General features: G+C 38.4%; 4 protein-coding genes across 7 annotated transcripts; 2 read left to right on the forward strand and 2 right to left on the reverse strand.

Annotated features, from left to right (window-relative positions):
• The first annotated feature begins 10,811 nt into the window (after positions 1-10,811).
• plek (pleckstrin) lies at positions 10,812-17,147 on the forward strand. The gene is made up of 9 exons (XM_003438264.5): positions 10,812-10,962; positions 13,015-13,170; positions 13,718-13,899; positions 14,219-14,310; positions 14,414-14,598; positions 14,708-14,812; positions 15,087-15,170; positions 15,284-15,353; positions 15,450-17,147. Exons 1-9 carry the CDS (start codon positions 10,921-10,923, stop codon positions 15,587-15,589), a joined length of 1,056 nt encoding a protein of 351 aa, XP_003438312.1. The 5' UTR covers positions 10,812-10,920; the 3' UTR covers positions 15,590-17,147.
• A 15,816-nt stretch (positions 17,148-32,963) lies between these two features.
• Positions 32,964-40,901, reverse strand: prokr1b (prokineticin receptor 1b). Of its 2 annotated transcripts, none has more exons than XM_013271344.3 (3): positions 40,264-40,901; positions 38,911-39,570; positions 32,964-34,367 (listed from the first exon to the last, which is right to left on the reverse strand). In XM_013271344.3, exons 2-3 carry the CDS (start codon positions 39,375-39,377, stop codon positions 33,662-33,664), a joined length of 1,173 nt encoding a protein of 390 aa, XP_013126798.1. In that variant the 5' UTR covers positions 39,378-39,570; positions 40,264-40,901; the 3' UTR covers positions 32,964-33,661. The 2 variants fall into 2 exon arrangements, with proteins under 2 accessions (XP_013126798.1, XP_005474261.1); XM_005474204.4 differs by having other exon boundaries at positions 40,260-40,901.
• A 9,846-nt stretch (positions 40,902-50,747) lies between these two features.
• Positions 50,748-60,696, forward strand: bfsp1 (beaded filament structural protein 1). 3 transcript variants are annotated; one of them, XR_269757.3, is made up of 9 exons: positions 50,748-51,261; positions 52,132-52,192; positions 52,638-52,733; positions 54,389-54,481; positions 56,301-56,414; positions 57,657-57,877; positions 58,829-58,920; positions 59,139-60,195; positions 60,292-60,696. XR_269757.3 is itself a non-coding variant. In XM_005474203.3 (8 exons), exons 1-8 carry the CDS (start codon positions 50,897-50,899, stop codon positions 60,140-60,142), a joined length of 2,046 nt encoding a protein of 681 aa, XP_005474260.1. In that variant the 5' UTR covers positions 50,748-50,896; the 3' UTR covers positions 60,143-60,696. The 3 variants fall into 3 exon arrangements, 2 of the variants coding, with proteins under 2 accessions (XP_005474260.1, XP_019221794.1); XM_005474203.3 differs by having other exon boundaries at positions 59,139-60,696; XM_019366249.2 differs by having other exon boundaries at positions 56,307-56,414; positions 59,139-60,696.
• Positions 60,697-61,865: 1,169 nt separating this feature from the next.
• Positions 61,866-92,078, reverse strand: pcsk2 (proprotein convertase subtilisin/kexin type 2). Its single transcript, XM_003438263.5, has 12 exons — positions 91,504-92,078; positions 89,554-89,658; positions 85,301-85,414; positions 84,755-84,863; positions 84,046-84,083; positions 75,788-75,864; positions 74,755-74,843; positions 74,003-74,178; positions 70,282-70,497; positions 68,547-68,647; positions 66,958-67,185; positions 61,866-62,944 (listed from the first exon to the last, which is right to left on the reverse strand). The coding sequence occupies exons 1-12, from the start codon at positions 91,684-91,686 to the stop codon at positions 62,455-62,457; spliced, it is 1,926 nt and encodes a 641-aa protein (XP_003438311.1). The 5' UTR covers positions 91,687-92,078; the 3' UTR covers positions 61,866-62,454.
• Between the last annotated feature and the right edge of the window lie 14,335 nt (positions 92,079-106,413).

Genomic DNA, 106,413 nt, shown 5'->3' on the forward strand with positions numbered 1-106,413 from the left:
CAATTTATGAACTTTGATAGGAAACTTTTTTATCAGAATGTGGCTGAAAAACATAAGGTCAGATGTATTGTTACATCGACTGCATTTTCCATAACTTTCCTGAAGATTTGTGCAGATGCTGCCTTTTTATCTTTGGGGACTCAATATCAGAATTAACATCATAACCTTCATAACCTGCTGGTAGTTGTTTATTTTTTAAAGATGTTCAGTAAACTTACATAAAATCTCTATTGTTAGCAGGTATAGGACCATGAACTGAGTTTCTTTTTTTTTTCAGTTTTGGCTAATTCGTCCATTTCACAACACTTTCATTTAAAAGGCACTCTGAAATTTAAAAAAAGCAGCAATAGCCTTGTGTGATTAGAAAACAACCTTTTTGCTGTTGTCGTCATTTGCTTTGGTTTTGTTTTTGTTTTGAGCCGATCGATTCTTGTTTTATAAAGAACTTGAATCACAGCCTGAGGGAGGATGCAAACCTTGGAGTTCAGCATACATTGCCCATCTTTCACATATCCCCGTAGTAACCAGGTGACTAATGCACCAGACTGACTGTGGCATAGCTCCACATGAGCTGAAAGATAAGGTAAACAGCATCACTATTTCACCCGATTAGAAAGATGTTTTTTTCATGAAATACCCAGCAGTACTCCTTAATGAGTCTTAATGATTAGCTTTTTGGTGATAAACTTAAAATGTTTATTTACCACTTGCTAAAGGCTACTGAGAATGGACCATTGAGTTTTGCATCTTAACCTTCTGGCTGTTTTATGTCAGCATCCATCCCTGATATCCCCACAGTCTACTACAAAGAAACCAAGACTAAGAGCCAAAAAAGAAGATAAATGTGAAAGACAAAACTTACCCAAAATGAGCCGTTAGAAAGGCTGCTCTGCCTTGTGGCTCCTGAATCAAACAGCCAAATCACATGCAGAAGGACAGCAGACAGACAAAGGATTGTCACATACTGCAATCCCTGAATTTAGACAAGGCTTTAATCATCATCATGTCCAATTACAACCAGCCTTTTTTTTATCAGATCGTCCTGGTTCTGTTTTTATTAAAGGTAAAATATAACACAGACAGTTCTCTAACCACATAAGATAAAGGAATCCCGACTGAATTAATTTTATTATGCCTTCGTATTTTCCTAAAAATCAAATCTCTAATGCTTTCCATCTCAATTACATTTCTACTCTTGTAATCATCTTTGCATGCTTCGGTTCCCAATGAGGTCTGATGTCATTAACCTGGAGACTTGGGTGCCAAAGTTCCAGCACACCCCAGAAAACCCAGTGCATGTGTGTGTTTTGTGTGTGTCCTATTATCTCCAGAGAGATTTGATTTATATCCCCCCTCAGTCTGTTGTTCGGTATCTTTTGCTCCCTGCTACCCTCTGTCCCCCAGAGCAGGAGCGACCCAGCCCTTCCAATCAAAACACATTATATCCATGCCAGTGCTCACACAGCCACATACGACCCTTTTTAATTAGAACTAGACAATTCACAGGAGTAGAAGGGTCATAAAGCATTTTGCAGATTTCAGAGTTATTGTCTGTAGAGAACATGGAAATGGCCACTATGGTCTAGCTTTCAAGTAGCATTTTTATGTATCACAATGTGGAAGGAGAAAATAAAATACTAGCATGTTGTCCAAGTTGTCAAAGTGCCTCACTGGGTGCAAAGACAGACTGATCTGTTTTTGTGTCTCAAACAAATGGAACTCGAGGCCTGGGGCAAATTATTACACAGCTGGAACAATAGTTCATCTTAGCTTTAAAGAGAGAAAAAAGACAATTTAACATTTGTACACTAACGATGCTGGCCAAATGGCACAGCCTGCAGCCACGAGTATAAATGTCAGCATTTAGGAGCTAAAGGGGCATAACCAGGCAATATCATCCACAGGTGTCATCAAACCACTAGATGTCAAATAGAATTTATGTAAAAGCTGAAGAAATAAAAGAAAGCTTCGGGGCAGTGAGACAGACAGACATATGGATAGACCCCATCAGTGCTCTGGTCCAGCGATGGGAAGAAATCACCTCAGTGGCTCCAGGCTGTTACTCAAATCAATACCTTTTAAAAGGTTTAGACAAGGCATATGAAAGCACTCAATATCTTCCAGCTGCTGCATTTTGTGTTGCTACAGTGTTGCTGATACACTAGTTATTGGTCCAATGTAGTCATATGTGCAGATTTTGAAAGGCATAACCAGGTGTGTGAACAAACTCTTCAAGATATACCAATGTCTTTAATCCAAAATAATGAGTAGAAATAGCCATAAAAAAACAGCCGTATGGCAACTGATATTTATCTATATAGGGCAAACATACGATTAAAAAGATCACATAGCATAGCTTTCCTTTAGAACTAACTTCTTGAAGGAAGTTGTTGGTGGCAGCATAGAAAGATGAGACAAAAATATGAGCACCAATAAATTTGTTTCTTTCTTTAAGAAGACAAAGTTGGTGGCAGTTATGGTGTAAATGTAGTAAAATTCCCTGTGGCGCTCACAGCTTCATCACTCTTTTCTGATCCTCAATGAAACTGTTTATCCATCAGTTTCCTCTTCATTTAATTGGCAGATGGAGGAACCTCCTATGCCTTCTGAACTTGCCTGTAGGTTTATTAGTCCCACTGCAGTAGGCCATCTTCTCCAGCAGCTCATCCATTTCACTTTGCTGTCAATTTAAACTGTGATCTTAATGTCTTTGCCCTTTATTTTATATTTGATACCATAACAGATGAGGGAATAAAGAGGTAATTATAAAATATATGTTAGAGATCAGAGACACATCTGTTTCCTGAGATTGTGGAAGTTTAGTCTGAACATGTGTCAGCTTAATGGAGTTTGTATGATAAAATGACATTATGATTGTAATTGTATACATTTTTGAATAATGCTGTCATTAAATCGTAGGAATCTTGCAAGGTCACTTCATTTTAGATCAGTGATTCCTAAAGTGTGGGCAGGGGCCCCATGGTGGGGCACAGAAATTTTGAAAGAAAGAGGAGAAAAAAGTTTGAAATTACTTACAATTATGTACAGTTACATAATTATATAAATGTATTTATTTATATATAGCGTGAATTAAACTGGGAATAGGAGGTGGTTACTTTTTGATATTACTCATCACTCTGACTTAAATTTACTGCTTTGTATTAAAGCTTGTGTCCCAGTGGCAGGTGGATCATACATTGACCTTAACCCTTTGCACACGACTGGGTAACATAAGCCATTTATAGCAAACAGCCTGTGACATTTATGTTTTTGAATAAAATAAAAAAAATCCAGGAAATACATGACTTTCTCTTGTATTTTGATTACATTTAAAATTGGGTGGGTCTCGTGGGAGTTTGGGATTTTTTATGAGGGCTGCAGCTCTCCTGACTTTGGGAATGTCCCACTTCTGAACACTGTCCTGTTAAAATATGATAAAATTAGATTAAAATGAAACAGATGAGACTGATACATTTGTAAATTTTTATTTTGATAACTTATATCATCATGCTAATTTGCTTATATGTTGCTCAGAAGGTACGACAGATATTGTGCGTAGCATATCTGAAATTGCATTCTTACCATGCTTAAAAAAAAGCCACTTTCAGCTGCTCCCTTAGTCACAAGAGGTCGCCACAGTGTCTAATGCTGCATAGTTGATTTGCAAGATGCTGACATTTGTTAATAAAAGTCCAACATTACAAAGGGAAAGGAGATGTTTAGAGAAATTTTGGTGGAAAGGACGGTTGCAAAAGTAGAACAAAACAAAAACTAAATGACAACTCCATACGAAAATCTCAAAATAGTCACGTTGTTATTAAATGTTGTTTATTTGCTTAAAATGACCACGTATCAATAAGACGGGCTTCCAATATGCAAACGATCTCTTTAAAAAATGCACAGCGAAAAAAAAAAGCATATTGAAGACCAGTTAGAGAGGCCTTATTAAATTTCTCAGCATGATAGGAGTAGATAGTTTTCTGCTGCAAAAAATTCATCTGATTCATCTGGTATCATAAGATCTGAGTTTCAAATGAGGAATTGGCTCAGTAGAATGTGTGGCGGCAGACAAATGTTCTAACACCCAGAGGGAAGGCCACTGCCATCTATTAGCAACAGTCTCAGCCTAAAAGGTTGATTTCCATTTGTGTGCGAGCCATGAAAACATTTATGAGGCAGCAGACTCTTGTTTATTTGAGAAATGAAGGAAAACCTTTCAGACTGTTTCTCATAAACAAGCTGAAATACCACGTGTGTACAAACGGAGCAAAGCTTATGTTCCGTGGCATAAAGAGGTTTTATACACAGCGCCTGACAAAATTTAATAAAGCCTCAGAAACTGCTTTGTGGACATATCTATTGTCAAACATCAAGGTTAAATTCCAACCAAATGAAAAAGGTATGCTTTTCAAGTGCCTTAATGTTAAATTCCATTATCTGTCATAATGTGCTTATTGTAACATTCAGACCCTTTCCCCTGATTGATAATGGCCTCTTCTCATGGCTTTGGCGGTGTAAAAAGACAAATAAAAGCTCCCCTGAGAGCCTACTTCAGCTTTTTATGGTGCTTCTTTTCTGCTTCTCAAAGGGCTAAAGGCTGTGTGCCTGTGTGTGTGTTCCTGCTGTCCATACGGCACAAAATGATAAACAACATTGCAGAAGGTCATGTTAGGGACTGTGGGAGCACAACGGGAATGGAAGGAGGTAGAGAGAGAGATTGAGTGCCATGGAAAAGCCATCAAGTGTCACCTCACCCCCCCACATCCCTACCAGTCCACCCCCCCACCCCCATTTTCAGCTCAGTGCACTCTTTAGCAGAATTATTGATGGTGCTTGTGAGGTACAGAGGACTGGAATGAAGATGCCTCAATCCCAGGGCTGCAAAACAAGAGCTATGGCAAAGGGCGGGGCAGAGCAAAGAACAACACATGCAGTATTTATTGCTGTGTTCAATATGAGGAGAGACGGGGTGAAAAATGGAGTGACATACATCTCACCCTATACCACTCTGACTGTATTAGCAGTGGTAGATGAAGTAAATGTGGCAATTACATGCCATAAATGCGCTGAATTCCAAGGAGAACGTAGTCAGTGCATCATGAAATTCCTCAGAGCAAAAGCAGAGTCATAATACACATACTGAAAATAAAAGTATAATTTTGCATTATGGGTACTTTGATGTTATTGCAGATAATAGTTGATCCATTTATTTTATTACTAAAAGCTCACTGTTTAATCATTGTAGCTTCTGCATGCGGAGCTTATTTCAAAATGCAAAAAGAATTAATTATGTGCTCACATATTTGTTTGTTTGTCAATTCTGAATTTGCTGAGTTGCCACAGCTGTCAGATACTGTAGGCTGATAGTTGATGCTGAATTGTACGGGGACTAGAAGTGAAAACTATGCAAAAGGACAAGCACCTTAAAGATAACCTATAACTATAAGCAGTTTTGTCAGTTAGCTATACAAAGTGTTATAAGAAGTACAAGCTTTCACTTTAATTTGTGGAAGTGTAACTTTAAAAAAAACGTGTGTGAGAAATACGAGAGTTTCATGTAGAGAAAAAACCAACCCACCCACCTAACCCAAACTGACTCACCGGAAAGCTGTATTGCATTTTCAATTTTCCTGTATTACACAGAAACTTGCAGCACCTTGTCATGCGTGGTCACATCGCATTATGTGTGTGAGCCTTCTTGGCAGTGTAGGTGTTTGACAATGGATGACAACAGGTAGTTTTTTTTTGATGTGGCACTTTTATATCTCATAGAAGAAGAACCAAGGTTACATCTGTTGTGCATCCTCTTTGTGTCCATCTCTTTGTTTGCTTTGCAAAATTAATATTCCACACTGTAACCCCTTTTCAATCACCAACACAGAGGGATGACTCTCATGTTGATGGTTAATGATACACACTGCTCCAGGATTTATTAATAAAACTTATAAATGCCATCCCCCTTGATCTTTATTCATAGCATGGGCAAGAGGAAAGCATGACTCAAGCCCGACAGACAACAGTATGGCTGGTGTCCTTTTTGATAAATGCCACGGTCATCGGGAACGTTCCTGTGATCCGTGTTTATAGGAATGAGATCATTATAGCCTCACAAGAAAAAAAGAAGAAGAAAGAAACTGGATGGTTAAAGGAAGGCAGTTGCATTTTAATCTCTTAAACATCACTGGGGAGATTACTGGACATGTGACAGCTTGTAACAGTTGAGCTAGTAAATTCATGAGTTATTTAGCCATCTTTAGCGTAACTTTCTCAGGATTATTCACGTTTCACACTTTTGAGCTAAATCGAGTGAGCGTTCCTGAATTCATGTGTTGTGTTTAGTTTTAAATGTAGTTATTATGCCCTCTAGAGGTGCATTGAAAACATCACAAAAAACGAAAGAAAGCAAATAAAATTAAATTAAAAGGTTCGAACAAAAGGAGGAGGTGTTTGCTTAGGCAAAGCTATGATGTCACATTATCCCAAAACAACATCACTCATTTTACAATTCACTTTAGATATACTGTTGAGCTCAATCAAGGTTGCAGAACAGAAAATCCACATGACTATATTTATATTTTAGTGCTCAAGAAATAATATTAAAACTCTAACTAAAATAAATTAAAAGGAAAAGAAAAGTGTGAAAGTAAAAACTACTTGCAATCTTGCACAAATCAATACATATTTAGATTCTGTCACCAGCATCTAGGAGGTCACCTCTGCAAGTTTCTTGAGTGATTCTGGTGAAACAGACAGCTGAGTCATAATGTTGAAACCACAGATAAGCAGACTTCCTTTCATGCCAACAAACGACAGCTGGTTGTGAAACGTTGTGGCCGGCAACATTCTCTGATATGGAGTTGATGAACAGGTTTGGACTGTAAATTCTGTTTCATGGTTAATGAAAAGATCATATTTAATGTTTCTCAGAACTGCAATTTGTAATTATAAAATATTTTATCATCTGTCTCGGGAGGTAGAGCGGGTCATCCACTGCTAGGAAGATCAGCGCTCCTCCAGTTTGCATGTTGAGATGTCCGTGGGCATGGACAGTATAGTTCATTGAAGGATCAGAATATGTGTTTTAGTTAGTACTTTAATCCTCATTTAGAGGCATAGAATAAAGTGCTGAATAAATAAATGAATTCAGGTTGTAGTAAAGAAAATTTTTCATGTGTTCCGTTAGGGTAGAAAAGTACCATATGGAGCCATGTGAAAAAGAACACTTCCACAGGACTCCATGCAGTCCTGTGATAAACTTAGCCCACTCGTACTGCTTACTCTAAAGTGGGAAAGTAGCAGGCAGTTGCTTTGCACTTCATTCATGCATCCTCAGCAAGTGTGGCTATGTCCATAAAAGCTCACATTTTGGCAGCTGCCGATTTGCAGCACTCAGGTGTGTGTTAGCACAATGCCACAATCTTCAGAGAAGGAGACATCCCAGCAAATTCATCCCAAAGTCAGACTGTACAATGCTTAGAGTAAATCTAAAAAACCCAGACTCCTCTAGGCTCAGTTAGCATGTTAAATGTTACAAAAAAGTTAAGGAAGTATGATTTGTTTGGAAAGGTTACCAAGAGAAGTTAAGTTTAGGATTTCTGGACCAATTTGCTCTGGACAGGCGAGCCCAAAGAGGGGATGTTCGGTCATAATCCAGTGACACTAGTCATTGTAAAGCTGTGGCTGTGTGATTTACTTCTTTTTATTATTTTTCTTGTGTTGCACTCCAGCCCCCCCCCCCAGGCCGGTGTGAAACCAAACACAGGAAATCAGCACAAACACCTCACACTGGCTGTCAAGATTGGTGATGATGGTGGTGATTTGGCCTGTTTTTTTTTTTTTGGTTGCTCACCTTTGCAGTCACTAAGTCATAAATGTATGCATGCTGACCTCAATGAGCTGAAGCAATGTTGCAAAGAAAAGTAGGCCAAAAGTCCTCCACAGTGCCGTGAGAGACTAATGTCATGCAGAAAACAGTTACTTCAAATAATTACCACTAAGGATGCTTCTACATGCCCCTGAATTATGGGATTGACTGGTTTTTCACAAGACTGCAAAGGGCGACTGTAGGTGCAAGCATATTATATATATGTAATAAATAGGCTGCCGTATTATTTGAAGCTGTTATCGCTTTTTAAAATTTAGTCTGCATACTTTGCTCAAATACATTTAAAAGAAATTGTGCAATTATGAAAAAAAAGAATGTTTTTTTTAGGGCAGAGAACATCTACTTTAGCTCAGCTTTAGGTGCAACACATCTGTTAGGGAGTGTTTTTAGAATAGAGAATCACATTTATGTGAGGTTGCTGAAAACATTCATAACATCATGAACTCATCCTATTTTTGCTTCATAACTTTTGCACTGTCCACTTCCTGCTGTGACAAAACAAATTTCCCATGTGTGGAACTAATAAAGGTTATCTTATCTTATCTTATCTTGATTATAAAAACTGCAGCACAAAACATACAGAAGAAAGACGCAATAAGAATATGCAAATCAGAAGCTTCAGTTAAGCTCGAAAACACGCACAAATATGAACACTTTCAATCATACACTTTTAGATGAAGTCATACACAGAATTTTTGATTATACATACTTAATCTGCTTTGCAGTGTAGTGTATCAGAGAATAAACTTTGACATTTATTTCTGACTTATACTGAGCACAATGTATGTAAAGTGATAATATTCTGAAGTACACCCAAAAAAAACAAACATGTTTTTTTAAAAAAAAACAAACAAACATGTTTTTTTTAGACATATTTTCAGTGCATATGAAAAGGGAAAGTGTAACCTTTGGCTTGAAAGTGGGAAAGTACTGATTTTCATAAACATACAGCAAAAGAGGATTTGGGTGTTTTATGTTAGAAACTAAGTGAAAACCAAGAAGCTAAGCACAGCTTCTGAGGAGCAAGGTCAAATTACATTAAGTTCATGTACCTTAGATGCTTACTAATGAATATTCATATTATGCTTACATATCTCCCATGTTTCCAATTCACGCTTAGTGCTAACAAATCTGTTTCTTCTTTATGTGCAGGTGAAAAGAGGGTTTTTTGTGCCTTATTTTAGTACAAATGTATCTGTCATGGGTCTTTGACCAAGAGTTTGTGTTTTAGACTCAGCACCAACCAAGTGTGTTTGCTCTTAGAACTGTGTCTTCATACTGACCCTCACATACAAGGGTCAGTACTACAGGCAGAAACATGGCTGTGCCATTGGTTCCCTAGTTTCACCCACTGTGGCCAACTTTTACTTGGAAGAAGTGGAAAAGAGGGCTCTGTTATCCTACCCTGGGACACCACAAGTCATAGGTTCAGGTATGTGGATGACAACTGGGTGAAAATCAGAGCCCAGGATGTACCAAAATTCACTGATCACATTAAACCAGAGAACAAATACATCAAGTTCACCAGGGAGGATATGAGAAATGACAAACTAGCCTTCTTAGACTATGAGATTTCCGTCAGTAATGGGGGACATTTAAAAGTTAATGTGTACTGTAAGCCAACGCATACAGATCAGTATTTAAGGTTTGACTCTCATCATCTCTCAAACTGGGTGTCATCAGGACGCTACAACACAGACCAAACACCATTCCCACGGATACAGCGGCCAGGGAAGAACAAGAACACATCAAAAAGGCCCTGAGTAAACGTGATTATCCCAGCTGGACATTTGTCAAAGCCGGGAAGCCACCTAAAGAAAGCTCCAGCCGATCCAGGAGAGAAGGACAAGTGCTGTCTAAGTGAAAACCCTTAGTGATCCCTTATGTGTCAGGAGTATCAGAACAGTTGAGAAGTATTTTCTCTAAACACTCTGTAGCTTTCAACTCCCAAAACACACTGCGCCAAAAATTGGTCCACCCCAAGGATTGGGTTCCCCGACACAAACAGAGTAATTGCCAGGAGGATTGAAATGATTTATATGTCAGGAAAACCAAACAGCCTCTGCCTAAGTGGATGGCACAACACAGGTCTAACTTGTCAGGCCTCCCACTGAACATGTTATGTCCAGATGAACAAAATCAACTTTTTGTGTTCCCATGTGTTTCCACTTCCCTTATCACCCCTCAGTGTGTACATTGTCCTTCTGTTAACGCGGGTCTTCAACTGTCTGCATTTTGGTTGTCTCTCTGCTCCACTCGCTTTGCTGCCGGAGATCATGACAGCACGCTCTGATCAGAATAGACCCAGCAGATTTTGTTTTTGAGTTTTGAGGCGTATTGTAGTGTTTTGCCAATCAGCCTGAATAAATTGCTCACCTTCTGTTAACTCTGCTCACCACGCATCAGCATTTAGGTCCTCCCTCTGCTCCACTTGATCTGCTGCCGCAGATCACGACAGTTTCAACGCAGCGTATAAAAGACAAAGAAGGAACGCAGCGGGGAAAGAACACACACACACACACACACACAAAAGAGACAGAAATACAATAGGGGAAATACAAGTCGACTAACACAGCAAAAATGGCTTTAAATTTTGGTTTGAAGGCGGCTAAATGCAGCAGATTTACAGTAAGCTGAATGCAAATACTTTTACCGGTACAAGCTTCTTTGTTGAAATGGATAGAGACAGAAATTTACCATAATGACACGCAAACAAGGGCATCTATTATTAGAACTCCAATGCTATCTCTTTAAATTTAACACTATAAAATTTAGACACTTCAGCAGAGCAGCACAAACTAATTATATCGCAGAGAAGAGGAAGCTAGCTGACCAGTCTTTATTGGCAGGCACCCAAGAGCACAACTTCCTGCTCATGGTATGCTGCTCTTTGTGGTTTGACAGTGACAGAGAGAGAGAGAGGGAGAGAGAGACAGAGCGAGAGAGAGAGAGAGAGGTGACGTGCATAAGAGGTTTTTTTTGACAGTTACTGAAAAAAGTCACATTTGCAGCAGACAGCAGCATAGAGCAGCGTGATGGAGCCACAAGAGATCAGAGAGGGATTCTTAGTGAAAAAGGTAAGAATAAAACTACCAGAAAGTTCTTGCCATTGTCTTTGTAAACACAGAGCTTCTTAAAAGTATTGATAAAGTAAGCATAAAATACTATTGTTACTTCCTGTAATACTATTGTTTTTGTTTCATTATTTTTTGATAATGAAACAAAAACAAAACTGAGGGAATGAAAAGACTAGATTTTTTTTTAATCCATTTTCAATTCAGTGTAATAACTAATTTTAAGTAAAAAATAATTTTCAAAAAAAAAACAAAAAACCCACAAGAACAATGTAAAAAAATGGGTAGGGCACTTTCTGAGGTTTCAAACTAAGATGAAAGAACAGCCACTTGAAAAAGAAATCAGCACACCCGCAGGAAAAGCTTTACTTCACAAAAAGACAACGAAAATGTCATTCAGGAATAGCGAAAAACTAACATTGTTTTACTCAATTGGGAACAGCGATACATGTTTCTTGAAAGGTACTTCATGGCAGACAACTGCACACTTCTGTTCTGTAGTTGCAACAGTGACTCAAGTTCCTACTTCTGTTTACAACACGAAGTAAAACATGAATGTGTTGTGGCCTTGTTCTACTTATAAACTGTCGCTCAAAGAGAACACCTGAATATATGACCTGAAACCTTGTCATTTGCAATGTGCTGTCATCAAACAGTGCTGTGAAAAACAGTGAAAAGATGTAACGAATAGATCAATTTCAGGAGACAAATTCAAATGGACTACACAAACACTATGAAGAATATTCACACACTTAGACGACAAGCCATTTCCTGCATGCATAATGGAATTTATTCTGAATGTCAACGTTCATACATTTGGTAGGTACATCAGCACACTTTTCTGTTTGGGTCTAGGTGTGACTTTTTTCTTTCCACACACTTGAAATGCTTTTCAAAGGCCATTCAGGAAGTGTTTTAGGTTTTGCGACACTGGTTTTCTTTTCAGCGTGCATGACAACAGCTATGTACAAATGATGACCTTTAGCTTGTTCAATTATGAGGAGTGCATGATAGGGTGAGTGGTATTAGTCATAGCCATGTCTCATGGATGACATATCTAAATTTAGACTATATGGACAAAAATACTGAGCCTACACATCATGCCTCAGCAATGGAAACTCATTGCATTGTATTCTGGCCCACAATGTGGGTGCTGATGTTAAATCTGGAAAGGTTTTTTATGGCCTTTTTATTTTTCAATTTAATATATATATATTTTTTTAATTTTTGATGGCCAGAGCAAAATGCATTGTTATTGCCACAAGTCAAATGTGTGCAATCTTTTCCTGTGATGAAATTCTAGAGCTACTCAAAGACTTAATTTGCATTGAACTCCATCATCTGGACCCTGGACAAAGTGCCACTTGATTGAAAACTATACCACTTTTAGATGATATTCATTAATTTTAATATTTTGTTAAATAATAATTAATTAAGTCTTTTGAAAAGCTTGACAGATATAATGGTTTGTCTTAAACACCAAACAGGTGAAATTAAACATTTATAAGCACAAACCCAAAGTGAAAGCAGTCTACTAACAGATTCCCCAAGCTGCAGATTCATTTCTGCATTTACATGTCACAAACAAGGGGCCAAGAAAGTATACCCTGCTTTCCTTTTTAAGTGTGCTTGTTAATGTTGCACTTTAGATCAGTGGCGTCCGCATGGGGAATATGATTATTTATTTGTTTAAGGGAATTCAAACAAAATTAAAACATAATATATATGATTTCTTCTTGCTACATTATTTAAACGAAAAGGTGACACTTTGTTTTATTTATATAAGTGACCAGTGGCCTTTAAGGCACGGTGTTTTACATTTTAAAAATAAATGTGTACAAAGTATTACATAGCTGTTACCACATGTAATTCAAAGCAGGATGGTGTGTGGAAGAATACGTTTATTTACACCTCCACCCAAGTCATCTTATAAATTATCATTCTGTGAACAATAATAACAATAATATATATTTTATATATATAATTATATATAATAAATATATATGATTTTTTTGCATTTTGCCTTAAAGCAGCTTATTTCTTATTGATCCTCAGGGTACATTGCTAAATTCCTGGAGAGCAGTGTGGGTGGTGTTGTCAGAAGATGGAGTGGACTTCTATAAAAAGAAAACAGACAGTTCACCTAAAGGGATGATCCCATTGAAGGGAGCAACACTCAGCAGCCCTTGTCAGGATTTTGTCAAGAGGACGGTAAGAAAATGTTGCTATACGGAAAAAAAGAGTGCGGGAACCCTACTGACTCAAAAACTGCAGTTAGTGAGTCAGCGGCACATTGGTGACTTTTACACACTTAGTGACCCAACCCTGCAACTTTATGTGGTCTCCCACTTCGTGGTTGAGCTGCTGTGGCTCCTAAATGCTTCCACTTTACAATAATGCCACTCACAGCTGACCGGGGAAAAGAAGAAGAAGAGAAGAAATTTCACTAACTGACTTGTTGCAATCAGGCATCCTGTTTCAGTGAGCTCTTCAAATCTTTGTAGAGGCCTACTGCACGGCTAAGTGCTTGATTTTATACACTGTGGCAGTGGGAATAAAAACAGCTGAATTCAAACATTATAAGGAGTAGCTTTTGTCCATATAATGTAAAAAGAACTAGTTCTAAAGAGTTAGATCTGTCATATGTAGAGACACTGTTCATTATTCACACTCCACAGTAAAAGTACTAAAAGGTAGATTCAAATTGAGACCATCAATGCCATCAAAATGTTAGACTGATTAAATGTGCTTCTTTTAGTTGGTTTTCAAGATTACCACTGAGAAGAAGCAAGATCACTTTTTTCAAGCCTCGCATGTGGAGGAGAGAGAGCTTTGGGTCAAGGACATCAAGAGAGCCATTACCTGCCTCGCAGGGGGAAAAAAGTTTGCCAGAAAGTCTACCAGACGCTCCATTCGCCTGCCTGAAACAGTCAACCTAGCGTATGTTGTGTTAAATTGTCTTAATGTTGAACACTATTAAACAGAAACAGTATTTTACTCATTACTCATTACTTTAAGAACTACAGCAGCAGCTAACAGTAATTGTCTGTCTATTATATAAGCACTTGCTATCAGTTTACAGTACCTTTTTTAAGCTTACAGCATATGTACAAAATGTGAAATCTGCCATCCCAGCATGCCTAACTACAACTGCTAAATTTTTACTGGAACATCATTACTTCAGCGAGGTTGAGTGAACTGTCAAGTGCTTCAATAGAATGAAGAAGCAACACTGACAGCACTCTCATTGTTTCCTCAGCGCGCTGTACACAGAGATGAAAAACCAGGATGACGGCGTGAAGGAGTTAAAACTGGAACAGCAAAATCGAGTCTTCAACCACTGCTTCACCGGTACACCTGTCTCAGTTTTGTTGATGTAACAGGTGTGCAAGAAGTTCTTTTTTAATTTCAAATGTTCTCACCATTCTTCTCCGATTCCCCATTTTTTGCACAGGTGCGACGGTGGTAGACTGGCTGATTTCAAAGGAGAAGGCGAGAAATAGACCTGAGGCACTCATGCTGGCAACAGGGCTCATGAATGAGGGTTTTCTCCAGCCTGCAGGTGACTTATCAAAAGAGGGAGCAGAAAGCGGAGAGCAAGCAGCCTTCTTAGATGACACAAAAGCTCTCTACTATTTTGTAAGTTAAGCTGAGCAAACACTGCCATTTAACAATATGTTAACTGTATTATACATTCGGCAAAAGCATTGTATATTATACATATATATTTGTTTTGTTGTGCTTGCAGGCAGACAGTGGCTTCTTTTGTGAAGGCTACTCCAGTGATGAAGATGTTCTTCTAAAGGAAGAATTCAGAGGAAACATCATAAAACAGGGCTGTTTGGTTAAACAGGTGAATCAGAAAACAAGAAAAACTTTCCCAGTGTCTTTATTCCGACATATACTCTTAGAAAGTTGACCTACAAAGTCTGCAGACGTCTCCCGATAAGAAGCCACTGTTGTCATTTGTCTTGCTGTAAAACATCCTTCAAAACAGAGATAAAGATAGCAGTAACCTCCAGCAGTCGTGTCAGTTTCTCTGAAAGAGGAAACCTGTGTTCGCTGCTGAGTGATACAATCAAATAAAAATCTGATAACTCAACTGAAAACTGTGTTATTTGTCACAGGGACATAGACGGAAGAACTGGAAGGTGCGGAAATTCATACTCAGAGATGACCCTGCCTATATACATTACTACGATCCTGCAAAGGTAAATACTGATTTTGCAGACATGCAATGGTAAAAATAATTTAAAGAACTGAAACAATAAGGGGTAATCATTTCTTTCTGTTATATTCCTCTAATTTCTTTTCTTTTTGTCAGGCTGATGACCCTCTGGGCTCAATCCACCTCCGTGGGGCGGTGGTCACAGCTGTGGACTATGTGCCTGATGGTGTGTGAGACTGCTGCCACACAATAAACATGTTTGCTTTCCTCCTGTTGCTTTTCATCCCCTTTAACTCATCGCCTTGTCTTTTAATGCTTTCAGCCAAAAAAAAAGATATTGATGGCAACCTATTTGAGATCATCACTGCAGACGAGACTCACTACTTCCTCCAAGCTGCTACAGACCAAGAAAGAAGGGAGTGGATCAAAGCAGTACAGATGGTGTCAAAAAGCGGAAAATAACAAATAGCGCGGAGCAGCAGGGAAATATGTAACAGCTGCAGTGGCATATCGAATGCAAAAGTTTGGTAGTTCTGTAACTATATTCTGTCACCCATGCTTTTTGTATAGTTTTTAATTGTTTTAGAGTAACTTAAAATATAAAGTTCTTTACACACAAACTGCAAACATAACTTCTGCTGTAACTAAAGACAATCAAATTTATAATGCAAGCTTAATATAAAGTGTCATAACCAATGTTTACTCCATGTTAGTGGACACGAAGATATGATAGCAAAGTAAAAATGAGCTGAGGAATAAATAGAATGAATTATAATTAGATGACATTGCAAATATCTATTTATTTTAAATATTCTATTCTGTAAAACTATGATACAGCTGAGTCTTACCAAATGACATAAGAGAGTAAAGGCTGAGACAATATGAAAGATAAACTGGGTTTTTTTCTCCTTCTGAGTCTTATTATTTGCTCCACTGTGGTTTTTTGATTTCCTCCTTCTTAACCTGCCCTTCAAAAGTCGGAGACAGTTCTAGCTATCACACGAGCACAGTTGGTTCCTGAGCGTGAACTAACTACGAATCACTTTCAGCCTTCACAGTTTCACACGTTGTGGCTTACAGGCCTGCTGCACACGAGACAATTTATCAGTGACAGAAACGACAAGCGTTCACTACTATGTGTATTCAGAATTTTAGAATTTTAGTGCTGACAGCTAAACTGATGAGTTTATGAAAACTTTTTTAGTTTGTTTTTTTTTAGTTTTGTCTATATTAGCTGGACTAATGTTATATTTACTTATTTATTTCAGACCTATTTGTGAAAACACTGCCATTCTATTTTGAAATCCCTGTCATATAAGTCAAATTAGCAGTGTAAACCACTACAGACCATCTAACATTTTATTTTCAGGTGTGATTAGTGGTATTTGAGGTGGCCCTATATCTGGTACCTTGATACTTGGGTTTATATCGTTTATCTAAACTACAAATGTGTTAATAACCTATCTGATTGTGGTTTCACTTTTTTGTGTTACACAGGACATAGCACTCTCTTTTGACACAGTGCTTTCTGAGGTGTCACTTAGAGACAACCTTATCATAACGGAAAGGAACAATGGCAAAAACTCTGAAGCTGCAGGTCTTTGATATAAATTTGACTTAATAAAAAATGTTATTTTTGCCATTTAAGCTCGTTTTTAAAAATGAACAATTTACTCTTAATTTTAATTCTATAGTGCAGGGCTGCACAACTTTAAGAACTTTTTCTTTTTTTCTACCATGAGTCATTGCCTCTTAATTTTCTTTCTGTCTTCTTGTTTTTTTAGTACAGACCAGTGAGCCATGCCATACTAGAGGGTTAGGTACAACCTTTGGCTTCAGCTGTTCCCCTTTCAAGTCATTGCTATATTTTTGTTTTGACACAGAGCCAATAACTGGTGCTTCTTTAAGTACTTGAGCATGTTTCTCTTCTGTTCTGTTCTGTTAATATTTTTTAAGAGAGGGCGAGAGGATAAATCAGCAAAAGCAACATTTCATAATAAAAAGAGAATGTCTGACTGTAGCTTCCTGCATATGTTTGTTTTACAATTTTAACACCGGAGGGCGCTATATATCAACTTTATATTTTTGTTTTCAGTCAGTTGTGGGAGCTTGTGTTCAGTGTATAATGGTTATATCACTATGCTTTGAAATGACGTTAATCTACATACACTTAGACTTTTAATACTGTCCACATAAGAAATAACCAGGCGCGTTTATAAAGGAAAGATAGAAGACTGAAGCTCAGCTGTTTAATAAAGCACACTTATGCATCTTGTAGTAAATGGAACTATGAAACTATGTATAAAGCAATAGTATACTAACAACCCTTAGACTATATTTTAAATGCAATGATAGTAAAAACTGTATTTAAACAATCAAGTGTAATGTCTGACTGGCATGATTAATCAGTGGAGGTTTTTGAGTCATATCTGTTGACTTGCAGGTGTCTGTGCAAAGCCTGTTTTTATCTTGCTACACTCCAGCAGTAAGCATGCGGAGTATAGTAAAATGACTCAGAACACTTTCCACAGAAAGTCAGTGTTTTAAGAGCAGTAAAGAGCCATGAATTCATTAGGGAAAACACACTAACACAAACATTTTACAATACACTGCCAGTTCAAACCTCTCATCCTCACTAGATTTTCAAAAAAGAACAAAAAAAGGGGGCAAATGGGCAGAAAACAGATGTGTAGAGCCCACCAAACTGAGAGGAAAACACAAACAACTCAATAAAGGCATCATTCTAAATCCCCTACTGTTAGTCTCTTCTAAGAAGCAAACAGTGGTGGTCAAAACAAAGCACTAAAACCCAAGCATCCTTTCAGTTCTAGTGGAAGGTAGTGATCACTGAGAAGAGGCAGCATGCCATTTATGTGAATGTTCTTTCATCATGAAATTCTTATGTACAGATACCAAAGCCCAACAATCAATGTGGTTATAACGAAGCAATTTCACTGTAGAAGCTGGATATACAATACATTAACACTCACTTCGGATGTTTTCAGTCTATTCAATGGGCATTATTAACTTCAATCAGCCCATTGAATGGACTGACAACATCTGAAGCGGGTGCATATAAATAGCTGAAAATACTCAACAGGGTAAAGTAAAATAAAGTTATATAACACGTACATCATATGTAATCATATGGTAAATGTTTCATTTACTAACTCATTTAAGGGATTTTAATGCCTCCCTCTCCACTAAGAAACAAAGTGTGGCAATGTGAAAAGCACAGGGAAAAGAACAAAAATCTATAAAACTTTCATAAAATGTGAAATGGGAGCAATAAATCAACAAAAAGACAAACCCATAAGAAAACACAATTTCCTCAAATCCCATCCTATCTAATATGGATGTACTTGAAAACTCTCTTTGGGCATTATGTCAGCAATGAACCCGAGGGGAGGGGAAAGTTTTAACCTGGCATGCTGTAATGTGAGAGGGAAGACAGGCTTTTTAACAAACAACAAGGTCTACTTCTACTGTATGTGTCAGGATGATTACAGAGCCAAACTTTGTGTTTTAATGCAAGTAATTCCACATCTTTTCAAATCACACTTTTGTTTGTCTGGTGTCAAATGGTGACTGATTTTCACATTTTTTTCTGTGTGACTGAAAAGTTAGACACATTTAATCGTTGGAAGACAAAGCCATGAAGATATATCACGGAGCATACATCTAAGGGTATGAGAGTATTAAAGTTACACTACCTGAATGACCACACAGATTTTGAGTTTTACCCGGCTGAGACAAAACACTGTACAGTAATGCGTTTCAAAGCACTCCTGAACCTCTAGTCTTTCCAGAGACTGTTTTCCAACTGCCATCAAACTAACCTGGAGGAGCTAGACCACTTTCACTGTTGAGTGTCAAATGGGAAATGAAAAGTCTAACTCTGTTTGGCTCACGAATAGCATTTTTAAGTTCATCTCCATCCACATTTATGAGGTGTTAGGCACATCAAACAGCTTATGACTCATCCCTGAGTTTGGCCAAACAGACTTTTTAAGTGCCTCTTTTTGACCAGTGTGAAAGAAAGTTTACTTCATCATTTACTCGTGACTCCCCAAGAGGAGTCTTTTATATGAGTCTGCTCTCAAATAACATGGGTTTTTAGATTGGATCTGTACCCTGCTGTTAAATCGTGGATAAGCCTCTGCCCAGGTGGAGTACTTCAAAGCTCCTCAGACTAAAAGCCCATCTTCCATCAACCGTTCAACAGACTCTGTGTGCAAGATTGGATCTGTTCCTTATTAACAGCATTTAAAATGAGCATGTGCTTTCTTTGTTCTAACTTCAAAGGCTCTGATGTCTGACTCACCACGTTTTGTACTGTAAATGATATGTTTTGTTCTTTTTGGAACGATATCTTCAAGGAACAAGACAACTCAAATTGGAAATTGAGACATACTTGATGAAATAGAAATCTGACATCTGTTGCTGCAGTTCAGCATCAAAAATGTCAAACTGTCCAGCAAGTCATAAAAGCCTCAACAGAAAATTCCTACGAAAGACTTTCGGCAGGGCCAGAGTGGTTGTACTTCAAAGTCAGCACTATCGCCTTACTGACTATACACGTGAGCAATGTATGCATGTTGATTTTAGGAGTATTTAACTTATTAAGCATGTCAGGTAAGCAAGACTAGAGCAACATTGTTCTGTGAGTGCACTCTACTTTCATGAAGAAATAACAACAGAACAGAAATACTGAATAATTGCTCACAGAAGACTCACCCCCGCTTATGCATACTACAGATGACTGAATTTCCCTGAAGGCGGGATCCATTAACTGCTAATGAAAAGAGCATGACAGCTTCATTTAAACTCTCTCACATTCACTGCATGGTTGACACTAAGTATAATACTCACCATGCCATTCATTCATCTCAATTTTTTTCTGTAAATACTGTAAGCAAACAGATGAATGAATGAAATGTTGAAATCAGTTTTTGTTCACTATTCCTTCCTGAGCTGTAATTTCACACAAATAAAAAATAGCCATCAAAGCTCTTGTTAACTCTAAAATGTCTGTATAAAATCCTGAAAATTTAGACGAGCTTCCTAGCTTCATAAATCATTTATTAGTGTATCCTCGACAATATTTGGTGCATTTTACTGTGTCTTTAAAAGTCTAAGTTAGAGTATCATTACTGTGTGCTAGGGAGTGTAAAATGATTTTAACACCCTTTATTTGGATAATTTTCAGTGAAGAGGAACAGTGCATGGGTGTGCAGTGTCTCATGGTGGCATTTCTGCTTTCTGCCTGTGCTCTTGTGTGGAGCTCAGGGTGAGAAAGGAAACCAAGGAATTGAGGTATTTTTGAAATATGTTCATAATTTAGGTGAAGTGAACCCGTAACTACTTGCCACAAAGCCAAAGGTAATAAATAGAGATTTTACTGAATTTGTAAAAGCATTTTATTATCAAAATATTTCAAATGTCATTTCAAATTTTAAATGGCCCATCATATCACCATCAACAGAGACTCCTGTTGTTTATAACATGTCTGTGATAGCAAGATGACCAATGCTAAAGAAGCGAAAACTAACTTTGGATTGTCTGTTGTTTGAAAATGCAACTTTTTATATTTTAGTGATACTTTTATATGAGCTTCATCTTTCCTGTCAACGTGCACTAAAATTAATGAATTTTCAGCTATTCTAGGAATCTTTGCACAGATGTCTCTGACAGATTGGTCTTTCAGTCATCTACAAAGTTTCACTAACAGTGAAAATTCATCAAACAATTTAACAAAGCCTTTCCATACTTTCAAATTTCAACTTAATATTAATCATTTTTATGAGCTTATCTTTAAAAATTACTCATTAACCAACTCCTTGGCATTTTGCTGTAAATACCAGGAATGTCAGTCTGAAAGTTAAGTTTAGGCTATTAAAACTTTTTAGCAGGTACAATTTTGTAAGAAATTCGGGAAAAAATACTGAATAAAAGACTGAAGCAGCTTTTGTTCTAATTCCTCATATTACAAGGGCTTTACCTTTGAATATATACTTTAGGATGAAGTAACTTCACCTTTTTCTTCTTTCTTCTGTGGTTTGTTTTATCCAAGAACAATTGCCTCATTGCACTGGTTATATTGTGTTACATTACAGGATGCTATTTATGTCACATTACAAATATAACATACATGACAGTAGGAAACCACGCACACAAGCAAAGCAGAAGCACAAGTAAAAAGAAGTTGTCAAGTTTCAAAATCAGGCATAGCACAAACATTCATAAAGTAATACTGTAATGCAATGCTTTGTAATGCTATGTAACCATAAAATAAAATATCAAACTATTTAGCTAATAATGCATCGTGAACCAGGTGTAAGTGTTCTGTAAGAGAGCTGATTTTTGAAGGGGTCACAGGTGCCCCTCCTGTGGAAGTTGTGCATGAGTGTTCTCTAACACATATTTGGACTTTATCTTTAAGTTTTGTTTTTCATAGGATATTAGCTTGGAGAACAAGTGGTAAACAGACAGGTTTTCTTTTAATGTTAAATGAAAAAGGAATGCAAAAATCATTCATCACCTATTTCTTTACACTTATTGTTTACTTTTTCAAAAATTAAAAATTAAATTATTTTAAAATCATTTAATTCAGTTTTTATCACAGCATCCCAACATTATTTGAAACGAGGTTAAAGATGAGATGCAGAGAGAAATGAAAGTAATACTAACCACAAGTGGACAGATTTAAGGTGCCCACCATATAACAGTTTATAGGTGAACCATCATCTAGACTCAGGAAAATTTTTTGAAAATCTTTGAAAAATAAAATAGATAAATAAAAATTACATGAAAAATTAACACTACCAGTGGCTGTATAATTTATTTTTTTGTAGTTATTCATGAGTGTCTAAAACCACCTTCCAACTTGAAATAATGAAGTTAAAAATATTCATTTAACTATTTATTTGCTTAATTATTGATCCTGGTGTCCTCTGCAGTTATCTCAGTAGTTGTGTGTTATGTATCTTAATAAAAAGGCAGCATGGTGGTGCTGTGTGTCTGTGTTTATGTGATTTGGCTTTTGATATTGGGTTATTTCATATTCGGGGGTTTAGATTGCGATCCAGGTTGTTGAGTTGTTTGGACTTTTATTTATTCTTTTGAATTATAAAATACTTTTGTTCAGTTTTTGAGAGCCTCTGAGTTTTGTTACTCATGTTTCTAGTTTTTGGTTCTTGTTTGATTTCATGTCCATTCCATTCCTTGTGTCCAGTCTGTCTTTGTCTCATCGAGTCTCCCTGGTCGTCAGTCTTTTCTCCATGTTTTTGTTATTCCTTTCTGTCTCATTCGTCAGTCATGTGTCTTAGTCTGTGTCTCTGTCTTTGTTACTTGCTGTTTCATTTTAATAGTCTCTCATTCTGTGTGAATTGTTTTCAGTTTTACTTCCTCTGTCTCTTTGGTCTGTTAGTCTCCAGGTGTGTTCCCACCTGTTGCGCTTCCTGTTTTTATCCTGTATGTGTATTTAAGTCCTTGGTATTTCTATATTTCTTTTTGTGTTGTCCTATTTTGCTTTGTGTTCACCTGTTTTCTGTGACTTCCATGTTTCCTTTGTAGCTTTCAAGTTTCCTAGTTTCCACCTCTTGTGAGTTTTTGGTATTTTTGAGTTTTCAAGCTACAGAAATAAAACTGCCTTGTTTAATTCATTTTCATGATCTCAGAGTCCTACCTTGCCTGTCACACAGCACATCATTGGACTGTAGTTAGCACTGTTGAGTCATGGCAAGCAGGTCTTGGGTTTGAATTAATAACCTGACTGGGACCTCTTTGTGTGGAGTTTGCATGCTCTCTCCAAGGCTTCTCTCTGGGTACTCTGGCTTCCTCCCACAGTCCAAAGACATGTAGTTAGTGGATTGAATTTAACTGGTGATTCTCTGTTGGCCATAGGTATGAATGAGCATGAATAGTTGTCTCTCTCTCTGTGTAGCCCTACGAGAGACTGGCGGCCTGTCCAGAGTGTACCCTGCCTCTTACCCTATGGCAGCTGGCAGGCTTCACCCTCAGTGCAACCCTGAATTGGCTAAGTGGAAAAAATATAGATAGATGGCTAAAAAAAAAAGTATTTTTAATTTTTCAAGTCTGTCACTGGAGTAGAATTTATTGGGATATGCAGTGTTGTACAGAAATAAATCTATTGGCTCTTTCAGTAAGACACCTCTGTAAAAAAGGAGCGAGGCCTGTAACTATATTTTCCTTTTACCCCCAGGGTGAAGAAGAGGCTATTTCCAAAGCCTGAAAAGCAAAACACTTAATTTTCCATTACTCTGGGGTCGTGTCTGTGATTCCAGAGAGGCTCATTTAATTTGTACTGCATCTGTCCTGGTCACAGTAAATGACTGATGCTGATTCTTAGTACAAAGAAACTAGGTTTGCCATGACACAAAGCTGATGTCATAAATTTAGACTTCTCTGTATACGAAAACTATGTCCACATGTCATAAGTAATTCATCTAATATATAAGCAGATTGTTTCCATGGTTAACAACAAAACTTCACTCTAACTCAGTGATTGCAATTGATTTAAGACTGACAAAGAATTTGGACCTACTAGTAGCCTATTTTAACTGTTGAGATTGTTAGTGATGGGAGGAATTACTCAGTATCTCAGTAATGAGAATTTGTATGTGTTTTGTTTTGTGTACTCATCCTCTTCATAGTCTCTCATGCTCCATAGTGACAAATCCTTGACCTTGACAGGCTGTCATCGTTATTGCAGTCCTGTGGGATGGAAGAGCCACAATAACAACTAATGACACAGCAGGATGGATGAGTTCCTGCCCGAGATTGTGCCTGGTGGGGCTGAAGTCAACAGTGATATATTGATCTGCAAGATGTAATGCTGTCATGTAATGAAATGCTTATTAGAGTCATATTATGTTAACTTTAGGCTCATTACTCCATCGTACAGTTGCTTCAGACCAGTTCACTTTGTGCGCATGTGTATGTTTAATTTTAAATTGATAAAATTCACAGTTTATTCATCAATCCACACCTAGTTAGCTACAGTAACAAAGTCACCTTTTTGAAAAATCATAACTAAAAGTCAAAAGCTCTAACCTCTCATTGAAGGATTCAGATCCTTAATTCAGTATTTTGCAGAAGTTCTACTGGCAATAGCAACAGTTTCAAGTCGTCTTAGGTGGGTTTCTTTGAGCTTTAAAATACTTTTGGTAGAGTGTCCCATTCTTCCAGGCACACCCTGTCAAGCCCGTTGAAATTTGATGGTAAGCTTCTTTGAATAGCCATCTTCAAGAATTAGTCACTCTGAAGAGAACTATCAGGAATGTGTCCTGAAGCCATTGAGTATTATCTTGACTGTAAACTCATTGCTGTGCTGAAAGATAAACTCCTGACATGATCTCAAACTGTGTCCCTCATGAAACAGGTACCTTACATGGATGTTTTTGGCCTCGTTCTTTCATCGCTATTCTCCTTTTTCTTGCAGTTGAGAAGCAACACCCACATGATGATGCTACCACAGCTATGCGTCACTGTACGGATGGCATTAGCCAGGGAATGAGCTATATAACTGCCTGTACAATTTAAATGGAAGATATCAAAGTTCATGTAAAAGTGAAACACACACAGACACAGACACAAACACACAACCAACGAACAGCAAATGTTCTTCAAAATAAAAATTTCTCATTTCACACAGCCCTCTTCAGAGACAATGCTCTGTAGAGACACCTCCAAGCCTGCATTTTAAAAAGGGGTGGACAAATGGACAGATCCTCATTTAAGCTCTTAAACGAACCCTGCTGATGAAATTGTTCTCAAGTGAGCACAAAATCAGAATCATTATTCATGACTAGCCAAAGATTTGCTGTCACCGGATGTCTGCCTGCAAAGCTGTGGGTCATTTGAGGATAAGGAAGCACACAAACATTGCATTAATCTGCTATCCAAGAGACGTGAGGTTAACAGGCCAGGTTTGATATCTAATGGTCATTTGTCGATTGAACATGCAGCTCCTGTCAAGACCTTCTTACCTGTTGATCTAAAGATGAAACCTTTATGTTTCCATATGAAATGAAGAAGTGTAGTGAATTAATAGAAAAAAATCTACATGCACAGGATTTCCTATAAACAAAACTGAGGCAATATACTGCCTGAAAGATCAAAACAAACGGATGCATTTGTCAAGGTTTTGTGAATCGCATTTTTCTCAATGTAATACAAAATTTATTTATATACAGGGTTTAATAGAATGGGTGTGTTTCCCCATTTTAATTGTTTTGAAAAGTTTTTGTTTTGCCAAACATTTGGATTACCAGTGACGCAAGCCAAGATGACTGCACTTGTTGCTAAAAGCTTTTGGAGACAGCTCTCAAGTAGGTTGTCAATTTTTCGATGTTAGAAGACGTCATTAGCATCAAGTTTGTATAAACGTAATGATGTTTTTCCGGTTTCATTTTCCTTGAAAAGGACAGCATTTTTGGTATAAATTGATGGGGACATGAATTGTGATCTTTAAAAAAAAGTAAGTGAAAGTGGAATTTTTCATAAAACAACATGAAGTAGTAGCCAGTACACAGAAAAATGTAATTACCTCCCAGAAAATATTATGCAAACTCATTGCTTGAGAAAAACTACAGTAGTACAGCTTACCTAAGATGACAAAGTTAGTACAGTGTATTCAATGTGAATATGAACTATAGGGAGATTTAGTAAAGACATGAAGAAAGGAGAAGAAAAGAAGTTCTTGTTAATGCCAAATGTATAGCTTTCTGGACAGTAATAATGTTAGGTGTGCTTCTAATGGTGATCGAACTACGCAGGCATTTAAGGAAAGCTTTTACTACACCTGCCTGCACTCTGTGAGGTCTAGAGGTCAACATGTTCAGTGAAATTCAAGCGTTTCACATTTAGGAGGAGGAAAAGTGAATGCTGGAAAGAGCTTTTTAATAAAGTTACCTGTGTCTTTCTTAAAATCCCCTGCCAGATTTTCTTGTGATGGCAGGTAAAACCGAAAGCCAGGTGAGAAGCAGAGAGAACTGACACATTTAAACGAGTATTTTGCAGGATGCCTTTGCTACTTTAGAAATATCAATACCTTTTCAAATGCATTAAGTTCTTTGTAACATATAAGTTTGTCAAATTAATAACAAAATAACAATAGATAGAAAATTAGTTGCCATGAATACGCAAAGAAAGAAAGACAGAAATAAAACACAAAGAAATAAATGAATGCTAAATCAAAACCCTCACAAAGGACAGTGAAATAATGAACGCACAATATTTAAAGGCACTTACATTTCACAGCAGTTTCTGTAACTCCACCTTGAGTCATTCTGGAAATTGCACAATTATCATATTCCCGTACTAAACAAGGGCATGGCTTCTAGCCTGCACTGCTAATACAGGTCATTAACCCCAACAGCAACTACTTTACACAGCAGTTTCACATCACCATCCATTTTGTACTGGTTTCAAAATAAACAACCTAAAACAACCCTGAAATATAAAACAGACAAAGTTGGCTTAGCAAAGTCTTGAGGGAGTAACTGCCATCTTTCACAATCCTACCACCTTGTGACCAAAGTCTGTAATGTGATCTGTAATAATCTGACAGGAGGACACTTGGAATACAGCTAACAACTCTGAATTCAGCCGGTGTGTAAACATGCACAACAGACCCAGTGGCATTTTGATCATTTTTATTTCATTAATGACGGTTGCTGGACACACACAGCTGCAGCCCTCCTGCTGCCAGCTCAACATAACAACAACAACAACGTTAACTCAAAATCCAGACTTTTAAGCCGGTGAGGCGTGATTGCAGATGTCACGCAGGTGCATCCATTGCACCTGCCACAGCACCGCAAACCACGCCCCGCCACACAGTGTTATCCAAAGGAGATCAACAAATAACACATTTACATGCAACCCAACATCCTGATGGAATACTACAACTGTGCTGACAGACAGGTTTCAGTCTTAACAGAAAATGAGAAGCTGACTGAGAGATGTAAAAAGGGAAGAAAGAAAACAAAATGTTGTAACTTTTCAAAAGCAATGCTGATTGAACTGATGGAACTTTGTTATATGCTATGATGCAAGAAAGCTAGTTGAGAGGATGGCAGCTTGCAGGAGTAGAAAGTGCTCAGTTATGGTATCAACAACTGGGCTTTATAAAAAAAACCTACCATCTCTTGTTATATAAGCAAAATTTTGGTTCAGTAAATGTATGAATAAATGTATCCCATTCAAGATTACTACAGTAAAAAAAAAAAGAAAAAGAAAAAATGACTGCTGTAAATTTCCTGACTGAATCGACCATGACTTTTTATCACATTTAAAGTTATTGCTGTAAGTAGGATAAACGTAGGCTGCCTAGGAGTATATTACCAATACTGTCAATAATAATAATTCAATTCAATTCATGATATATAGCACCAGTTCACAACAATTCACTAGAACAAATTGCCTCTAGGTGCTTTATATTGTAAAGTAAAGAGCCAACAATATTAGAAAGAAACCCCAACAATCACACAACCCCCTATGAGCAAGGACCTGGTGACAGTGGGAAGGAGAAACTCCCTTTTAACAGGAAGAAACCAGGAATCTATCTACCACAATAAGCTGAGGGTAAGGAGACAGAGCAGAGAGCAGAGGGTGGCGGGATAAAAGACAAACTATGGGAGAAAGAGCCAGATTTGGATGATAACTAATGATTCAATATAGTGGTGATGTATAAACACACAGAGAGTTTAATAAGAAATACTGAATGCATTATGGGAAGCCCCCCAGCAGCCTAAGCCTATTGCAGCATAACTGAGGGATGGTTCAGGGTCACGTGATCAAAGGGTTACGCCTAGAGAAGATGTCTGTCTTCTGAATCCAAACTGGGAGCTCGGTTCACAATCGAGAAGAAGGCTCTGACTCCCATTCTACTTTAAAAGAACTCTAAAAGTCACAAGTGAGTCAGAGAGTGAAGTGATCTGTTAGGCTAATAAGGTAAATGCATTTATTCATTTCATAAATTTAATTTTAAAAGGCTGAATGTTATCTTATTAAAACACTGGGGCTCTATCAGAGGACAAAACCATTTCATGGTCTGAAAAATTCTGAGGACCCTGCTGTTATAACAGATGGAAAGAAGAAAAAGAAAAAACAATAAAAAGACAACTCTGCAGTTCATTCCAGATGAATCCCAGGGATAAAAACCAAGCAACACCTGAATGCTACATGATGTGATCTGAACAACAGCTGTGTTCATGCCTGTAAATGTGAAAATACTTGTATAATGAAAAATAAAGGTGGAGATTTATTTAATTGAATTTCTGTTATCAGAACCATGGTTTTCCATCCAACCCCAATGATGCTTGCTGACCCCAACTAACACGTCATCAATAGCTTCAAATATTTACATGAAAAAAAGAGAGAGAGAAAAGCATCTCAATATTCTGGCACAGAGGAGCTGAGGCTCCAATATCCACAACCTTTCATCAAAAAAGGTCAGCACTAGCACGCCTCCACATTTTAAACAAACCAGTTTTTATTTGTGTTAATTTGTGACATAAGTGGTTAGTTTTCAATTAAAAGGATTTTGGAAAACCAGTGCGTGTTTCTTCTTTTTTTTTATTCCAAACATTCACATATTCTCTTTTCTGTACATATTTGTATTAGTTTTATATCAATAGTGCCTCATAGTGGGACAATCTCATGTAGAAAATTGCCACATCAGGTGACAGTTTTAGATATCAGAATAATGTAACTACTGTATTATTACTTTTTTGGAATAGAAAACACACATAAAGCTTTGGAAAGATGGAAAAGCAATGCCATGGGCAAATGGTGTGTAAACACTGTACCATTGGAAGCCAAACAATGAGAAGCTGAGCTGTCAGTCGGAGGATGAAATAATTTCTTTGAAAATGTTTATTTGTAAAGCCTAATAGCAGGTTCTCCAGGAAAGTGAGGTACTGAGGGGGGGGGAAATAACACATTTTCACTAAGTGAGACTTTGCCCACAGGGAAGCGAGCACAGAGACTGATGGAGACAATAAGCAAGGACCCTGATAATGGCAAAGTAAACATTTCCAAGCATCAACCAAGAGCCAGTAAGAAATTCAGCGCAAGTGAGCAATCTGCACATGATGTAAATAGGAAACTAATGGCCAAATGATGAAAATGAGCATGACTAAGCTCATTGTAGGCTAACTGTGACACATGCTGTGGAATGTGGTTAATGAAAAAGGTCAGCATATGCAATTCAAATTAAATGTGTTCCAGAGATAGAACCTCTTCTTACCTCCGCTCCTGCTTTACAGGCTAATGATTTCGATACTGTTAAAATGTCTCTGTACATTAGTATAGCCGGATGGCATTGTTGTGCCCACTGCCATGGGTTCATTTAAATTTGTTATGAGTAGCCATCTTACTAGCATGCATTCGGTAGAGAAAAGGTAATGATTTCCTCATTAGACGATTTTCAAGAAAACAATAGCAATTCCCTGCTTAACTGTTTATCAGGTGAGAAACCATATTTGGGTACCTTCAGTGGACACCCAAGCTGGTCTCCCTTCCTGTCTCTGTGAGATTATCCACATTGATTTCTCACAGCAAATCATCGAAAAGTCACCTATAAGTGACATCATTATCCAATTAAACTGTAAGATGTAAAATTTGAATTTCCAAGTATTTCAGTGAGTGCCCTGTAAATGGTTAAAGACATGCTGTTGAATTCTCTTTGCTTCGATAGTTTCACTTAAATGATTTACACTGGGAAATATGGCAATTAAAGGAAGTGAGTGGGTACTGAAAGACCGAATGGAAAATGGGGGAAAAAAGTTGTTTAGGAAAATGTGTCTGCATTAATTTCAGTTTGGACTGGGGAAGGAAGCCAGAGTACTCAGGAAGAACTCGCTCAGGGAGCCTATTCAGGCAAGCTCCACTTAGAATGGCCCCAGACAGTAGTGGATTCCTTCTTGCTGTAAGGCAAGAGTGCTAATCACACTTTATTTATTTTGGCCCAGTTGATTTAAAGTCGCTAATGCTTCTTAGCTTAGCTTGTTTTGGTTCATGCAGTTTATTTTGTAGACTGCTATACTTAGAATATTTACTTATTTCTTATAACTGTGCAATTGACACTGCTGTCTCTTCCAAAGAGGAGCTTAAATGAAAGTAAATGATATTTAATAGATTTAACATGCACCAGCTTAATCTACAATGGACACTGAAGGTCCCACTAAAGGTCAACATTATGAAGATCGCTTGCTATTAAGAAGAGCAAATCCTTTAATGCTTAACTGTCCTTGTAATGTTTAGCTGAAATTGCCCATATAGAGTGGCCCTTGTGACCACAGTGATTTTGAAACAGAAATGATCAACATTTAAAAAGCCTTTTAATCAGCAGCCATTTTTCCAGGTGCATTGCTGATGGTGACAACGGATACAAGGTTAGGTGGCCAACTGACCTTTGTCAATATTAAGTTGGGAATCAGGTTTATATTGACAAATCCTTGTAGGTGCAAGAGGTACTGTGGCCAGTATGTAATAAAGTAGGACAAATGCCATTGTGGAAATGCCAGAAAACATTAAATATGTCCTATAGTTATAATAGGTCCAGGCAGCAAAACTATTTGGTTAGGTTGTATGTAAAACACCCGTAGGTCTGAAAGGTGAAGCTAATGTCGATATGCCTTAGACTTCTGTTCTTTGTAATGACCAGTATGCAAAAGATTTTTCTGGCTGAATGTGTATACAGCACTATGCAACAGTTTTGAGTGACTACTCTAATACTACTACTAATTTCTTTATATTTTGCTAGGAAAATAGGGGAAAAGGAAAATTTATTGAAATGTGCAAAGACACCTAAAAAAAGACAGTTTATAAGGCAAAAACAGAATCTGTACAATTCAAATAACCTTGAAAGTCAACATATAAAATGGCCACTTTATTCTTCAACACAACCTAAATTTGCTCAGGCAAGCTTTCTTGTCATTTCTTTAAGAAGTCTTCAGAAATAATTCTCTGAGCTTATTGAAGGACATTTATGCTCTTCTTTGGATGCCTACTGCCTTTTGTTCTGTTCTGTCAAGATGATCACACACTACTCCAATAATGCTGAGGTCAAAGCTCTGGGGAGACTATTGTGTGTTTGTCTATCTAGGCATGCTTTTACTGCATTGGCTGCATGTGTCATATCATTGTTATACTAAAATGAAGCCTTTGCCTTTCAGAAGCTTTAAAAAAAAAGGTATTGCATGGTGGATCAGTAGCTGAAGGTACTTTCTGTGTTTGTAATTCCATTCCAGTTTTGACAAGATTCCCAACCACTGGGTGAAAAACAGTTCCAAACCATGACAGAACATCCACTGTCTGTTTCTGGTGAGCAGTATATGGATCAATTGAAGAGTCAGATGCATCTCTCAGATCTTAGCCGGGTCTTTGTAGTTTTTTCTTTTTCTTAAGGTTGTGGCTTTTAGTTGCTCTCCCTCTGCTGTAGATAGTCATTTTTAGATCGCCCACCTATTCTATTGTCCTCCACTTGTCTGTTTTTCTCAATTTTTTAGGGACACTGCACACCATGCTAAGATATACTGATTGGTCACTTAATGGGAATTACCTTGTTGGGACAAAAATGGTATTTCATATCTGTCAAACTCTTTATCTTTGTTATCTTTGATATTTTTCATAGATTCTACTAATGAAATGGGAGAAAATGATGTGTTTTTAACACAGGCTGCTAGTAAGAACTTATTCCTGAGAATGGTCAGGTTCAAGAACTGGGCTGAAAATGAGTGAAAAAGCATAGTTCAAAGAAATAACTTCACAATGCCAGGTTTTTCTTTTATGACATCAGTAGATTTTTCCGTGTTTTTGGTTATAGTCACTTGTTTCAACTCTTATTTAACGTAATACTTTAATTTTGTAAAGTCTGATAGCTTTTTAAATAAAGTCTATTTAGAAAAAAGCATGGTATGCTTTAGGATATGTTTATCTTGATTGACAAGTCACTACCCTTTGAGTGTACATTATCCTCAGGTTTCTCAATCAGATTCTTATGTGACATTTACTACAAAAATCCAAGATGCCAACATCAAAAATGCTCAAATCCAGCCTTCAAAACAGGACTTCACAAAGCAGTGAGTTAAATCACAGAGGCTATATCCATCTTTTATGTACAGACAGTAGGGTTACCAGGGTGACTAGTTCCACCCCATCTAATGTCAGATTGTTTCCCTTAAGAGAAATGTCAGCAGAAAAGAAAGGCCAAAAATAGCAAAGACACATTAATCACTTATTGTTGTTAAATGTCACAAACCTAATGTGAGAAAAAACAATAACATAACATTTAGCTACATGGAAATGTAATTTTTAAGGAGCCGTGCTGGCTATTTCACACTTTTCAGCTCTTCTTGGTATCATTCACTGTACATCTCTAACATACCCACAGGACCGATAAAAGTACCCATATACATTATTTATACCAACCCAGGAAATATACGGGAGTATAATGTTTGTACTTTGTCTCACTCTCACAGTTGGAGGAATAGCACTTTAAGTATTCATTATAGCCCTTGTGCGTCAGTGTGGTGGTTACCAACATGACCAAAAATAAATCTCGCTAAACTTTATTCTCTATCAAACAAATTTACTTGGATGCTTGAAGGCTGCCAAGGAAGATATTGTCTTTTAGCCCCTCACTGCTTCTATGTCTGTAAATGAAAACAAGCTGTGAAGTATTCCATTCTTTAATATTTAAAACTCTCCCTGTGATAAAGAATAAATTCACTAATAGCACAGGCAACTGAGGGACACATAGAAAAAAATACAGCTTGGTAAACAAAAATAGACTTTGTTTCCAGTGTCTTATAGTTTATTACCATCAGGAAATATAACATGTACTGTTCTACAAATAAGCATGCAATATATTGATCGTTGTAAGCTCAAATGATGAAAAAAAATTATCTTTACACTCAGCAGACATGGAAATATGTCTTTGTTGGGTTATTCAGTTATTAAAAAGGACTTTGCTCAATGTTCAATACTTAAATATACTTAAATAGTGGCATGGAATATTTATAAAATGTGCACGTATACACACACACACACACACACACACACATACATATATACACATATACATAGTAAAAATGGTTTTTGGTATTTTAAAATTGGTGTCAACACTTATTTGATTTTTTTGAGAACTTATACAAGTAATACCTAGATAAGCATTTTGGATGGGCCAGTTAGGGCAGCAGCAGCTATTATTCACATGTCTTCAGTGTAATATAGTGTATACAGATGAGACAATATTCTACAATGCACAGTTAATACCCACGGTATGAACAGCACAGCGATCACATTCTCATAATGCAGAAATACTGTAGGTAGTGGAATATATATGGAACTGACTAATGGCCCAGTAGTCAGTTCAGTGGTTCCATGTGGTTTGTGAAGCTTGGACAGTTTCCATAATCTGAGCACAAGATTTGATGTCCAAATCTCAACAGTCTACTACAGAGACCCAAATGTCAGTAATATTTAGTTTGCCAATTTTTCTCTTCACCTTAGGTGAATGCATTCAATTTCCTCTGTTACTGGCAAGGAGGAAGTTCTCACATCCATCTCCTCGACAGTCTTACTAGGGGTATAAGTTGACTTCCAGCGCAACAGTACAATCTTCTTCAGGTACTTAACTGTGTTGTTCTTGACACTAACAAAACAGAAGGTATTTATCATGCTATTGCTCATGGCAATACACTCAATAATGTAAAAAGCCACCAGTGAGTTCTTCTGGCGGGAGATAAGTGTTGGATGGAAGTCTCTCAGAATGGTGAATCCATAATACGGTGCCCAGCACAGGATGTATGCGGTCAAGATTCCAATTAGGACCATCACTGTCTTACGGCGACAGCGCAGCCTCTTCCGTATTTGCTCTGTCTGAAAACCTGGGACATTTTTGAACCACAGCTCGCGGGAAATTCGGGCATAACACATTGCCATGGCAATCACAGGGCCAACAAATTCCACAGCAAAGACAAACAGGAAATAGGACTGGTAGTACGCTTGCTGGTCCACAGGCCATATTTGGGCACAAAAGACTTTGTGAGTGTTTGAGGTGGTGCCTCCATGAGGGTACATGGTCTCAGAAGCAAAATAGGCAGAGGGAATTGATATCAGAATGGGAACAATCCAGACTCCTGTTATCAGACAGTAGGCAGTTTGGTACTTCATGCGAGGCCTCAGAGGATGGACTATGGCCATATACCTGGAAGAAAAACAAGACAACTGTTATGCAATATTAAACAGCATATTTAGCAATCTGAGTGTTATGCAAGTGTTATAGTTACAAAAAAATATATCTAAAATTATATGAAAATATAAAATTATATTCGCAGAAGTCATTTTAGTATGGAAACATAGATAAAAGAAATATGTATGTCCATATGTAAAGAAAGAAAGAGGCAGTAAAATGTTTATTGCTACAAATAATTACTTTTTAAAAGTAATTTATATTATAATTATTCCTCTAGACACGGCCAAAAGTTTAATATTTACACATTTAAATAAAAAATGCTAATATATTGATGTGTTACAGCCCTGGTTTTACAGCCAAACTAATGATGAAGACCCAAAAATGATGTTACCCCTTGTGCCCTATGGGAACGAGAGCATCATCATTATGGTGACCACTATTACATCACAGAAATCTTACATCATACATTAAAGGTGATTTCAGGGAAACTTTGTATTGATTAACGGCGATCCTTCCCTCATAGTGGAAAAGTAGATAAAAACCATGATGGCAATATGGCCCCACGGCTTTAACAGAGCCACCAGCTTCCCTTAGGCCAAACACCAATTAAAGTATGTAATCATATTGCAATAGTTTTAAGGATGGGTAAATTTTGTTTGTGTCTGTTTCTGTTATTCCCAAGGGCCTTTTTAACATGAAGATGGGAAAAAAACCCTTTTCACTGCAGCTGTTCTGATACGACAAAATAAGAGAAATTCAGTATGGTTCTGCTGTGTTCTGCCCTACTGAGGGACCACAAATGGAACGGTCCCTATACGGCACTTTCCTCTTTGACCACTTCATACAACATGCCTCTTTCACCCATTCAGGACAGCTAAATGCTTTCTATCTAACAGCCACACACATTCATACTCTGACGAACACATCGGAGAGCAACTTGGGGTTCAGTATCTTGCTCAGTGGTACTTTGGCATACAGACTTAAGCTGCCAGTTATCAAACAACAACCTTCTGATTAGTAGGTGCCCTGCTCTACGTCATGAGCTACAGTCACCACAAAGCAACCCTGAAATAAAAGCAGCTAAATGAAATTCATTCCTCATTATTTTTTATTATTTACACCTGTGCTTTCCCACATGTCAAATTCATTCTCTGCTATAAAAAGGCTTTTAAACAGCTTCTGTTTAATTAAGCACTCACAGTGATTGCACCTGTGGCCTGATAGTGTATACTTAAAAGCCCCTCAAGCACATAAGTCTGAAGGGGACAGAAATGTCTACACTTTGCATCCTCCAGAGAGGTTTTTTGTCCTTTCCTACTTACTCACCAAATATAATATTGCTGATATGCTCACTTGGCATGTTTCATGTTATTCTTTTTTACATTTGAACATGGTCTTTACCTAACATTTACCAAATACCTTATATTTAACTTAAAGATGGCCCCTTTGGGGACCTTGGAGAGTTACAAATATCTCTGAAATTAATATACATAATTTTTCAGAGGTAATTGGGATCAGAATGATCAATTATTTAGAAACAAGTTTCTCATCATACCAGTAAGATGAATGTTGAGTTTCTTTAAGCAGCTAGTGTTTTTTACTTTAAAATTTTCCAGCTGCTATATAACATATCTTGTGCCTTCATCGCCAAATATTTTATTATGTTCACCAGTTAGTCACTTACGGCATCTGCTGATGACAAAAGGAAGATATATTGCTATCTGAAAATATTATTACTATCTACTTGACTACTAGTCAGAAATGTTCATGTTTTGAAATGTATTTTTAGTAGGATGACCTTTCTGTTCAGAGTTGGCCAAAAGTTGAATGTTTGATATGTAAGTATTTCCTGCTCATTTCATTTGTATGCTGTAGTATAGCATGCGAATGATGTGCCAGAAAATGGAATAGAAAATATCACTAGGACAGATGGAGATGGACATGAAAAAGATTCATCATAGCAGAATATCTACCTGCTGCATGCTAAACAGAATATTAAGCCGATCTGTTTATATTGAGCTTCTTCAGATAATGAACAATCAAAAATGAATTAACCAATGTTACTAATGTGCTCTTTAAAGCACTAATGATAGTGTGAACACATATTTTTTAAGTAGTCAATCTGACCTGAAGAATTCAGACCCAGATGAACCCCCTAGCATGAGTAGTGGTCAGAAGAAAGTAAAAAAGGTATACTGGGGACAAACTGAGCCAATTCCACTATGCCTGGTGCGCAGGGAAAAATTATCAATATGCTTTTTGTGACATTTTTTTTGGTGGTGTGCCGTGGGATTTTTCTAATGTGAAATATGTGCCATGGCTCCAAAAGGTTGGGAAACACTGATATAGAAGACTGCATAGTTGTTTTATTTTTTTCACATGAGCAACTTTCATATGAATAAATCAGTTACCATATTGAAAAGAGTCTGAATTACTGCTGATAATGTTACCAAACTGTCAGTTTGGTCAAGAACCAAATAGCATGCAACAACGTGCCTGATACCCTCAAAGCACAACCCACATGACACATACTCACTGAACGCCTTTTCCAGGTCCAAAAAACAGATATAGACTGGCTAATAAACTTCTGTGTTTCTTCAAAAATGGGTGGTCTACTGTTTAATGGCTAGGGAGGGAACAACATTGTTCCTCTTAAATCCAGCAGTTGGACTTTGCTCTCCTGTAGGGGTCAAAGTGTTTCTCAGGAAGTCTGAAGCGTGTGATTCCCCTGAAGTGGAAACCCACCCTCTACGTGATGTTGCAGAGGCAACCAGGGTACCCACAATGTCCAGAGCCTAAAGGAACCTGGGTGAATTTCATCCATCCCTGGGATCTCATCAGTCTTGACTTGTCTGATGGTTTGACAGAATCATCTTGAAGCCAACCAAAAGCCTGACCAAACCATGACTTGTCCAAACTCCTCACACAGTTCTTCAGCAAATGCCAGATGTTTGTTCCTTTTGCTTTAAGGGCTAAACAAGCGAACCAAACTTAATAGGATCATTACTTCAACTTGACAGTTCCTTCCATAATTTAGTTTGAGGATTGCCACCAGGGAGCAACAGCCACAATTCCTTGCAGTGGAGGAGCAGAACATGATTCATTGAGACAGTGTCCCTAGCCTACATCAGAATGCTGCCCAAGTTCTGCCTCTGCAACAGATGAGTTAAAGATCTCCCACCTATGAGCTCCAAGATGCCCAAGGTCTCTGAGCTGCCATTTGATTTGTAAGCACAAACAAGAGCTGGGATCTGTTGCCCTATCCAAAGGCACATGAAAGCAACTCTGAGGAATGCTGCACTGAGCAGGGTGGGATATAAGTATATTGGCTTGGCTCACTGCCCTTCCCACTCTGGACAGCTCCAGAGTTCAGCTTCTCCGCAGGAGACTAACTCCAGAACCCAAGCTGCTCATTGAGGCAAACATGGCAATATCTTGGTGGTAACACCACAATCACTAGCTCAGGTTACTTCCCCACCACAGCAATAACATTCCATATCCCAAGAACCTGTTTCAGCAACTGGGGATGAGACCACCCAAGCCTTTGCCTTTGACTGCCTGATTCACATGGTCAGATTTGGTAATCTCAGAATCTCGTATCTGCCTTTTGCAAATGATGTCATTCTGTTGGCTTGCAGCTTGCAATGAGGTGGTTGAGAAGTGAAACTAAACTAGCTAGTACCTCCAAATCTGAGGACATGGTTTTCGGGCAGAAAAAGGTGGCATGCCCACTCCATGTTGGGAATGAGTTGCTGCCCAAAGTGAAGTTCAAGTATCGTGAGGCCTTGTTCAAGAATGAAGAAAGGAGACAGCAGGGGAATGAGACATGTATTGGTGCAGCATCTGAAGTAATGTAGATGCTGTACCTGTCTGTCATAATGAAGAGAACATGAAAGCAAAGCTGTCTATTAACTGTCCATCCACATTTCCACCAATACCCATAGTCAATTGCTGTAGTTAGTGAATGGAAGAAAACTAAAAAACTGCTTCCAGTGAAGGGTGGCTGACTCTACCTTAGATATAGGGTGACAAGCTTGGTCATATGCAAGGAGCTCAAAGTAAACCTGCTACTCTTCCAAATAGAGAGGGACCAACTGGTGTCATTCAGGCACCTTACTAATCCTTGTTTTTGTATTTATGCTTTTTCGCTGTTGGATTACGCTTGCAGACTTCTTTAAACCGCCTAATAAAGACTCTCATTTTTTGTTATTAAGCATATCTGTATTCTGTATTTCTTTTGTGTTGATACCGCTGCATTCAAACACTCATCATAACTTCTTGGCTCCATCACTCAGAGAAAAATACTGTGTTGTTTTCAAGTGAAGTAAAGACCTCAAGTTCAAAAGACAAAGAATTGCACAGAGTTTTCATATCATCCTATTACAGCTGAATAAAGCAGTGTACAGTTTTCAAAGTTTTTCAAGTTATATAATCTCTATACACTTTATACACAAAAATGAAATTTTTTTTCAAATAAAATGAACTGAATCTAATTGCACACCCACGCAGACTCACTCACAGACACACAGACAAATGAAAAGATTGAGAAACTCACCTGTCAACTGCAATGGCAAGCAATGCGTTTGTCGACACGTAGAGTGACACAGTACGGAGATAGTTCACAGCGGCACAGAGCACCAATCCATGATCCCAGGAAAGCTGCTTAACCACGTAGTAGTCCACCAGGAATGGGCAACAAACCACTGCCACAATGAAGTCGGAGATGGCCAAATTAGCAATGAGCAGGTTGGTTAGATTTCTGAGTTTTTTGTATCTTGTCAGTGTGGCAATGAATATGAAGTTTCCCAACCCACAAACAAGTATGATGCAGACAAGGACCACACCGATAACAATGGTGGCCACAAAGAAGGCTTGGCCCTGGGTGGTATCGGGGATCTCATCTGGAGGGATGCCATAGTCCATATCATAGTTGTCCATATAATGATCCAGCTTGCCTTCTCTGACATTTTCCTGCATCTCTCTAGAAGGTCCTACTACGAGGCTGATATTTGACTCCCCCATATCTTAGCAGACAGTCCTTCTTTTTTTTTGGTTTGTTTGTTTGTTTTAAATTGAGAACAACTTGATCCAATAAATTAGGTATTAAATTTTCATACTTTGTGGTACATAATGCATTCCACAGCTAAGATGTTTGTGTGGAGATAACATATTTCAGCATGCTGCGTCTTCTTTGGAAACAAAAGCACATCTTCACCTGGAAAAGAAATTTCCCAACTCAGCATTACTCATGCAGGGTCACATTCATGGCAACAAGATATGATCACAACAAATTACATGATCGCAATGCTTCAGGCTTAATCGTGTTGGCACGTGTGACATTTTTTTGATTTTTTCTGATGAATATTTGTGTGGGTGAAGACATCTAGTCGGTGATTTTATGTAATTTATTAGGACCTTGTCACTTTACAGCAAACCAACATAACAGACAAGGCTGATCTTGATGACAGTGCCCTTTATTTCTTGCAAAATTCATCACTTTAAAGCCCCTGCACATGAGGTAAGCAACACTAAATATGGCAACCCATCGCTGGAAAAAGGGCACATTTTAACAGGATAAAAACTGATTTGTAGTGATAAGCTAGTGCAATGCAATTAACCCGACTGCTGACCCAAAACAGCACACAATATAATGTGGGAGAAAGCAGGGAGAAAGATACAAAAAAAAAGTAGAATGAGAATTATTTCTAATAAGAACCATACAAATCGATTCATGGGAGCGTTACTTATTGCTGTCATTGGAAAAAAAGAGAACCCCCCGAAAAAAGCAGAACTATTAAGATAAAATTCAAATTGAAATAATATTTCAGGCACTTACCAGCAAACATTGATACATTTTCCGTGATTTTTTAAAGCTAAAAGAATAAATAAATAAAGTTTAATTACCCACTCTGTTTGAGGTGTGAGCGCAAGCTGAAGACGGTTTTTAACGGACAATCCAGCCGGTGGAGACGCAAGGTCTCATCTTTGCTGCTCATTGATTAAACTGTGCGTGCTGATGTGACGACTGCTTCTCTGTCCTTCGGCACTTCTTCACAAGGAAAAGTTGCGTCTGGTTCTCCTCAGCTCCAAATGATAAATCTGACGAGGAGGCGCAGTGAGGAAACCACACTCGTCTTTCGGGTGGAGTGAAAAAAGGGGGTGGGTATCAGTGTGTGTATGTATGTGTGGATTATACCTGAAAGTTTACCAGTTTATAGATAATAGACGTCAATAAATGCGCAGCTTGGCGTGGACAGGATGTTAAGCTAAGCTAACATTTAATATGGTTAAGAAAGAAAATAGATACGGTGAGGCTTTAGGCATCACACCATACAGAACAGAGAGTCCCTTCACCTTTTGTGTGTTGTGTTGTTCATCGCGCCTCACTGCGGTTTATACTCCCGACAGAATCTCACACAAAAGGTGTGATTTTCCTCCCGTGGGAGGAAGGGTTAGCTCATATTTAGTAAGATGGAAAAAAATTGTAGTGAACTTGCCAGCAAACAGTTATACACGTCCAGTATGGAGAGTAACACTAGCATGTTACCATAATTATTATTAGAAAGCAGAAATGACTTTCCGTTTCTGGCGCTGCTGCTCCAGGGTGGATACCAGTTAATTAGTTAATTTGGTGCGAGACTGGTTTTATGCAACAGTTTATTCTTCTTCCTTTTCTTTTTCTTTTCTGGCTGGCAGGGTTTTAGGCACACAAGTCAGTGACACTGCACAGAAAAGAGCCATTATATTAAATAAAGAGAGTAGCTATGTGGTTTTCTGCTCAGGGGTTTGGCTTTGGCCCTATGCTGACCTTTTGAAAGCGAAGCACACCACCTTTGACACTTCTACCCCACAGCAAATTTATATATTTATTTATTTGGTTATGAAAATGTTCCTTCCCAAGTCTCGGCTGTGGTGGCATCATGTCTACTTATCTTCAAATCGCATCACCAATTTATAACATTGTGGCAAGCTGCATTTTAATTTGTTTGTATTGCAATAGAGACGAAGAACAGAGAAAAGAAGGGATTCCAGAAAATAAAATAATAATGCTTCACTTTGCAGAAAGGATTTAAATTCAGCTAACCTAAAGTTTAGCTAAAGACTAGCCTACAGCCTTTTTTTGTCAGTTTTTCAACAACATATTGCAAATTTATGCTGTGCACCACACTTGCTGGGTCTTACTTGCAACAGTGTAAATTTAAAGCTTGATTTAAAGTAGCTGCTTCACTTCTGGTTAACCTTATAGTAGTATATTACAATATACTGGTTAATATTAAGTTGCTCCATAAAATGTAATAAGCTGTCATTGTCTGTCTTTCTCAGAATGCTAATGCAATACCTAGTATTCTTCCAGTGTAGAGCTACGCTGTGTTCTCATTTCCATAGTTCTTTCATCCACACAGCTGGTCCAGTATTAATTTTTCTTTTCTGCATTTCAGTAAAAGTAACTTGTTCAAGATTAAATAGCCCATAGTCTATCATAATTAGTTCAATTTTACTTGTGATGGCAGCACAATGCACAAATCATACACAAGCACAAATAAACTCTGATGCTTCCCATTATGGTGAAGGCTCTGTAGGTATGCAGTGCAGGACCAAAAACTTCCATACAGAATGGAAGAAAAAATAATGTTGCTTATCTCTTAACTCCAAGAATTAGACAACTCTAGTGTGCTGGCAGTTAGCATTGCTCATCAAATGTTCACAAGTCCCACCATTATTCTGATGCATGGTATTGTCTTTGTGATATAGCAGAACCTAGAAAAATTCACTGAAAGCACTTTTGAAATATTCTAATTAGTCTATTTATTAATAACAAGTACGCAAATGAGTCAGGGTATCTGTAATAGTAGTACGTTTTGGTTTTGTGTTATTGCTTTGCTGCTTGGGTTAAAGACCATGTAGTGCTGTCAAATTTTTTGAGGGGTCGGGAGAACCTATAAATATGATTCTAACCTTATATAAACAGTCTGATCAGACTGTATGACTTTTCTGATTACTCTATGTATGATCTGCTTTGTAGAATATTAATACCTGAAAACGTTCACTGAACACACTATTCAGCTATCTGATTGATGAAATTCTGGCTTCTTCTGTGCAGTTCTGTGCACACACACACCTACAAACACAATTCATGTTTTGCACTCAATCACATGTTTACTATTGACAATAACGACATGGTACAGTTTGGGAAATTAACGAGCATCACACACACAGACAAACAATACTTTGAGCACTGTTTGTCTGTGATCAGCCATCCTGAACTCAGATGAATACACACAGACTGCAGCACTGATGACTTTTAAGCCTCAAGTCTACTGTTGCTTACAATACCTCTGACAATCATGTTTCAGTAGCCTCAAAATGCCTTTTTGTATCCTCTCCCACTGAACGTAGCCAGTTGGCAAGTATGAGTACATTTTAAACCTAAGAATGGATAACAAAAGACACAAGTGAAACAGCAGACAACTACTCCTGTTATAGACTTTTCTTTTTTTGAACAACACTACATCTACACTCCTGTTCACCTGAGATGAAAGAACTGTCTTTGCATGTTCCTATTAGTTTTTATTACCCTCTAAATATTAGCCACTTGCTCAGCTTGCTGTGTAACCCAGGAGGCTTGACCAGCAGGATAAACACCAAGCGTTCATTTCTAGCTAAGGGCAGCTCTATAATCTCACCCAGGCCCCAGATTTATTGCTTCTTGTAACCAGAAAATATAGATAGAAAAGAGAACAAGGAGAACCTGCTTTTCTCTCCTCAGCCATGAATAATATGCACAAGACCTTTAATCTGTGGTTTTTGCATGTAGGTGGACGGATTGGAATCTTTATTGGTTACAATGTTTTCAGGGAATAGACAGCAAATGAAGCAGAATCCATATAAATATATTTCAGGGGTTTTGAATTGGAACAGTTAAAAATGTTGGTTCTGTCAAGGACAATGTTACACATTTACAAGTCCATTCGTTGGTCTGGCATAGGTAGTTTTCTGTTTCCTTATAAGTCATTCATTATCTCTATGTGTGTAAACAAGTTATTAGATGTCCAGTGGTCTTTCTTTGCTTATGCAGGACACAGGTTGTATTGATCTGCTAGTAGGAGTCCCTCTTACAACGCCGGTTGTAGGAAAGAAACAAACTTTCTAAATGAGGTCTAAATGAGCTTTGTTTAACAGGCAACATGTTAGGGTGCCCTTTAATGTCAGTGAACATTTGGTCCCAGTGCTACAGTTCAGTATGTAGAAAAGGATTTCAAGACAATTTCACAATCAAATCTCAGTGACTTTTGTTTGAAAGAGAAAATATATATATATTTATATATGTTGACATATGCAATGGTCTTTTTTTTACATTATGTAGTGATGTAATGTAAAAAAAATAAATGAAAAGGAAATTGCTTTAAAAAACATTTCTTTGAAACGCTGCCTACAGATAAAGATGGTATATTAAAACAGATCATACATAAAACTGACATACTGTAGTCATGTTTATCATGTCAAATTTTATTTAGTGAAATAAAACCCCTGCAGTCAAAGGGAGTGGCAGATATTGAAATAAGTCACCCTATTGTCAATCATTTGATGCAAACAATAAATCTCTAAGAACACTGCAAGTATCTCTTGCAGCACAAATTGCACAAATTTAACTTCCAAGAGAAATGTGCCAGGCAAAGCTTCTGCTGTCCAAAAGAAAGCCAGAGGAAAACTAATGTGTTCAAGTGAACATAAAAGCAAACACTATGCCTTCAAGAAACATTTATTCTGGACATCTGAATCCTTTTATTGCTTGCTTATAGTAGCAGTAGACATGGTTGACTAAAGACTGCTTCCCAAGAGAACTCACAGCAAGTGTGAAATATGGTGGCTGAAGTTTTCCGACTTTAGTCTTTGGTTGCGGTTATTCTCAGCCTAAACCTCTCAGCTACATGGAAGCTTCCAGAGTGCTTGGCGTATGCTTGTTGTAAATATATGTGTGTTAAGGTTATTACAAGGGACTGGGAAATTTTCTGCATTGTGTGTGACAATAAAATAACACTGTCTTTTTAGCTAGAGTTATACCTTTCAGCAGGATGGTGATCCTAAACACATGGCTGAAATTTATGGGAGACAGATGCCAGCATGCTAGAATGGTGTACTATGAAGCAAAGGTGAAATGGCTAGGCTTTCTTTGTGTTAGTCAGCTTGACAAAACCAAAAAACAACCACTGGTGATAATAGCTATTACAACAGTGATTATCAACTGTCTTTGCCGACCAAGACTTTCTGCTTGAGGCCAAAATGGTGAATTTTCTGCTTCATTTGACTTGTTTTTTGGTCAAAATTGATCAGTTGAGTGCCACCTGCTACTGCCAGAGACAATATGAGAAACAGGTGTTAGAGACACATAAAGAATATAAAAAATATAACAAAAGGCAACCATTGTTGCTGCAAATATGGAATGGGAGAACTGCATCACAAAATCATCAGTCTTGTGAATTCATACATTAATATATTGATTTATCCGCTCAGTAAGCTCTTAGCTCTGCCATTCATTTCTAACACGACAGCTGCACATTACTTTAATGACAGATGTGCAAAATGCTTTTTTTCTTTTTGTTCAAATCAAACTGGTGTTATCTTTTGTGTTGCTCTAATTTTACTGCAACGCTTCTCTCACCCATATTAATGAGATCCAGCTCAACGGGTTGTATATATTCATGCACTGAGCTGAGACCGTGTATCAAACTTTGAATGGCATCAGAATGTTTAAAGTGGTGCTTACAGGTGATTTTATAACCCCTGAAAAAATGGATAGAACACAATTTTTTTATTAAACCTTTATGGGGAAAGCTATTTAACTTTTTACTTTTTTAGTAAATAAAAAAACAGATATGACACAAAAACCAATTCAATTAAACTATTAGTTTTCCAGATTATTTGGGGACAAAACTGAATTACCTTGTAATCTACATCTCCAGAACAAATATTTTGCACAGTCTTTACGAGATTTTGATAATGCTTTAAAAACTCAAATATGCATGAGCAGCTTTTACCCCTGGGACTATTACTGGATGTCGTGTATGGGAAATTAAACATTTCCTCAACATTTTGGTGAAAAAGAATTCTGTAATAATAATTTATGTAATTAATATTAATTATTATAAGAGTATGAGTGATTGATATGTTGGTCATTTATTTGGACAATATGTATACATGTATACAAAATATACATATATCTATCTATCTATCTATCTATCTATCTATCTACATATATATACATATATATATATAAAAAAACACCCAGCACGCCCCTGCGGGCGGTTTAACTTTCAAGCTCGGGTCCTCTACCAGAGGCCTGGGAGCTTGAGGGTCCTGCGCAGTATCTTAGCTGTTCCCAGGACTGCGCTCTTCTGGACAGAGATCTCCGATGTTGTTCCCGGGATCTGCTGGAGCCACTCGCCTAGCTTGGGAGTCACCGCACCTAGTGCTCCGATTACCACGGGGACCACCGTTACCTTCACCCTCCACATCCTCTCGAGCTCTTCTCTGAGCCCTTGGTATTTCTCCAGCTTCTCGTGTTCCTTCTTCCTGATATTGCTGTCATTCGGAACCGCTACATCGATCACTACAGCCGTCTTCTTCTGTTTGTCTACCACCACTATGTCCGGTTGGTTAGCCACCACCATTTTGTCTGTCTGGATAGCAGCTGGATAGCGTAGTGGTTAGACTACACGCCTTTGGAGCAGAAGATCGCAAGTTCGATTCCTGCCTGGGGCGTCTGTATCCAGTAAGGGTCCTAAGGCTAGACCCCCTATGCTAAAGTGAGCCTACCGCAGACATGAGCGAGACAGATAAATATGAAGGCATGCCGGCTCGGACGTCGCCCGGATCAACAAGGTCCGCGTCAGGTGTTGAGGAACCAGGGCACCCTGACGACAAGTGGGCTACTGGAACAAGAAGGCATCGGTGGGCAAGAGACGAAAACAGGGCGTTGTTGGAATGCTACTACGCAAGTAACCCTGGCGGAAGGGGTTACATGAATAGGATGAGGGACCTATGGATTCTTCGATATATATATGTACATATATATAAAATAGACTGGGGCCCACTACTGACCCTTAGGGGACTCCACAAGCAATTTCCATGTACCCAAATCTAAATTCTCCCAGCTTCACAAACTGTTGTGTTCTAGATAAATAACTTCTGATCCAGCTCAGTGCCACTCTAATAATGTCATAACATTGTAGTTTATTTAGTAGTACTGAGTGATTAACTGTATCAAATACTTTCTACAACTGCATATTGTTTTAGGTTCAGTGCAATTCTTATTGCTTCCATTGCTTTAATTATTATCCAGTGAAGTTCTAATTCCATATGACTTTGGTTATTTAAATCATATTTATTTAAGAGTTTCTCTAGTCCACTGCAAAAAGTTTTTTTTCCAAAATGTTTTAAAATTGAGAGAGGAGTGTTAGTGACCTATAGTTTGTGAAAATGTGTTTATTCCCTTCCTTAAATAGTGGTATTACCTTCTCAATTTTCATTTTATTTGGAAATGAACCAGTTAAGAAAGATACATTGCAAATATATGTTCAAAGCTTTGAAATACCATCATTTTTTTTTTTACCAGTGTCATATCACACCCATCACAATCAGTAGATAATTTATTTTTACACATATTAACAATAAATTTTACTTCTAACTCATCTACTGCAAAAATCACTGAAAAAATGAAGATGGATTGTTTTGAAGTAAAGTTTCACTTTAATTCATTTATTGTATATTGTCTCTTTCTTGTTCTGGAATCTTTGCTGCTAAATCTGGTCCAACATTTACATAAAAGTCATTAAATCCATTTACTACCATATATAGAGAGATAGAGACATAAATGTATAAATAGACTGATACTGTGAAGTTTAAATATTTAAATCCTAACTAAATTGTTTATTTAGTAGTTTGAATTTTATACTCCAGCTCAGCTATCACATGGCTGCCTTTAATTTACCAAAATATGCTGAAGCACTGACATAATACTGTTTTACAAACTACTTTCTAGATCTGTCTATAGACACAGTATGACTGACCTTATAGCATAGCTTGGAGAGCAAGAAAAAGAAATCTTCTTTGACTCTTTCTCACACATACTGTGTGACAATATGTGTGAATAGAAGAGTGAAGATACAGCAAAGAGTAATAAACAAGAGACTTTAATATGTATTACTAAAACCATGGAATAATTTTCCTGGAGAGACACCCCCCCCCGCACAATATACATTTAAAGTAAGATAACCACTAATATGTGGGTCCAGACAAACACTAGGAAAAAAAGACCTCAACAACTTTTCAGTATAGCAATAAAATGACATTTACCTACAACAGAAATATTAACAAAGACAGCCAGCTCAGGTCATAGGAAAAAAAAGGAGGTTGAAAGCTAAAACATCAAACAAAAACCCCTCACTGCGTAAAAAATAAAAACTCAATTTATGGAAACAAATATTACAATTGTGCATTCCAGTTTTCTTTGCCCTAGAAATACAAACAGGCGAAAAACTGAGTAAAAATAAATGGTAGAGAATTCCTACAAATTTTCCTTAAGTTAACCTAAACAAAATGGCAACATTGAAAACACTGCAAGCCAATGCAAACTCACTAACAGCACACACTCAACACATAGGGCAGTGGCCATATAGCAAGAGCGACTTGGTCCTTGGGTTTGATATGCACTTCCACTAATGACCAGATGGTTATACTACAAAGGAAGTTTAACACAGCTAGGCTCTCTTTAGGTTAGCTGGTCTGGGAAAACCTAAAACCCAGTCAGAGATATCAGGTATCATAGTTTTCAGCATTCTCTGTTAAGCCAGGCTTTCTGTGTGTATTCAGATAAAAGGGGGGATTCATGCGTCATATGACTCATCTTGTGCACAAAGTGATGCTTGTGAGCGCCGCCTGCTCCACTAGAGACATTATCACATCACAATGATAAAATGGCGATAAAAGTCTATAAAGAACATTTGCAACACTGTTGCTAATAAGACAGGAAATAATACTGTTGAAAATTATTAATTTGGGGATTTAGCACACAGAGAGGCAAAATAAACATTTTAATTTGAGTTGTTTTATTGCTGAGTGCCTGCTCAGTGCTGCTGTTTATTTCTGCCACAATGGCTGCACATTAGAGCTCTGAAAGTTTAAACTGCATGCATTTAAACATTAAATGTTACTACTTTAGTTTGCCAGCAGATCAAAGTGAAATTATACTGAACGAATAAGTATTCTTGGGGTGTGTTTTAGTAGCTGCAATTCCGGCACTTTAAAACAAACTTAGCAGCAGATTAGAATGAAATATAAAAACAACTGACATTTTCCACATTACCAAATGAACACATGCATGTTTCAGTGACAATGAAATGCACAGTTTGCACTGCTGTAATTTTACAATTGTGGTTCACTGGCGAAGTACAACTTACTGTAACAAGTTGGACATAAAAAATGCATTCACCCAACAGAAAATCTATACTGGCTGTAAAACATGCTATAAATAAAAGAATCAGTAAGAATGTACCGCTTTTAGCCAATATTAAAGCAAAACTCTGAACATAGCCACGTTATGTGTTCAGTCTATATGTTACCATGGCCACATAAAAAGAGGGCCACCAGCTCGACATAGCCCGCAAACTCATTAATCTCATTTCATAGTACATCCCTCTGATGGCATTCAAATGCGGGTGATTAGGGACTCTAGGCAACACACTAGAAGGAACCTCTCTTCCTAGGCCGTCCTTCACTTACACCACTTTCACCACTTTCTTTGAGCTCTGCTAAATATCACAATAAGTGCAAGAGAAAGAATCTAATTTTAAAGCGGACAGGGGCTTTCATTTTATTAAAAGCAAATTGTCATGTTTCTGCTTCAGAGCCACCTTTTCAGCAAAACACAGAGATTCTTCTATACTTTTCACTTGACTGAGCTCTGCAATTTGATTTGAAGTTAAAACAAATAACACAATGTGCAAGAACAACATTAAAAGAAAAGTTGTATGTGGTTAGGTCAGGACTTATTTCAGTTATGTCATGGTTCTTGTATTTATTGCTTCTATTGGAAATTAATAAAAACCCATTATTAACCAGCTGTTGCGAGGAACCTAGGAGTGATTTTTGACTCTAATCTAACGTTTGACAAACAGATTAATGCTGTAATCAAGACCAGTTTCCTTAACTTTCGGCTACTTGCTAAAGTGAAGCCATATCTCTATTTTAGAGACTTTGAAAGAGCTATCCATGGCTTCATTTCATCTCGCCTCGACTACTGTAATAGTCTTTACTCTGAAGTTAGTCTGTCATCAGTTAGCCATCTGCAGCTGCTCCAAAACACTGCAGCACGGTTACTAACTGGTACACACAAGCGAGACCACATATCCCCCATACTGGCATCATTACACTGGCTGCCAGTTAGTTTTAGAATTAATTTTAAGATTTTATTATTTGTTTTTAAGGCGTTGCACGGGTTAGCACCCTCATACCTTTCTGAACTTTTAAATCGGTACACTCCTGCAAGATCACTGAGGTCTGCGGATCAATTGCTCCTGGCTGTCCTGAGGTCCAGATTTAAGCACAGAGGAGATCGGGCCTTTGCTGTGACTGCTCGTAAATTGTGGAACAAGCTGCCCCTTCACATCAGGACCTCACCAACATTGGACACTTTTTAAAACCTGCCTGAAAACCCACTTTTACTCCATGTCTTTTAAATCAGAATCAGTTTGTATTACTTTTATTTATCTTACTTCTTACTCAAATCTTTTATTTTTATGATTCTTTTTCTTAACTTTTATCATGTCTCCCTATGTTTTTATTTCTTTTGATTATCTTAATTGTACAGCACCTTGGTCAACATTTGTTGTTTTAAATGTGCTATATAAATAAATTTGACTTTGACTTTGAACAATTGACTATACTGCATATCTCTGTATCTACTCACATGGCTTCTGTAGTTGCGTGAATGTTAATACATTTGTTGTGCAATACCTTTGAGGTTATAAACAAAAACAGAATCAATACCAACTTGTAAATATAAATAAAAGCAGAATGAGTGTCAACAAGTAGCCACTTTTGGCAGGAATTGTTCTCCACACCTCCCACAAACTGCACTACATGAAATTTCCCCTGTGTCCTGTGGTGTGCCAATATCCAGGCTGCCAGGGATCTAGAAAGCAGCTGACTAAGAACCAAAACAATAGTGTGTGACATCCCAGTGCTTTCGTGGGCCGGCCATTTGTGTTTTCTTTGTGGTTTTGCTTTGTCATCAACAGTATTGCTTTTCTACTTTCTGCCACAAAGGCAACAATAATCTCTGGAAGCCCCCAGGCTCAGAGCATGCATGGCAACAGCCAGAGGGTGGTTTGGGGGGCTATTTCGCCATCAGCCACTACTGTGCAGCGCTCAGTCTAGCATGAGACAGCCAAGGGTGAGCAACCAAGTTTTCACACATTAAAGGTGCTAAGGTGGACTAAGCACTCCGGGAATACCACCAGCCCACGGGAGAGAAGTGTGCCATCATGTTTAAGACAAGCTACCGGCATGAGGTGCACAAGGAAAAGTATGAGCGCTCAGATATCTTTGAGGACGATGCTGAAGAATCTGCAGGTATCTCAGCCATCCAGGGCTGGGAGAGCCTCCAGGAGCTCAACAGCCGCTTTGCCCGGTACATCAACAGGGCAAGAGTCTTAGAGCAGCGCAATGCCGTGTTCCGCAAGCAGCTGGAGACACTGCAGCGAATGGAAGAGGCCAGCGGCCTGGAGGAGGCCTTCACAGAGCAGATTGAAGTCAACAGGCAGCGCATTCGAGAGCTGTTCTCCGACCATGCCAAGCTGCAGCGGGAGCTGAAGGATGCTTGCCGCATTCTAGATGAATATACCAACAAGTAAGGGAGTGGGTAGTGGCTGGTGTTTTATGTGTGTAAGGAGTCAAACTCCTCAGATATGGAGTAATGAGAAAAATGTCATTACTATAGAAATATCATTAGAATGCTAATGAACCCAATACTAAGATGATGATGACAATTGTTGCAAGAAGCGTGGCATTTTTAAAAAGTCTTCAAATGATCCTATTCTATAATCAAGAATCAGAATAGGGCAGTCAGGAAAATTTGTTATAAATGTTTTAAATCATATGTGCTATACTGTGTCACTAGTAATTATAAAACACAATGCTAGACATTAAATTGTGATAATGCTGTGACGTGTATAAAGGAATCAAATTATATACTTTTATATACTTTTTTTTAATTTTATCCATAACAAAAAAGCAACACAAGCAAACATCCATCCACCCATTTTCTAATTTTTATCCACTCCAGGTCATAAGGAAAAGTCTCAAATGTTTGTGAAGTATATCCATGGCTCCAGTATACTATTAGGAAAAACAGAGAGAGGGAGAGAGAGAGGTATTTTTTTTGTAAATAAGGTGAATCAGTTGATTAATTGGAACTGTCTAGAAAGGCCTTGTAATCATCTATCTGCAGGCAGTCTTGCTGCATTATTGATCAGTTAAGAATAACATTGACCAGCTTTGGTTGAATTAGCAGATGAAGGCAGGTGGATTTCAGCATGTATAATCTGGATTTCTTTACTCTGACACATTACAAATACAACAGAGTTTGTTCAGCTATCCTTTCTCACTGTGAGCTTACCATGTCAGCAGGGCATTATATATAAATAATGTGCTGGTATATAGTGTAATCACTGCACTCTGGCTTTATATGGACACATAAATGAGTTCTTTTGTCATTCAGATACAGAAATGAATGTGATTATCAGGAGCAGCTTCGAGGCACACTGGAACAGTTAAACAAGGTAATATCTATAGTTAAAGCTATGTTTGTTTAAGCACCCCTACAAAAGGACATTTATGACTGTGTTTTAGTAAATGTGCACTGTTACTCTCTAACATTTAAGCGTGGAGCATGTGTAAGTAAAAATATAAAAAGCTTTGCACATGATATTTTTGAAAAATTAAAGTTTGCCTTTTTTCCAATGCATTCTTAATTGTATTTTAAAAATTGAAGAAAAGCAGTACCACAATGAAAAGATATTTCATCTGAAAAAAAAATATATCAGTATAAAGGATCAGATATAATTCATTTGGATTGAAAATACCAGAGCGCTACCACTATGACGCTTTGTAGGACAGTAGAGAATTGTTATTTGAATGCAGTCTGTCACTTTGATGTTTTTGTTAAAAAAAATCACATTGTGGTGCTCAGTTATTTTTTCCTCTCTTGGGTCTCTTTACCTGCAGGAGGCTGACAGTGCTCTACTGAGAAACCTGGAGTACCAGATCCAGTCTCAGTTCCTGCAGGATGACATCAGTTCCACCAGAGACAGACACAAGAAGGTCAGTACTCTAACGGGAAATGATCAAAGTCAACCTAAACCAAAAAAAGGAAATTACCTATGGAGCTTTGCTAACTACTAATCCTCTTAAGATCTTATTTAATCATACATTAAGTATTCTCAGCAAGAAGGCATTAAGAGCTCACTGAGATCTGACTTCTAATCTGGCAGTGAATAGTATTAACAGCCAACATAGCGACATAGCAACGAAGCATGTTTGCCTAAGTCACCGAGATTACTATATTTTATTTCATATTTATCTCTTTTTTTTAAATATATGGCAATATCTTTTCTAGACAGATCTTGATTGAATACTATGATTGCTACTTGAAAAGTTTATAGCACACCAGATTCTCCTGAGGCTAAATGTAGTCTGCAAAAGCACTACTTTATTAAACATTACTAAAATAACATGGACTTTTTTCTGCATATTTACACGAGATTATCATTACCTAACTCATGTTTAGGGGTCATAATTAGCAATGCTATTACTTTAGTTGCTATCAGCAGATATTATACTGCTGAAAAAAAGAAAATGTAGAAAAAAGGCAAAGTCATTGTCGTGCTTTGTGCATTAAGTTTCCTTCAAAACTCATTTGCACCAACAAATTATGCTAATTTAAAGGGAAAATAAGCAAATGCTGTACTGACATGGATTAGACGTTTCTCTAAAAATGCTCTGCTTGTTTATGCCATGTGTCTTTAAAACATCAATTTAAATGGATAAAACTCTATAAAACACATTTTTTTTTATCAACTACAAACAAAGAGCGCTCATATAATACCCCCCTTTCAGTGTTTAATTACGCTGTGGCATCTAGAAATTGTTTCTTGACAACATAAATAAACTCAAGAGAGTTTTTTTTGGTCTCGATTTATTGCCTATTCCCCACTCAGTCCTGTTCTTTTTGACCAGGCAGCCCACCTCGGGCTGCAACTCTTTGTTGTGACTCAAATCCTTGAAATTATTGCCAGTGGATATATTATGATGTTCCTGGGGATTTGTGAATTTACTGTCGGTGATGTGAGCGCGGAAAGTATTGCTCAGAAAATGCTCATCATATGACTGGAAAGCACATAGAAAAAATAAAAATAGACCCTCTTTTGTGGTGTAGCAATAGCTAGAAGGTCCAAAACAATGGCTGCAAAAACACTAAAACAAAAAAAGACAGCATACTTTGCACAGAATTTCATGCCTAAGCATTTTGTCTCCTTTTTACTTTCACCCAGCGGCGTGTTTGGTAATGAATTAATACATGACTCTGCAATACTGAGATCATGAGCAGATCAATGGGCACTACTGTCAGAGTATTATGTCGGAAATAATAGAGTCCTCTCACATGAATATTGGGCTTGTGGTCTCGAGCTTTGAAGTATCCTTGTGGAAAGACGAAATATAGCTTCTCTTTATTAGAATCTGAGCTCAGCCTATTACAAAAGGATTTGTAAAGAAAGTCTCGGCCATGCTCGAAGTAAATGTTGTGCCATTTATAAATACATTTCAATAGATTGTGATAAAGAAAAGAGAAAGGTTTGTTAGCTGAAGATTTTAGTCTACAAAGTGGAAGAGTTACAGATTTATTTTTTTATTTTCATTTTACTTTTGCAGAGTTTTCTTACTAAAACTTTCCTTTTATATTGTCTTTCTCTCCATAGAACCTCGCAGAGATCCAAACCTATGTAAACATTTTAAAGCAAATCAACCAGACGCTCCCCCTTGTTCCCAATGTGTCAGTTGGCATCTCCGAGGTGAGGTCACTAATGCTGTCATTGTTTGTGTGTATGAGTGTGCATGGCCCTCCCTGGGGGAGAAGATGGTGTTTGCATGTGTGCCAGCCCCGGCTACGTGTCTGGGGTTGATGAGGTTACTGGCTTCTCTGTCCAATTGGTTGCCTGTGACTGCATCTGTGTTTTTGTATACGTGTGTGAGTGCATGTGCAGAAAGCACAGGAGAGAGAAAGTCACAATGCCATCCAGACACATTGACAGGCCTGCAGTATGAGAGTGTCAGGGCACATAATGAAGCAAATGCTGTGAAGAACGGCTGTGCATGCTAATTTTCTAGTAGCTGCGCCACAGTGACAAGCGTTTGTGTGGCAAATTGGAGATTTATTTATATAAACATTTCTCAGAGGCATGTCGACTCTAAATGCAGAAATTGTTTAATTGGTTGAATTAAGTCTCTGCGGGTACTAACAAAGAGCCACAACTCTTGGCTCTGCTGTGCTGAGCTGACATCCAGTGGAAAATAAAGTGTAAGCAAGTGGGCATGACTTGTGCATGTATGGCAGTTCCAGATGTTTCCTTAAAGGACACAGGAGGACGCTGATTGCTGATGAATATGGAAACTGTGTGGCCTTTGGAATCAACAGACCACTTTGAATTGATAGATATAATTTTGTTGCACATGTACAATGACAATAAAGGGGTGTTCTATTTTATTCTACACTCTAGTCTAGTCTATTATATTTGACTGGGTTGAAATGGGGTACTCTTTCTTCTTAAAAAGACAAATGAGGGTATTTTTAGAGGTATAGTCACCCTGCAGGGAGGTTTCAAGAACGTCAAATACATGTATATTACAGATTACTGAAACTACCAGTTTGTCCAGTTAGACTTTAATATGTCACATTGTATTAGTGTTGTCTTTCATGTCATCTTGAGATCTAGAAACCAAAGCATGTCTTTTCGGAAAAATATTGGCATGTGCAATTTTTTGGAGAAAATTGTGAGACACATCACTTCTCCTCAACAAAACTTTAATAATATTTATTGGTAGCAGTAATTAATTTAAAGTACATGTGAAGTGTTTTGTATGTTTCTTGGTTTCTTTTTAGTTGTTTTGAATAAAAAAAATGAAATAAACTTATTTGTCTAAACCTTTAAGCTATATAATAACAATTAAGCTATTTCAGTCTTATAAATGGATGCCTTTTGAAGGACAGAGAAGCACACCAGCTTGGGACTTCAGTGATGCAGATGTGACTGTCTTTATCTTTGAGGCAAGATTTTAAAAAAACCCATTCTGGGCACATTGTGAGCCAAGCTGATCTCTGTATACTGTATTTGACTCACTGACCTGCCAGCAGTTTGAATGCCTAGTCACGAATGTAATGTGAGTAATTATGAACATTTATCGAATCCCAATTTATCTTTATTTCTACTTGCAGCCTTTAGTTTAGGATGACCTGAAAAGTGTAAATTTCAGAAACGTCCTCTTAGTTTAACCTTTTATTTCACAGCAGAACAGCCTTACGTATTGGAGATTGTCAGAGCAGTACAGACCTTTACTGCAGTAGCCGGGATGATACGTTTCAAGTATGGATTGGAAAAAAATGTACAAATGTAACAGCAGAAAAGCCAATAAGTACCGAAAATTACAAACTGTTAAGATCTAAAAGGAATGCATTTCAAATTAACATAAAAAGCCACAAAATTCTTTAAAAATTCCTTACTTTAGGAAGAGAGACCTTATTGCTGGCTAAGTATGTGTGGTATTACCTTCATGCTGTAGAGACACACTGCATTTGTCTGCATGTGTTCACTGATTTGTGCTCCATGTGTGAAGGAGCAGGAGAAGCTGCTGGCCCAAAAAAAAGTACCAGTGCTACAGAGTCAGCTGGAGGAATACAAGAGTGCCCTCTGCCAGCTGCAGGCCCAGAAACAGCGACTACAGACTGAGGTAGGTCACCATGACAACAGGAGGTTTCGCCTTAATTACATCATGTTTTTTCTTTTTTCTTTTCTTTCCTTCGCTCTTTTTTTTTTTATCGCCAAGCTGATATTTATAGAAGCACACAAAAGGATTTCTCAAAGGAGCCAAGAGTGTTTTTATTAGAAGAAAACTATATTCCACAAAGACCAGCCCAAACTCCCAGTGGCTGCTGTAACTAAGCTCACTTTTTGAGTTAACTGATTATTCATTTGGTCTAATTCTGCAAACATTATTCAGTTGCAAAATACACATCTGAAAGACTACAATATCACACAGCTCATTATTTGATTTTTCTCAGACCAAAATTCCAAAATCAGTATTTATTCTGATATCTTTGCACATTTGAAAAGCTGCATTTTGTGTGCTTTTGTTCAAGATGACTCAAATATGCTGTGTATGTATTTCCTTGTCTAATTAATCAGACCTTTCCATTCTAATGCATGGAGTGGGCTGTTATACAATTTATTTACAATAGTTTACATTTTTCAGTATATATATCAATCCGCTTCTCTATAAATTGTGTTTCAGTCTTTTGATACAAGTACACCAATGAATGTCGCCACCTGGCGATATCTGTAAGATATCTGTATCAGTGGATATCCTTAGATATACATACAACTCTCACTCTAAGTGCAAAAGCCTGGACTGTGAGGTAAGGATCCTTTAAAGCTATTCTAGTAAAATTCAAAAGTTGAAACACGAAGCTTGAAATGGAGGTAACAGGTCCCCTTTAAATAGGTTTTCACCTAACAGCCTCGGTTATGTCACAGCAAAAGATGCTCCAAATGTGCCACTAGGTGTCAGCAACGGCCCTGCTATGGAAGATTAATAAGCTAAAAGGTAGAGTTTTGTCAAAGTAGTGTTTCCTTTCATGAAAGAGAAACACAGCAGTGCTTTATTTCAATAGCACAGGTAACTCAAAAATAAATATATTGTCTGCACTGATTTCAAAGCACATGTTCTTTCATTTGGCTGCTATGCTTTTGATATAAAACCTCTGCTATATGCACAAATAACGATCTTCAGTCAGCTTTTGTTATGCACTATACATCCCTGTCTATTTGACTCTGCAGATATAATAAAGATGCATACAGTGGCATTTAGTTAATTCAGAATGTTTCTTAGACACATTGCAATACCGCTAATAACGTGAATTTCTCCTTGAAATCACCATTGTTTATTCTTCTCTGCCTCTTTCTATTTTATCAGACTACAGTGTTGGAGCAAGCCATCAAAAACACCCAGGAGAGCTATGACGATGAGATCCAAATGTACAACGAGAAAATCGAATCTCTGCGGAAAGAGATTGAGGAAACCGAGAGGTCCTTGGAGAAGTACACCAATGAATGTCGCCACCTGGCAATGTACCAGACATCCCTTGAGAATGAGCTGGAGAGGTACAAGAGGATCATTGAGAATGAAGATAACAGGTAGGCTAACACCACTTTGCTTCTATTACACATAAAGACACACTCGCACACACCTGAATGAGAACATTAGTTGCTCACTTCACTGAGTGATCACTAACAGGAATGTCACATACTGCTGGCGCTCAGTAAATCTGGTACAGAGCAATAAATTCATTTAAACTAACAAATTATCACACGGCTAAAAAGGTTTAATCACACAGTCAGCGTGAGCACAGTCTTGCAGCAGCTAAAATAAATGTAATTTTTTAAAAAAAATAATAAATTAAAAAAATTAATTAAGTTTCTGAGATCAACATAGATTCAGGCAGTGCACACTTCTGTAAATATTATCTCTCTTAACACCCTACAGTAATAGAGAGAAACAATCAGAGAGCCCCTATGAGAAAGCCTTTGGCAATGGAGCTATTTTTATTAACAGGCTGGGAAGTGATGGGAAAAAGAAAAGAAAAAAATAGAACACGTTCAAAACCAGACAAATTTGATGTACCTCTTGCAAAACATCCTTTTAATTGTGTGTAAAAACTTCAAAATTTAAAACATTAATACTGTCATGGGTAATTTGTATTACCCAGTATTTTTTATGTAACACCTTTGTGGCTTTTTTGACACTTAAAGCCAAAACTGCCAGCATAACTTCCAGGATCACTTTCTTGAAAGACCCTTGGTCACTTGGCCTAAGGGGTCTAAGGAGGTTAGATTTGCTCCTTATGACACTCAGTAGGTTTATTTTCTCTGTGCAATCGGCCAACAGATGGCACTGTGTGACAACAAATGTGTCCTTCCTTACCAGCTCAAGGTTTTTTGTTTTCATGTCAGATTGCCTATATTTAGGTTATTTTATGTGTTATGTGTTATTTCATATTTTGAATCATATGAATGATCAGGTTCCCCTGCACAGGAAAACTGTTCAGAACATCACTGTGTAACAATTTACTGCTCTCTTTCCTGTAGGTTGAATTCAGCAATAATTGGCACTCCCATTACCCTGCTTACCCCTAATTACCGCTACACTCCCAGATCTACAGCATCAAGCAGAGGGAGAGGTAAGGTCACCAAGAACATAAAACATAAAACAGCTAGTTTCATTCAGAGTCTCGGTCGTTATAGTTGAGACACCAACATGTGTCCTTAAAGATTATGTCTAACAAAAGCAATGTCCTTATAATATTTAGAATCTACAAAGATTTAATAGTGCTAGTCTATACATTTTTTAAATTTTATTTATTTATATCTAGTTGACCTAAACCTCATTTGTGTCTAGATATCACACAGGCTATTCAGGAGATCACCAGTATCAAGCCACGACAGAAGATAATGGTTAAGAAGGGCCTGAAGAAGAAGGATCTGACCCCAAAAGATGTGATGGACAGTGGCCAGGAGGAAGAAAACGGAGCCAGTGGAGAGGGTCCAAATGAAGAAACAAAGGCGGTCCAGTCTGAGGAAGTGCAAGAGGAGGGGGTGAAGAGAGAAGAGCAGAGACCTGCTCTCAGTGGAGTGTCTCCACAGGATGTTCCAGATGGAGCTCAGATTAGCAAAGCCTTTGACACTCTCTGTAACATCGTCAGAGAAAGAATGAGGAAGTACAAGAAGCCTGAACCCATCGCTGATTTCTACACCAAGGGTCGTTATGTGCTTGTCACCGGTGACGGAAGCTACCTAGATCCCTGCTTCTACACCTCCACGCCATCAGCTGGCCACATCTTTGTTACTATCAGAGATGGAATGATGCCTCCCTATGAACCTTATGGACGTGACACACCATCCCCTCCACCTCCTCAACCCATGGTAGATCCTAGGCCTCTCAGTCCAACCATGCCTCCCTCTGGAGGAGAAGGAAAGGAGGATAAAAAGGGTGGAATACAAAAGGATAATGGAGAAAAAGGTAAAAACAACAATAGAGAGCCTCAACCTCACTCAAAGGAGCCAAGACCAGTATCTCCACCCTCTGGCCCAAGCTCTGCCCCCAAAGATCCCACCTCAGGTGCTAAACATCCCAAGAAAACTAGGGATGACGACGGCCCAAGTGGGCCCACTCCAAAGCCTGCACCTCGTGGTGCCAGCACCAGCTCCAGTTCAAGTTCCAGCACTAGCACCAGCACCAGCACCAGCTCGACTAGCTTTACTCCAGATGCCATGACTTACGAGAAGGTGGAGGTTGTGGAGTCTGTGGAAAAGTTCTCCAATGGCCGCAAGATGAAAGGTTATGAGGAAACTTCTGTGGTGGTGGAGACCATGATTGAGAAGTCCAGCAAGAAGAAACACTGAAACCATGTCACCTGACATAAAGGGTCAGAAAACCAGGACCCTACATGAGACAGGTCCTCTAACTGGAAGATAATATTGATACACTTGGACTTCATAATCACCACTGTTTCTAAAACTACTGTTTTAACTCTAATGTTCTTGTCTCTTAGGGAGACCATCCACACATAAAGAGCAACTAGACATTCCTGCTTTGATAAACATTGCTCTTCCATTTGCTTGCAGTCTCTGGTCTTGCGTCCAGAATATGTTTTGCTGGTTCCATAAGTACTGCTGTTGTTGTTCGAGATATTCACTCATACTCATGCTGAGTCCTTTACTGTCTGAAAACTTGGAAAAATGAAAAAAACAAAGCGCCACCTATAAAAAGAGAGAAAAAACACAAAAAATTGAAAACAAAAAGCTGAGCCACCCTTTTTGAACTCTGTCTTAGAACTCTGACCTTCCCCTTTTTAGCTCAATTGTTCAATTGGATGCCACTGCCTGCCCTCAGCACAATTTTGCTGTGTATTAATTTGCTTTGATATATTTAATAATAAAAAAGACCCAAACATCAATTGATACATTGTTGTGTTTGCCTTTACATAACCAATATGTAGCAAGCACTTTATATGTTCTATTAAAATATGATAAAAGTCTTTTTTTACTGGACATTGTAGGTGCCTTTGAACATTTAGAAATGGCTTAGGAAGTCTTGCTGCCAAGGCTCTAGCATCTGCAAAAAGAATAATAATAAGATTTTTTTTAATGTGACCTTACCTTGTTCACAATGTAAGACAATTGTAGGAGACAAACATGATATAGAGTATGTAAAACACTTCAGAGAAGATTTCTAAGACGTATTTGAACAGATTAGTCTGAAATCTTACTTTATAAAAATATATATATTACTTGGATTACTGCTATTAATTGTGCTAACTTATTTGAGTAAAACTGAATAATGGCTGAGATAATTAAAAGTCTTCATGCTAGTAATGGTCTTTTTCCACATTCTCTCCTCATAAATGAACACTGATTTAAATTTCTGCCCAATAGAGGAAGTGGAAGTAAGCTGTAAAAGCAATTTACTGACATTAGATTTTAAGAGCAACAGTTGCTTACTTACATACCGAACTGCACACTGAAATTAGCACAAGCATTAGCATTTGGATTATGAGGCAGCCTGATGAATGTATATCTGACATTCACGTTGCTTTTAGTTCGGGTTGCATCTGGGTAGGTAGTTCAGACAATTGCTAACTCTCTGCTCTTTGCTGCTGCTCGTTTTTCATTCTGAAAGAGTTTGTTTTGTAGGAAAGTAAGTGTTTTAGCTCTCTTTAGACAATCCTTATTTACATCCTGAAACATTTGTCCAGGAAACACTTTATTTACTGAGTGAAGCCTCTATGCTTTAAAGATTTACAGTCAATACGCTGTTAATAATTTATATGACAGTGATTTATTGGTGCTACATTTTGCCTCTATAAATAAAGGAAGTGTCTATAGTACCTAGGCAAGGAGCATTTTAGGGGGGTTATTCTGTTTATTGAACAGCACAGTACAGAATGAAAGAAACCTGGGAAAGATTAGACGATTTTGCTTGTTGATGTGTTTTACAGTAGGGTGACTGCTATCCTGCCTGTGCTCCAGTTTAAGTGGAGCACATGCAGCATCATGTAACAGAGAATGGCCGGTTTTCTACATGCATTCACTGCCTTTGGCGGTGTATTTCAAATCACTCAAGTGCTTTAATAAACAGCTGAATAGATTTATTATAGTCCATCAAAGATTATGAAATATGAATTGATGACTACAGGCTGCAAAATGAATTACACATTCTTTCCATGTTTATATAAACAGTGCATGTCACAAAAATATAAACAGAAAGAAATAGCACTGCTCTGTTTGCAAGATATTAAACTTTAAGTAGAATGGCACAGAAAATCATTTACAGTCACAAACTGTACAACATTTGGCAGAAGAGAGGTTTAGGGCAGTTAAAGCAAGAGCATGAAAGAGTGGCTTGCGTTTGCTTTATGTACAGTTCTGTAGAGTGTAAAAACCCAGGTGATATAGTTTGTTTTCTCTCTATAGAATAGATTATTGAAGGTTACACTTTTATCATGACTGGATTACAAGAAACATTCATCGAAGGGGCTAATTTTAACATCTGATAACAAAAAGCAGAGACAGGAGAGGAACAGAGGTAGACCAAAGGGAGGATAACAAGGGACTTAGGAGAACTTAAGAGATGCAGTGAAATTTTAGAGAAGGACAGAGCGAGACTGCAGAAGGAAGATAGGTGATAGGTGAGCTGGCAACATGCAGATGGGATTCTAGTTGTTTTTACTGAGCAAACTCTTCAGACTTCTCTCTACAGCCTCATCCAGCTCCTCCTCCAGCTCCTCCTTTTTGGACATGGCTAGTTTGGACTGATAATCACGTACTATCTGGTCTATATAAGGGGCACTTTGTGTTCCGTGCAGCATGAGAGTCCACTCCTTCAGGACCCCTCGCTGTGGCTCGTCACCCTGAAAGCCCACCTCAAGGACCCAGGTCCCACGGGGGTCCTCTCCCCAGGTATGCGTGGTCATGAAGGGCCACTTGTCAAAGCCCACCTTGGAGTCATCATCACGGGGCCTTCGGCTCAACAGTATGGATTTTGTGCCCATCGGTGAGGTCATGTTGATGTTGAGGTCACCACGTCGGCTGGCATTGACAGTGACTACAGCCTGAACATGCTCCAGGTAGCGGACAAAGTTGTCCTTTCCCTGACAGGCTTCAGTGGTTATGGCCAGCACCAGCTTGTTACCAGACTGGATTTTACTGGGGAAGAAGAATCAGATTGGAGAAATGAAAACTGCATGTTAGAGAAACATAGCAAAGTAACATAACAGCTATAAAAGAGAATGATGAAACAAGACCATGTAGTATATGTAGTAAGTATTATATGGCATTGGACAATGGCACCGGGAATCCCTGAATGTAATCGTGAGAGAACAGGTGAAAGAACCGTCACCTTTTACCTGCTCTTATTTTAATGTTCCAGTAAATACAGCACCTGACCTATTTTTTCAATAGAACCAGCCAACCCTGACAAAAAAATGAAGCACCTTTTTTTCTTGTTCCCTTATTGCACAAAAGCAGTCATGACTGTCATGTCTGATTAATTTACTCTGTACTTTTTTTTGTTGCGGTGAGAATAATATGCTCTTTGGTCAACATTAAAAGACCACCTACTTGATATTCTAGAAGTAACCAGTTTGCAATGAGTCTAAAGCTTGTTTTCCAAAATTTAGAGCACAGATGTCATAATTTCTTCTTACTCAATGATTTCACAGGTGTTCCCTATTTGTTAAATTGACTGGTAGTTGCATAGCATCTTTTTACTACAAGTCTCACACAGTGCTTTTATTCTAATAGACGTCTATTATTGCATATGATCAAAATTTCTACTGATTTCTAGGCTCATCATGAGATTTGCTGTTTGCTATGATAGCTGGTTTCTCAAGTCTTGTCGCTTTTTGGTCGGTAAGATGTACTTTTATATCTCCCTGGGTGATGGGAAGAAAGAGTGGGAACACAGCAGGGTAGGGGTGGTGGCCAAAGGCTGTGAAGAGGCTTAATAACATTATTAGAGGCTAAGGCCACATCACAGCAGTGGGAAATGGGCCTGGTTTAGGGGGTGAAGAGAGGGAAGCAGAGAAGAAACACAGAAACTGAGTGAGAGAGAGACGCGTGGAACAGCATTCAGTTTGAAAAATGATTAATAGAGCGCTATGCAGAGCACAGCGAGGTGAGTGCAGTGGTGAGCTGATGAAGTAAATTGCTATTCCCAGAAAAACAGAACAGTTCGTAGCGCAGTATTGCACAACAAGTTACACCCTGTGATAAGAAATTTGAAAAAGCCAAATATAAGAGCTTTGTTTTTTCTCCATCAACATTAGAAGTGTTATATGTAAAAAGCCTGTACCTGTAAAGAAGAAACACTTCTTTAAAAACATGTAGTTAATGTCTGGATGTACTACAACAGCTTTTCTTGGCATCTTCATTTTTAAAAGCATTATTCTTGGGGAGTTAACTAGTGATTTATTTTTTTATTACAGCGTGTGCATATGAACCTAAAAAGGGGATCTTGTGTGCAGCAGCTGCATTGTGCCTATCAGTTAACATGCAAGAGTAATTACAGCAGTCAGCTGTGGAGCAGGGACAGGGATGCCTCTGAAGGGCAGGACCAGTGGAGATTAAAAACAAACCTGCCACACAGCGTGGCACTGTGTGCCAGCTCCACTGATAATGAGAAGTTCTCCTCCAGCAAAGTAAGCTGCAGCGAGCCCGAGCAGCTATCAGATCAGTGCTGAGAGTGTGTTTGCTAGAATGGCGATGTTAGTGTTTATTGCTTTTCTCCGCTGATACAATATCATCAGAGGTGGGCTTGTTGTAATTATAGCTCTACCACAATAGAGGCAGCAAAAACCCTGCAGTGCTGCTTTGGAAACGGTGAACTGATGAAAAATATGGCACAGCTGGCAATATAGCTTTTAACACAGCCCTCAAAAGAAGAGAGAGGTTTCTTTTGGAGCTTCTTAACTATGAACACCACCCCACTACTCATTTTTCCCTGAGATATGCAAACTTTTTTCATGTCAATTTAAAAAAAAAGGTTATTTTTGGTTTTGGGGTTTTGGTTTGGTTTTTGCACTGGAACCTTAAATATCCAGATAATAATGACAGTGTAAAGTCACCAGCACTCTGTATAAGAGAGCAGGTTCTTTCCATCATTTGCATGTGGCCTCCCCAGGGATGCAATAAAAGCTGTACCATGCTCTTTTTTTTATCTGTCACTGAACTCAGGGGAGGGACACACAGAAACACACACACGCAGGCACACAAAGGAACATTTTCACACCATGTTGTCGTGACTGAATCGTCTGTGAAGCTCTGATTAGAGACCGAAATAAGGTACTGTGGGTGTTGATGGTGGAAGAAAATACAAAGACGGACTGTATTCACTCGGCTTTTTATCTTCACCCACACACTGACATTTTCACAATACATGTTAAAGCATTACTTTAGGTCACACACATCTACACAAATGTACACCTCCGCCAGGATTGATGGCATTTCCAGGGAACTCCAAGCCTACTTGTGTTGCTCTAATTAGAGCAAATAAGAGGGATGGAGGAAACCACCAGGCATCACACACTCAAGCTCAAAGCCTTACGATATGACAGATGAATGGATAGCAGAACCCTTGTGACGGGTGCAGTGGTGGGGACAGGGGAATCAGAGGAAGAGGTGATGTGAGTGGATAAGAGAGGACGACAGAGATGGAGATTGGAAGCACAGCGAAGTGAAAGCAAGGCTGTAGATGGACAAAATACAGGGAGGGATAATGTACTGATGTAGTGAGGATAAGACGAAAGGGAGAACACATTAACTACAGCTGCATCTGTGAAATATGAGGGCAGAGACTGAAGCTGCCAGAGCTCAAACTGATGTAGTTAACATTATTTCATATGAGAAATGCATCATGCTTAGAATGATATAGTCATTTTAAAGGAATCCCATCCAAAAACTATATTGCCTCCTTCCCGCCAACTCCTGATGTAGCCACAACTTGATTACGCACTCAGACATATGACTCATAAAGGTCACTTGTAACAGGCATGCAGTTTTAAGCATGTTACATATTCCCTTCTGTGCTTTAGTAATTCTGTTGCTAAAGATGCTCTCCAGACATTTTTTAGACATAGATTTGTTCTGAGTGCACACTGGGCAACAACAATAGTAATGGTAACATTAGCAAATTAAAGGAAAATCAACAAAATCTCAAAGATCTCATGAAATCTCCTGGAGACAAGGACCAAAGCTGTTGTTTTAATGGTGGTGGTGTAGAACGTTACCTTAGACATCAGGTCAAAATCTCACTTAGGTTGTGATTTAGTTCACTGTGTATTTCACATTATTGCCATACTCAAACATCCAGTGACTGCTTGTATCCTATGGTTTGGAGTATTGTCATCCTGGAAGAGACCACTCCCAGCAGAACAGAGGTGTTCCATCATAGGATAAATGTAATTATCATCCATAGCAACTTTGTATTGATTTGTAGGGGAGCTTCGCACATATGACACATCTGGACCCAAACCATGCCAGCAGTTCCCCTACCCCTCACCCTCACGGCTTTAGAGAACCACCATATCACCTTTCTCTGTAGGCGAGTGCAGGCTTTTCCTTTATTTTATCCCCTATCTGTAGTTGTATTGACAGAAAATCCTTCTAGTAAGTGCAGATTTCATGATGTGCACTCAGTCACCTCGCTTCAACAGCTAAATTAGTCATCTGATAAACTGAGCGCATACATCATTCTTCGTGATGAAGGTCAAACATCCCAGGGAAGTAAAATTAGCAAAACTGTCGCTATCAATCAAAACAAGACAAGACTAGACAAAATGCTCAAATCTATATTACCACTTTAGATGTTTCATTTAACTGAAATTTAGAAATGTAATTCAGTCGGTGCCTTGACTCGTGCTCCTCTGCCAGGGTATTCAATGTTGACTTTTTAAAATTTTCAAAACCAGCAGAGAGACTGAGGACCCAATCCAAACATTACAGCATCATGAAGTAGACACTCCCTTTGCAATGTTTTATTGAATTAGCCATACTGGGATTACCCAGTAATTAGTTGATTGTGTCTTTTGCACTCAGCAGGGTTTCCCTTTCAAAATTTTGGAAAAAAAAGCAGTTTGAGATTGTGGACTATACAGTGTACACATGTAATATCCAGCATTTGGGGCACAAGAAACTGCAGAATAAATAGAAATGTGACTCACTGGACTTCCTGAATGGATCCAGCTACACAGTGAAAACGCTCAGGCACAGTTTTCCATTCCTTTGCCATTTTCACCATGCCCCCAGCATCCAGCACGCCATAGCCAAAAAGGTGATTGAACTCGAGTCCCACGCCATTCCTTCGCCACTGGTGAACTTCGTCATGGAGCTGGTTTCTCTTAGAAGTTAGGACTGACAGGTGCTGCATGTCTCTCCATGTCAGGTTAGGGCTGTGATGGATTGACAGTCACGAGCGCACATATGACAAAGGCAAGGGGAAAAAAGAGTGACAGAGAAGAGACGGCATTGTAGGTTAGCTGTGGTAGGGCTAACTAGAAAAACACTGAAAGCTTAGTTACAAGTAGTAAAAGCAAAAGAAAACAAATGTTACAATTGTAAACATTTCTGATTCATGGGTTTGCTGAAATTAAATGCTTTCAATTATCTAAACATCATAGAGTCTATGCTTGGAGGCAGAAGGTTGCTTTTGTCTGTGTCTCCCTCCATTATATTGGCTGTGTGTAGTGACAGCTTTGTTCTGGCTGACTCACTGACTCCTGCTGCTGCACGATTCAAGTGTGTTTGGGCAGTAAAAAGGCTTGTGGGTTATTTGCCGCCGGACAGGGTGAGCATCCGCTCCTCCCAACAGCAACATCATTATTGTGTGTGCAAAGCAAACACTGTTTCTTTACTCAACTTCACTATCTGGTGTTAGTTAAAGGCAAGAGAATCTTGTCACCCTTTAACGTGAGCAATGAAGCATCTGAGAAAAGGAAACGTCTCCCCTCAAGGATTATAGAAGCTGTAATTCTCCAGGTTTCATAATAATGTGTGGGTGGGTTTGCTTAAGTGGTAAATGTTTTCAATTACTTTCTGATCCACAAGGATCCTTTTCTTTAGAACTAATGAAACTCATAAAGTGAATTCTATCTTGTAATGGACTGTAAATGGCATGATTAACAGATTTAGTATGACACATCAAGGATGGAATCCGTAGATTGCAAAGATTAGCCTCTAGACAGAAATATTTTCAGCAAGCTAAGATAATAAGTGATTTTTTTTTTGTATCATCTGGCATATATGGGAAAGTACTGAGACCGCTTAAAAGAAAATCAACTGAATTTCTTTTAGCCTTCCACTAAGGTATAAAGAGCATTGATCCAGGGTTATTTGTGCCGTTGGTACAAACATACATTGAGTCTGTGCTCTGTGGGTGTTAGAGTGAGTGCAGTTTTTCCTTTTCATTCGCCTCACAGTGATAAATAAGCAACTCTGTGAAGAGTGGAGAGATTATTTGTGCTCTCAAGGAGTTTAGATGCACACAGACAGAGGACGTTAAAGACATTACTGCAAAAATACATAAAAGCTCGAGGTTGTACTTAAAAATAAAGAGTAACTCAGAAATAAATGGCATAAAAACAAACTGAAGATTGTCCAGATCTAATGGTTAAAATGATACCTCGTGATTATCACTTTCTCCAGCAGAGTGAAGTTGAATAAGGAAACCTAATTATGTTTTTATACAGGCAGTCTGTCTAAATCAATAATCACAATTATTATAGCCCTTTGAAAGGGCCAGTAGAGTACATACTTAGCCTCAAGAGCCAGAGCAAAGACACCAGCTGCCTCTGGCGCTGCTGCTGAGGTTCCCGAGTGACGCAGTGTGCAGTTCCCATACAGATCTGTAGTAGCCTAAAATAATCACAAAAAGACAGCTTTATACGTAGAAGATTAACATTTTTTTATCGTTTACGTTTGTTCTTAGAAGGCACTCTTCAAGTACAAGTAAAAAAAAAAATATATCAAAGTAATTTTAATGTTTATTTTGTGTAGTTGATTTTGCCATTGTTGCAAATATGCAAAAAGATGTAATGTTATAATCAAAATTTCACTTTAATAAGTAATATGTTATAATAATTGTTGTATTAAATCAGATAACTCAATATGCATAAAGCAAATCCAATTTTTCTTCATATATGGTACACAATTTCATTAAAGGACTTTGTGAAATACAAATACATGTTGTGGACATGGGGAACAAGGACAAAAAAATTGTATGAAATAACAGTGATTTTGTCTGAAATAGACACAGTTGTGTAGTGGAAATCAGTGCATGTGCTCAGCAAGACGTCCGAAAGCCACAACTCCAGACCTGTTACTGATCCATTATGAAATAATAAAAAAAAAAAATACAGCAAATGTGGCCCAGAGCTCAAATCAAACATTAGGCCAAAAAGGGGAAAAATTACAACGGCTGGTCTCCTCGGTTCCCGCTTACAGAGTGACGCGTGATGCAAGCCAGTGGCAAACATGCTGTTGTCCTATTTTGAACCATATTGCTGGCATCAAATTAAAAATGAGCACAAATTTTAAAAGAATATATACATTCATGCATTCAGTTTTTTGCACTTGACATGTTGTATTTATACTATTTTCAATGAAATCCTTTATTTAACTTATTTTCGTTGTCTTTGCATATATTATCATTATGTTAGTGAGAGTGCACAAGATACAGAACAACCTTTTTATTATGTTTCTGCACAAATATAAAAAGACCATGCATGACCAGGGTGCTTTGGCTGAACTGCTGTGCACACACATTGAGAAAATGTATGTTTATGTCTCTGAATAAACATTGTTTTCAATTTTAATTTGTGCTTAATTAGAAATGATAACAGACTGACATTAATTAGAGGGGAAACCCTTGGGAAGATCCATGACTTTGTCAACAGCCAAAGGTGATTTGCATAATCGCTTATGCTGCCTTTGCATGCTTCATTCATAAGCAGGTTATATAGGATGTTGATCAATTTATGTGTATACGAAGACAGAAGAGCAATTATTATTATATTTTATTATCCTGGGATTATCCTAAAACAACCCAAGAAGGTCATGCATTTGTTCTTCACGTAAATGTGCAGGTAGCCTTGAGTCAGCTGTACTTACACGCACTCACACAAACACATAGACACCCATTATGCAATTAAATGCTGGGCTGTACGTCACAATGAGGAGCGATTCTTCCATCAGAAACTCTATTTTTCAGAACCAACCCACAATTACAGCTTCATAAGTTACATTCATAGTATCTTCTGACTGCAGGGCAAATTGAAAAGCTATTTACAGTTCCATCTATGAATCAGAAGAGCCATCGTTTAAAGGCATTTAACATCACAAACGAGCCTTGAGTCATCTTTGAATGCTAAAAGATCAGGAACCCTGAACTATCAAAACATTTGATAGACATTATGGCAAACATTTGAGGTTGTTTCTCCTTTCAGAACTGTGTTGCACATTGAGATAAAATAAAACACAAGCACACTCACCACTCCAGCCTCTGGGTTCCTCTTCCGTCCATTACTGAATGTAGATGCCAGGGTGGATGAGCAGCTCTCATCATACAGAGCAGTGCGCCCATCGTTGATGGCAGAGTTGATGGAGATTGTCCACATACTTGAGGCATAACCATCGCAGTTACAGTCATCATAGCTACCACCATCTCCTGAGGCCCAGACATAGATGCTGCCTTTCCCTCCGCGCCCCTAAAACAACATTATCATCATGATCCCAGTGAAATGAAAGTGTGTCACAGTTCTTCTCTTTTTCGCTGGAATTCATTTGGGTGAAATGAAAATTGCAAATCTGAGAGTTTATGATGCATGTCAATGTGCGATACTTTGCTTAGAACTTTAAATCATTCAATAACAGGACTCCTGTGTATATTTCTCAATTACTCACTGACAACAAGCCAGTCAGACCTCCCGTGTCACAGGTGGTGGTTTCCTATTTGGAATCATTTCTTTTAGTCACTTCGGGCGTGCTCTTCAGAAGAAACTGCTTAATCACCCACTGCCCACTGAAAGCTGGCAAGACTGTGCTGTCTTTTGGCAGGTGGGGTTTTTTTTTATTTGTTTAATCATTTGTCTTCTTTATTATTTCATGAAGTAGAAAGAAGGATCTGGGGAAAACTGGCAGGGAGTAAATGAACAATCTTACATTATTAAAGGACACAGAGGATAGCGTTTAAGCAAAACACATAAACTCCACTGGCCCACGCTGTCCAGCCCACTGGTATTAAAATAAATTGCTTTCTAGAGCTAAATAAATTTTATTGTGATATTCTGTGCCTTTAAGCATGCAAAGCAGGCAGATCTCATTAGATAATCATTAGATAATCTCATTAGAAGGTCGTAATATTAAAAAAAGAAACAATGTTATTGATGAAAAATTTTGTGATCGCATGAATGATAGCAACAAGAAAAAAGAAAGCACTCAAAAGAATTCAGTGAAATTTCTATTGTGTACCGGAACTGGCAACTCACACAGGCACACTAGCCTGTTTTGTCCTGTCTCTTAGTTTTCCATTACAGCACGTAAATTGGCATTGCTACAGTCAAGGAAGGTAAAATGACAGCATTTTTTTGTCTTTTTTTCTACACCTCATTCTGCAAATTCAAACACAGTAAAATGACATCTTGAAACATGAAACAACTGACTGTGGCTCCACACAGAGAGCATCCTCCTCACCAAATGCTGCACCTGTTCTACAAAAGGCCGACCATTTCCCCACAGAACAAAGGATCAAGTGGAGGAGGAGTGCCATGTCCTACCTTTCATGATGCTTATTTATCTCTTTTTATTTGAAATGCAAAAAGAGGTTTGAGTATTGTTGAGCACACCTATGTGCTTTAGGCCTTCTGCAATCTGTCTCCTGCACTATCCAAACAAAGTGCTTTCATTTGGAACAGCACCCAGCGTATTTAATTCCATTAAAGCCATGCTGCCTTATTCAGCTGTTAATATGAAATAATGTGCTTCTTAATTTTAAATGTTTCCCTTTGTGCACAATGCACATCATGTTCGGCCTACACAATAGCTTACATAAGTGATCATTAGAATCTAAGTGGCAGATCGCAGAGTGGCTGCTTGATTAGTTGTGTTTACATGATCAGACATTACAGTGAGCTTTGCTCCCGCTCACCTACCCTGCCTGCAACAGGGTCGTTTCAGACCAACCCACACCTGCTTGCATGATGATTAATCAGGCAAGCAACTGGCAGTGGCACTATTAGCATGATGACTGTGTGAGTGTTTGTGTGTGTGTTTGGTCCAGACATTGCTGATGTTGTCCGGCCCTAAATCTGTTTGCACACTTACATTGTAGTGATGTGTTGAAAAATTATTTATTTTCAAGGTCGAGTAATGGCTAGTAATAGGTTTTAGGTTAGAGTAAGTCTCTAGGAAGTGAAGATGGAGTGTGTTCGTGCATGCTCAGTCGTCCAGTAAGGAAATCCCAGAAAGGTGATTATGTTTAACTGGAGAAAGGCATCCTGGACAGGGAGGAATGCTGGTTTGAGTCAAGGAGGCTATTTACAAGGGAAGACCAACCCTTTAGGGGGCCGAAGGGTTCATCTTTCACCATCTTCCAATGCTCTGATTGCAGCCTTTCCCCAGCTTTCTGTGAATGGTACTCATGGCCACTGATCAATGGTCGTTGACAGTTTGTATATTAATAATCAGGAAGCTGACCACACAGCCCATTGTTAGTCAGTGGTCTTAGTTTCGGTTACTATGCAAATGTGCTGTTCATCGGGGTTGGGGAAATCTGCAGTCAGCTGAGACTGAAGAAGCCACTTGGATGAGTGAAAAAACATTTCTCCCACTGAAAACAAAACATCCAGATGGACAGAATTACCTTTCTGGGAGTGGTGGGGGGGTTAATTTTGAGTGTGCAGAGGGTAAACTGTTTAATATATAAAATGAAGTGCTATATGAAGGTACAGTTAAAATGTGACTAAAGTGGTAAGACTTGAAAGAGTCCATATAAATGTGACTACATTACATTGCATAATGTCCTCTGAAGTCATGAATGTAATAATAATAACATGATATGTTCTTGGAGTAATGTGGCGCGGAGTGAAAGAAAGGTATTACATTATGGATGCTACGATGGATTGATTGCCTAATTAAATTTTCTGGGTCTACACTGGCTGTAGATCAGTGCAGAAAATTTGATCTACACTGGCTGTAGATCAGCATCAGTGCACTGTAGAGCGCATTGTACCCTGAGGGTATCACCTTTTCATCTTTGCGTTAGTATAGTAGTTACTTGTGCCTCACCATCCCCAAATAGTAATTTGGCTCATGAGCATCACTCAAGCAAAAAGACTAAACATGACAAAGAGTGTGAGGCCTCTGTGAGTCTGCATTGTAATCTACATGCTTTAAGCTTTGCTAAAATGCTCACAAGTACAATGCTGTCATATTAAAGTTGAGCGATAGATTGCCCACATACAGTTGCACTTGTTTAACTACATTTGCCTACATTTGATAACTGGCACAAAACACAAAGTATATTTGAGGGTAACTGGGATTGTTACGTACATGCAAATGCTTTGACTTTAACTAAAACTAGATTAAAAACTAAAGGTAAACATTTTAATTAATGGAAATAAAATAAATATTAGACTAAAAAACTAACAGAAATAAGTGCACTCACAAATCTGAGATAAAACAAAAACAAATGATACAGCATTTTGTTGAACAACGCCTTGGTTCGTGTGTACTGAGTCTTTAGATACCTACATGATAGTGAGTCAATTAAAGGTAATTAAATATATTTGTATTCTAATGTCTCTTATGAACATGTAAAACATAAGCACCTGACAAATCACCTCATTCTAGAAGAATAGTAATAAAAAAGAAAATATAATAAAACTAAACAAATAAACACAATAAAAAGAATATAAAATCATACTCTAGAAACTAATTAAAACAATAAATTAAAAACAAAATGAAAAGAAAATCTTATGGTAACCACAACCCATTTACAGTTTTGAACAGGTGACTTTACTCAATTTCTCAAAACCCTGCAGCTGCTGTAATAAAAGACCTTGTGTACTTGTTAGTGCCACTTCAAGGGTGAGTAAAACCTTCACTAGGGGCGGCACTGAAAAATGAAGATTTCTTTCAAGAGATTTAAAGATACACCAATAAATTTCCATCACAGGTTAAAGCTCACAGCACGAGGTAAAGGTGCTCCTTTACCTTGTTCACGCCATCTGCCATAGCCTGCAATGTGAGCTCTCTGGGTCCATCCACCGTCTTGCCATCATCAGTTGGTCCCCAGCTAGCACTGTAGATGTCAATAATCTGGGGCATGTGACTGATGGATGATGCCTCAATGATGTCAGTCATAAATGGCTGGTCCAGCATTCTGATACCTGAAAGAGTAAAAGTCTGACTCCAGTTTTGTGGTACAAACGGATGCCGTCAAGTTGATACCAAAAAGTAAGTATAAGTTACTAATTTACTTGCTAATTAAAGAAAGCATAGATTTTGCATATCCATAGGGTGCAAAAAGTATGATGCATTCATGCATGTAAACCCTAAACAATGTTTACAGCAAATCTTTATGTTAGCTTTGTAGCAGAACATAAATCAAGCCGTCAGTACTGATTTTCTTATTTCTAATTTGTTACTCCCGAAGCGAAACAAAAATAATAAAGATCAAAATGAAACAAAAACTGGACTCTTGTCCTGTTTTTTTTCTTGAATCTAAATTGGCCTCTTCCTATTTCTATGAATAGAGAAATACTATTTTAACATGTTTCAGCGATGTAACTCTACTCTTCCATAGTGCCCTACAGTATATTTTATAGGAGAAGCATTTAGTGTCTCCCTTGCTGAATCACCCTCCCAGCTTTCACCACATCACCATCATCAGGCCTGATGTTTAACATTGCTCTCCCCTCATTGTTATTCCTCTGTTGAAACTGCAAGCTTATTATAACACACACCTGCCACCTTGGAGTTGTAGGCGACTCCCACACCACAGATGTTGTTGTTGGCTGCCGCAGAAACCTCTCCAGCACATCTTGTGCCGTGACTGGTGACAGCGGAAAGCAAAGAAAGTGCTTAAAATGATTTGCATTAATTTACATACATTTGAAAATGATATATTGTGGTTTAGGTCTGAGCTAAGCGTTCACATATTCATTGTACCCCTTGTCGTTGTTGCCTTTGTGTGTGTCTTGAATGAGGATAACAGCATGGGTAGATTGAGCCATAAATCTACTATAATTAACAGAGTGGATCTGCTTGAGGAAAAGCAACATTTTCATCCATTTTCAGAGCATTTATATGAGTCTGAGTACGACTGCACATATCAGCGTTTTGTGTTCGTCATGTGATGCGTGTCTGTGTCTCCATCCCGTTACTCCCCACAGGGACACTGCAGAGTCAACCCCTCTTTCCCAGCATGCTTTGCTACAGACAGGCAGCTATTTATAACAACCAGCCGATTAGCCAGCAAGTATTGCCCGACAGTCAGCAACTGCTTCAGTACCAGACCCAAATACCCGCTTCTCTATGTAACAGACACTTGCACATATGTAGATATAGCTGAGCAGATGGAGGTGCAGAAGGAGAGATAGAGAAAGAATATAGTTCCCTTTGCTCCTTTGCTCCATATGTGTTGTAGTGGTAGTGGATCCCCTGATGTGATTGGGAGATGGGAGGCAGATAAGACGTTATCAGACAGAAGGTCACCACCATGAACACTTGTTCCTGAGAGGAGACTAGACTTGTGGTTGTCCTCCTTTATCCACCTTATCTCCTCCAAGTGAGAAGCTAAAAATAGCCATTGTGTTTTCTATTCTCTTGTGTTGGACAACAGCTCTGTTTATACCACACCATTATGTCTTAATGGAACTATGTGGAGAGAAAATCAATAGAGGAGAGCTGCCAGACTCTAGGGAGAGCACACACGTGCACACAAAAACACACTGAGTATGTGTATATAGAAATAGGCAATGTCTGGGCGAGCTTTACCTGTTAAACCAGTCATCTGTGTAGCGCGGAAATGGGAACGGGTCATTGCTGCTGAAGTCATAGCTGGCATCGGCATTCTGAAAGGACCGAATGGATGCATTTACGAAAACAACATAGAGACAGAAAAACAGCAGGAGAGACGACAGGGAAGAGCATTTCACAGTCAAGTGCTGACCTTATCACAGTCTGTTCTGTCATCCTTATGCACCGGTCAGGGGTGATTTTGAATTCTAAGCTTGCTAGGTTGGAAGTTAATCAGGTAAGTCTAGCCACCCAACTTCAGCTCGGGGAAAATTTAGGCATTTTTAGAAATGTTTTCATTCACTTTTTTGCCAAAACTTCAGTATGAAGCAGCAGTGAGGACAGGATACATCTAGTCCGATATTGTTTTTGTTTAACTGTACTGTGCAAAATCTATGAGCCTCCACATTTCTTTATATGTTGCATGGAAAATGGAAAATAGATGAAGCAGTCTTTTGAAGCATGTACATGAAAACAGAATATGTAGACAATATTTGGTCAGACCACCTTTATTTACACAGCCTGAACTCTTTTAGGCTTTCTGGGAATTCTTTAAAGTAGTCTTCAGGAATAACTCTCTGAGTTTCCTGAAGGACATTCAAAGCGTTTCTTTTTGTGTTGGCTGAGTTTTCCTCCATTGTCTGTCAAGATGATCACACTGCTACAATAATGTTGAGGTCCAGGCTCTGGGGAGGCCAGTCCATGAAATAGTGTCCATTATGTGTTTTTCTATCTTTTATGCTTTTATGTTTGACCTCATTGTCTCACATGCTAAACAATGCAGTCATTGCCAATTAGAGTATTTCCAGACATGGTACAGCATGGTGTGTTGGACCAAAATACTTTTCTGTGATCATAATTTCAACAATTGTGAAAAGATCTCCAACATTAGTGCCTGAAATGCCACCTTAAACTATACCAGACCCACCACTGTGTTTCACAGATGACTTAAACGCTCACTGTTTTACCTGACCTCTTTCATACATACTGATATTTGAACCAAAGATGGATTTATCATTCAGTTCATACCTGCCAGTTCTTGTGTAATTTGGCATACCTCAACTTTTCCTCCGTGTTTCCCTGCCTGAAGAATGACTCCGTCCTTGACAGCCACACGTTTATTGAGATCATTTCTGTTAAGGCTTCAGAAAACAGTCGATGAATCAACTGAAATGACAGATGTATCTGTCAGGTCTTCTGGCAGGTCTTTTGCTTGTTTTCCTATTTTTGAGTACATGACTTTCAAATACTGTTCAACTGTAGTAGTTTTTTAAGCATAGTACTTCCTCTTTTGTCCTCCACTTGTCCAGTTTCTTCAATTTTTTTTAGGACACACTGTACACTATGCCAAGACTTGCCTAGGGTTTTCATTTAATAGCATTTTTTTTCACCTTACTGAAAAAAAAAATATTTCACGCAAGTCAAACTGTGTTATCTTTGACATTTTTCACAGATTCAGCTAAGAAAATTGGAACAAATTGGTTCTTTGCCAAGTTGTCACCATAGAACAAATGCTATCTAGACAATACTGATTCATCCCTTAACATATATGCCTTTTTATGTTTGAAAGATTGATAGGTCAGTGCTAAGTGGCTAAAACAAATAAACAAAAAAAACAATTCCTCTGAAATTTGGGAGGTAAAAAGATAAGACTCAGTAAAGAAGCAGTCAGCGTCCAAAGAAAAACATTGAAAGACCTGGAAAATTGTTGGCCTAGATCACTTTAAAAAGTCTGGCCTGGTTCTTTGGAAGCAAAATATAAAGAAATGAGTGGCGGCTCGAGACTTTGGCACAATACTTTAGGTTTTGCACAATACCTTAGAGCAGCATAGAACATTGTTGTCTAACCTTCATAAAGACATGATTTATTGTAGTGCAGAATTGCATTCGAATGTATTAGATTTAGCTAACTCTTCCTAATAAACTTACAGTATGGTTTATACATTAATACTCATTTAAACACCTTCATACAACACTTAACTACCAATATTTAATCTGCGGCAATACTAAAGTAATGTGTGGTCACAGTGGGAATTTCAAACTGAGAAAGTAATGGCCAAATCACTGCCAACATTTAATTCCACATGGCCAAAAGTAATATGATCAGAGCAAACAGCAACGGAAAAGCAAGAGAAAGAAAATGCAGGAGACAGACACACATCCGCTGCACAGATAGTAACCCAGTCAACAGAATTATCTGAATAACCATGTCTGGAAGATATGCACACACAGTAAGACATCCTCGGGTAAACACTACACTTGTTCTTACTTTAATACAAAATGACCTATTGACCTATTGCAGCAGGTGAAGTCTCTCCTTTACTTGTCACTCTTGTCACTTGGAGTGCATCCTGTTTTGAGCTGTGTATTTAGTCCCTGTAACATGCCGCTTTGTGTGGTCACGGAGAAGCCACGGCACTGTTCATTAGCTACAGACCCAAATACATCAGATCATTCTTGGAGGCTGTTTCCATGCTGCAGACTGTGAGCTGTGTAGGCTGGCATTTGGAGGAGATGACTCAGTCAGCAACAATGGAAGAAGAAAAACGACAATAGCTTAGTGACCCAACGGAGAAACACTGTAATTATCACAATGTGGAGCAGACAACTAGAGGACAGTACAAATACTTAGAGCCACTAGGGTTACGTGATGGAGATCACTTCATAACTATGTAATTGTTTAAAGAGAAGGGGTAATAAACAGAAAGGTGAAAGTTACCTAAAGTATTTGTGACATTTGGTTTCCTCTTTTTCTTGCTCTAAGTAGGTATGATGCCACACAAAAATTACATATAACATATTGCTCAACAAAAGCAAAGTTAAAAATCCAAAGTTTTGTCTTTAAATGTTAATACTCAGAGCAGAAACATTTGAAACTAGAACATGCCGTTCCCTAATAGATTTTGAGTCCACATCAGAAGTAGGAGTGTGCCCTTGTTCTCTTTTATTAAATGAAGTGAAAAGTCCTGAGCCCTAGTAATAAATGACACCAGGCCTGTCGATGAATCACTTTCTGTGCTTCTCAAGCTCTTCTTCTGCTATCAATCAGGCTCTACTCTTTCTCTGCTGTCCTGTGCGCAGCAACAGTCGGAATAATGGATTCTGCCGAGCCTCGGCCTCGTCACCTTTCCCCAGCAACCACTAGCTGTTCACTGTCACATGAGCTTATGGTACTTAAGTGAACAATGAAGCAAACTTGTCATCCATCCATGCTCACGTGGTAGTGAGGCCAGTATTTTTTTTTCTAGAGTCAGCTATAGTAACAATTAGATCACACGAGTTAACAGCTCATTCGCTCAATTGACAGCTGCAAAGCAAGGTTGTGCATCTGTACAACTTTGCAACCTCACTTTGTTTGCTCCATATGAGCTTTTTGGCTCATCGGCTCACAAGGAGAAGATGTATCTGGACAGGACTCTTGCCACATTTACACTAAGCCTTTTTAAGATATCCTGTCAAAGAGATATTTCACCTTTAAATCTGACTGTGGCTTTATTTAAACACTACTTTTGACTTTTCAAAACCTGAAGTGGTAAAAGTACTGAAAATACAGAAAACATTTAAGAAGAGCTTAAAGATTTTAATCTAACCCTCTCCTTTTTTTTTTTTTTTTACAAATCTTGTTGTTTTGTCCGGCCCAGCATGGGAATGACTGGACCAAGTCAGTGTAATACTACATATTAGTGGGACCCCTGAGAAATTGCTCTAAGTAGTTAAAATTTGTTTTATTTCCTGAGGTATGTTGGGGATGAAGGGGAAAACTCAGACAAAACTTCCTTATGTATCTCTCCCAGAACCATTTATCATGTTATCAGGACAGATTTCAACAGGCCACTAGTGCTGATAAGCAAATTTATAATGTAGGAAAGTTAATGCATGATTTCTAATCTGACATTGCTTGGAAGCCCTTGGCAAAACACTTTAACTATAGTACAAGGTCCCAACCAATTTCAGAGAGTTTACACTGCCTATTCTCAGTTTTAGTGGACATAATCTTAGGCCACATAATTCTCTTTAAAAAAATTTAAAAAGTCTTGGTGAAGACAATCTCTCCATTAAAGAAAACAACATGACATTCCTCAGAAGGGACCTAAAACTCAATATTACAACCTTTCACAAAGTTCAATTTAAAAGAGAAAAGAAAAATGTTATATTCTGATCAACTGTCACTTAGAAATACTCTAAAGCCAATAACAAATAACACCATTGATCAAGTTGCATGCACTTGTCTCAGAACTATGCCCCCTATAAATGTGCAGTCTCTTTCTTGTGCCATATCGCTCATGCATCTTTTGACTAAAAAAAAAAAAAAATTGTTCTGACAACCGTACACAGCAATCTGTAGTCGTCATTGAAGTCAGCCAGTAATTAAATTTTCATTTAATAAAAATCTATAATATGTCCATAAATCAGCACAGTTTGAAATCCCCTCACATTTCAACCCTTATGTCTGAAAATACTATTAGTGTCTTAATCTGTTTACAGTCTTGTGCAGATTTCAACCTTTTTGGTGCTAAGGTCACACTACTAGGGACACCATAATAATTGTAAATAATTAAATTATCCTTAAACTAGGCTTATGACATGACATATAACAGCCATTTAACGTTCTTAATGTTATCAAACACAAAAGTTAGAGATCTCATACATGGCAGTTTGCATATCTGATGATTTAGCGATACATGGAAACATTTGCAAGAGTGTTCACACAAGAGTGTTTGTGTGCCGTTTGATTTGAAGTAGCAAAAGCTAAAGAAACGCATCCGTGCCCATATAAGTAACAAACTAAATTAACAAGCGGCATCACTGTGGTATTTTAAAATGCCATCTCATCAGCCTGAAACACACTGGCTTCTTCAAAATGCCTTGGTTGTTTCATGGCACGCCACTCATTCGACACACAGAGCAGCAGATTACTTAACATTATAAAGAAATAATTTACAGGTGGATACAAGCGCCAAAATCAGTATTTATACTCTTATGATTACTTTTTTGAGAAAGCCCATTAGCCATTTGAAAACCAAGATGGTGGCCATTTTCAGTATAAAGAATCTAAAAGAATCTAAAATGATCTTACAACCACACACATTCAACAATATAGAAGTTGATTTTAGAAGTCAGAGTCATTAGTTATTTAGACCTTTGGACCCCTATTTGTTTCAGTTACACTCCTTACTGGTTACCTAATACTCACTTATGGCCTGCAAAACTCTTGTTTATGGTGACTCAGGATTTAGAGGAACTTCTGTGTTATTCAGAAAGTTGGTCAAGCTCTTTCTTCTGTACGCTGAAGTGTCCTTGGGTACAATACTGAACCCCAGGTATCTCCTGAGCCATCCATGTGGGCTTGCACGTGTCCGTGAGTGTTAAAATTGTGTCTTTGGATCCAGTTTGCAGTGTAAAAAGGGATTTGAGTGTTATGTGAGAATAAAAAGGCATTATATAAACCAGGAGAGGATAGAACAAAGAGAATACTAACTGCAAGGCACTACACTATATGTAGTGTAGTTAGATTAGTTATATCAGTATATCAGCACAGTGGTACTGGTCACCTCACAGTAAGAAGGTTCTGTGTTTGAGTCTGTCCAAAGACGGGCTTACCAGGTTAACTGGTGGTTCTAAAGTGGTTGCTGGTGTGATGTAAATGGTTACCTGTCTATCGATGTTAGTGTTACCCTGTTAATAATAATGATAATAATAATAATAAATTGATGACAAGACATAGAAGAGCTGAGCCACGAGTAAAGAAGTCTTCATGCATTAAATACATGAATTTCACTGAACTTCAGGGGGATAAATGGGCCATGTTTGAACCAAATTGGTTTTCCTATGGTAGAAGGCAGATAAATCAAAAGTTAAGTGCTGAAATTTATCCAGTGGTTGAATTTCTGTAGTAAAACAGTTGTTTCCTAGGAAGGGGATGACTGCCCAACTGCGACATTCTTAAATCTCGAAAATTTCACCCGGCTAATGGGACTTTTCAAACTAATGGCTGCAGAGGGAGAAGCGAGCAAACTCTCATGTATGTATCCACTTTTGAAAAATTGTTTCAGTTATCTGCTGCCTCATGCTGTTTCATTAGAACCATGCTAAATAAAGTGAAGTGTCATTGTGGTATTTTAGCATACTGTTTCATCAGCCTGGAATACGCAGCCTTAAAATACCTGGCAGTTCAGAACAGCTGGTCCAACATACAGTAAAGCTTAGTGCTAAGCTTTCGGCTGAAACAGCTCTTCACTGCAGCTATGGGACTTCACCTTTTGTCACATCTTGTGCATCCTTTTGGACAGGGACCTGTTACTGCTTCACTCTTCTGGCTGTTGTGCTGGTTCATTTTGACTCTAATTCACTGTTTTTAACAACTGCTGATAACTGAACAATTCTTAACCTTCTACGTAACCTATGCTAACCTTTGTTAACAGGCAATGTCCTTTTGTTTGCTTTCTCTCCCTCTTCTTGCTTTCTTTTCTTTGTGGATACAGTGGCTCACAGTTCCCAAGGTAGAATAAATAAAATATTATCAGTGCTGTAAAGGGCAGTCCTGGTATGGGGTGGACCAAACCATTTTGTTTCATTTGTAAGGGGTGAGAGTCGCTATTTTAGGCAATCAAGCTTCAGTCACACAGTCAGTTTATTCAGGCAATTATGTCACTGTTATTTAGAAATTGAAAAAAGCAAAATAAAATGAACTTTTCATTCCAGGCTTGCAAGGGTCACCAACACCATTGGGTCCTGCGTTCAACATGTTTCTACAACAACAAGGCTTCTGCAGATTGCCTGCATGCTGAGATACAAAGAAAAATCAACTCCATACTCATCTAATCAGATTCAATGTCTGTTATTTTGCCTGTGATTTTTACTACTATTATTTTATATTCAGTTCTTTAATTTTTTAATGGTAGTAAAAACAATATATAGAACTTGTTAGAATACAGTGAAAGACTTGAATTGTGAGATGTGTGTTTTTGTGCAAGAAAATCTTGTGAAGCACTATTACTTCCGCACTTGCAAATAAATTTGCCATGAAATTGAACTGTCACGTTATATTATTAATATTTTAATATTTATCTTGAGAAAAACACAGTCTCGCATTTTATTTGTCATATCAAAATGTATGTTGTAAACTGTAGCATTATGATCTTGAAAAACAAGCAGCCTAAAAGCCTTGCATGAGCTGACATTTGTCTCCTCAAAGCAGCTCTACCACATGATCAACTCAAAGTAACGACTCGAGATCAACTCAAAATGGTTTTTAATGTTTTCTTTGTTTTGTTTTGGGGGTTTTTTTCTAGGTATTTCTAGGTCTATAAAAAAGCACAACAACAATAGCACCACAGGATTACATACACAGTGCCACGCACACAGACACACACTTTGGATCTATGCACAGCATGATCCATCAATCCAGCGGAGGATGCTCCCGCATCAGCACAGCTGAGGCTGTGTTATTTTTGGGCCACAGCTCATCTCTGTTCACAGGCAAGACATGCAAAGGCAGGCAAAAATGGATGTAAGTTTCAGGATACATGCATGTGAGGGGGGGGGAAAAACAAGCCACATTTAATGCACAATAGCTACAGCAGACAAGTACAAACAGAAAGCCCTTTGCGTCAGGATAATCTCCTGGAAACAAAACATAAACAAATAGCTGAAAAAAGAGCCAAAACTCTTGGCATTTTTACATAAAAGCCTAAAATACCATAAAGGTCCGTTTTCAAGTAGGAGGATTTTGAAATCAACAAAGCATTAGAGTTTTTCTAGAAGGTTTGCATTTGTTCATCCCTAGATTGAAGAAGACACCACAATGCAGACACACTGATGAAACTGCACAAGTTATAGTGTAATCAGACTGAACCTTCAAGGCCGTGTTCCATTTAGCAATCCCTCTTGTCCTTTAAGGTTTTATCAGTATTCTGGAGATAGAGCATCACATTATGCAGCACCAACTACCCTGGCATTATCTCTGCTTGTGACAGATCGGCCTGCCATTGTGCCTGCTACAGTGCAGTGTGCATTAACATTAAACAGCTTGGCTGGCGGTCTGCCTGCCTCTGCGTCCTCCGGGAACACAAGGAGACTCGGCAGCCATGAAGGCAACTTGGAAAGCACCTGTCACTGGCAATGACAAACCACACGAAGCCCATGAAATCCTCGACCTAAACTCCTGCTTTCTTTATTAACAGCACTTTAAGCAAATGAAAGAAAGTATGACATTAAAAGAAAACGTATGTACTCACATAATTTGATGCCAGGTCTGGATGTAGATAGTCAATACCTGAAATGGGATTTTTTTAAATTAATATTGAGTCATATAACACGCATCACAGGGAATAACAAAATGTCTTGCCGTTTTTATATCAGTTTTGTTTTTGCTTGATTATATTCTGAATGCTTGATAATGATGATAATGATGAATAATATTATTCTGACACAACTTTTCACAAATTAGCAAATGACTCAAATTGCGCAATTCAATTTAGATGATTAATGAACTGGGAAAGAAAAAAATTACATGTTAATAATCTCTAAAATTAATATTCCAGAATCACAGGGTCCAGGTTCTCAAATATAATGAAATAAAATGCAGTTGTATCTTTTGACGTTAAACTGGAAAATTGAGCCTGTCAGCTTGGATTCAACAGTTGTAATGGTAATATTCAATATATACAAAAATGATTAAATGCTTCTTTGTGTGTGTAAAAAAAAACCCAAAAAACAGCATGCATACTAAAGGAGAAAGACATGCGGCTGTTTGAGAACCTGGTCAGTAAATCATGATTTCATGCTGTGAATCCCCTCAAACAGGGAGACAAATTAATCACAACCAACATACATTCTTTATTAAGTTCAACATATACAAATAAATCGGCTCGAAGGATATTTGGAGGTGTGATTAAGTGCTTCCAGACAGTGCTCCTGGTTATAAATAAAGGATTTTACACTCACCGTCATCCATGATTGCGATGGTAACTCCTTTGCCTGTGTAGCCCAGTTGCCAAGCTTCAGCCACATTAAGATCCAGCCCAGGGGTCCCGTCTGCCTGGCCTGTGTTTATCTAATCACTCAGACAATATGGAGAACATCCATGACTCATGGCACCCAGGTGAGCCACCATTAGGAAATTAGTCAACATGCAGAATGTGTGTATGTGCAGGAACAGGATGTTATGGATAAGGACCGCTTGTGGGTGATTTTGAAAGGAAGGGGAAGTAAATGTCAGCAGATTCATCTGACATGCCAGATGAATGAAAGCGAGCTTGCTACAGCATCAAATTCATGCTCACCGGTTAATGTAAACGAGGGGAACTAGGCAACATGAATGCAGAGATGAGATGGCATGATATTTGCCAGGCTAATTTAACAAAGAATAACAATGTTCATACAGAAGGCAGTAGGGAATATGGTTGGTCTCTGAGTAATTAAGGTGGAAAAAATGTGGGCTGGTGCTAAAGGTCAGGCTTCACGCAGACAGCTAGCTGGCTTATTACTCACCAGATACCACTGCTTGGTGAATAGAGGGTCACTCATGTTAACTTCAATATCGTTGATATTTCTGTAGCCTCGCTTCTGACGACTGAATCCCTCCTGTTCGATGACATTCTTCACCTGCGGGGGAAAGTAAAAAAAGAAAAAAAAGTCGGGTCAATGTCAGTTTAAAATCAACAATGATCTCACGCACATTTTGAAAAGAATCATACAAAGAGCCAAATGAAACCCAGGTGTGTTTATGCTGGAGCACAGAAGCAATAAGATTCTGCTTGATATGACGCTTGAGATGTTGCCTGGGATTGCTCTGTGCACAGGAAATCACAAAACCCAGCTGTGCTCTACTGTACTGTGAAGGCAGAACATCACCTAAATGAAAGAGGCTATTCTTTTTCTCCTAATAAGAGGGGCTGCAGCTGGAGCCGGGGGCTCCCAAACTCACCTTGTCAGTATGCTCAAAAGCCACAGCAATTACACTCGCAAACACGCTTGTGTTTCTCTGAATCATCAAAGAAATCTCAGCGGATGAACAGCTCTGATTTGGATTACAAATGCTTACTGAATGCTGCCACAATAACCATTATCGAGCTCAGAAAGATAACATAGGACAGAACAAATAAATGATTGGGATGAAATGTAGTTGCTTGATTAGCTGGTGGTTGGCATCAAAATGACTGGTTGTCTTTGATAGCGATGTTGTATTTAATTTCTGCTCACACTTCAAATCATAGAGCTAAGAAAACACTCCCATTATTCTGCTGCCTTCATCTCTGTCAGCAATTGTGAGGACAGGAGTAATAATAACCTATCAATTTAGTCATTCTAATTGGGAACTGCACCCCATCTCCTGTGACAGTTTAACTTATTTTCTCTCTCTCTCTAAAGTACTGTACCCATATTCAGTCACTTGGAAAAGCTGAATAGGTGAAGTAGAGGTAAAGGAACAACAAGCCACTTAATCTTTTAGAGTCTGGCACTGGCTAAACCAAGCCTGAAGAGAAGCTCTCAATTTGAAATTTATTGCCAACACTCTGCTTGTCTTGAAGGTCATATGGACAATGATTTCATTTGAAGGTTTTGGGTCAGTTTCTGATTCTCTCTCTTTCTCTGTGCGGTTGTACGTGAGAAACTAAATGTGTTTTTCACAATTTCAAAGCTTCATTTTGAAAAGAGGTCTCCGGCTAAATGTTCCTCTTATGTTTACCCTTCACAAATTCCCTCTAGTGTGTCACAAAGAAACAGGCATTGTCTGGCGTGTTTACCCGCAAAGATAAGAGAGCGGAGCAGCACTTAAATGTGTCCTTCTAAAATGGCCAAAGCCTATTCAGCTGGCTCTCCTGTTATGGTATACCCTACACAATCATGAGGCAAAGAAACTGTAAATAAGCACACTGATAAATCAGCTAAATAGAAACTAGCCCTGTAAAGTAAGATCTCTTGCTTAAAGTAAGATTGGTGTTTTATCCTTATATTACCTTTGTAATCACAAAATTGCATTCATATTCAGAGCGGCTAGCGGCAATATCTATATTATCCTGGCATTTCCTCGTCTTCTTTCCATCCATCAGCAATTTATTCCATTACTTGGCAGGAGAGTTGGTATTTCCCTTGAGACAGCATGTCATACTGCCCACTCACAACATCAAACAGTGCCCATGCACTGCCATCACTCTCCGCCTTTGCCACTGCCTGCTCACAATGCTTCAGTTCACTCCAAATCAAAGAGCAGTGCTGGCTGTCTCCTTTCTCACTGCCCTCATTTCCCTCCTGGCTTTTCCATGCGTGCATCTTTCGGGGTCAGGGGATGCTGCTCACTCACAACATTTTTTTTAATGTTCTACATTCCACCTTTGCTCCATTCCCACTTTTTAATATAGCCTTTTAATAGAGATTAAAAGGCTATATTATATTATCTATGTCTCATAAAAAAAGTGTATTTCAGGAAGTATGGATGGACGGATCAGTGGATAAACTGGGAAAAAGCAGGGAAGTATTGACAGGTATGCACAAAGAGAAATGCAAAGGAGAGATACAAGTAGATGATTTTGGTCGGAAGTGGGTCAACACGCTCCACTAATAGAATCTGAGGAATAACAGGGTTCTTGGGACACCACCCAGTTCACTCAATACTGCTACTCAATTAGACTGCATGTTACATGAGTGTTTAATGACTCAGTTACAGGTAAAAAGAAGTTTAACAGAATACAACATCTACTAAATACAATGCTTCTTTATTTAGGGCTGCAAATACACTTTCCACCAATTGGATCTTTCTTTTATGTTCCCAGAGCTAAGAGATATTGCTGTAGGTTGGGAAATGACAGAAAGATACCTCAAAATTATAAACAGAGAAAATAAAATCAGGCTTGTTGACCTCATAGGTTCTGGAAATCCAAAGAAATCAATAGCCTTGGTGTCACACGTGAGCATGTCAAGCAGCTGATTAAAACCTGGCATCTGGAATGTGGACCTGCCCATGTTTGTGCTGTCTCACTTCCATTTGCAGAATTAGCTCGTCAGAGTGGCTCGCATTTATTTTCATTAGCACCTCTCACAAGCGCAATTAGAGAGGTTAGTTGATTGTCTGCAGCAGGACCTCCACTTTCACTACATCCAACAGTGGACAGAGCTGAACACACACAGCTCAGCACACAACAGTACTGAGCTTCAAGATGCGGCACATACGTGTTTTTATATAAGAAAAAACAGCTGAAACAAATTGTGAGTAAGTCCAGTGTCATGACTGTCATGAGATTACCATAATTTACACTTGCTTCATAATTGATTGAGTTATTTTTCAAGCAAAAAGGGCAAATATTTACTGCTATAAATGTAGTAGTTGGGGCTTTGCTTCATTACTGATTATATTTTGGGGTATTGGACAGTTGGTCAGACAAACAATAAATATGCTTGTGAGACATTGTCTTACAGGACACGTAGCAGTTAATTGAGATTAAAACATCAGTGAAAGTGGGCGACTTGTAGCAGTGACAGGGGAAATAACCACTGGCAACCCAAAGTGGGCGAGTCAGGTCAAAACTAATCTCTACTTTGAGGTTGCCATAGGCCATTAGCTACAAAGCAATCCCCAAGAAAGACATTGCTTTACGTGTGTAAGGCCTTATGAGCTGAAAAATTGTGGTAAATGGGTAGACTTATTAAATATTAACCCAAACAATAAGAAGATTACTTGAAAATGAGAATAATGTTTACTTACAGCTATTGTTTGTCAAGAGGTAACAAACTGTATGTGGAAATCGATCATTGCACAACTTATTACCCAATCCAAACATTTAAGCTCCCAAATTAATGATTAAATACTAAACAACGTGCAACATAAATGTCACCAGACTTAGTAAGAGAGTATATTTTTATTAGAAAAGCACATGTCAGAAGAAAAAAAATACACTTTTTCTCATTAATATAGCTTAGCTTTTACTACTGCAAATGCAGAAACACTGAAGCGCCGACAAATACAAGAAATGGCCCTGTTTATTTATGTGTGCTATCAAAATGTTTCTGAGGAAATGCTAATCGTAAAATACAAAAATGAAATAAAACAAGGAATTAGATTCACTGCAACATTATGAAAAATAAAATCTAAAATAACGTCCAAAAATGAGTGTATTAAGTTTTAGCATGTTATTTGGTGCTGGGTTTGGAATTGCTTGCATTCTATTTAACTCTGATGGGAAAAACAAGTTTTCTTTTTTTTGTTTTTCTGAAAAATAAACAGAAAAAAAGTCAGGACGACGACCAGTTAATCTTAGGCTGAGCCACAGCTTATCATAGTGTTACTGCATAATTACCCTGTAGTTGCGTAAGGACTGCAATTTCTCATTGAGAACTGGTGGTAAAACTGCTATGACTATATACACAATAAAGCACTAAACTAGATGTGGAGCCAAATGATTTTGTTTCAGTAGCTCATTAGAAGTTTCAGTTTGATTAAATGAGGGTGATTGTGTACTAGTTTATTTCATTTGTTAGAATTTCTTTTGCCTGCTGTTTACCAAGTGGTTTGTGAAATCTCGTCCTTGTGGGAGCTTATATCTGTTTACTTATGTTTATTTAGAATGTTTCTTGAACCCTTAAAATAACATTTTGCTTTTTTGTAACGAGCACTGTTTAAGTTAAATCCCTCATTTAGGACTTTTTACATATAGAAAAAAGACTTTCACGTGAAGTGAACGAAAAGCTGTAGTGGTTACAGCACATGTATACACAGTATATTGTTTCATTGTCATATGTATTCTTACCCTTTTGTCTTTTTGGAGCTGCTGTCTCCTACGGGCACTGCGTTTGCTCCGCCTCTTCGAAGTATCCTGAGGGTAGAGGTGAAAGAGCCCTTCTCCGAAGGGAAGCTGGAAAGAAAAGAAAAGAAGTACAAGACAGGGAAATGGATCAGGGGCAGAAATACAGATGGGAGGGTTGAGGCAGCAATCATAAAGTGTGAATGGCAAATCAAAATACAATAGTTCATAAAGGAAAGAGGATAGCAGGTTATCTCCAGATGGAAACAAGGGCACTGATTCCCTGGCTTTCACAGACGGTTAAGCCTGGAGAACAGCATTGGGATCAACCATAATAAGTCACATGGGAAGGGAAATGAGATGCATCATCCAGAGCGTTCCCTCCAGCACTATGCACAGATTAAAGACCCCCTTATGCTTTAGTAACAGTCAGGGCACAGGTCAATCCTCAAAATAAATGGTTTCAGATGCAGCTGTCAGATCTAATGTGAAAATGTAACACTTATCAAAGGATTCTTCTTATCTGCCAGTGCTCTTTTATTTGAACATTTTGGTCAGATTGAAATGTCCTCACAGTATTACAATATGTGTTATTATTATGGTGATGATAATTAAGAGTAGTAGCAGTAGCAGTATCATTATCATTGCTTTGCATTGGCTGATCACAGATCTGTTTTGCTGTCTTTCTTTTGCCACTCTTTAGGCTTACATTTGTATGCGTGTCCCCTGTCTGTATCCCAGTCTAGTTAATTAAACTACAAAAGAAGAGAATTCAAACAACACAGACATTGTTTAATGGCGCATATCCCATTAAGACAAATATAGCTGCAGATTACATAACCTGGGAGGCAGTAGACGGCGGGGATGATCTATTGCCTACAAGAAAGCGAGCAAGCCATAGCAGAAATAGCAATGCTGCACAACTATCACAGGGATGTTATCAGATTATGGTGATGAGATACAAATCAAACACTTTTCTTTATTATTATTATTACTGTGGAGGTGAGAGGAGAAAAAAAACATCCTCATTCAGAGCTGTGCAGACACCCCTCTGTTCACTGCTACGCCTCACTGACTAAGGCTCCAGCCAATTTCACCCACACATTTATTTTGACATGTGACAAGGAACACACACTGCTAGGGAATTATTTCTATCAGTCTGCCATAAACACCTTGTTAAGTCTTCTGACATGTTGAAAGGCATCCGAAATTTGTCGAGCTATCTGATTTGTCTCAGGTGAGACAAAGGAGGGCCATGTATGTGAATACACTGTGTTCTGCAAAAGACAAATAATAAAGAGATGTTTCATATTTTATTGGAAAATTTGTTTTTTTAAAAATGTCAGCCTCTGACAAAGAGGGCATCCAACAAGGTATCCAAGTAAACTTGTTGTTTTTTGATGTGATTTGGCGAATAAGCATTAAAAAAGGGGGAGGGTGGGTGTCCAAAACTGTGAGGATTATATCAAACCAGAACTTCGTGTGATGTTTTGTTCATGAAATGTTTTGTCTCTTCTTCAACAGCATCTTTCACAGATGGCTCCAGGTGCATCTTCCTTTTGCAGGACACTGAAATTTGATGCGTTTTTGAAATAGAATTTAGCCCACGGGCCGGTGGCAAACCTAATAAACAAGGCCTGCGGTTCAGTGAGAATGACGTCATCAAGTTAAGAAAAAGTGCAGTGAAGTCAAACCAGAAGAAAACCAGAAGAAGCTTCTCAATGTCTCCTCTACTGGATAGTTTCACTACGTGCAGTATGTCTGATTGTTCTAAAAGAGCGAAAATGCCCACAAACGTTACCAAACAACCAGAAATATTTCGCGCTGACATTTTCATTTGATAATATTTATTCGTTTATCAATTGGTCGGTTTACTAAAGAAAGAAAGAAAAGAAAAAGAAAAACAGTTGCTGCCAGGATTGCGTGATGCTTTTTTTTTTATCAGAGCATCCCTACCTTTCGGGCACTCTGGAACCCATGTTGTGTTGCAACTTGGTGCGCTTCATCCTGTGCGTCCTCATGCAACTGAACCAGAAAATGGTCCGTTAAGACTCCTTCTGCAGCCTGCGTCGCAAGCAGCAGCGCGTTCAGCAGCACTGTAAATCCCAAGGCTGTCCCATATCGGGGCGATCCAAGCATCGTGTCTGGCTTGTGTCAGTATGCCTTGTCTGCTTGCCCGTCAGAGTAAAATCAGTGTATGGGATGCTCCTCGTCAGAGAAGCGAAGAGGAGGAACAGGAGGAAGAACAGCGGGATGTAAAGGTGTCGAATCAACGCTTTTGCGAACGCATCTCCTCGTCGTCAGCTGATGGTGGCACTGGAAGTTGGATTTCACCGAGGTGTAGCCGCTCTTACCGTGTGCTTCGAGTTGGGGCGGTTGTGTGTTGTGGACCAAACCTGCATCCTCAGCTTTCTAGCTCTCCTCCTCCTCTTCCTCCTCTCATCTGTTATTCATCTACCTTCCTAGCTCGGGTAGTTTCTGCGCGTGACGTTGTACCAATGGCCTCGGCGGGTGTGTCCCGTCGTTTCCTCCCCCGGATGCGCTCGAGGGCACTTTTCAGCACCTTGGAGAATTCCTCCTATTGTGCTCAGAGTTGATGGGAATTCTATTGATGGGTAGGCTATCTGGGGCTGGCCATCCAACTGGGGGAAAAATCCGCTGAAGACTCATGTGACATATAGTGACCTTTAAATACAGCTTTCTATAGAAGTCCTACAGAAAGATTTGTATGACATGATTCTTCAATATATTTCTAAGGCTGAAGTTCTCTTGTTTTACCCTATATATGTGTAATGATCAGCCTGACCCTTTCTCTGCAGTGGAATGAAAGAATAGTCCCACTGGACTATAATTGGTCATTTGGAGGTGAGCAGCATGTAGCAGCGAAAGGAGTGCTGGTACAAAGGTAGCTCATTAAAGGACTCCCTGTCCTCCTGCTTTCTTGCTGCTGTAAACTAGAAGGTGGGCATACAGGGCTGCTGGGAGGTGATATGAGGGTGGTCTGCATGAATGAGAAAGTACAGCAAGATGGGGAAATGGTTGCTTGCTGTGATGCTACTAATTTCCTTTACACAGACAACATTTGCCAAAGAGCATCATGAGTGCTTATTGCTGCGCAGTTATCTGTTGTTAATGCTATAGCCTTTTCAGTTCAGCCACAAGGACTCAATAGTGAGAAGCACTCATTGCAATTGCTGAATAAAAATGCCACCACAGCCCCCTTCATTCATGATCCCATTCCAAATTCAGTAAATTTTCCTTTAATGCAACTTTGCATGCATGTTTGAACATGAGCAGCAGATTGAGAGCAGTACCATTCTTGCATTTCTTAGTGTCCAGTAATGAGCAAAATATCATAATTACAAAAATATTCTTGTACAAATCATTTCCTCCCCCACCAAATGTCAGTAAATGTCAAGAGGCAGCGTCATTAAATCAAATATTTGTGGAACATAATTAGAACAGTCATACAAAATATGCATAACCTCATTTTGTATTTAAAATGTTCCTCTCTGTTAACTCTGTATGTACTTGTTTGAAAGATACTAATGCACTTATATAATGGCATACTGTCTGGTATAATGTTCGCATTAAATTAATCTGAAAGGTGTGACGAGGGAGAATGATAGCACGGGGATCCGTTGGATGTCTAGAAAATAATGAAGGTGGATTTTCTATAAGTGGATCTGCTTTACTAATCACTGTTTCCATGCACCATGCGGACATCCTCCCACACTCCTGTTATTCTGTAGCCCAGTGATTATTTATTTAGCTTGGGCAAGTCCTTCTCTTCAGCGTCAGTAAAAATTTCTTCCCTGCTGGGGCCACATGACTGATCCACATGTCTGTTTTGACTGCTGACTCACATGGACTGTATCCTGTCCCGCCTGCCTGCCTATGTGCCTGACGTGCTGTAGCATCTTCTGCTTTTAAAGAGCAACCTAGATTTTTTTGGCAACTCACTAACAGTTTTGTGAGAGAAGTGGACATCAGCAGGATGTTGAAAATCTTCTCACTGTATGAAGTGATGCTGACATTACACCTCTGTCTGCAGTTATTACAGAAAGAAAGAAACACATTTTCTTTGAAATGCAAGTAGTACAAACTGCTTTATTTCTCACCTCTCACAATCAATATAAAGTTACAATAATACAACAATAAATGAGGGTTGATTTTTAATTTAATGTTAAAGTTAACAATATATATAATGATACTTTTATAATAATACATACATACAATGCATTTACATCATGCTCTCTATCTGTGATTGCCGGCACTGCTTGCTGTGCAGCTCTACATCTCCCAAATGATTCTTTTGAATTTCCCTTGAGTTTTATAACAGTTTGTACATAAGAGATCTGTTCGTAGCTTGTGGGTGGATGAATAAAGTCAGATTTTTTGAAGTTTCGAGTAAGTGCATGGAATCCTGAGGAAATGTGAAATAAATTAATGAATCCTTTGAAGAAACGTGTTTTAGCTCATATTAAGGAAGGTATCCTCTTAACTCAAGTTTGTTTGTTAATTCATGATGTAGAACTTTGTTATCCATTCAATTTTAATTGATCCAATTCTCACTGGCTGTTCTATGAAACCTATAGTAACAATAGCATTTTAAAGTTGAAATATCGCTGTTGTTCAGCAGTGGAAAGTTTTGTTTCCACAAACACGTACTATCGTAACTTAATTAAAGAGCTCAACCTCTGGCAACCTTTGGAAACAGGATATGTTACCGTGGAATTTAATGTACGACTGCACAACCCTCTATTAAAAACTGGCTTTGCAGAGATGGCATTACATAAATGGAGTTGTTAAAAAGGATTGATGTGTATCTGCAGTAGTGTTGGAGGAGGTGCTGAGAATCATGCCTCTTTAATTTTTCATATTTGCCCAAGGCTGTAGAGGAAGCAGGGTGTCTGTCAGAGTTTGGGCAAGAGGTAGAGAGATTAGACTGACAGCTACAAGGTGATAAACGGCAGATAATCAAACACGCACACAAACACACACACACACACACACACGCACACACACACACACACACACACACAATGAAACCCACTGATTGCTAAACCACGACAAAGCCTCTGCAGCCTTTACCAACCTTTCAACCAGACAAGAAAAAAACACTATTGATATTTCACGCTGAACTTTATATTGTGTTTCCAAAGATAAAATCAAATAAACACTGAAGCAACCAAGACATTTACATCTGATTCCAGTTTCTTAATATATTTTATGCGCAGAAATCATAAATATTTTAAGACTACAGAAAATGCATTCTGCGGGACTCGTTTAAATGTTGAGCCCACTCTCTAAAAATTAAACATTCAGTGAGAGAGCAAGTGTGTCTCCTTTTCTTGGGAAACCTGCAAAGCAAAACATTAATATATTGCAGTTCTCCTCTTTGTTAGTGCCACATATGTTAGGAGCCACATGGAGGGAGAGGCAACGATAGAAATGACAGAAGCTTGTCTTATCTCCCTCAGTAGTTAAGCTGTCATTTCAGAGGCAATCCTCTAATGCTTCGGCAGTGCAGGCTAGTGCTGTGGGATGGGATGTCTCTGAGCGAGTTGGGGGTTATGGTTGCTATACTCACAATGATTGCAGATAGTTTCAGCAGCCTCATATTTGATGGTTTCATTCGCTCTCTCTTCTGTCTCTTTCTGTATGTTTCTCTGTTCCACTCTGCCTATGATATAAGCAGCTACTGCATGTTGATCTGCCCCTGTGACATAAGATGACAGTCTTTATCGGTAGACCTGGGTAGGCAGACATCAAAATTCAGACAACACTGGTCTTTCATGATTTCACCGAGGTTGCAAGTGATCATTACTTTAGTGTCTCTTCCTTTAGATCATTCAGTTTGGCTTTGACTGCAGTTCAGGCATCGTGCAAACCAAATATAAATGATGCATAAGTTGACATATGTAAAATGGGATATTTAGCAGATCTCATTGCTCTGAAAATTGAGAATAATTCATTTTACAGACTAGAGACATGAATACGAGGATGTAAAACTGTATTGAGCAGATCTATTATATTCCATTGGAGCAGCTGGAGAAGAGGTTAACAGGGAGCTGCAAGAAGAGGGATTATATGTTGGTCTTAATGTGCTATGAGGCAGACAGCACATGGCCAGCTCAGGTGCAAACACCAGCCTGATTTGTCATGGACCACCCAGCTCAGCACCGAGGAAGATTAAACTGAAGTCATTACTCTCTCTATTCTTCCTGCAAAACACTGTATCATTTAACATTTCCTCCCCCCATCAAAGCTACTGAACTTGTCATGTTTCATTGTAAGTGCTGTTTACATCCCCCCAGTAGGTCTGAGGGAGTCTCAGGAAAGCCCGTTCTATCCTTTGGGAAACAGGTAATTCAAGTTACCACAGCCCACAGCTTTCATATGAAAAGTCCAAAGCTACACTGCTGTGATGTTTTGATTTTTCTCTCTGTGGGGCGCTAGCTAATATGGTGCTATTGATATTCCTGCCTGTGCTTCTGTTTAGCCTTGAGCTAATAATATAAACCATGAAATACTGTAATACATCTATCAATATAAGTGTAGGTGAGCCACATTCTACTTGTGTTTAATATGCAGCTTAATATGCAGCAAGATGACGTAAACTGACTGGAGTAAAAACTCACTATATCAGTTTTGGTTGTATTGAAAATATACTATGTTGTGCACGTTTTCCACTGCTAAAATATCGGCACTTTTTAGATTGATGTTTCGGCCAGCTGCCGATTGTGATTTCACGAGCAAATCTATTTATTTCTCAAGCAGATGAAAAGAATAAGTATGTTTTTTATTCTCCCCATTACACTTAGTGCACAATTTTTCCAAGTATCTCCTGAAACTGTAGTCAATTAAATACCAGGAATACAGGGAAAATGAGAAATTTCAACTATTTCTTAACAAACGTTAAATATACATGGAAATGCAGTATATAAGGCAAAAACAGAGTTTGTAAAGTTTTAATGAGCTTGAAAGTCAATATTTGGTATGACCACGTTTAAGCTTTCTTATTATTTCTTTAAGTCGTAATAGCTTTGGGCAGGCTATTGTGTGTTTTGTCTGTCCAGGCACTCTTTTGCTGTATTAGGAGTGTGTTTAAGATCATTACCATGCTGAAAAATGCCAACTAGACGGTAGCTTTCATATGTTGTTGAATGATGAATCAAAATCTGAGTGATTAAAATGATCTCCAACACTAAAATGGCTGAAATGTAGCCGCAAACCATGACACAGATTCCACCATGTTTCACTGAGGTACAGCTGAGATGCATTCACTGTTGTACATATTAATGACAATTTCAACCCAAAAATGTCAAATTTGGATTCATCACTCTTTAAGACCTGTTGTCATGTCTCATGTTCTGTGTCAAATCTTTGCTGGATACTTTTTTATATTTCTTGAGGACATAGCTTTTAGATACTGTTCATCTGATGTACATAGATTTCTAAGCCTGCCACTTTTACTTTTGTGCTGCACTTGTCCAGTTATCTTGGATGTTTTAACAAGACTCTGCAGACCATCCTGAAATATGCCAAGTTTTTAGCTAATAGCTCTTTGGAAATCACCTTGTTGATGCACAACATTTATTTTATGCCTGTCAAACTATGTTATCGTTAGCATTTCTCATGGTTTCAACTAAATTAATGGAACACCATGTGCGTTTTTGTGACAGGCTGCTAGTAGCAAAGTGCGCTAAGATCAGGGGCTGAACAGAATGATTAGGGCACTTTTTGTTAATGAGTAATTAAATCTCATAGGCAGGTTACTGCATATTACTAGTGAATGAGTTAATTTTTCCTGTGCTACAGCCTGCCATCGCTTCCAGTGACAGCAGGGCGATACTAGCTCAGTAATAACAAAATAATGACATCCCACAGCCTGCTTATAGTCTCATCACATAGATTTTTCTTCTCATTTCTGTAATGTGTTCATGGTGCAGATGCAAAGTTGCTAAACACTCAGTAATGACTATTCACAACATGGAATTTAATAGTCTGAAAATTTAAATCTTACATGTAATGTGCTAAATAATTTTAGAGTTTTAAAATCAGATATTGAATCTCTACATTATGTTTTGCTTTTTGTGAAACATCTTGTAAAACTAACTCAAGTAATTACTGAAGCAATTCAAAGATTGCACGAACATATCAAGCAGTTTAATATAGCCTTTATAGTGATGAACTTTGGACTGGTTACACCTCGGGTATTGTTACTAGGTTACATCAAAGGTAGCAGACATCAATTTTTATTTAAGATGATGCAGAATAGATTCACTCATTGACTTCTACCTTTTATACAAGCTTTATATTCACAGTGTCAGTACAGCTTGCATAACATCTGCTTAGATCTTGTTGAATTACGTTGGTTAAATCCACAAAGAGCAGTGAATAAATAGCAGAACAGGCCAGCTGATCATATTCCGTACACACACACAAAAAAATCTACATTGTTATATGACTTGAAGACACAAATCCCCCAGGTGTAACAGATCAGCCAAATCACAGCTACCTGCTGTAGCATCCTCTTCTCAGTAAGGGAGCAGTGCTGTGCTGACTGTGCTGTATTGTGTTCTTCTTCACTCTCGTTTGTGACAAATTTACAAAAACAAAGTTGGAGGTTATTATTGTAATAAATAATGTACAAATGTACAAAGCAAATTAATTTTAATGTATTGTATGTCATTTAGAAGCATACGTTTGAGCTCAATGTCTTTACTTGAAATGACTGATGCTTTATTAAACATCACACAATTTGGTTTTGGTGTCAGGCATCAGTGTAGATTGAATCTACATTGATGCCCGACATCTGAGTGCTCTTTGTGTTTTTCACTATAGGTAACTTTATTACCCAGTCAAAAAAGTGCTGTCTCAAAGTACAATGCATTATGATTAACAGTCCATTAACAAGCATACCATAAAGCTAAAACTCTGACCTAACAATGACAATGATTAAGAGTGTGTAAATATAATAGGAATCGATTGGCTTTAAGTTACATTCATTCATTTAATCTGATTTATGGTCATTATTATATTGTTTTTAGTGACTGTGCCATTGTCTGTCTATCTGTGTTCGTCATACGAAATACCTTGCCTCTATGATTTCTTCTCTTTAGCCAGACTTTTCTGTAAACCCAGAAATAACATGAACTCACTGGGCTTGTACAAAGGCTTGGTATCAAAAGGGGAAAAATGTCCTATATTATCAAAGATGTATTGCTTTCTCAGAAACTGGAAAAACAATACACCATTGTAGCCTGTAGCAATGCGGTTCTCACGCAGCTTTCTTCACAAACAGCAGTGAAGGTGAGGCAAGAGCTGCCACCTGCTATGATATTCAGAGTGTGTTCTGAATATAAATTTAGTTTAATTGGAAAAGAAAAACAACTGTGCAAGCAAAGATTATGCATAATCACAATAATTATTTCCCTCTGTGTATTACTTATTTTGAGGTGTGCTTCCTAATGAAGGCGCCACCTAGGAGGGAATAAAGGACATGCAAATTAGCGTTAGGGATGAATCACTTGGAGAGAGGGCTGATGAAGAAAAAAAAAACATTAAATCTGATTTGATTAATTAACAAACTCACTTTTACTCTGAAGGAAATGGCATCTTTTACAATTTGCCTGAAAATATTAAGACAACAGTGTTTTCTTACTTTAAATTACCAAGTTGTGTCCACATTACATAAATTATTTGGGTTGATTTTCTTCTTCTTCATAAACTACTGTGACACATTTGTTACTGGGATATCTGCATTTGATTCAAGCAATAATTTTCCTGTGTGCTCACACACTCCCTCCAAAGGTCTGGTTCCCTGCTTTGCTGCTATTTGAAAACAAAGTGATGCCTTTAAACTGCAGTCATTTTGGCTGTTGCCACTGCAGTAATGTCAGATCAGCAGTTTTAGGTAGAAAAGTATACTACATTGCTGGCATTGTATTTCATGCCAGTCTCATTTGCGAGAAACTGTTCAGTGTCACATAATGAGATGATTTGTCAAAAGCACAACAGCAATCAGCTAAATGAGACCAGTGGGTGCTTTATAGTTTACAGTAAGTTTGAGGATAAGTCATTCTCATCACTGTGACAAGCATTCATGCTCAGCATGTATTCAGAAATTATGTTGATGTTATGACTACAGCAGTTTAATTGCCATTAGTAGTGTATCATGCTGAGTGCCCCCAACATGCCAGATTCAAACACCTCAACACATTTGCTGCTGACGATTTTGATTGGACACTGTGGAAAATATTACCTCAAAGTTAATTTTTCCTAATCAAGCCTTCTGAGCTGGACCTAGTCCTCACCTATTCATAGCACTGCCAACTTTCCCATTTCCTTTCATACGCTCATTAAGTCATCACAGAAGTCAGCCACCTCCAGTTGAAGGTGTCAGCAATTATTAGCTTTAGGGGAGCTGTTGTATTTGACAGTGACATTGCATGCCTTTTTAAAAAGCCTGCAGAAACACTTTGACCTTTGAACCACCAAAAACATTCATGCCCCGAGTAAACATATGTATCCAAAAACCAATGAGTCTCTAGAAGGTGGTAAAAATATCAAGAGAGGTCAACCTTCCTATCTGTTTCTCTTAGGTTACGGACACTACAGTATATCTGAATGAAGCTAAAAATAGCTAAACAAACCCAGCAAATATTGGAAATGAATGTAAAATGCTCAACATTTCCTAATCAGCTTCTGCAGTATGCCAGTTGCCTCGGTGGCTAATTTCTAATATGTCTGTGACTACAGGAAGGGGACAGGCCTGGTGACCTTGGCAGGATATCATGACAAAGAGTTGGTATCACTCAAACAACATACACAGCAGTCTCTGTGTGTGGGCTCTGATGCTCTTTCCATTTTAAAAGGACATTAGGGCTAATGGTAATGGTATCTCAGAGGTTTCCAAGCCCCTTTCCAGTACTGTCCTACACGCACAGCCAAAGAGCATAGTCCATTAAGAAAGCAAACAATGTGGATATTTTTCATAGTCCACACAGGGCACAGAGTAAACATAGACACAACCACAAGCAATTAAAGGCTAATCATGTGCTTTAGCTTTTTACCAGTTCTCAAAATTCTGATATTATTCTTTAATAACACAAAGGGGTGTTAGAGTAAACATTTCCAGGAATCTGCCCGTAAACTTGCAGGCAACATCCCTTTTACGCATTAGGCACTGAGAGCAAAGTTTATGTGTGGAAAAAAAAAATGTGTTGCTGAGCATTGTGCATGTGAATACAATTTTTTTTTCCACGTCGCCAAGCTGCAAAGGCTCATTACGATTATGTGCTTTATGTGTAAACAGAGTACACGTTAACTACAGCCGACTCTCACGGAAACATGGGGTTTGACACCTCTTGACAGACTCTTAGCACAAATGTGAGAAGCTGCATTGTTTGATCCAGCCTGGGATTAGCAATGGCCACAGACTCCTTTGTAGTCCAGTAACTCCACTGAGTTTCCAGGAGCTAACCGATAAGGCTGCCATTCTGTGTACTGGCTGTGAAGTCAACACAGCTAATTATCAGTCCTCCTCTGGGCTGATTAACTTATTCAGTGTAGACTAATTTATTTAATCGGGTAAAGGTAATTCATTTGAATGGAGTTTTATTTTCACACTTTCACTTCCCAACTTAAATAACCATAGCCACTTAATATTCTTTATATTATCAAAAGCTGTTTACCTCATTGTAGCCATTCGACTGTGGATGATGTGTATTGCTTCCTTGAACACCTTCTTCACATATCCATCATGTCATTCTAAAAACAGGCTGTGAGCAAAGTGTGTAAATAAACACTGCACTTGCTGCTCCAGGAGGGTCAATAAAACTACAAGCAGAAATGCATTTAGAGATCCTCAATGAGAATCTCATTGTTCATTCCACCCCTGCAATTTGTGAGGATAGCCCAGCAAATCAATACAAGGACCATTAAGCTTAACAAACCTGGTTTGTCTATAAACTGCCTGCAGGCTCTCTAGGACAGCCTGCCTACCTGTAAAGGCTTAAAGGCAGGTGGTTTATATAAAGCAGAAGGAAATTTGTACACACAGTGTATCCTGACATTTGCTTGTCACTTAATACCAAGAACCTTTCAGGTGTCATGTGGTGACGTAGATAACCCCTCAAATAACACCACAAATGTATGCCTTGCACACGCTTAACCCCCCACCACCACCATCACTGCTTGCTACGATTTGACATCATGAAATGGAGCAGTGCATAACCGTTTCCCCATTATGCAAAGTTATATTACAGCTATTTTTTTTGTAATCTCTGTCAGTCATGTCATTCTGTGGCAACAACCTCTGGGTGGCTGTAACACTGAGATATGGAACTTGAAAGAAACAGGATGAAACCTAATAGATGAACCACAGCCTAATGCAGCATGCAGACACAATGACACATCAAGATTCAGCAATGGAAATGAGAGCTGCTATTAAAAGTCCAACTCTAAATATTTACTCTGAACTGATAGCACAGCTTTTAGCTTGAAAGAATGACATATGCCTCACTGTATATCTGTTTATTGCTATTCATTTCTGTTCATTAGAGCATTCATTTATTTTAATCATTTTAAGTTTTTCATTAATGTTTAGTTAACAATCACTATTAACAGCATACTACTTCTACTTCTGCATAACAAATCATATTCCCTGTAAAATATTACTGTATAATTACATTAATGTTCCCTGTTGTTTAATAAAACAATATTGTTGTGGGATTGTTACTGTGAAAGTAAAAAAATTTTTAAAAAGCATTGCATAAGAAAATATTTAGATTTTTTTTCTTCTGTAAAACTCCACACAAGAATATTTTGCTGCCTTCAGACACTTTTGCAAGCAGAAACACATGCAACAAACAATTTTGTTTCACCACTTAATTGCCTTACTTAGCCTTGCTGCTTTTGTAATGGGTAATTGGTTGTCATGACAGTCTATTCATAGCTCAGAAGGCTGAGCAAAAAAAAAAAAATCCTTACCAAATATATTTGAAGACATCATGTACAAGATCACTGATGGAAGCTTTCCTCTACTCTAATGTCTAGTAATAAAGGAAATTACAGAGTCTTGCTAATATCATGCAAACATGCTGAACTGGGTTTAGTTGATTCTTTGTGGTGGTGCAAGCAAATGTATTATTTATGTACGAGGTATCTGCGAACACCGCAATTATTTAACAAAATGAAACAGGAAATCTTGTCAGACAGCTTAACTGCTTTTACCTTGCACATTTAAAGCTTACTAAAACCCATGTTTGCAGGTAACATGATCATATTCACAACCTGGGAAGATTTCATCAGATGATTCTCTGTGTGCAAACACGAGGAAAAGAGGTCAGATCTTAAAATATTCAGTCTTTGAACTGTTGCAGAAAAACATGCAAAGCCGGCGTTCACCAAGGTCTGTTCAGAAAAGAAAGCACTATTAATGTAAGCTGCTAATGAGATATATACATTATGCTTAAGTGGACTGCCTTACAACAGATTTCTGCATGCTTCATTCAGTCATGGTGATTATCTGTTATCGCTACTCACAAGAGTTTAAATTAAACTTTTTATCATTGTCGACAATTAAACGCTGCAAAATACTAATTATAGGAGCTGATGTTTGGATGATGTATTTCCACCTTTTGGAACACTACAATTGCTGGTCTTCAATTATGTATGTATCTTCTAGCACATCTACTACTAATTTGTTAGAGCTGTTTCAGAATAATACCTCTCTAATTTGTTAAAAAAAAATTACAGGTTAATGCTGCTAATTTCCTCATGGTCACGTTCATTTCCTGTCTTGACCTTTTGACCTACAAGAACTTCACTGGCCGAACAGTTAAGGTTAACTGCTATATATAACTAATTTCTTGAATCGTGAAGGTCCTGCTGTACACTGCTAACCTTCCAAACACCCGCTGTCATGCACAAACGCACAGTAACCTTTCCCTGTCACTGTGGTAACCTTTCTGGTAACCACAGTGACAGGCAAAATAGAGGGGGGAAGTAATGGAAGGAAGTTAGCCCTCTCGGTTGGAGAAGGTTGACCTGTGGAGTTGGGTTTGTTCAGGTGTGACATAAATGTAGGTGACCAAGGAAAGGAAACTGAAATAACAGAAACTCTTTTGGACAGCTCGCCTTCTCTTTACCAAACTCACACTTCCTATGAGATATTAACCAAGTTCACTGAGGGGCTACAGGTATTAATTTCACTGGAAAAGTGCAACTTATTTCACTCTATATCTCAGCTGCCCCCCTTTATCCCTGAATACAGGTTTTCAAATGCCTACCAGAATATAACAGTAAATATCAAACAGTAGATACAACTGACTCCTGAGCTATTTGAAGGGTTGAACAAGAAATGAAATCACTGGGTTCTTTGTGTCATTGCTTGACAGAGAATTGGGGGGAATTACACTAGCTGGTGTAATTATATGAGTCAGACATAACACAGACACACACACTCTGAGAGAGCAAGAATGTAAGATAGATAAATACAATAAGAGAAAAATAATATTATTGAAGCTGCACTTTCTTCTCACTTCTATTATGACTTATCCTTGAAATACAGCAGCAATACACTTGACATGGCCTGCTGATGTGCACGCATTTTTTGACACAAAACATGGATGACAAATGCACTTTGAAATCTAGAGAAAATTAAAGCAAGAAGGCCACCATACATCCTCAGGCTAAAGCAGTGATTGATTCGTGCCGACTGATTGATTGATTGGTTGAAACAAGCAGTGAGCTGGCATTTTCTGACATCCTTGAAGAAAATTAGTGCAGACAAAGCCTATTTTTCAAGCACCTTGAAGACACTACTGATTAAGTCAAATGCTGCCCCTAGTCGTGTATATATACATAACCGGAGAGAATCTTCCATCACACAAATGCACAAGTTATCAAAGTTTTGATGACAGAGTGGGATTTTCTCAATGACTGCACAAGGAAAATGCACACGTCAAGCACTTTTGGGTAGTTTTTGTCAAGTGTCTGTTCAGGGGATGGTTTGTGTGTGTGTGTGTGTGTGTGTGTGTGTGTGTGTAACCATTACAGAGGTTGTTCCCTAACACTTTTAACACTGGCTGTGTTTGTCATTGTTAGGATGGTTTGGCATGCTATTATGGGTAAAAAAGTTTAAAATAAAGATAGATGCTGATTGGTCTCTTTCTGTACTTCTGTGTGACATTAAATGTCATACATGGTCGAGGGCTGTATATAGTGTTACTATTGGGCACACTGAGTACCATGGCTTTAGTGTTCAGGAAATTGGTGTTCTCTCTGTCCTTTTCCTGAGTAAGAAATAACCCTTTTTCCACTGGAAAAAATATATAAAAACAACAGTTGAAGCAAATTGAGCGGTTTCCATTAGAAAAAGTGAGGATGGGTCATCCTGTGTACGAGGACTGCACAGCAGGTATTTGCCTCAGCTGTTCTTCTCCTGAGTCTTACTTTTCATTAGTTTTCATTTGATGTCAGCTGTGCAATTTTTTGGGACCAAATATACATTTATTTAAAAAAAAATCCCCTTTTGTCCCTGTTGTCCTTCAAGCTTGGGTCCTCTACCAGAGGTCAGGGAGCTTGAGGGTCCTGTGCAGTATCTTTGCTGTTCCTAGAACTGCGCTCTTCTGAACAGAGATCTTGGATGTTATTCCTGGGATCTGCTGGAACCACTCGCCTAGCTTGGGGGGATCACTGCGTCGAGTGCTCTGATTACCACTGGGACCACTGTTACCTTCACCCTCCACATCTTCTAGAGCTCTTCTCTGAGCCCTTGGTACTTCTCTAGCTTCTCCTGTTCCTTCTTCCTGATGTTGCTGTCATTAGATATCGCTACGTCTATCACTACAGCTGTTTTCCTTTGCTTTTCCACTGCTACTATGTCCGGTTGGTTAGCCGTCTGTATCTGGAAGTCCCAGGATCTTAGCTCGGTCATTCTCAACCACCAGATGTCTCCCATTTTGACCTCGGGACTTCCAGGCCATACTCAGCACAGATATTCTGCCGGCAACTTGGTTATGGCGCTCAATATATGCCCTGCCTGCTAGCATCATGCACCTATGTGCTGCTATGTGCTGAATTGTCACAGAGGCATCTTTACACAGCCTGCACCTGGGGCTTGCCTGGTGTGGTACACCCCTGCCTCTATGGATCTTGTATTTGGGTGCGGCCATCTTCTTGATGTATTTGTGGATGTTTATTGTCTCATCCTGGACCGTGGTACTGATACTCACTAGCCCCCCAGCGTCCTTCCTTCCACTTGGCTCATATCTGAGGTAGGCTTGGTTAGCATCGGGGGTCTAGCCTGGGGACCCTTACTGGATACAAATGCCCTAGTCGGGAGTCGAACTCAAGACTCCTGTTTCAAAGGAGTGGAATGGTATATACTATTTTTATCTTTTTCTTTCTTTCTTTATTAATATTTCTTTGTTTTTTAAAAATGTATCGCCACCAACCGGATCACATAGACAAGCAAAGCATTTTTTGGCCATGGCATATTTGGAAAATTATAAAGGAAGATGCATATCAGGTCTTAAATGTCACACTTCTCTGGCAGCCAGCCCCGAGGTTGTTGATTTCCAAGCTCCACGGGGCACTATGCCGCTGACCACAGAGGTGTGGGTGGGATACAAGGTGGGAGGAGGAAAAAAGTGTTTCTTGCATTTGCCAGCTGCTCCTTTAGCTCACACAGAAGAAGCACACAAACATGCACATACATCAATCTCTTCTGTCACAGTTTCCCTGCCTGTCACCATGGTAACACCCTAAAGCTACAGCTGTCTGACAGAGGATTGACTGAACTTGCCGTGATTTGTGGATTTTGTGGATTTGCATAGGCTTACACAAATACTC

Source organism: Oreochromis niloticus, linkage group LG13 (genome assembly GCF_001858045.2).
Source record: "Oreochromis niloticus isolate F11D_XX linkage group LG13, O_niloticus_UMD_NMBU, whole genome shotgun sequence".
Taxonomy (NCBI): Eukaryota; Metazoa; Chordata; class Actinopteri; order Cichliformes; family Cichlidae; genus Oreochromis; species Oreochromis niloticus.

Excerpts from the sequence above, each read along its gene's own strand:
- plek (XM_003438264.5), top strand. The coding sequence starts at position 10,921 with ATGGAGCCACAAGAGATCAGAGAGGGATTCTTAGTGAAAAAG. Across the intron at positions 10,963-13,014 it reads AGGGATTCTTAGTGAAAAAG|GGTACATTGCTAAATTCCTG; the intron begins GTAAGAATAAAA and ends ATTGATCCTCAG. Across the intron at positions 14,813-15,086 it reads AGGGCTGTTTGGTTAAACAG|GGACATAGACGGAAGAACTG; the intron begins GTGAATCAGAAA and ends TATTTGTCACAG.
- prokr1b (XM_013271344.3), bottom strand. The coding sequence starts at position 39,377 with ATGGGGGAGTCAAATATCAGCCTCGTAGTAGGACCTTCTAGAGAGATG. Across the intron at positions 34,368-38,910 it reads CTTGCCATTGCAGTTGACAG|GTATATGGCCATAGTCCATC; the intron begins GTGAGTTTCTCA and ends TTTTTCTTCCAG.
- bfsp1 (XM_005474203.3), top strand. The coding sequence starts at position 50,897 with ATGTTTAAGACAAGCTACCGGCATGAGGTGCACAAGGAAAAGTATGAG. Across the intron at positions 54,482-56,300 it reads TGTCAGTTGGCATCTCCGAG|GAGCAGGAGAAGCTGCTGGC; the intron begins GTGAGGTCACTA and ends CCATGTGTGAAG. Across the intron at positions 56,415-57,656 it reads AACAGCGACTACAGACTGAG|ACTACAGTGTTGGAGCAAGC; the intron begins GTAGGTCACCAT and ends CTATTTTATCAG.
- pcsk2 (XM_003438263.5), bottom strand. The coding sequence starts at position 91,686 with ATGCTTGGATCGCCCCGATATGGGACAGCCTTGGGATTTACAGTGCTG. Across the intron at positions 74,179-74,754 it reads CTACAACTCCAAGGTGGCAG|GTATCAGAATGCTGGACCAG; the intron begins GTGTGTGTTATA and ends TTACTCTTTCAG. Across the intron at positions 70,498-74,002 it reads TGGCAGATGGCGTGAACAAG|GGGCGCGGAGGGAAAGGCAG; the intron begins GTAAAGGAGCAC and ends ATGTTGTTTTAG.